This window comes from Ovis canadensis, chromosome 2 (genome assembly GCF_042477335.2).
Source record: "Ovis canadensis isolate MfBH-ARS-UI-01 breed Bighorn chromosome 2, ARS-UI_OviCan_v2, whole genome shotgun sequence".
Lineage (NCBI taxonomy): Eukaryota > Metazoa > Chordata > Mammalia > Artiodactyla > Bovidae > Ovis > Ovis canadensis.
Genome location: NC_091246.1, coordinates 215,702,871 through 215,839,690, shown reverse-complemented (window position 1 = coordinate 215,839,690; position 136,820 = coordinate 215,702,871). Strand labels below are relative to the sequence as shown.

The following is a 136,820-nucleotide window of genomic DNA, read 5'->3' as shown; positions in this document are numbered from 1 at the left end:
AATACTGGAAATAAAAGCAAAAATAAACAAATGGGATCTAATTAAAATTAAAAGCTTCTGCACAACAAAGGAAAATATAAGCAAGGTGAAAAGACAGCCTTCTGAATGGGAGAAAATAATAGCAAATGAAGCAACTGACAAACAACTAATCTCAAAAATATACAAGCAACTTATGCAGCTCAATTCCAGAAAAATAAACGACCCAATCAAAAAATGGGCCAAAGAACTAAATAGACATTTCTCCAAAGAAGACATACGGATGGCTAACAAACACATGAAAAGATGCTCAACATCACTCATTATTAGAGAAATGCAAATCAAAACCACAATGAGGTACCACTTCACACCAGTCAGAATGTCTGCGATCCAAAAATCTGCAAGCAACAAATGCTGGAGAGGGTGTGGAGAAAAGGGAACCCTCCTACACTGTTGGTGGGAATGCAAACTAGTACAGCCACTATGGAGAACAGTGTGGAGATTCCTTAAAAAATTGCAAATAGAACTACCTTATGACCCAGCAATCCCACTTCTGGGCATACACACCGAGGAAACCAGAATTGAAAGAGACACATGTACCCCAATGTTCATCGCAGCACTGTTTATAATAGCCAGGACATGGAAACAACCTAGATGTCCATCAGCAGATGAATGGATAAGAAAGCTGTGGTACATATACACAGTGGAGTATTACTCAGCCGTTAAAAAGAATTCATTTGAATCAGTTCTGATGAGATGGATGAAACTGGAGCCAATTATACAGAGTGAAGTAAGCCAGAAAGAAAAACAACAATACAGTATACTAACACATATATATGGAATTTAGGAAGATGGCAATGACGACCCTGTATGCAAGACAGGAAAAAAGACACAGATGTGTATAACGGACTTTTGGACTCAGAGGGAGAGGGAGAGGGTGGGATGATTTGGGAGAATGGGAATTCTAACATGTATACTATCATGTAAAATACATTTTTAAATCAAAAATTGTCTTTAAAAAATATGTTCAAATTTAAGACTTATTGCAGATATTTATAAACTGAACTTGAACTTGTTTATAATTTTGCTGAAGCATTTCCTTACACTCTTGCTTTTGTTGGTATTACATTTTAGAATCTTGTCCATTTAGCAAAGATGCAATGTCTTTACTGTTTTTATTTTTAGTGTATTAATAAGGTTGACTAATGCATATATGTATTGTCCAATAGTATCACTTCTTTTTGAAATCTATTCTTGGTTCTTGAGGGAAGAGATGAAGGGACACACAATCTGAAGCAAGAAAGCCTGGGTTTGAATTCCAGTTCTGTCACTTCCTCGCTGAGTAACCCCGGGGAGATTACATAAAGGCCTTCCTTTGCCTTAATCTCCTCAATCATAAAAATGGAGAAAATAAGAGTACCTCCTTCAAAAGTTTGTTGGAAAAGTTAAGTGAGTTAACAAACATAAGCAGTGAGAAACTACCTGGTTCAGGGGAAATACTCAGTAGATGTTAGTTACAGTAATTGTACTGCTTTATTTCCTATTACTATTATTAATGATTTTAACCCTGTGACCAGTGTATGAATGAGCAAAGGACTGTGGTGAGTTTGAGTGATTCTTATTTATGGAAAGAAGCACTATCTCTATTTAGAATATTAAATATTTTTTATTAGAAATACCAAAATGTCTTTTCGACTTTCTCTTTGGCTTAATTTGAAACGTCTGAATCAGTGCAAAAGTTTAAAAAAAAAAAAAAACTTTTATGGATCTGAATCTCAGTCTTTTATAGTTTCTGCCTTAGCTTTTAAGTCAAGAAAGAAACAGCATTCTAAAAACTAGAATATCTTTTCATCAGATCTTTTTCTATTTTTTCACTATTTCATAATTTCACACTTAAAACTTTAGAAGTATTGACTTTTTTTAAATGATGATTTAACAATTTTCCTAAATACCTAACCAGTTAACATTGCATAATTTATCAAAGAATCCACTTGTTTAATGAGAAAGATATTTTGAAGAGAGGTGGAGGATGGACTTTGCTGATGATTCCAAAATCACAACTTGGGCTCCACATGTGGCCACTATACTAGAAGAGGTTTAAAATTATAGCAGTGTATAGGGCTTCCCTGGTGGCTCAGAGGGCAAAGCATCTGCCTGCAATGTGGGAGACCTGGGTTCGATCCCTGGGTCGGGAAGATCCCCTGGAGAAGGAAAAGGCAACCCACTCTGGTACTCTTGCCAGGAAAACCCCATGGATGGAGAAGACTGGTAGGCTACAGCCCATGGGGTCCCAAAGAGTCGGATATGACTGAGTGACTTCACTTCACTTTGAATAGAGCATCTGTCCATTTCATCCAGAGTAGAATCCCATCCATCAAACCCAGATGTTTTGGAAGCAACCAAAATGTCCATTGACAAATGAATGGATTAAAAAGATGTGGTACATTTATACAATAGAATATTACTGGGCCATAAAGAGGAATGAAATTGGGTCATTTGCAGTGATGTGGATGAGCCCAGAGTCTGTCACACAGAGTGAAGTAAGTCAGAAAGAGACAAACAGATACTGTATATTAACATAGATGAAATCTAGAAAAATGGTAGTGACGAACATATTTGTAGGACAGGAATAGAGACACAGATGTAGAGAACAGACTTATGGACATGGTGTGGGGGTAGAGGAGAGTGGGACAAATTGGAAGAGTAGCATTGACATATATATACTACCATGTGTAAAACAGATAGCTAGTGGGAAGTTGCTGTATAGCACAGGTAGCTCAGCTCATAGCTCTGTGATGATCTGGAGGCGTGTGAGTGGGGAGGTGGGTCAGCTATATGTTTACATATATCCCCTCCCAAAGCCTCCCTCCCACCCACCTCCCCACTCACACGCCTCCAGATCGTCACAGAGCAATGAGCTGAGCTACCTGTGCTATACAGCAACTTCCCACTAGCTATCTGTTTTACACATGATAGTGTATATATGTCAATGTGACTCTTCCAGTGAAAAAGATGGGAATACCAGACCACTTGACCTGCCTCTTGAGAAATCTGTATGCAGGTCAGGAAGCAACAGTTAGAACTGGACATGGAACAACAGACTGGTTCCAAATAGAAAAGGAGTATGTCAAGGCTGTATACTGTTACCTGCTTGTTTAACTTATATACAGACTACATCATGAGAAACGCTGGGCTGGATGAAGCACAAGCTGGAATCAAGATTGCTGGGAGAAATATCAGTAACCTCACATACACAGATGACACTGCCCTTGAAAGTGAAGAGGAACTAAAGAGCCTCTTGATGAAAATGAAAGAGGAGAGTGAAAAAGTTGGCTTAAAGCTCAACATTCAGAAAATGAAGATCATGGCATCCGGTCCCATCACTTCACGGGAAATAGATGGGGAAACAGTGGCAGACTTCATTTTGGGGGGCTCCAAAATCACTGCAGATGGTGACTGCAGCCATGAAGTTAAAAGACACTTACTCTTTGGAAGAAAAGTTATGACCAACCTAGACAACATATTAAAAAGCAGAGACATTACTTAGCCAACAAAGGTCCCTCTGGTCAAGGCTATGGTTTTTCCAGTAGTCATGTTATGGATGTGAGAGTTGGACTATAAAGAAACCTGAGCGCCGAAGAATTGATGCTTTTGAACTGTGGTGTTGGAGAAGACTCTTGAGAGTCCCTTGTACTGCAAGGAGGTCCAACCAGCCCATCCTAAAGGAGATCAATCCTGGGTGTTCACTGGAAGAACTGATGTTGAAGCTGAAACTCCAATACTTTGGCCACCTGATGTGAAGAGCTGACTTATTGGAAAAGATCCTGATGCTGGGAAAGATTGAAGGCAGGAGAAGAGGGGGACGACAGAGGATGAGATGGTTGGATGGCATTACAGACTCAATGGACATGAGTTTGAGTAAATTCTGGGAATTGGTGATAGACAGGGAGGACTGGAGTGCTACAGTCCATGGGGTCACAGAGAGTCCGACACGACTGAGTGACTGAACTGAACTGATAGCTAGCTGATTCACACTGTTGTGAAGCAGAAACTAACACAACATTGTAAAGCAAGTATACTCCAATAATAAAATTTTTTTTAAATAGAAAAGCAATTGATGGTATTTGTTGTCCATAATAAAAATCAAAGTTTTCAAGTAAAAAAAAAAATCCAGATGTCAAAGGCCCCTGCCAAACAGTTGGCAGTGTTTCTTCTGAATATCTGACTGTTAGATTTGGAAAGCTATAAGAAATTAGGCCTCTGAAGTCAGTCCTGAAGGCTTTCTGGCTGGAACTCTGGAAGTAGGCAGACAGCAGCAGGAAAAAACCTGGCCATTTAAACACAGTTATGGGCTTCCCATAAGGTAAAGAATCTGCCTGCAATGTGGGAGACCCAGGTTCAATCCCTGTGTGGGGAAGATCCATGGAGAAGGAATGGCTACTCATGCTAGTATTCTTGCCTGGAGAATCTCATGGATAGAGGAACCTGACGGGCTATAGACCATGGAGCTGCAAAGAGTCAGACACAACCAAGGAACTAATACTTTATGGGCTTCTTTCATAGCATTGTGATCATCTGGGTCATGAAGATCTTTGCACAGTTCTTCTGTGTATTCTTGCCACCTCTTCTTAATATCTTCTGCTTCTGTTAGGTCCCTACCATTTCTGTCCTTTATTGAGCCCATCTTTGCATGAAATGTTCCCTTGGTATCTCTTAATTTTCTTGAAGAGATCTCTAGTCTTTCCCACTCTATTGTTTTCCTCTATTTCTTTGCACTGATCACTGAGGAAGGCTTTATCTCTCCTTGCTATTCTTTGGAACTCTGCATTCAAATGGGTATATCTTTCCTTTTCTCCTTTGCTTTTGGCTTCTCTTCTTTTCACAGCTATTTGTAAGGCCTCCTCAGACAGCCATTTTGCTTTTTTGCATTTCTTTTCCTTGGGGATGATCTTGCTCCCTCGGACATGACTGAGCGACTGAACTGAACTGAACTGAACTGGTGGCTCAGATGGTAAAGAATCTGCCTGCAATGAGGGAGACCCAAGTTTGATCCCTGGGTTGGGAAGATCCCTTGGAGAAGGGAAAGGCTACCCACTCCAGTATTCATCCCAAGAGAACTCCATGGACAGAGGAGCCTGGAGGGCTACAGTCCATAAGGTCGCAAAGAGTCAGACACGACTGAGCAACTAACACTTTCACTTTCACTTCATTGGTAAGTTACCCCAAAAAGAGAAAACATGTTCCACAAGGAAAGGGCTGACCCCAGACTGACTTTCAGTGGCTCATATGCTAGTCTTTCTCATCTGGGAAATTTATTATTAGTAATAACCACTCACCTTTCAATGTTTAATAATTAGACGAAATAATGACAACATCAAAGAAACTTTTACCAGTTGTACAGAATTACACAGATGATAGTAACTTTGGTATTTACAGAATTCTTTCATGTACACTATCATACTCAAATTGTAATTGTTAATGTGCAAAGCCTATTATAAAATACTCTGTAATTAATTGGTAGCTTAAGGGAAACTAATGAAAAGGAAGCAACAGCAAATCTTAAAATTTTCCTGAGGATTAAAGAAAAGAATTAATTCATGCAGAGCCTACTTCAGTCAAGCTAAAGCCCAAAGAAAATTAAGAATTTGAGCAATTGCTTATTTGTCACCATCCCACTTCCTCTTTATACACATATATATTCTTTTTATATTCTTTTCCATTATGGTTTAGCCCAGGATATTGAATATAGTTCCCTGTGCTGTATAGGACCTTGCTGTTTATCTATTCTATATATAATAGCTTCATCTGCTAATCCCCAATTCCCAGTTCTTCCCTCCCCCACACCCCTCCCCCTTGGCAACAAGTCTGTTTTCTTTATCTGTGAGTCTGTTTTTGCTTCATAGATGCGTTGATTTGTGTCATATTTTAGATTCCACATATAAGCAAGATCAGAATGGCCATCATTAGGAAGTCTATAAACAACAAATGATGGAGAGCATGTAGAGAAAAGAGAATCGTCTTACACTGTTCATGGGAAGGTAAACTGGTACAGCCAGTATGTAAAACAGTATGCATATCCTAAAAAAGCTAGATTATATGGCCATATAATCCAGCAATCCCACTCCTCAGCATATATCCAGACAAAGCTATCCTTCAAAAAGATACCTGCATGCCTATGTTCATAGCAGAACTATTTACAATAGCCAAGACATGGAAACAGCCTAATTGTCCATAGACAGATGAATGGATGAAGAAGATGTGGTGCATATATACAGTGGAATACTACTCAGCCATCAAAAAGAGTTTGATTCCTGGTTGGGGAGCTGAGATCTCACATACCTCGTGGCCAGAAAACCAAAACAGAAAACAGAAACAATATTGTAACAAATAAAGACTTCAGAAAAAAGAAAATTAGAAGAGGGAAAAAAATATTTCAAAAGACATATCTGGTGAAGGAGTGTTATCCTTCCAAATATATAAAGAACTCTAAGAACTCAACAATAAAAAAAAATAACTCAATTAAAAAATGGACCAAAGACTTTGACAATCACCTCATAAGGCAAATAAGCATATGAGAGGATGCTCTATACCATGTCATTCTGTTCAGTTTAGTCACTCAGTCGTGTCCGACTCTTTGCAACCCCATGAATCGCAGCACGCCAGGCCTCCCTGTCCATCACCATCTCCCGGAGTTCACTCAGACTCACGTCCATCAAGTCAGTGATGCCATCCAGCCATCTCATCCTCGGCCGTCCCCTTTTCCTCCTGCCCCCAATCCCTCCCAGCATCAGAGTCTTTTCCAATGAGTCAACTCTTCGCATGAGGTGGCCAAAGTACTGGAGTTTCAGCTTTAGCATCATTCCTTCCAAAGAAACCCCAGGGCTGATCTCCTTCAGAATGGATTGGTTGGATCTCCTTGCAGTCCAAGGGACTCTCAAGAGTCTTCTCCAACACCACAGTTCAAAAGCATCAATTCTTCGGCGCTCAGCCTTCTTCACAGTCCAACTCTCACATCCATACATCACCACAGGAAAAACCATAGCCTTGACTGCTGCTGCTGCTGCTAAGTCTCTTCAGTCGTGTCCAACTCTGTGTGACCCCAGAGACAGCAGCCTGCCAGGCTCCCCCGTCCCTGGGATTCTCCAGGCAAGAATACTAGAATGGGTTGCCATTTCCTTCTCCAATTCATGAAAGTGAAAAGTGAAAATGTAGTCGCTCAGTCGTATCCGACTCTTAGTGACGCCATGGACTGCAGCCCACCAGGCTCCTCCATCCATGGGATTTTCCATGCAAGAGTACTGAAGTGGGGTGCCATTGCCTTCTCCATAGCCTTGACTAGATGGACCTTAGTCGGCAAAGTAATGTCTCTGCTTTTGAATATGCTCTCTAGGTTGGTCATAACTTTTCTTCCAAGGAGTAAGCGTCTTTTAATTTCATGGCTGCAATCACCAACTGCAGTGATTTTGGAGCCCAAAAAAATAAAGTCTGACACTGTTTCCACTGTTTCCTTATCTAGCATGTCATTAAGGAAATGCAAATTAAAGGAACAATGTGATGCCACCCCATACCTCTAAAACGGCCAAAATCTAGAACACAAAACTGAAGCCATGAATTGTGTGGAGGCAAGGGTGTAAGAGAAATATCTGTACCTTTTCCTCAAGTTTGTTGTATACCTAAAACTAGTCTTTAAAAAAAAATAGGTCTTGAAAAAAAATCTAATCTAGCTGATGACATAAGTAATAAGAACAATTTGCTTTCACTGTTAGTTCACTTGTGACCAGGATTCAATCCTGACCAAATACTGACTGGACAGGCAGCCTCCTCTGCCCTTATAACTCTATTTTCATCTTTCTAAAGTCTTCTAGCTTTCTCAGAGTTGACTCACTCCTCTGTCCAGAATTTCTGAGAACTATGATTTTTCCCAAGGAATGACATAGAATATTAGTATTTGAAAAACCTTTTAACTTCTTCCCAATACTTAAACTGTTCCTACAAATCTAAAGCTATATTTCCTCCATAAGAGTAATCCTAGGGACATCCCTGGGTTGTTCAGTGGTTGGGAATCTGCCTGCCAGTGCAGGAGACGTGAGTTCAACTCCTGGTCCAGGAAGATCCCTCATGCTGCAGGGCAAGTAAGCCTGCCAGCGACAGCTACGGAGCCCGGGCACCCTAGGGGCTGAGGACTGCAGCAAGAAGCCAGAGCAATGGGCAGCCTGTGCACAACTAGAGAGCAGCCCTTGTAGAGAAGACCCAGCACAGAAAGATAAACAAAGTAAAAACAATAATTAGAAGAGGAATATTTCCTTTTTTTAAAAAAAAAAAGGAATATTTCTAGTGATAAAAGTCTAATTCAGTAGGCAGTGAGATTAACATGGAAAACAACTGATTGGACTAGCTAATAACATGGATCAAATGGCTACAACGAGCTGACTATAACAGTAACTCATTTTATAGCATTGTGTAAAATTTTTACAGACTTTACAAATTCCCCTCATAAATTCATATCTTGCAAAATATTTGTGTCAGCAAAATATCCTGGTCCTTCAGGACTTGCCCAGCAGTACAATGGTTAGAATTCCACCTTCCCAATGCAGGGGGTGGAGGTTCGAGCCCAAGTTGGGGAACTAAGGTGCCTGGGTGTGGCCAAAAAATTTTTTTAATACCTTGGTCCTTCAAACAATTTTAAGAGATGGGCAAACTAAGGTGCCCACTTTAATGATGGTACTCATTTAGGTGAGGAAATTGCAACTTAGAGAAAAGCTAAATAACTTGAAGAAGAATACACAGCAGCAAATAGAAACTTGAACTTGGGTCTTCTGTTTCCATATCTATCACTTTTCCTATTATCCTATCATACCCTCATATGATGCACTTTAGTGTTCTTATAGAACTTCACAGATCTCCTAAGTGCCTTCTCCTACATTTTCTCATTTCTCCCACAAAGATAACTTTCTAATAGAATCACATTTTAAAAGATATTCTTCTTAAAGTAAAGGATTAGTCACATTTCAGGCAGTATGACAAATCCATGGGTGATTTATTTTGAGTCTTTCAACATAGGGAGCCATATGCTCCAAAGAATGTACCAAATAACACTAAAAAGAGAAATTTAACCTAGATAAGAGGGATGATCCTTTAACTTGGAGATGGGTTAGGAAAAAAACATGGACATTTTCGAGTTACCTATTCCTCTATCTCTTAAGAAAAAGTGCAAAGAACTTCGTAAAAGATAATTTTGTTAAGATTTTTAAGACTTAGGGAACATAACATTTTGTTAGCAATTTATACTCAGTACTTTCCTAGAAACAAAAGCTCACTGTAAGAAGTAAATGTTGGTTAAAAACAAAGAAAGAGGACATATTGCTTGTGTCATAAAGAATTTATAGGACAAAGCAAAATATCAACATAGACAAAGTCATATATAATAAAAGTAGCCACAGACTTCAGAGTGAGGGAATGATCAGCTGGGGCTGAGGTTACTTGAAAGTTTTCAGGAGGTGGGAAGATTCACAAAGCTCCTTTGGTGATATGACAGAGGGGGGAGCATTTTGTGTTTTGTGTGGCATGAGCTTCCCAAGAAACTGGTTATATTACACAGTATATAATGTAATTTTCTAATGTACATAAGAAACCAGGAAGAAAACTGCCTTGTTGGTAAGAATGAGAAGATGAGAAGCAATAGGAGCTGGGAGTCTCTCTTTTCTGACTAAGATGTGGAACTTGGAATGGCATGGTAGCCAGTCACACCCTACCGGAAAGTTAAGATATGAAGATGTTTTCATGGGAAAATTGTTTTCGTATGGTTTCATAGTTAAGAAAAAAATGTTTCTGTTCTGTTCAAACAGAGCAAGCGTTCTGTTTGCTGTGTGTAGAAGCAATGAGGAGGAGCCAGAATGTTGTGTAAGAAGACCACGTGTAATAACAACAACCTACAGGCAGTGTGCTAGGCACCAGAGCTTCCAGCAGAACAATCTCGTCCTGTTTCCAATGTGTTCCCAAAAGGCAGCAGGGGATAAGGTGGAAGCCCACCGTACCCTGTGTGGGTGAGAGAAGATTTCTGGAGGAAATATGGGAACTGATGCGAAGAGTGGCTACGTGTGAGTCAGCAATGGGGAGGGATGCTGAAGACGGCATTCACAACAGAGAGCAATGTCCACGCAGAAAGAAGGAGATGGGGGAGAGCCAGTTGGAGCATCACTGAGAGAAGGAAGTGGAAATGTGGCTAAAAGTCCTGAGGATGAAAACAACCAGCAGAGAAATGCAGGGGAAAGGGCAAAACTGAGAGAAAATGTGAACCAGGAAGTAAATGCCCTTGTTGATAAGAACGAGAAGATGAATAAGAAAATATTAGCAGGACTTGGTTACTGAATGGCACTGGAGGATAAAAGGGATGATAAAAAAGTCCCAAAAATTGTGAGTCTTGGGGACCGAAAGAATGAGAGTAGTGTTGGCTATGACGGAAAGGCAGGAAAGTACTGTTTGAGGAAGGAAGAGAAGCTAATCTTGACCTTCCTCTTGTTAAATTTCAGGTAACATTGGAACATACAGGTGTCAGGTGGGGAAGAATTTGGGGATTGAAGAGCATGTGAAATTGGAGGATGGGGCTAAGATGAGAGCTGGAGACAGATTTAGGGGTAGTCTAGACACAGGTAGAAGCTAAGACCAGGTGTACATGAATTACTTGAAGGAATTCAATGTATTTGAGAATATAAATTATTTTCTAATAGAACTCACACACACATAGAATAGATCAGAGTATGGCATAACCCTATTGTACACCTCCTTCAGACATGTGGAGTACAATTAACAAAGGAGCATAGTGCTGGTAAACTAGAGCTACTGACTCTTATGTGTCAATATCCAGTTGGTGGACTTCCCTTGTGGTCCAGTGGTTAAGACTCCCCTGCCAAAGCAGAGGACAGGGGTTCAATTCCTGGTCCAGGAACTAAGATCCCACATGCCTGGAGGCCAAGTAATCCTAGGCACCAACTGGAGAGCCTGCATACAACAACTAAGACCTTATTCAGCCAAATAAATATTGTTTAAAAATATATCTAGTTGGTTTCTAGTCAGGAACTATGAGATCGACACCTCTCAACTACTTATTAAGATCTACTATGAAATTTGCTTTTATTCTCTCCACAAAACTTTTTTACTTGTACAGAAAATTTCAAGAGATACAAATATATCTAGTGAGATATCTGTCTAGACATCAAATATCTTTTGATAAAAGAATATCTTGAGGATTAGTTGAATTTTAACACACATATACCATATTTCCAATAAAACATAAATAGGCTTTAGAAATTAAAGAAACTTAATATAGCAATTATATATTGAACCCTAGTTCACCTGATTTGAAAAACTTTTAGATAAAATTATTATCTAATTTTTCAGGTCTAATAATTTTCCCTAAGTTAAATCAATGGGATATGTATGAAAAGTTATAGATAAAGTAATAAACCTAATACCAAAGTAACCACTAACATAATTTACTCTGAATCATCTATTAGTGACCTGGGTAATTTTACTATTTTTACTAGGTTACCAGGTTAAACAAGACATCTGAAAAAATAGGCTCCAATAAGAAATTCAAATAGCTCCTGCCATTCTTGAAAATAAAAGAATATCCCTTCACAGAGTAAATAGACATAGCCTTTCATTTTAGGTGGTCCCAAGGATAGGTACTGATGACTAATATCGGGCAGATATTTTTGACAGGCACTTTCCAGGATATTATAATATTACAAAAGAGAAACATCTACTGAAGTCAATTCTGTGTATAAGTTTGTGTGCTCAGTTGCTCAGTCGTGCGTGTCTGACTCTTTGCTACCCCATGGACCGTAGGCTCCTCTGTCCATGGAATTTTTCAGGAGGGGGTTGAGATTTCCTCCTCCAAGGGATCTTCCCAGCCCAGGGATTGAATCCATATCTCCTGAGTCTTCTGAATTGGCAGGCGTATTCTTTAATACTGTGCTACCTGGGAAACCCAAATTCAGTTCTACCACTCACCTTTTGAGGAATTTGAACCTTACTAGTTAGAATTCATATTTTGTTGTTTGCAATAAATAAGTACTGTACTAACCTCTGGATATATAACCACTATAATATTTATTTTAGTAAGCTATAAAGAGCAGCAGGGCTTCCTTTATGGCTCAACTGGTAAAGAATCTGCCTGCAGTGTTGGAGACCTGGGTTCAATCCCCGGGTTGGGAAGATCCCCTGGAGAAGGGAAAGGCTACCCATTCCAGTATTCTGGCCTAGAGAATTCCATGGACTGTACAGTCCATGGGGTCGCAAAGAGTCGGACACAACTGAGCCACTTTCATTCACTCACTCAAAAAGCAGCAAGTATAATTTTATCTTCAAAACAAAATAGGTCAAATACTTCAAGGAATTAGTGTGAGATTTAGAAAGAGACTAATTTTCCAGATGATTTAACTGACGACCTGTTGAAACAGAGTTTTATTTTCTATGAGATAATTAATGAAGGTTTGTGAAGTGAAAGTCGCTCAGTTGTGTCTGACTCTTTGCGACCCCACAGACTATACAGTCCATGGAATTTTCCAGGCTGAATACTAGAGTGGGTAGCCTTTCCCTTCTCCAGGGTATCTTCCAAACCCAGGGATCGAACCCAGGTCTCCCGAATTGCAGGCAGATTCTTTATCAGCTGAGCCATCAGAGAATCCCAAGAATACTGGAGTGGGTAGCCTATCCCTTCTCCAGCGGATCTTCCCAACCCAGAGATCAATCCCAAGTCTCCGCACTGCAGGCAGATTCTTTACCAACTGAGCTATGAGGTAAGCCTTTATAGCTTAAGGCTTAAAGCTCTGTAAAAAAGTGAGTGGCATTATAAATGGCTGGAAGTGTATTATCAAGGAGATTTGTATCTATAGATGCTGGAGAGGAAAAGGTAAGCAGCAAGGCTGCATACTTTTCTCTGTCAGAAGGAGAGAAAAATCCTCAGATCTCTTTGTTGAACATGCTATGTTGGGGGTCCCACCATCTTTACTCTGGATGAATTGTTAGGTTTCCTAGGACACAGAAGCTATTACACTGGTGCTTACATTTTGTTACAATGAAAGGATACAGGCTAAATTCAACATGCAGAAAAGGCACATGGGGCAAAATTCAGGAGAAACCAAGCACAAGTTACCAGGTGTCTTCTCTCCGTGGAGTAGCAGAGACCCGTCTAATTCTCCTGGCAAAGATGCACGTAAAAAAAAAAAAAAAAATACTGCCACCTGGGACGCACACCCAAGTGTTGGTGTCCAGGGCTTTTACTGATCTCACCCACTCCAGTGTCCCCTACCTCAAGCAAAAACAAGATAGTCAAACATGGAGCCCTTCATTAGCATAAACTATCTGGTCAAATCAGCAAGGTCTCAGACATACAACACCTTTATCCAGCAGAATAGTGCCAAGATTCAGCACTCATCTCCCAGGAGCCTGTCAAGGTAATCGTGAAGACTGGCCTTTTGGGGGATGTGCAGGGATAGAGCCTCCCAGGCCTGCTGGGGCACATGCATTAATGACAAGACTTCCCAGTAAGCATACAAATGGTATTTACTAGGAATGGAAAGATAATGGCGAGAAATCTATACCTATAAAATGTTGTTAGGAGGACAAATACTACGTATATGCTTATTCACTCAGTTGTGTCCAGCTTTTTGCTATCCCATGGATTGTAGCCCACCAGGCTCCTTTGTCCATGGGATTTCTCAGGCAAGAATACTGGAGGGGGCTCCATGCCCTCCTCCAAGGGATCTTCCCAACCTGGGAAACAAACCCACATCTCTTGCATCTCCTGCATTGCAGGTGGATTCTTTACCATCTGAGCCACCAGGGAAACCTTGTGCATGCTATTTATTATAAATAAACTTAAAATTTACAGATTTATGGGTGAGATGGTTTGCTACAAAATGAGAAATGATCATACAACAGGTAATTAACAGAGTGTGTAGAAGAAAAGTTTCATAACCAAAACTATACCCTTTGTTTGAACAGTGTCTGCAGACAAAGTGAAAGTGAAAGTCACTCAGTCACGTCCAACTCTTTGTGACCCCGTGGACTATAGAGTCCATGGAATTCTTCAGGCCAGCAAACTGGAGTGGGTAGCCTTTCCCTTCTCCAGAGGATCTTCCCAACCCGAGGATTAAACCCAGGTCTCCCCCCTTGCACGCAGATTCTTTACCAGCTGAGCCACAAGGGAAGCCCAAGAATACTGGATAGGGTAGCCTATCACTTCTCCAGAGGATCTTCCTGACCCAGGAATTGAACCGAGGTTGCCTGCATTGTAGGCGGATTCTTTACTAAATGAGATATCAGGGAATGACTGCAGAGATTGCTTATAAGGAAACTCGTCTGTTTAATCTAAAACCAAAATTTATCCTACTGCAGGAGAACAGGGACATTTTTGGAAGCTCTGCTGAGTTACCACTCAGACATTTCCAAGACTATTTATTTGTGCCTGATGTTTCCCTGAGTTTTTGAATCATTAGTCAAGTTTGGTGCTGGTTAAGAGCTAGAATTCAAGAGTCTAAATTGAGGATTCAAGCCTCTGCTGTGTTCACAAGGACATGAGATAACTCCTCTCTGATTTAAGACACATTGTTCTAGGTTTGAATCGAATGGTGCAAGATCAAGATAGCAAATAAATGGGTAATATAACAACCTTGGAAAAGAGAGAAGTCCTTTAAACATTGTTAGTGGAACGTTCTAATCACATTCCGAAACCACATCCATGTACCCAATAAGTAGACTCCCTAAATAAAGATGTAATGTCCCTAAAGAAGTCCTAAAGAAGGACTTCCCAGGTGGCTCAGTGGTAAAGAATTAACCTGCCCCAGGTTCGATGCAGGATACAGGATGCTTGGGGCTGGTGCACTGGGATGACCCAGAGGGATGATACGGGGAGGGCGGTGGGAGGGGGTTCAGGATGGGGAACACGTGTACACCACTGGCAGATTCATGTTGATGTATGGCAAAACCAATACAATATTGTAAAGTTAAAAAAAAAGAAGAAGAAGAAGAATTAACCTGCCAATGCAGGAGATGTGGGAGAAAATTTTGATCCTAGGGTCAGGAAGTTCCCCTAGAGTAGGAAACGGCAACCCATTCCAGTATTCTTGCCTGGAAAATTCCATGGACAGGGGAGCCTGGCGAACTATGGTCTATAGGGTTGCAAAGAGTCAGATGTGACTGAACAAACACACACACACACATACACACACACACACACACACACACACGCAAAGAAGCTTTTCCTTTTGGATCCAAGAGTGTGACTGTCTTCTTCTTTCTGTATTTAAGACTCTGTGTCTAAGGACACACATTTAACTCATCCACTAAGTCACCATGGTAACTAGAAATGGGTGAAGCACTGACAGAGGCTGCTACAAAAAATAAACACTTTCAACCAATCATTGCTGTAAACCCACAGTGAGTTTGTAGTTTGGTTTCTTGCATATAACATGTGTTTGACTTTCATGACTATTCTGGCAGCAGATTCTTTTTTTTTAATTTAAATTTATTAGATTTTTAAAGAGAATTCCAAGGAGTACTGACATATACCCTATATATTGAAAAGTAAGAAACATCATTGTTTCATACAAAGTAGTAATAGCAGTGTTTATAAAATATATAACTAACAAGAAAAAATAAAATAAATTATATATATTAGGGGGAAGGGGTGGGAGGTGAGAGGGAGGTTCAAGAGAGACGGGACATATGTATACCCATGGCTGATTCATGTCGATGTATGGCAGAAACCAATACAACAGTGTAAAGCAATTATCCTTCAATTAAAAGTAAATACAGAAAAAATTGTATAAGACAAAGCCTAATTTTGTAAATTATACTAAGTAAATATAAAATTCTAAATAAATCTAAAAAATATGTCAAATCTGGTTTGGAGATGGTATGTATACTAAAAATATTTTGGGATTTAACTCCCTGATATAACACCAGTACAAGCTAAAGCTGTTTTCTAAAAACTTATGTCTGAAACTATGGAATTTTAAGCTAAAAACACTACTGGGTTATTTTTATAATTTCTATGTTTTGTTTATACATGACAAGAGGGGACAGATTTCAGGCTGCTATTTGCAAGCACTCTGCAAATAGCACACTGTGGGTGCAGATAGGCCCCTTATTATCAATAAATGAAAAGCCAAATTGGAAGAAAAAAAAAAATCACCATTTCATTACTGATAATGAAGACGTATCTGTTATGGTACTTAAAGTAATTCATTATGGGAGAAAAAGAAATTAATATTTCTAAACAAAATGCCTAGGGTAGTAATTTTTTTTCCCATGATAGCTGTGGCTTAAAGAATATTAAAAAAAAATTAATTTTCTATTGTTTGATTTTATTTTTAGGTTGAATGATAAATTTCTTTCTATTACTAAGTCACTTGTATTATTACTATTATTATTCACTGGGTGATAAATACTTCCAGTGAATATGTTCTGATGTGTGGCATTTGGAGACCAAGAAAAATATGAGTACCCTCTCAAAAACAGGACTAAAAGCAACTTTCGTATCTTTGTTTACTAGGTTTAAAGGCAGTGGCTCAGGCAATAAAGCGTCTATCTACAATGTGGGAGACCTGGGTTCGATCCCTGGGTCGGGAAGATCCACTGGAGAAGGAAATGGCAATCCCCAAATAATATTTATTGAATATCTACTATGTGCCAGATGCTCTTTTAGGTTGTGGCACTACTGCAACTTTTAAAAAACTAGGAAAAAAACTTTATCCAAGGATCTTAAAATTTTACTCATTGATAGTTTTCAATAAAGCATCAATGTTTGACCCCATTGTGGTAGACGGAACAGCAGAGTCAATTTAACCATGATTCACAGCTTCTTCTTGGGTCACATACAGTCTAGACCTGGCAGGAAGGTGCTATTCCAGAGCTACATACAGACAGCAACCTGCAAGCTAACACAAGCTAAATCCTATTTATAAGCTAGAAATTAAAAGATGTATTTAATTATCGGTTCTCTGGTGCTTCTGTTATCTTTTGGTATTTATGAGAGTTAATAAACTGCCATGGTTTCCGCAAATATAACTGGCAGTAATCTACAATTGATTGAGTTAATTAAGCAGAACAATTGTCAAGAGCTAAAAATAAAGTGAAGGAAGAATTTTAATGAATGTGTATGGATGGAGCAGCACCAAAGAGTGTAGACAGTCAATTTTCAGATTTTCCCTAGTAAATGGTGTGTTTCCCTAGTAAATGCTTGTTCTTAATATATTATTCTATAAAGTAAGCATATTCCTAACATTCAGAGTAATAGAAAATAAATTTTTAGAAATTCAGTCTTTCCCAATAGCTTGACTATGTAATCCTTTTTAAAAATACTTATTTATGTACTTATTTATGTTGGCTGTGCTGGGTCTTCTTTACAGTGTGCAGGCTTTGCTACTTGCGGCACACATGGCGTGGTTGCAGCATGTGGGATCTTAGTTTCCTAGTCAGAGATCGAACCCTGGCCTCCTGCAATGGGAACATGGAGTCTTAAGCACTGGACCTCTAGGGAAGTCCCTGTGATACTTTCTGATGCTTAAATTATCATATAATTAAAGTATCTTCACATTATGAATGCCCTTTTATTAATAATCATCTTTTGATTCTAAGATGAAGGTGGAAAAGATGTTGATGCTAGGGTTGCTTTATTCAATTCAACATATTCATTAAAAGTTCAAATATTCTTTTGTTGCTTTATTATGTATGCTATGCTCCAAGGAATCTGAGCTACAGGATATTCCCTGCTTACATCCATGAGTACTTACTAGGTATCAGACCCCAGATAAGGACAACAATAACCAAAGACTAGAAGCAGAGCCTCAGGGATTTGGGCATTGAATTGGTATGCCTCATATTCTAATAGGAGAAGGAAATGCTAATAGGGCTTCCCTGATAGCTCAGCTGGTAAAAAATCAGCCTGTAATGCAGGAGACCCAGGCTCAATTCCTGGGTCAGGAACATCTGCTGGAGAAGTGATAGGCTACCCAATACAGTATTCTTGGACTTCCCACTAGTAAAAAATCTGCCTGCAATGCAGGAGACCTGGATTTGATCCCTGGGTTGGGAAGATCCCCTGGAGAAGGGAAAGTCTACCCACTCTAATATTCTGGCCTGGAGAATCCCACGGACAGTATAGCCCATGGGGTCGCAAAGAGTTGGACACAACAGAGCAACCTTCACTTTCATATCCTAATATGTTTGGTCATCATTGTTGATGGTTTTCTTTCTAAAGTTTACTTCATCTATCGTGTTTATTTCACTAATTCTACTTAGTCTATTCCAGAGCAGTTACTCTTACATTGTATTTCAAACCACACAATCCATAAACATATATTTCATGCAAATACAGAGAATTTCAGGAATTAAAAAATCTAGATGCCAACACAGAGTATGTACATAGGGAGATAAATATGACCTAACAGTTTACCCCAAGTCTTGATGGAATGGAATTCATGAGTGGACACAGCAGAAGAGATTTCATGGCAGTGTTGAGCGATGGCATGAAATGTCACCTGAGGTGAGGTCTTCCTGAAAGTATGTGTGAAATTCCAGCTCTAGTAGTGTTGGAACCAGTGCTATTGGTCTTAAGCTTTTGTGAGTTCATGACGTCATCTACTACTATAGTCTATTTCCTCAAGGAGTCAATGAATGGGATTTGAGAGAGCCTTGCACCTAAATCCAGGTTCTGTTACTCCCAGGATCATCTGTGATCCTAGAATAAGTTACTTAATCCTTAAGCACCAGTTTCCTGCTTTTTGTAAAGCAAAGCAGAGGTGAAAGATACCTATATCAGAGATTTGTTGCAATGATGGAGTGAGTGACTGAAACAGATGTGGTCTCTCCTTTTCAGAGAATAGTCAAGTAAAAAGATTACTATACCCATGGACTGTAGCCTGCCAGGCTCCTCCGTCCATGCAATTCTCCAGGCCAGAATACTGGAGTGGGTAGCAGTTCCCTTCTCCAGGGGATCTTCCCAACCCAGGGATCAAACCCAGGTCTCCCACATTGCAGGCGGATTCTTTACCAACTGAGCCACAAGGGAAGCCCAAGAATACTGGAGAGGGTAGCCTATCACTTCACCAGTGGATCAAATCCAGGTCTCCTACACTGAAGGTAGATTCTTTAGCAGATCTCCCAAACTGAAGGTGGATTCTGAGCCACCAGGAAAGCCCAAGAACACTGGAGTGAGTACCCTATCCTTTCTCTAGCAGATCTTCCTGACTCAGGAATTGAACTTGGATCTCCTGCATTGCAGGCAGATTCTTTACCAGGTGAACTACCAGGGAAGCAAAATCTCCTGAATGTCATTTTGACTCAGTCATGTTCATTATGAGAAATGATCTAACTGCAAAGAACAGAGCCACACTTCTAATGAGAGATAAAATTCTAACATGAATAAGTGACTTGTCATTTCTGACAAGGAATTTTTCCTGCAGGTATCAGAGCAGCAGAATCAGGAGCTCCACTGATTGAGAAGGTAGGGACAGAGAATGTACTGCTGCTGCTGCTGCTGCTAAGTCGCTTCAGTCGTGTCCGACTCTGTGCGACCCCATAGACGGCAACACACCAGGCTCCGCCTACTGGGGGGAGATTTTTAGGAGGGTGTGAAAAATGAAAGTGAAGTCGCTCAGTCGTGTCCGACTCTTCGAGATTGCATGGACTGCAGCCTACCAGGTTCCTGGTCCATGGGATTTTCCAGTACTCCTGACATCTTATGACTTTCTGAGGTGATAGCTGCACCTTGAGGAGAAGGCAATGGCACCCCACTCCAGTACTCTTGCCTGGAAAATCCCATGGGCAGAGGAGCCTGGTAGGCTGCAGTCAATGGGGTCGCAAAGTCGGACACGACTGAGCTACTTCACTTTCACTTTTCATTTTCATGCATTGGAGAAGGAAATGGCAACCCACTCCAGTGTTCTTGCCTGAAGAATCCTAGGGACGGGGGAGCCTGGTGGGCTGCCATCTATGGGGTAGCAAAGAGTCGGACACAACTGAAGTGATTTAGCAGTAGCAGTAGCATAGTGTTATAATTCAGGAACTGCCTGTTGGATTAACATTTTAACTTAAAAGTTTTATCAATTATTAATTACCTCTTAAATAGAACATCAGTTCTTTTCCCTTACCTGTTGTGGGCTAAATTTTGTGTATCCCCCAAAATTCAAGTGCTGAAACCTTAATCCCCAGTGTGATGGTATTTGGAGGTGGCATTTTGGGGATATCATTAGGTGAGGAGAGTAGAGCCCTCTTGATGGGGTTAGTGTTCAGAAGAAGAGTCCCAAGAGAGCTGAGCTCTCTTTGTGCCATGTTGGGCTACTGCTAGAAGGTGGCTGTCTGCCAACCAGAAAGAGGGCCTTCACTAGCAACAAAATTTGCCAGCACCCTAGATGTGCAGATGACACCACCCTTATGACAGAAAGCAAAGAGGAACTAAAGAGCCTCTTGATGAAGGTGAAAGAGGAGAGTGAAAAGCTGGCTTAAAATTCAACATTAAAAAAACTAAAAAAAAAAAAAAAACTAAGATCATGATGGCATCCAGTCCCATCACTTCATGGCAAATAGAAGGGGAAAAAGTATAAGCAGTAACAGATTTTCTTTTGGGGGGTTCCAAAATCACTGTGGATGGTGACTGCAGCCATGAAATTAGAAGATGCTTGTCTCTTGGAAGGAAAGCTATGACAAACCTAAACAGCATAATAAAAAGCAAAGATATCACTTTGCCAACAAAGATCTGAATAGTCAGAATTATGGTTTTTCCAGTAGTCATATCTGGATGCGAGAGCTGAACTATAAAAAAGGCTAAGCGCCAAAGAATTGATGTGTTTGAACTGTGGTGTTAGAAAGTCCCTTGGACAGCAAGATCAAACCAGTCAATCCTAAAGGAAATCAACACTGAATACTCGCTGGAAGGACTAATGCTGAAGCTGAAGCTTCAAAACTTTGGCCACCTGATGCAAAGAGCCAACTCAGTGCAAAGACCCTGATGCTGGGAAAGACTGAAGGCAAAAGGAGAAGAGGGCGACAGAGGACAAGATGGATCACAGATTCAATGGACATGACCTTGAGTGAACTCTGGGAGATATTGGAGGACAGGGAGGCCTGGCATGCTGCAGTCCATGGAGTTGTGAAGAGTCAGACACGACTGAACAACAGAACAACAACCATCTTCAACTTCCCAGCCACCAGAACTTCAAGAAATAAATGTCCCAGCCTATGGTATTTTGTTAAAGCAGCCTGAACTAAAATATTGTACAAATATATTATTATACTTATTAGCAGTTTCTCTTTTTTGTGTGACTCTCTCTCTACTTGTCCTCTTTGACTCTTGCACTAATTAGAATTGACTGATGGCCGTGTGCCAAGTGCAAAGCATTTCACAAGCATCAATTTATTTAAGCTTCACAACTCAATATAAGTATTTATTTAGATACCAGTCCAGATGTATATGAAATATAGATGTAATTATACATCTGTCTGTATCTATGTAAATACTGCATCTACAACCATCTGTGTCATCTGGGTATGAAAGCAAAGATAAAAGAAAGCAAAGTGAAATTGTGAGTTGCTCAGTCGTGTATGACTCTGTGATCCCATGGCTGTAGCCTGCTAGGAGACTTGGGTTTGATCCCTGGGTTGGGAAGATCCCCTGGAGAAGGGAAAGGCTACCCACTTCAGTATTCTGACCTGGAGGGTTCCATGGACTGTACATCATGGGGTCACTCAGAGTCAGACACAACTGAGCGACTTTCACCTTCATGTTATCTGTCACGTTTGTTTCTTTATCTTCTGGGTCTCGGTCTTCATTGATCTTTTACTATGAAGTTGGGAGAAATCACATCAAGGCAGAAAGCCAGATTCCCTTTCAAATCCAGAATCCTACAAACAAATCTGACCTAGGAGATTGATTGGCAATATGTGGTTGACAGAAAATGAACCACTGCCAAAAAGACTACAGCCCAGGAGAGAACTGCAGTGTTTCCCAGTCTTTACACTCTGTGATGCCCATAGACTTCATCAGGGTTTCTTCCAGTGATCACAGAGCTTTAATGTAGCAAAGTCTCCAAGTGGAAATGCTGTCACAGAACATAAGAATATTTAAAAATAGTTTTATAGTTTCTATTATATGCATCAATTGCCCTCCAGAAATGTGATTTGCAACCCTATCCATAAAATTTAAGCAATAATTTTAAAAGTACCCATTTGAGCAGCAAAATTGTATTCCATTATTTTAACTTGCATTTTTTCGAATATTAACGAGGGAACATTTTTAACATGTTTATTAACCACTTTTACTGCTTGTTTTTTAAATGACCTGCTCATGTCCTTTACTTAACAGCCCATTCAAAAAATAATGTGTACAATTAAAGGACGCAGTTTCATGGAACAGATCATTTCTCTGTGTTTTTTTAAAGAAAGGCACTAAACAAAAGTATTATTGTCACTATCAGGTAACAGGTGTAACTTGGAGAAAGACAAGTAAAAATACAATTTATCTAATATTTTAAAGCAAAGGTTTTTATTTATGTTCTGGGAGTATTGTCAGGGATAATCCCCTAAGTCTCAGGAAATTGGTAGTAAACCCTTTTCCTTGTGGGTTATTACCACCATCCCTCATATCCAAACTTTATGTTCAGCTCTTAGCAACCGATGTTCCTCATTCATTACCTCAATCGAATGCTACATTTCTAGATTCTTTTCCTGGAATTGTTAATAGGCCAGAAGAAATTTAGATAAAGAGGCTAAAAACAACCACATTTTTTTATGCTGCACAATATAACTAGAAAAAAATCCAGCTTTAGAGCATCTTTAGAGTTGTCATTGAATGTTGTATGAGTTTCACAAGAATCTTATTTCAACATTTATACAATTCTACCAGGAAATTTCAGGAATTCCTTTCATCTTCTAAAGTGCTTTAGGGTCCATGACAATGTTATTATTTCTCCTTGGTGTATATACCACTCCCCTTGTAAATCTCTTCTTTGTAGCTACATGCAGGCCATTAAGCAGAGGTACTGGAATGTTGGAAGAAATCATCAAGAGGACATGACTACCACTTACATAAGCTGTGTCTGGACAATCAGAAGCTCCCCACCTCCTCCCCAGCCTTGGAATGTACATTCTGCTCACTGTTTCCATAGCTAGAGCCATTTTCAAGGACACAAATTTGAGAGATCAGTGGACTGTTGAGACCATCTGGACACTAAACCCAACGAAGGCCTCTATATTTTTTTTAATTTAAAAATTTTTTTGGTCATGCCCTATAGCACATGGGGTCTTAGTTCTTTGACCAGGGATGGAACCCATGCTCCCTGCACTGGAAGCACAGAGTCTTAACCACTGGACCACCAGGGAAGTTCCTCTATATCAACTTTTAAGATACTAGGTCACACAGAGTCGGACACGACTGAAGCAACTTAGCAGCAGCAGCAGCAGCAGGCAAATGCAGAGATTACCTCCTATGGCCACCCAAGTCAAGCTTCATTTGGAAGGTCCTATGCTAATTAAACTGGTCTCCTACCAATTTGGAGTGGTCTGCCTCTCTTTGGTCTCTCACCCTCCATGTCCAGGAGCCAGTTTCAGATTTCACCTAGGGAACTCCTAAGGTTTTGAACCAACACAGATACACCCTTATTTCATATCCATGATCTTTAAAAAATTTCTGCCCAAAGTTTAAGAATCAATTGGTATATGCAGTACAAATAATAAAAGGAAAATGGCCCTTGCTTTATATTTGAGTTACACTTAAAAAGAAAGAAAAATATTTAACACCTTACAACCTCTAACTACTTCCCTTGGGGTAGTTTCTCACTGATGAATTTCTAGAGAACATAACAGTTTGACTGTAGAAAGTCTTGGCACAGAAACTGAGGGTTGGGGTCAGTCCCAGTTCTGCCCATTAGGGTGAAACAGGAAGAGTGAACGTTAGTGCTCAGGTACAGTTTTTAGGCAGACTAGACTAATAATAATGATAAGAGGAACCTCAGATCTCCCAAGGGGATATTAATGGGAAGGCAGAGCAAGGAACTTGGAATGGAATCAATGCTGAAGGCTCAGCTTTATGACTCAGGGGCCACTAACAGCACAAAATGAACCTCAGAGAATAATGGCATCCACTGGTCAATGCTGAACTGATAAACCCCAGGTTGAGTTGGCAGCTGGGTGACCTGTATGGCCAACCAGACATCCATAAGTACAGAGTAATATCAAAGTTTCCTTGAAATAGCTTAAGCTCATCCTGCTTCTACCTATGGTTCTATAACTAGAGCAGAAAAGGGCCTAAAGCCTGAAGAAGTCTGTGTTTTTGAGGGGTACAGGAGATCAGACTCAGCAGTGACATGGAATGGGCAATTTTCCAAGCCAGGTTTCCTGTATACCTGCTCCATTCATACTCTCCATGCACTACCTGGACAGTTCCTGCATTGATGGAAAAGTTATTTGATTCTCTAAGCTAGTGGATATATAGAATTCAAAGAGGCAGTCTTTTCTTCCTTTAAAAATTAGGTACAGTAAAAACTATTTTGGAAAATAATTTGGCAATTTCTTATCATCTTAAACATATGCTTATCATAGGACCTAGCAATTCCACATCTATGTATTTAAGTTAATAAGGTAGCTATTATCATCCCAGTTTTATAAGCGAGTAACCCTACAAGGCTGCATGTAGGGTAAGTGACTTGCCCAGAGTCACAGAGCTAATGAGTTGTGGGAGCTGAAATTGATACTCAGTGTTATGTCCCCTCTTCCTCACCAAACCTGGCATTTCATTATATCAAGGCATCTCTTGAAAAAAAAAAAAAAAAAGGAAATAAAAAAGAAATACTTTATCCCAAGTTTAGCTTAGGAAGGTAAAAATGAAACATCTTCTTAAAAATAATTATTCATTATTGTGAAAACTGTATTTTTGTAAATATTTTTATCAGTGATTTTAACATCATTCGTGTTTCTTGTTTTATTAAAATATTTTAATATTTAATACATCAAATCAATTGTTTATGGTATTGACTTCATATAAATGGAGGATGTATGATTATTACTAAAACATTTTACTAGAGCCTTTATAAAAACCAAATTCTTATCTCAAGACCAGTTTCTGAAAGAATGAAACATGCCCATCTGGTTAGCTGTCACGAGTTAAACATGAATTTTTGTTGCTGTTGTTACACAAAACTTTTTTTTCTGGAAAACAATTTTACATTCATTTCCAATTTGTTTACTACACAGAATTATAAGTCTGTCAAAGTTACATTTAGTAACTTCTCCATTCTCTAGATATAAACATTAGAAAATGTCTCCCTACTCAAAGGGAGAGGGTGGGATGATTTGGGAGAATGGCATTCTAACATGTATACTATCATGTAAGAATTGAATCGCCAGTCTATGTCTGACGCAGGATACAGCATGCTTGGGGCTGGTGCATGGGGATGACCCAGAGAGATGTTATGGGGAGGGAGGTGGGAGGGGGGTTCATGTTTGGGAACGCATGTAAGAATTAAAGATTTTAAAATTTAAAAAAATGATAATAAAAGTAATTGGTGGGATGGGGAGGGAGGTTCAAGAGGGAGGGGATGTATGTATACCTATTGGCTTGACAGAAACAACAAAATTTTGTAAAGTGATTATCCTTTAATTAAAAAATAAATAAATTCAAAAAAAATAAATTCCATATATATATGCATTAAAAAAAAAAAAAAGAAAAGAAAATGTCTCCCTGGACCTCCGCTCCCCCACCGCGCACGCTCCACTCCGCCACCAAGAGAAGAGCGAGGGAGCGCGGCAACGGCCTTCTCTCGCCTGCTCAGGGGAGAAAGCGCCTTGCTTCGAGTTTGACCCCACCAAGGCGTGAGTGCTCTATGATGCCAAAATTGTCCATGTTTTGTTGGGAAAGACGAAAAAGGCAGAAAGATCCCGGAATATCTGACCATTTTAATGGTTGGAACAGAAGTTGGGATAGATGAGCAGCAGAGGATCGCGTCCGTGACGCCGATGAAAATCGGAGATTACAGCGGAAATTGGCCCAAAAGGCTGTAGCTCGCCTGAGAAGCACAGGAAGAAAGAGGAAGCGCGGCAGGTTGCCTGGGGTGGACTCTGTCTTTAAAAGCCTCCCTGCTGATGAGAAAGATGAAAACGAAGAAAACTCAATAAACAGTTCCTCTGACAGTGAAGAAAAGGACAGAAGAATAAGGGAAGAAAAAGATATTGAAGAAAGTCGGAAGTGAAGGAAAGACCAGGGCTGCACGCAAAAAAGGAAATGGAAGAAAGAACAGTAACTATAGAAATCCCTGAAGTTCTGAAGAAGCAGCTTGAGGATGATTGTTACTGTATCAACAGGAGGAAACGGTTAGTGAAAGTTCCGTGCCAGACCAACATCATAACTATTTTGGAATCTTATGTGAAGCATTTTGCTATCAACGCAGCCTTTTCAGCCAATGAGAGGCCTAATCACTATCATGCTATGCCACACGCCAACATGAATGTGCAGCATTCATTCCCAGCAGAAAAGAACGTTGACCTTTGTAAGGAGATGGTGGATGGATTAAGAATAACCTTTGATTACACTCTCCCATTGGTTTTGCTCTATCCATACGAACAAGTTCAGTATAAAAAGGTGACTTCGTCCAAACTGTTTCTTCGGATTACGGAAAGTACCACAAACAATAAGAGGAACCAGGAGGAGCTCTCTCCAAGTCCACCTTTGTTGAATCCATCCACACCACAGTCTACAGAGAGTCAGCCAACCTCAGGCAAACCAACCACGCCCAAAAGGCGCAAAGCCAAGCCGGAAGCGTTACAGTCTCTGAGGCGGGCCACACGCCACTCTGCCAGTTGTGACGGGCTGTCCGAGAGCAGCGCCTCACCTCAGCCCAAGCGCCAGCAGCAGGACATGCCCGCTAGCATGCCCAAGCTGTTCCTGTACATGGAAGAGAAGACATCTGTTCATAGCAGATCATCCTCGCCTGTTCCTCTGACCCCTAGCAAGGAAGGGAGTGCAGTGTTTGCTGGCTTTGAAGGCAGAAGAACCAAAGAAATAAATGAGGTCCTCTCCTGGAAACTTGTACCTGATAGTTATCCTCCAGGTGACCAACCACCTCCACCCTCTTACATTTATGGGGCGCAACACTTGCTGCGTTTGTTTGTGAAACTTCCTGAAATCCTTGGAAAGATGTCCTTTTCTGCGAAGAAACTGAAGGCTTTACTGAAGCACTTTGATCTCTTTCTGAGGTTTTTAGCAGAGTACCATGATGACTTCTTCCCAGAGTCTGCCTGTGTTGCTGCCTGTGAAGTGCACTACAGCACGAAGAACCCCAGGGTGATTTATTAAGGTTTTGATGGTCCTAGAAGAACAGCTTCTTTATCTATCTCTTGGTTCCCAGTACAGAACTACGGAGTCGGTGGACCTTCTTTACACAGAAAGCAAATGTGACACCCTGGGGGGCTCTGGCAAAAGCGGGTCTATTTGTTTGAGTTGCTTATCTACTGTAGTTATTTCTGTTAAGGATTACCTCCTGGGTGCCTCGATGGTTTCCAACATCCAACCCTTGCCACCATACATGTGATCTGTGATGGCAGGAAAACAGCATCTATGCTCACAATGAATCTTTCATAAACATGTGCTTAGGTTGGGCTGTTTCAGTAGACAAAGGTGCTTGTTAGCAGTGACCATGTCATTTAGTTATTTGTTAGCATTAAACAAAATCGTTTTGCAAACTTTTCATTCTTGTGATGAGGCTGAGCAACTCTGTCCCACAAATTTTTAGTTTTGCTTGGATACTTCAAAATAGTCCCCGAATATTTTAAAGGGAATTGATATTACTCACAAAAGAAAATTTGCAGCTATACATTTGCTTGTTACAGTTCTTTTTCTATAAAGCCTTGTTTTTGGTGATCTAAATAAAGGTTTGCCTGAATGTCTAAGATTTTGTAGCTACACTTGATTGTGTAATATTATGGTTCCTTTTCTGTAAAATGTTATTTTTGGCCATTTCAAATAAATCATTGCCCGTCTTATTGGAAAGGAAAAAAAAAAGAAAATGTCTCTCTGATTAGAGAATTAAAAAATTACTAAAGCTGAGCTCTGCAAATCTATAATATTATGCTTGCAAATAAATCAGAAATGAATATAAAATTGTTTTCAAGGGGGAAAAACAAAGCAATTATACACTTTGTTTAATATAAATAGGCCAGAATTTTACCTCTAATTTAAAATAGAACCACACAGTGTTTGAGAGGGCTGACAGTAAATCAGAATAAAAATCATGACTGCACCAAAGAAACTTTTTACCTCCTCTGTGGTAACAACCGATTAGAATCCAAAGAGCACAGCTGAGAACAGGTATCTCTGTAATGTACTGCTGGCATTACTCTGGTTTAAGAGGAAGTAGCTATTACTGAATTTTATCGAAACAAATAACTTACTGGAATAAAGTGTCTTACTTATATATGAATCATTATTTTTAGTAAGTGAAGATCTGCCAACAAAAAGAGTCAAAAAAAGAAGACAAATGAAGAAAAACTACCAACATTTATGGAATCATAGATCAGGCTCTGTGTAGAACTTCCACAATCTTTATTTAGCAATAAATGCTTGCCTGTGAATTCAGGCTTAAACTCATAGAAGCCTAATACAAATCCAGCGACAGTCCTTAAATAAGTAGACTACTTTCTTCCTGTATTTTTCCATGTTCTCATGAAATTCTTGTGCTTTTATGAAGAGGTCATTATATTTTCAGCATGTATACTTACAATTTTTTACTCATTATAGTATTTGTATGAAAGTTCTGGGTTTGAAGGGTTAATAGGATAGCAGAGATGTGCCTGCAAACGGGTCTCTCTGCTCGGGCTGAGCGTCCTTGCAAACAAGGCGTTCTGCCAAAGAATCTGGACACAGCCTGAGTTTAATGGCCCCTTGCAAACGAGGGAGCATTCCCTTCTTGAGATAAGGAGATGAGGGCTTTGGGCAGACTCTGCAGTAGACAGGGATTTCACTCCCCTTTGCTATACGATAACATGTATGCACCTGTGCTGTGCTGAAAAGGCTTATTCATGCAGTCTGGAATTCTGCTTAGGGGGCTTTTATAATAAACAGCAATTAGTTTTGTGCCCAGTTCTGTTCCTCCGGCCGGAGTGTGCATCTTTTGTGTGTGTCTTATTTTATGTCATTTCACTCATAATCTCCAACATCTGGCACCCAATGTGGGGCTTGAGTGAAACCGAAAGGGTGAGTAATCCCGAGGGGATTTTAAATCCATAGCAGGGGAACTTTCGGGAAAATCATGGGGAATTCCTCACCCTAGCAGAGGGGAGCTTTTAAAAAATCATGGGGAATTCCTCATCATCATTACGGGCACAATACATGGAGTTAGTCCAAGGACTTCACTCCATAGGTGTTAAAGCCTCGACTCGTCGGTTGAGTGAGCTCTTTCGCTTGGTGGAGCAGCATTGTCATTGGTTTCAATATCAAACTAAGTTACAGTTAAACTTGAAGGAATGGAAAATAATTCAAAAGGAATTGAAAAAGCAACATCAGAAGGGTAATGTGATCCCTTTAAAGTTATGGACTTTGTGTAGTGCTATAACACAGGCTTTGACCTTGCTCTCTACTGATAATGAAACTAAATCTAATGCTTCAAGGAGGGGAGAAATAATTTATGAGGATGTGTCAGACGTTGGTGGGGCTTCTGCATCGCCTGAAGGCAAGGATACAAATGAGTCTCCTCCTGTAAATGGTGAAACATCTGACAATTCAAAATCGGATTCAGAGGCTTCTTCGGTTTTGTCAGAGGAGGGCAAAGAGATTAAAAAAATGACCCATCTATTCCGGGAATGGTGGAAATCCCATAAGGAGGAGAAAAAATCTATACCCTCTGCTCCTCCTTGTGCTTCTCTCTTCCCCACTGCAGTTAATCAGCCCGACGTGGGCAGGGAACATTGTCAGTTCACCTTTCCTTTGTCTATGCTTCATGATGATGACTTGCCTGCTCCCCCTGGTGGGTTTATCGATCCTCCACAATTGTTTCCCATCCAGAGACAGCAGGATGGCAATGTGATAAATGTTCAATATGCTCCTTTGGAATATAAATTTTTTAAAGATCTTAAAGCTGCAGTAGCACAGTACGGTCCTCAATCTCCCTTTGTTTGGCTATGTTGGAATCATTAGGAAAAGGCAAATTAATCATTCCATTAGATTGGGAATATATTGCCCAAGCTGTCTTGGAGGGCTCTCAATGGTTGCAACTTTGTAGCTGGTGGGAAGAAGAAGCTAAAAAGCAGGCTCAGATTAATGAGGGACAGAATCCTCCTGGTCCTCTCGAAGACAAGCTAATGGGAGAGGGCCAATATCAGGCTTTAAAAAAACAGGCTCAATATTCTGATCAGGACTTACAACAAATCCACCAGGTCTTTTTACGAGCATGGTGCCATGTGGTGCCTACTGGCCATGCCCAGCCCTCCTTTGTTAAAACAATGCACGGCCCCAATGAGACTGATACTGATTTTCTAGCAAGATTGAGGGTAGCTGTAGAACGGGCTGTAGGGAGGGATGAGATTTCAGAGATATTATTACAAACTTTAGCATTTGAAAATGCAAATCCTGAATGCAAGCGTATACTGGGACCTTTAAAGAGATGGGGTGCATCTATAGCTAAATATATCAGAGCCTGCTCGGGAATAGGAGGGACTAAACATCAGGCTAATGTCTTTGCTACAGCCTTGGCCAAAGTTATGAGACTACCAAAGGGAAGTAACTGCTTTCATTGTGGAAAACCTGGTCATATGAAAAGAGAGTGTCGAAAATTAAAAGCTGATCAAGGTGCAATTCCTAAAGACAGATCTGTTGCTGGGAAAAAATAAGACTCCTCCTAGACTTTGCTGTTGGTGCGGGAAGGCGTTTCATTAGACTAATGAATGCAGGTCTAAAACAGACAAAATGGGCAACCCGATACCGGGAAACCATCCTGCAGGCCTAAGTCCTTGGGGCCCAAAAACAATACTGGAGACCTCTTCCTTGCCCTCCTCCCATCCCATCTGCCCCAACCTATTCCCTCCCAACAACCGTTACGAGTCGATGCCCCGTTAAAAAGACCTCAGATGATGATTTCAGACTTACGGTCTGCTACTTCAGGGAGTGCTGCTGCTGATTTGCCACTAGCTGATAATGTTCTTTTGTCACCAGGGGGAGGCATTTATAAATTAAAAACAAATGTATTTAGACCACTGCCTAAAGGCACTTTTGGCTTGATATTAGGCCGTAGCAGCGTGGCTTTGAGAGGTTTAACCATAATTCCTGGGGTAATAGACTCTGACTATGTTGGGGAAATTTTAATTATGGTCTCTACTTCTACCACGCTTTCATTGTTAGCTGGGGAACTTATTGCTCAAATACTTCTCCTACCTTATCACCCCTTTTTGGCTCTTCCTAATGAACAAACAAGAAGATTTGGAAGTATTGGGCAACATATATTTTAGAAAATGCTTATCAAAGATTCCCGCCCTGTTCTCTCCTTGATTATACAGAAAAACAACTTTGAGGGACTAGCAGACACAGGGGCAGATGTTTCAGTCATTTCTTCTCAACAATGGCCCCAAGATTGGAAAAAAAAAAAAAAAAAAGCCCTTTAATGCTGACGGGATTGGGCTCCATTACAGATGTCTAAAAGAGTACCCATCCCTTACAATGTCAATTTCATAATAAAAGATCAGTGTTTGTTACCTTTTATATTGTAAATATACCTATTAATATATGGGGAAGAAATCTTCTCTCTCCTTTGGGGGCTTCTGTAACCATTCCATCAAAAAACTAGTAGCCACTGCTCAAATTCCTCAAACACGCCCATTAAAAGTTAACTAATACTCCAAAATGGGTTGAGCAGTGGCCATTACCACAAATAAAGCTTGAGGCATTAAAACAATTAGTACAAGAACAACTCCAACTTGGTCATATAGAGCCCTCTAGCTCACCCTGAAATTCTCCTGTTTTTGTTATTAAAAAAAAATCTAAAAAATAAAAAATGTTAACTGATTTACAAAAAGTTGATAAATGTATTAAACCTATGGGAACCTTGCAATTGGGACTCCCCTCTCCAGCTCTTACTCCTCAAAATTGGTCCTTAATGGTGTTAGATCTTAAAGACTGTTTTTTTACCATTCCTCTACAATTGCAAGATAGAGATAAATTTGCTTTTACAGTTCCTGTTCTTAATCATGCTCAGCCTGTTAAGCGTTATCAATAGACAGTCCTAACACAAAAAATGATAAATAGTCCTGCCTTATGCCAAAAATTCGTAGCTCGCTCTTTACAATCCCTCCATCAAAAATACCCCAATTATATTCTATATCATTATATGGATGATCTCCTATTGGCAGCTCCTAATATTGCTAAACATGATAAATTCTTTTTAAAAATACAAGAGGCTTTAAGACTATACAATTTGCAAATAGCCCTGGAAAAAATTCAAAAAAACTTTCCTATTTCATATTTAGAGACAATATTAGAACAACATAAAATAAGGCCCCAAAAGTTACAAATTAAAAGAGACCATCTTAAAACCTTAAATGATTTTCAAAAGTTATTGAGAGATATTAATTGGCTATGCCCAGTACTTGAGATTCCTACTTATCAATTACGACATTTGTTTTATACTTTAAAAAGAGATACAGCTCTGGATAGCCCCCAGACCTTAACCCCTTGGCTTTACAGGAACTTCAATTTGTTGAGCAACGACTAAATGATGGCTTTTTGACTTACTTACATGCATCTCAACCTATTTCTTTTATCATATTTCATACCCCTTATTCCCCATCTGGTGTAATTGCTCAAAAAAAAAAAAAGATTAATAAAATGGGTTTTCTTACCTAACAGTTTTTCCAAAAAGTTGACTATATATATAGATAAATTAGCCTTCCTTATACAAAAGGGTTGCCATCATATTTTTCAGTTATCAAGATGTAAACCACACCAGATTGTTACTCAGTTAACAACTGCTCAAATATCTCGATGTTTACAATTTAATAAAAACTGGCAAATTTCTCTTGCCTCATATCCTGGTTCATTTTCTAATCATTATCCATCATCTAAATTGATTGATTTTCTCCGGACTAATGCTATTATATCTCGTTACCCAATTTCAGATGTTCCAGTTAAGAGACCCACTATTTTTACAGATGCAAATAAAAATACTGCTAGATATTAGACCCCAAAAAGTTCCAAGGTTCTCCCCCACTCATTTTCTTCTGTACAGCCCGTTAAATTGTGGGCCATCTATATAGTTTTGCAAGATTTTCCCCAACTTCCTATTAACATTGTTTCAGATTCTCAATATGCTGTTCTCTCTTGCCTACAGCTTCCCCATGTCTCCCTTCCACTGACCCTTAAAACAGCTATTGATAAATTGTTTTACCAAATACAACAATTGCTCTTGCAACGTTCAGAGTTAATTTTCTTTACTCACATCCATACACATTCTGCCCTTCCTGGACCCTTATCATTCAAAAATGCTACAATTGATGCCTTACTTTATCCTATAAAAGCAACAAAACAAAAACATCTCTTACAACATACCACTCCAAAGGGTTACAAAAATCTCATGCTATTACTCAAAAACAAGTTCAAAATATTGTTTGGTCTTGTTCCATATGTGCACCGGTTTGCTTTGCCATTTACCCCACCAGGTGTCAACATAAAAAGACTACAAACAAATCAGATATGGCAAATGGATATAGTTTACATTTCTTCCTTCAGACAACAAAAATGTGTGCATCATACTATAGATACTTGCACATATTTTCAATAGGCTACTGCATTACTTTCTAAAAAAGCTGATGCTGTTATTACTCATTTGTTATCTCGTTTTGCAGTTATGGGATTACAAATTAATTAAAAACTGATAATACACCTGCTTACCAATCCACAAAATTAGCTCACTTTTTATCTCAATACCATATAACTCATTCTTTTGGTATTCCTTATAATAGTCAAGGGCAAGCTATCATTAAAAGAGCTAATCATACCTTGCGTGATTATCTTAAAAAAATAAAAAAGGGAAAACAAGAGAGATTTATGAAACCTAAAGACATTCTGAATAAAACCTTACTTACCTTAAATTTTTTGAATGTTTGGAGTGAGGGAAATCTATCAGCAGCAGAGTTGCATTTTCAAGGGAAAGAAGAAGATAAGAAGATCTTGAATACGCCTATTTGGTATAAAGATAAAGAGAAAGGTTGGATCCCAGCATCATTAATATATTTGGAATGAGGGTATGCTTTCATTTCTGTTGATAACTACAGGTTTTGGACCCAGCAAGATTGATCAAAATCAACAATGGCTGATCCCCTTGTTCAAAAATTTGAAGAGCTTACTATGCAGAGAGGCCTTACTTCCCGTACAAGGGAAGCAACACCTCCTACATGGGGTCAAATGAAGAGGTTGACCCAGGAAACAGAGAAGACGTTAATGAAGGTGGGGCAACCTCTGAATCCTACCAATCTTTTGCTTGCCATGATGGCAGTGGTGACATGTCAGGTAATTGGTGTATCGGCAAGTAATCATACATATTGGGCATATATACCTAATCCCCCATTAGTAAGAGCAGTTTCCTGGGGGGAACCAGAAGTGCAGGTATGTACTAACGAGACTGCCTTCTTTCCCCCGCCAGCTTGCGGGGAAATAGAACGATCTCATCATAAACAACAATATAATATTAGTAATTTGACCATTGCAGTGGAAGGTATTCCTTTATGTATAGGGGGACACCCCTTTTGTCTGTCCATCAAGGAACATTCTCATCATTCTTATAATATATGGGGGGTAAAATATAATAATTACCATTTTGCTACTTTTACTGTGCTTGTTTCCACCAGGGGATTTAACACCTCGACAGAACTGATAGATATTCATAATGGAAAACACATGTCGCTATGTTCTGTTAACTTTTTTGTTCCTTCTCTAGAATCTTTGAAATGGGAACGTTGCTGAGGTCATCGACCCTTTAAAGTCATGAATTATTCTGGGGCCATCATTGTAGATTGGAGTCCAGATCATGGGCAATTCTTAGAAAAATGGTCAAATAAATCTCTTAGGCGGCATCGTGCAAATAGCACTTTGATGGGCAATGGTAATGAAACAATTAAATGGCAGCAATTTGCACTTGTCCCTCCTCAATTACAATTGCAAGGATATCCACACATTCAAGGAGATATTTGGAAACTATGGGCGGTTTCTGGTAATCTCACTATCTGGTCAGGAAACTATACTTTGGACGGTGGTGACTCTTCAGGTCCATTCCATGTTAATTTACATGTTAATAAATCTTATTCTGCAATGGCATGTGTAAAATATCCTTTTGCATTGTTACATGGGAATTGGACCCGGAATGATACTGTGGGGTCTGTGTCATGTGATTATTGTAATCTAACTCAATGTGTAAATCAGTCTTGGTGGGAAAAATTTGAAAGACGAGCCTTTAATTCCAATTTCTGGCTAGTAATTGTTAAGGCTCGGACAAAAGTATGGTTACCTATAAATCTGACTCGGCCGTGGTCAGATTCTTTAGTAACTGCTGTACAGACTTTGCTACACTGATCTCGACGTATGCTTGGTGTGGTCATTGCTTCGATTCTAGCAGTCGCGTCAGTAACTGCAACAGCAGCGGTGGCAGGTCTTGCGTTACACCAAGAAATTCAAACAGCTGATTTTATTCGAGACTGGCATAAAGACTCTCATTTGTTATGGCAACAACAGCGAGATTTGGATGCCCAACTTGCTACCGACATGTTCAATCTTCAACACACGTTTCCTGGCTTGGAGATCAATTGGCTGTTTTATCTACACAAAATGTGTTGAAATGTGATTGGAATTCTTCTCAGTTTTGCATAACACCTGTACCATTTAAGATGAGTGAAGGATGGGACAAAGTAAAACGATCCTTGACTGGGCATCAAAATCTCACTACAGAGATTATGGACCTGGAACGACAAATTTTGTCTACTTTTAGCAGGACTTTACCTGACATTACGGGGTCTAATTTGCTGAAAAGTCTTCAAGAGGGAATGAATAACTTAAATCCATTAGGGCATGTATCCTCACTAATTAGGATTACCTTTGGGAACACTGTGTTTATATTACTTTTATGCTATGTTGCTTTTCTAGTCTTCCAGCGATGGCAGAAAGGGAAACAACTAAAGCATGAAGCAGAGAAGATCCAGACCATGCTACAATTTATAAAAGCAAATAAAAAAGGGGGAGATGAAGGGTTAATAGGATAGCAGAGATGTGCCTGCAAACGGGTCTCTCTGCTCGGGCTGAGCGTCCTTGCAAACGAGGCGTTCTGCCAAAGAGTCTGGACACAGCCTTGAGTTTAATGGCCCCTTGCAAACAAGGGAGCATTCCCTTCTTGAGATAAGAAGGAGATGAGGGCTTTGGGCAGGCTCTGCAGTAGACAGGGATTTCACTCCCCTTTGCTATACGATAACATGTATGCACCTGTGCTGTGCTGAAAAGGCTTATTCATGCAGTCTGGAATTCTGCCTAGGGGGCTTTTATAATAAACAGCAATTAGTTTTGTGCCCAGTTCTGTTCCTCCGGCCGGAGTGTGCGTCTGTCTTTTGTGTGTGTCTTGTTTTATGTCATTTCACTCATAATCTCCAACCTGGGTTAATCAATTAAAAATATTTGCTAAATGCTTTTAAATCCACAGAGCAGTGCGAACTAGGGAAACACCCACATTGGCAGACGCCCTGTGAATTCAGTGCCTCCTGGGAACTCTTGAATGGCATGGCCACTGAGTTGGCTTGATAACTTAATAAACAAAAATAGATTTGAATTCTGTTAAGAGCCCAAGTCAGCCTCAGGCACTGAGGAAGGATACCAGCTCTGCATCTGAGATAAAACATGCCTGAATAACTGAGCTTCTCTCTCATTTTAATCTTAATTCCTGGTTTCATGTGTACACAGAGCCTATTTTTTAAAAAAAAACAAAAAGACAGAAGTTGAGGGAAGCGGGAGGCTTGAGGTGCGGGAGGCATGAGGTGCTGAAGGCAATCATCTATCCAATGTCCCTTAGATACTTACAAGAGGCATTTTCCATTAAAGGGGTGGAAATGGGAGTACCTAATAGGGAAAGACAGAAGTGGGACGGTTACCACAGAGAAGAGAACTCATATATGAATATGACCAAGGCATCTGCTGAATATGAATCAAGAAGTAAAATCTATGTTACTGAGTGGAACCTAGATTTTAATAGATGATTCAGATGAGTATGTTCTTTTTTCTTATTCTTACTTAATTGCCTGTGTGGGCTGGGGAGCAGGTCCAAAAATAATAGCTAAAACCCTGTGGGTCATTGTAAATGAGTTTCTGCTGGTCAGTTCTTGTGGTGACATGAAATTTCAACTTCAAACACGGACAAGTTTTACAAAAATATTTAGTCTCCAATCGAACAAAGCCTATCTGATGAAAATCACATATTTGCCAGTTCTAATTTTATTTGTATGTACAAACTATGTTAAAGTGCAATGGCAGGTGTTTGGATTTAAGTAAAAACTTGTCTAAAATAATAAAGATAATAAAATTTCTTCCCAAGCTTGCCTGGTTGGTTTTCTTTGTAATACTTTTTTAGAGTGCTCATTTACATTAAATAGCATAGTATTTCAAGAAATACCAGGTAATGGTGTATTATTTTGGCAAAAATGCAAGCATTACTGACTGAAAAACATTAAACAACATGGTGAATTTGGCATGCTGCTACAATGTGTGATATGGCAATGGGACATTAATAATTCCTTTTTTAGAATTATTAACACCTAAATATCCTGTTAGACTCTCCCAGGCTCTGTATGGATATGTGGAGGAAAAAAAGCCCTAAACACTATTGGGCTTCACGGAGAGCTGGAACACACACACACACACACACACACACACACATACACCCCACACACACATAGAGTCCTAGCTTCTAAACCATGCACACACACACACAGTCCTAGCTTCTAAACCATGCTCAGGACTCAGCTTCCCTCTCAGTTTCTCCCTCTGTTGTCTCAGTGCGCGCACATGCACACACACATTTGGCACCATCCAAATCCCATGGATGGAGGAGCCTGGTGGGCTGTAGTCCATGGGGTCGCTAAGAGTCAGACACGACTGAGCAAATTCACTTTCACTTTTCACTTTCATGCACTGGAGAAGGAAATGGCAACCCACTCCAGTATTCTTTCCTGGACAATCCCAGGGACAGGGGAGCCTGGTGGGCTGCCATCTATGGTGTCACACAGAGTCAGGCACGACTGAAGCGACTTAACAGCAGCAGCAACATGGAGCTGAGTCCTATTGGACTGAGTCTTCGAACCAGATCACCTCATTGGCTGGTGGGCTCTGCTTCCCACCTATTCGGAGAGTTGGGCATAGAAAAAGATTGGATCAATCAGTAAGGGTCATGAAAATCAAGTCACATGACAAGAAACTTCTTCAGTTTCTTCAACTATGGCTAAAAGTAGTAGCAGTTTGTCCCTAGAGTGCCATGGCCTTGTCTCATAGTTAAGTTATGCAAAGAATTGTTATGGAGGACACAAAAGTAAGAAGTCTCTGCCTTCCTAGGGAAAGAAAATCAAAACTGCTCTGGTAATGTCCAACTCTGTGCAACCCATAGACTATACAGTCCATGGAATTCTCCAGGCCAGAGTACTGGAGTGGGTAACCTTTCCCTTCTCCGGGGGAAATCTTCCCAACCCAGGGATCGAACCCAGGTCTCCAAATTGCAGGCAGATTCTTTACGCTGAGCCACAAGAGAAGCCTAGCAAGACACTTCCTAGGGAAGTTTCAAACTATTAATAATTTGTTTTTAGGTGGGATTTCATCTAATTGTCTCACAGGAGTTTTGAGTTCTCCTTCTGTCTTAACTTAGAGAAACTCCCTCCCTCAGCTATTCAGCACGTTAAATGAGAAATGCTTTAAAATTAGGTGCTTTATTTAAACTCTCTTGATTATCACAGCAGGGATGTATCACTTTACAAAGAAGACTGCCTCAAGGTTACATCTTAAAAATGAATAAAACAATTTTGTAACTAATTCTCAATTTAAAAAGTGAAAAACAAATCTTTCTAAATTCACTTAAACCACATTCTTCCAATCACCAAACTGGTCATGCTGCTAACTGAATAAACATATTCAATCAGAGAATGTTTACCTCTATCAACAAAATGTATGTTTAACAGTCTTTTTTCCTATCTTGGGCTTCCCAGGTGGCACTGGTGGTAAAGAACCCGCCTGCCAGTGCAGGAGACCTAAGAGAGGTGGGTTTGATCCCTGGATTGGGAAGATCCCCTGGAGGAGGGCATGGCAACCCACTCCAGTATTCTTGCCTGGAGAATCCTACAGACAGAGAAGCCTGTTGGCTACAGTCCATAGCGTCGCTAACAGTCGGACACAACTGAGTGACTAACACAAGTGACAAGACATTCACATATTATGGTTGTTTTCTAATCCATTGCCACCACTGAGCTGTAAGCTCCTTGAGGCTGGGAGTAATGTCTTTCATTTCTGCAGCAGCAGGACCTAGTCAAGACCTAGTTCCAGATATGTTTGTTGATTGAATGAGTGAAGGTATTGCCTGGATTCCATTAAAAAATAAATGTCTTTTCAATTCTAAATAGTAATCAACATGTAGTTAAGACATTTAATTTCAAAAGCACGCTAAATCGAAAAGTAACCTTCAAAGGAGCGATCAGTGTGCACAGAAAGTAGACTGCAGGGCATGAGGTGAGGTGAGGATGAGGAAACAATGAATGCAGCATGTCCCTTCTCAAATTCTGTAACAGAAGGAAGAAAAAGGAGAGGATCATGGCACTAGGGAGGGTTGAGAGAGAAGACTGTGTGACTGGAACTTCAACAAAGCAGCATACTGAAAGGAAAGAGTAAATACAGCAGAAGTAGTTAAAGGTGCAGGAAAAATAAAGGCTACTTTTGGAGAAAGACTCAGCAGGAGATGGGAGAGTAAAGGGTCAAGAATAAGAGAGAGGGTGAGAGGAACTGGAAGACTGGGACTGACACATATATACTGCTGACCCATAAAAACAGATGGCTAATGAGAACATATTGTACAGCACCGGGAACTCTGCTTAATGCTCTGTGGTGACCTGAATGGGAAGGAAGTCCAAAAGGGAGGGAACACGTGTGCATGTATGACTGATTCATTCTGCTGTACAGTAGAAACTAACACAACTATTCTTCAGTAAAAATTAACTTGAAAAGAATACAAGAGGAGAGAGGAGATTATCTTAGAGAGGAGAAGACACTCTTCCTTTCAGGATGAGGCTGACAGGAATACAGATGAATTGAGAAAAGAATTCATCTAGTTCACACATAGACCTAAAATATTATATAAACGTAAACAGATGATACAGTAATACTGAGTACTCTGAGGAGCCATGAAATGTCACATGAATTGTAAATCTAACATGTTCATGGATTCTGGGTTCACCTTATTCTAAAAATGGTATTTTACTGCTGCCCTGAAAACAATAAAACTCTTCATTCATATACATGTAAATGTTGTTCTGGAACAACAATTAGTTTGCAGTTTTTCAAATTAGCTAGTAAAGTAATGCTCAAAATTCTCCAAACCAGGCTTCAGCAATACGTGAACCATGAACTTCCAGATGTTCAAGCTGGTTGGAGAAAAGGCAGAGGAACCAGAGATCAAATTGCCAACATCCGCTGGATCATCAAAAAAGCAAGAGAGTTCCAGAAAAATGTCTATTTCTGCTTTATTGACTATGCCAAAGCCTTTGTGTAGATCACAATAAACTGTGGAAAATTCTGAAAGAGATGGGAATACCAGACCACCTGACCTGCCTCTTGAGAAACCTATGTGCAGGTCAGGAAGCAACAGTTAGAACTGGACATGGAACAACAGACGGTTCCAAATAGGAAAAGGCTGTATATTGTCACCCTGCTTATTTAACTTCTATGCAGAGTACATCATGAGAAACGCTGGGCTGGAGGAAAAATCTCATGGGACAGAGGAGCCTGGCAGGGGTTTCAAACCTCCACAGGGTTTCAAAGAGTCAGACATGACTTAAGAGACTAAACAACAATATAGGTTTTCTCTGGTTAATTAAACTTGGTTAAAAGCAAAAAGCAAAAACAAAAGAGAAAGTGTTTTAGAATCACCCAGCTGTTGATAATTTTCCCAGTGAACCTGAATACCCACACACACACAGAGCAATTTGGGAAAATGTTGCAAAATCAAATAAGACTTGGAAACCAAAATAACGTGAAGCAAATAACCATAGGTTGATTCATTCCAGGGAAACCCTCTATTCATTTGGTGGCTTATTACCACCAGGATACATGATAAAGTGTTGCTGCTATAGTATGGAGAATAGCACACACCACACTGATGAAAAGTAGCAGACAAAAGTCCCATTCCTGTAGCAAGCCAGCCTGAGCATTTCCAACAACAGCTTCCCAGCTTGGATGAAGGCAGCGAGTGTCTACCTTCCATCATAACCAAAGAGCTTGGATTTCTCGGTCATCTCATCCAGTTTCTTCAGGATCACTGATAATTTTATTCACATCCAATGGACAGAGGGCTTCCCAGGTGCTCGTGGTAAAGAATCCACCTGCCAACGCAGGCGATGCAGGTTTGATCCCTGTGTTGGGAAGATCCCCTGGAGAAGGAAATGGTAACCCACTCCAGTATTTTTGCCTGGAAGATTCCTTGAACAGAGGAACCTGGCGGGCTTCAGTCCATGGGGTCACAAAGTCGGACACGACTGAGCACGCACACACCCCCCAGTGGACGGAAGGAAAAAGCAATCTTCTGAAAGTAAGGATAATCCTTGTAATTTCCACCTCTGGGCATTTAGAGATGACCACAGATTAAGAAACACCAGGAACCCTGTGCAAGAGAGATGAGACCAGTCAAAAGAGATGTGACTAAAAGAATCATTTCTAGAAGGAGTCTAGAGGTGTGCACTTCTGGCAGTAACTTGAGCTGTGCCACTCTTAACAGTAAGTTCTTTAGTGATACCGTGCTGCCATTTGGCCCTTCAAGTGCTGTTACTGGAGAGGATGGTGACCGTCAGAGAGCAGGGGAATGGAGCTGCCAGATAGATGGGTTTTTCCTGATAAAGCGGCAAGTTAGTGGCAGAAATGGCCATCAAATTCTATGTGGAAAAATCTAGAAGCACCTACCAAGTTCTGCTGCTGCTGCTAAGTCGCTTCAGTCGTGTCCAACTCTGTGTGACCCCACAGACGGCAGCCCATTGGGCTCCGCCATCCCTGGGATTCTCCAGGCAAGAACACTGGAGTGGGCTGCCATTTCCTTCTCCAATGGATGAAAGTGAAAAGTGAAAGTGAAGTCGCTCAGTCGTGTCTGACTCAGCAACCCCATGGACTGCAGCCTACCAGGTTCCTCCATCCATGGGAGTTTCCAGGCAAGAGTATTGGAGTGGGGTGCCATTGCCTTCTCCGCCAAGTTCTGCTACCAATACACAAAAGAGAGATTAATTATATCCTAACATTCTTAAATAATCTTGGTGTTCAACAGTACTTTCAGGATGAGAAGCTAAAAGGCAAAGATGGTGGCACCATCAGGAGTCTGGTTTAGGGTTTATACCTCCCCAGAGTACACCCTGTCCAGGATATAATGTGTATCTGTGGATAGGGTCACACCCAGCTGGAAGTAGTTCAAGGCATATTTTTGCATACTGAACTAATTAAAAAATTCTCTTCCTGGTATACTATCATCTATTCTCACTGCTTCAGATAACAGGATTTCAACTAGGAGACTAAATCTTTTCAAAAATCATTTTTATAACAGTTACAAATAGGAAGATCCCCTGGAGGAGAAAATAGCAATCCACTCCAGTACTGCAGCCCCCAAACCCCCATGAACAGAGGAACTGGCAGGCTACAGTCCAAAGAGTGGGACACAACTGAGCATGCACAGCAGCAGCCCCTAGACGGAGAAAACACTGCAACAATAATCCAACACGGCGTTCAGATATACTCTATGAAATATCGTCTGACTTGGCCTTCTGCTTCTGGCCAAGGTGAGATAATAGGGACCAGAATCACCCTCCTGTCTGAAACAATCAAGAAAACCAGGCAAAATATATAAAACAGCAATTTTCAAGACAGGGGTAGATATCAGCCAATCAAGGACAGGAATCCTGGAGAGGAAACAAGTCCTGAGTGTCTTCAGTTACGTCTGGAAGGACCCTGATCTGTCCCTTGGGGTAAGGAGATAGCTGAGAATCCCAGGAGACCAAGACCCTCAGTTCTGAGGTCAGAATACTGGAGAGGAGGGAGCTGCACAGAGAGAGAGACCCAGAGATCTGTGGGGGATGGGTATCCCTCAGGATACTGATCTGATCGGTATCCCTCAGGATACTGATACACGAAGACTACCAAGGACAGGGACACAGCCGTCCAGCTGTCCCTCATTATCTTTGAGGGAATGGTTCCAGGCCAACCACAGATATCAAAAGCCACAGTTGCTCCAGTCCTTTGCAGCTGACCATCCATATCCACATCTGTGGAACCCAACTGGTATCTTCATTTCACTGGCTTAGCTACTTCATATAGAGCAGCTGGTTTTCGAAACAGGGAAAGAAAAAATATTTCAACAGGCTAGTAAGGACAAAAAAGACCCTCTAACTTAATCTCACTAAAACCAACACCTCTAAAGTAGGCCTACTCCTATCCACTGTATAAGAACTCACTTGTTTTTGTTGTTTTGTCGGAATAACAAAGCCAGTATAGACAGTCTCCAGATGTCCCGCACCGTTTCTCCTGTGACTGATATCTTACATTTATTAAAGTGCAACTGTCACAATAAAACAATGTAGAGACATCGTTATTAATTCAAGTCCATGCTTTATTGAGAGTTCTCCAGTTTTTCCTAATGTCCCTTTTCTGACAGTCACTTATTTGTACAGCCTTGACACTACTATTTCAGTGATGTTATGAACAGAAAATGCATCAAGCATGTGCTCTTTCAAATGAAAAGCTTTTAGTGTTACCCTGATTTGTAAAAAAGAGTTACACTCATTAAAAAATACTGCTATTTCCATCTTAAACCTCCAAATGAAAACTATATATTCTGAGATGTACACACTCTTGTAAAAGAATAACGTAGAAGACACTTAGGACTCTGGCAAAGATTTAGGGGACTTGGGTTCCCCTAGTCCCACTGGTCCCTCTAAGGGCTTCAAATTGCTCTCCTAGTAGATTTGGAAATTTTAGGATCAAGTACTTCAGAGCCCTCTACTGGTCACTGCTCACCACTGTAACCTCATTTTGGTTCATTCTTGACAATAGCAATCTCCCTGAAAATATCTTCTTCCACCAAGGATATGAGGGAGGGCAGCTTTCACGGCGCCATGCTAAACGCCACATAAGCACAAACAATGTCCTAAAGGTGAGAATTCATACAATTAAAAAAGTTTTCCACTCTGCCACACATAATGTGGCAAATTTGAAAAATGTTAAAGTAATAATCAGTAAACCACCACCAATCACGGCCAAATTCAAGACAACTGACTCCAAAGATGCATTAAAGGACACTGACTACAGTAAAATGATCTTTTCATAGATTTTATTTTCAATTGAACAAGTCAGGAAGATATAAACTTAAAAAAATTTTTAATTAAAAAAAACTAAACTTTCAATAGGTGAAGACATCAGAAAAAATTCCTAGATCAGCAACTTGTGATTTCCTCATGTATTTTACTCATGTCTATCAGTTTCAAAAACACTTAGATCTCTGCCTCACCTTTCTTCTCTTTTGCTTTGGCCTAAGACATCAGAATGCATGCTCTAGAACAAAAATTTGGGGGGAGGAGGCATAAATTGTTAACAAGAATGAAATCATACCAAGTATCTTTACCAACCACAATGGAATGAAATGACAAATCAGTAACAGTAGGAAAACTGGAAATGTCACAAAAATGTAAAAATTAAACAAAATATTGAACAACTGAAAGATCAAAGAAGAAATCACAAGAGATTAAAAAAAAACCTCGAGATAAGTGAAAATATAAATACAATGTATCAAATTTACAGGAGGTGGTGAAAGAAGAATTGAGAGGGAAGTTCAAAGATGTATAAATATGCTCATTAAAAAAGATCTCAAATCAATAACCTAACTTTATACCTTAAGGAATCTGAAAAAGGAGAACAAACAAAATGCAAAGTGAGCAGATGGAATGAAATAATAAAGATTAGAGCAGAGACAAACAAAATAGAGAATAGAAAAACAATGGGAAAAAAAATCCAATGAAACAAACGGTTTTCCTGCCACAGTTGGGGGTTTGGGGAAGCAGGAGCAGGCCGTCCGGGCATCCCTGGGGGCAGGAGCCACCGACTCTGTCCAGGGGCTCTCACTGTTGTGACGTGAGTCCCAGCCGTGGTGGGAGCTGCCGTGCTTACAGCTGCAGGATGCAGTTTGTTGTATCCTCTTCAGGGACCCTGTGAAGAGTGGGAGCAACTAATAATAGAGCCTGTCCTGGAGATGGACTCAGCCGTTTCCCACTGGGCAAGGGCTGAACTTTCTTGAGCGCCCTAACGAAACACAGAAGAACTGAGGAAAAGGAGATGAACAGAAAAGGCCAGGCCCCTACTGGGTGATGTGAACCCAAGGATTTAGCACCCGCCTTTCTTAGATCTATAGAGAAGGGTTACTTATTAGAGAAAGGCTTCGATTCTCCCAATAGAAGGAGGACAGAATGAACAGAGGGCAACACAGCCGGGCCCGGGCCAGGCTTAGGCGCCAACTCCCATCTCCTTTTGTTAATTTTCTCAAGCAGATTCAAAACAAAGTGAAATTGATTCTCAGTTTATTGTAAGTCCTCTTTTTACAGTGTTAAGTTTCCAAAAGGTCAAGGCAGTTTTATCTCTTAAATAACATGTCAATCATATAAAACAGCCGGAACCAAAGTAGAGAAATATATACAATATAATACACTAAGTATTTTCAATATTGTTAACTGGATTTTTCATATTAAATTAAAAGAGGCTATTCTGATTTACAATGTCATTTCTCATTAAAATTAAACCTGTCAAAGACATAATGTACATTTTTCTTTTACAAAACCAGCACAGCAGCATTAATAAAACTGCTCATGATTGTAATTTTTATTTTTCTATAATACAACTGCACCCATGTTACAAAAACAAACAAAAAAGGCATTGCACTAGATGGTTTGAATACTGCTTAAGTCAGTATGTTAACACTTGAGGAATAATAAATGGCCTAGTCTGTTTTATCACCAGGCTCATTCACAAGGGTTTGTACTCTGCTAGCTAAAGCAAACTTTCTGTAGGTAGATAACTTTCCTCAGCAGTTTTATATAAGTCCACCATTAATGGGTAAAAAGCCAAGGAGAAACTAATGCCACAAAAACCAATACAACCCTACTATTTACAATACCAAATAAAAGCCAAAGCTAGAAAACCACTCACTTGCTGAATCAAGGGAACAATTATAAGTAGAACATTCTGTATGAAAATTTGAGTATCTATAAATTTAAAACATTCAGTAGACTACAAAAGGGCTTGCAACAGTTTATTCCTCTTGTTTTTCTCAGGCTTGGGTAAAAAAGAAAAAAAGGAAGAGGAAATCCTTTATATTTTTAGTTCTGATGGCATTAAAACAGTTTATATCTGTAGATAAGATTTTCATACAATGCAACATGTTTACATAGCTTTCTTGTGCTACTATCAACTATTCTCAGAATGTGTTTTTTATGCTACAGAGGAAAGTATTAAGATTTCTTCCTCATTCTTAATTTTTCAGGATCAAGGTTCTCCAGGCCTCAGTGGGGAATTCAACAGAGGTAAATAGTCACTCAGAGCCTAACACTGAGTATACAGTATTTGAAAAGCCTTATATATCTGGTAGTGGCCTAAATAAGAGCAGCAGGAGGCCAGGTATACAGTTACACCACTCATGACAAATTAAGTTTTATATTTTCCCTTCATTAAGACAGTTTTAAATGGACAGATCACCCTTGCAAGGAAACAAGTATTGCTTCAGATTACATTACATTGGAATTTTTTAGCCACAAAAATACCTAAGCAACAGCAGTACTTAAAAAAAAATAATAATAATTGGTTCTTCAAGTCATGGGCAAGGAAACCAAAATCAAGAAGACACATTATTGTCAAGACCTATTCCAATGGAGCATTCAAGCTGTATATATGGTATTGAGACCAAAACAGAGAAACAATTTGATTGCATCTGGGGGAAGACACCTGCTCCTGGAAGTGTTCCTGACTAGAGGTGTGAGCAATGGATAGGGTAAACAACCCTAAGTATCCTGACACAAAAAAATAAACAGAGACGGCAAGACATGTTTACACTGGAAATGAGATGCAGTATCCATTGTTCCTAGACACGAGAGGAGTGAGTATCTCCGCATCTTCCAGTCCTTGACTGGTCTTTGACATCAAAACCAACATCAGGGCTTTGTATTGTTCAAAAGGCACACCATATGTTTAAAAAAAAAAAGCTTGTCATCAGATCAGTCAGAGGTCCTTGGTCAGCTTGTTTCTAGTGCAAACCATGTCTCTAATAAGCACCAAACACCGAACTAATGCTTTCATTTTCTCAAGTAAACTTTCCAAAATGTTCCTATTTCATAAACTTAAGTCTCTGTAACTGGAATGTATCCAGATTTTTTCTCATTATGTGGAAGATGCAAAAGAAACATGCTACTATGGGAAGCCTGAAGGAGTGGAAACCTTAAAATGTTATAAATCCCCAAATTGGCCTTATTATGGGAAGAAGCCGAGAGAAAGTATCTGGGGTTGTGTTGTTAGCCATAGTTTAGTACTTCTGATCACTTTTTAGACAAACAAAAACTATTAAACAAGGAGTTTCTTACTAAGAATACCTTATTTCTTTACATTTCTCAACAGTCAGAACTGGCCTAGAAATTCATACGGAAAGTTAGAGGACAAGGATGTCCATATGAGAAACATCGTAATTTTATAGATGCTACATAAATCACTAGTTATACCTATAGTATACTGTAATACACTACAGGTCCTTTACCTCTACAAAGAACAGGGAGTGCTCCCCTCACCCAATTTCTTGGATCAGGCCTAATTTTTCTTTTTAGATTAAAAATAATCTCCCATTAATAACTATCCCGTTGGGGATTTAGTCATTTTAGACTCACTTAGCAATATCTCCCTGAAAGTAGGAGAAAACCTAAACTATGAGCATGTGCAGACAAGTGCAGTTCTGCGTATTACTTGCACAAAAGTTGTAAACAGGCTTAAAAAACAGCTCCAGAAAAAGGCCTGAAGTTAATGGCTGTGGCCTCCTGTCACCCACAGACAAGAAGTGATAGAGCTTGAAAAATATCAAACATACTTGAAAACAGGGCAAGATACAGAACACGACAGGATTCCCAATTTAAGTCAAAGTCCTCAGCAGAACAAGAACAGCTTGCATCCATCTCTTTAACGGGCCCTTGACAGAATAATTCAGAATTGTTTTAAAGTTTCAGAAATTCTGATAACAGGCAAACATTAAATTGTTACATAAGCACAAGAAAAATTCACCAGCTCTACCAATCCTTTCTAGATAAAGAATGTATCCAATGTGAGGCCAGGAGAGTCACAATCTATGAGACACTGTTTGCTTAAGGGGATTGTCAGCAAACATGACAACCCATTGTTCAACCAATCTCATCTCCAACCATACATCTGTTCTCAGACCTTTGAAATGAATCTAGATTTCAGCTTACGTGAACAAAACACTTGTGCAATTTCCCAGCCCACGGTTAGCTAACTTGTAGGCATCAAAAACCAAAGTGCAAATCCATGGAGTTTCAACCCTTCAGCTACAGATGGCCTACCCAACCTCAGAACTGAAAGGCCTCTGCACACTGTGGTGAATGTGACAAAGAAACAGAACATGTAGCTGACTTGTGGTCCTTTGGTTCCAAGCCCCTTTTCCTCCTGGTCCATTTCAGAGTATGTGCTTCATTTCAGCAGTTCAGACCCAAGCCTGTCCAATGGTCTGGCACCATCAGGAAATATTTGTCCATGGCTTCACAGAATCTAGTCCTGTACAACTCTGGAGAGACCACAGTCGGCATTTTACCTAGGATTACAAAAGGGTAAAGAGAAAAAAAGGAAGCTGTTACATAACTGACCAGACCACTGACTTCGACAGCTATGTTCTTTCATGTAAACGAACATAAAATGCCATGTCCTGTAAACACACCCACTATGACGGGCTCAGAAAAAAGGAAGGGTGCTCACTGTGCGACATGACAAGGGACAGGTCCTTCCTGGTAGGACTTTTTTATTTTAAAAGACGCTCTTGCCTAGAAATGAGAGATGTCTGAAAGCAACCTGGTGCTCTCAGTGCTAAGAAAACTTAAAGGACTTCAAGTGTTAAATCAGGACAACCTCCTGTTCAGGAACTCTGGCCTTTCTTTCCTTTAACATTTCATTTTGAGAACCTCTGGTTTCTTAACAGAATTTCCCCGATGATGCAGTGGTAAAGAGTCCACCTGCCAAAGCAGGAGGCACAAGAGAGGTGGATTCGATCCCTGGGTCGGGAAGATCCCCTGGAGTAGGAAATGACAACTCCAGTATTCTTGCCTGGAGAATTCCATGGACAGAGGAGCCTGGCAGGCTATAGTCCAGGAGATCACAAAGTCAGACATAACTCAGCATGCAGCAGATACCGCATCTTAACACATATTTAAATCCCATACTTCCCCATTTAAACAATTCCTTTTATTATTTGATCATTTTGGAAATGATGATAAAGTCAAAGATAACCAGTTATGTTTTATAATTTTTTCTGAAGTATCCATTTGTTATATGTTAACTGATGAGGAAGATAATGAGAACAGTTAAAAGAGTAAACAGAACAAAAATCCTGCTCACCTTGTCCTCCTAAGATTCCTGTTGATTTCACAACCATCTCAAGCTTTTTGTCCCAGGTAAATGTTCGGATATAATCTGTTGCAGGGGGTGAGATTAGCAGTGAAAGCTCTCTTAATAAATATAAGCAGATAACAATCACAATTACCACGGCTATTACTTCTACATTAGTTAACATTGAGTGCTGGCAATACTGTAGGTGCAGACAATACGCCAAGGGCTGTCCTAAGGGTTATTTTTACCATATTAATTCTTCCAAACCTCATAACAACCTCACAGGCCTTCATCTTAAGTAAATTCCTGAATACATATATTTTTGATAATGAAAATGGAAATGAGAAATATGAATAAAAGTACTAGAACAGAAAAACTATTATTTTTAAAATTTCAAATGAGTTTGTGAAAACATTCAATAAGCTATTACTACACCAGGTTCTGTATAGTCTTCAAAGATTACTCTGGCTTCAATCATGAACTGCACATAAGACATGCTCATTGACCTACCTATAATTCCAACTACTAGCTCATTGCTGGTATCATCTCGCCCAACTAACAAAGAATAGTCTATAATGAGGTGGCTCGAAAGGAAGTGGGAGTCGCTCCGGATCGAGGCTCTCAGCACAGCTTTGGAATGAGAACGGATATACAGAGGGTTGTCTCGAACCATCTTTAAGAGATTTTCATCCAGAAGAACAACATCACAGCTCTCTTTCCCGGTATCGGTTTTTACATTTCGATTCCTAAGTGAACCCTTCAAGTCAAAAACCTAGCAGAAAGAAAATTCTCTGTCATTTATGTGAGTTGCTACAAATGGTTAATTAATATAATTAAATTTAAAAGGCAGAAAGCTTCCTTGTAGCCATTATCCTTATAAACACTTTAATATTTAACTTTAAAATTTATAACTTATGTAAGTCATTGAATGCATACATTGTAATTGTATAATACAAAAAGCACATGGTGATATAACTGTATCATATGAAACTAATAACTAGGTACCCAAATATTCAAATATGTCAGAAATATACTGACCCATTTAATCAACTATAAGAAACATTAACAAGTAACTCCAAAAATATATTGCTGAATCATAAAGCAGTTTGAAAAACAGATGTAAACAGTCGTAGGAAATTTCAAGTTTTGATATCAAAACTGTGCAATTATAAAGGGCAATGCAGAAGCAATAGCGTACTTCTAGGAATTTCTAGACAGTAGAAGAAGCAATGCTAGTCAGGGGACTTGGGAACTAGACCGGTGGAACCTGAGGCGTATTCTACAGACCACTAGTCAGTTGTTCCTGACTCAAGATGAAGGAGAAGCTGGTGCCAGAATGTAAACTGATTACATCATTAAACCTACAGTTTAGTTCAGCAGCTGCTTTTGCTATAGCAAGACTTTCTCAATGAAGAAAGCAGTACATTAAATTACATTCTAAAAAAAAAAAAATTATATTCTCGTACAAGCTCCTAGCTCCACAGACTGGAAACAGTTCAAAGACCAGCACATTGAAGAGCACTGTTCTAGAATCTAGACCAACTTGAATTCTAGGAAGAGCTGTGAGACCTTGATACAGCCCTCAATTCCCCTGAGCCTCAGTTTCTTCATCTTTAAAATGGCCAGACCCATTGGATCTGCCTTCTTACTCTATAATTCTGTGTTTCTAGGATATTGGTTATGTTAAATTTTAGGACCAGACCACAACATTCCTCTTTATTCTTTCAGTAACTCGAAAGTTAAAGCTGACCTAGTAACCAAAGTTTAATATTTACTATCAAATACCATGTTATTCTCTAATCATCATGTTCAGGAACCAGAAGAATGAAGGGATCCAGCAGCTAAATAGTTTGCGTGGTTCATTATCCTTACCTGTGCCATCTTTCTCCCATAGAAAAGATTTTCCATGACAAGGAGATCTAGTTTCTTCTCAGTGTTGTTCTGAGAATTCTTATAACCAATTCTGTAAACGCCAAGAATCTTGGCCAATGCAGTAGGCCTCTAATTCAGCAAAAGTAAATAGATACAAATGAATGTACATGCAAAATAGAAACAGACTTAAGAAATATAAAACAAGCTTGTGGCTGCCAATGCAGAGAAGGAATGGGGGAGGGACAAATTTTTTCTAGGAGAATAACAAACTACTCTGTAACAAACAGAAAAGCAATAAGGATATGTCATATATTAACACATAGGGAATTATAGCCATTATCATACAATAAATCATAATGAAGTATAATCTGCAAATACTAAATCATTATTCTGTATACCTGAAACTAATACAATAGTGTAAGTCAACTAAATTTTAAGAAAGGATTATTTATAATATCAATATCTGGATTATTCATGTATTATCCAGACATGATTTTCTATTAATATGGGTCAGGAGACCTTAAAAGAGATTCTGAATCTATGAAGCAAGTAAAGCAGCAACGCCAATAAAATTATTAGATCTTTAATATTCTCCCAAGGGATAATCCTTCACAATTTCTAAAATTCACAAATTTTATTATGACATAATTTTTCCAATAAAAGGCAACAAACCAATAAATGGAAGAAAAAATCTACATGACTCCTTCATATTCTCACTGGAAGGGTCTCTGTTTAACGACAAGTGGACAAACTACACATACACACACACACGCAGGGAAAAGTTTGAAATCCCTGCTTTCCACCACACCTCAAAAGCACGATTCTGTTCACTTATTACCATAGAGAAAACTGCCCTTAGGACTTTCAGGAGGTGAAATGGACCAGTAAACTCTAGTTACAGATCAGGGTTTAGGTTTCTACCTTTTGCTGAACGGCATTTGTAATGTAATTGAAGTAGTGTGGTGCGAAGTCAAGGAAAGACTGGACTTCCAGACGAGGCATTTGCTTCAAAATGAATCTGTCATCTAAAAGGCAAAAATTTCATGTTTATTCAGTTGCAATATTTACTGAGGTAATCTAAAATAAATCATTCTAAGAATCCTAAATGACTTGCTCACTTCATGTTTTGAAGGGATATTTTTAATATGATAACACTGAGAAGATTTTGATCAGAACATAGTTCTCAAGTTGAAGGTTTGGAAGGGCTTCTGAGAATTTATATAGTCAAGAAAACTCTACATTTGACAGCTGCACACTTGAAGTCATAGCTATATGATGTACTTTTTAAAACTACCAAGTACAATGTTACAAACTCCTTTATTAGCAATCCAGGAACTAACAGTTATCAAAGTGCCTATCAAGCACATCTTTCCTGATGCATTTTCTCAAGTAACTGCACTTTCAGTGAGTGTGGAGAACTCAAATATGTAGTACAAATGGTCAAAATCTGCTGTCAACTTCCGCAAGTCAAATGTTTCAATTTTTATCTTTCTCCCATCAGCTCTGAGGTACCTTGTGAGTTTTCTAGAAGTTCTCTGTTACTATTTACATGTGGAAAACTTGGGACTAGAAAGAATTTAGTAGGGATTTGATCAATACTTGTCTCTCATTATACACTTTACACCATGTATTTTTTCAATGTTCTTCTTTCATCCTCTCAAGCATAAAAAGAAAAACATGTTTGCTAAATGACACATCACATTACCTCAGTTCAAGGGATTCATAAATTATCCAAGGGAAAAAAAGATGGATGCTGCTTAACTAGCAAATGATCAAAAAGGCCTTGGAGAAGGAAATGGCAACCCACTCCAGTGGAAAAATTCTTGCCTCCAGTATTCCTGCATGGAGAGAGGAGCCTGGCAGGCTAAGTTCATGGGGTCGCAGTCAGACACAACTGAGCAACTAAACAACAACAGCAAAAAGGCCCACCTTCAGTAGCGTAAAAGGCAGCTCCTGATTTGCCTCCTCGGGCCTGCCACGGAGAAGAGTGAGAAAGGGAACGAATGAAATCTTCTTCGCTGCTGCCCAGAATCACTTCTCGCATCTTATGAAACTCTCCCGCATAGTAGAGCCGACAGTAAAACTTGGCGTTGGCATCTGAAAATTCTATAAACAGAAATGTTTTTAGAAAAAAGCTCTTCTGAATCAGAAATATCTTTTCCTTCTTGCCCACTCTCCACCCCCACACCAAATGCAAGCATTTAATTTTCTCCATGATAGTATTTTTCATGTTAAGTCTACTACATTCCTGTTCATCACTATTCTGTTATCTTTAGGAAGGATTAAGACAGTACCTTAGGACCACCCTTACATATTTATAGAAAAAAAAACAAACATAAAACAAGACTCGGTTCTAATTTTATTCTGGTGACTGCATTTTCATTGTTGTATGGTTATATCTTAAATTTCACTGTGTTACTATTCTGGGTAACAAAACACGTACACACAATTCTAGATGCCTTGGTAAGGTACTGTGGCTCTAAATTATACAGGAACAAATTATTTAAACCTTAGACATCTAAGTAAATTAAAATTTATAAATTATATTTAAATTACATTTACAAATAGATTTCCTTTTAAATTAAATAATGTATACTTTATAAACTAAATCTAGATGAAACAAATGCTCATCAGCACAAAGACTTAGCATTCATTTCAAGAGATAGGATATTTATCTAGTGTGAAGCTAGAGTTTCAAATAATGAAGTTGTTCAATTATAGTCCTGGGTCCCCAAACCAGAGATTTATCTCATACGTACGAAGCTCCACATGAGGATTTGTAAGTTGTTTCTTCTGTGTATCTCCTCCATCTACTTCATCTAAAAGATTTAACATCATTAGTAAAGCCAAAGTTTAAGGCAGTTATCAGTTTATTTTGTGTGTTCTTTTTCCCTGATATAAACTAAAAACTAAGTCAGTTAGTATTATCCTAGTCAAGCCATGCTCAAGCAAGCATCATGTATACAATTAACTGTAAATTATTACAATAAAAATGTATGTACCTTTCGAAAGATCAATTTTTAGATTAAAAATCAGAGAATTCAGATTGAAGAATAATTTTTCTTATAGTTAAATAATCCCTATGATAGCAATAAACTTACTCAATTCTAATATCAAGACTTTCTGTGGCTATTTCACCAGAGTTTATGACCAGTTTTCCCTGTGTATAAAGTAATGCTTTCCCAATATTCTGAGATGCTTTCTTTATCATATACTAAGATATATGTTCACTATAGAAAATATACTAATATCTATATCAGAGCTGGTTTTTTTTTTAATTCGACTTATGTGTCTGGCAAACTTACTGCCAGACAATTATTGTGGAGTTGTAGTATATTTTAACTCTAATTACTGTAAAGTTGTAATATATTTTAACATCTAGAAGAACAAGTCATCCTCTAAGTTTCCCATTTCAAAATTATTTTTTTCAAAGCACCAATGCCTTCTAAGGATCACAGCCTATAGAATACTAAACACAGATCATAATTATTAATGAAAACGTGTCATGCAATTTCTATTTCTTAAACTACTAATTCATGCTGTAATCCAGGGGTTGCCAAACTACTCCTCTAAAGGGCCAGATGGTAAGTATTTTACTCAGTTGCCACTACTCAACTTGCCAATATAATGGGAAAGCAACCAGACAGTAACTAAATGTGTTCCACTACAACTTTATTTACAAAGACAGCTCAGCTTAGTTATCTGACTCCTGGTCTAACCCTGTATTCAAACACCATCAGGTAGATGTATTTTTTTTAATACCTAAATGAAGGTGGGTATCAGTAGCTCCCACCTTACAGAGACTGGAGAAGAAAGGGGATGTCTGGGAGGGCAATGGGATGACCTCATTTGAACATACACTGTGAGCTACACAGTGAGACAGATGTGTAATATCACTTAGTCCTCAGTAAACCTTGGAAGACACTGCTTTTCCACTTTATCGGTACAGCAAGTAAAGATTTCTGATTCCTCCACTCGGTAAATGAGAACAGTGATAGCTGAAACCAGCTGGATTCTCCCAGCACTAGGCTTTTCCCACTCTACCCCACCATGGTGTGAGAAGAACGGGAAGGCCCTGATTTCTGCAGGAGAAGCATCTACTTAAAGCTGTAAGAAACATAACCAACTGAAGTAAGTAAACTGAAGCCTAAAACAAGCACATTGGTCTCCTTCAACACACCTTGAGGCTCAATGCCTTGATTCTCCGTCCCCTCCTTGCCCGTCTGCCCCACTTGGTAGTAAGCACTATCTGCTCCACGTAAGGTCTCTCTCTTCTGGGAAGAGAGGTCAGGGCTTTTCCCTGCTGTCCCTCGGAAGAAGGACAACATTCCAGAAGCCTTTTTGGCTAAAAATAAGAGGTAACATATTAAGTACAGGTCACTGCATGCAGAAAAATAAAAATTTTCAATTCATTCCTGTGTAAGCAGGACCATTATATGAAAGTAATAAATAAGAGTAACACTGATAGATTCATTTGCACAGATTATTATTCCATATGGTTTATGGGGGCTTTAGGGGGGCAATCAAGCACTATTATCAAAAACGAAGAAAAGCAATGTTCAGATAGCTACATATAAAAATGTGAGAAATTATTAAATATAGAGAAAGACTTTAAAAAATTTATTTCCAAGGCTGTCATAGTATCTTAAGCAACAAGTTTAAGATAGGGCTAGGTTCTTATAGTATCACAGTACAGCTCATTAAACTAATACAGAACAGTATTCAAGCTACGAGGATTCAAAGTTAAAAGTAACATATTTATATCGTCTGTGTTCCATATTTTAACACAGCAAAATATATAATTTGAGTTTTAGCATTTTTCAAAAATAAGTAGTACAGGATGACCAAAGATATCACTAAAGCTTGCTCTATACTTTTATTCTTCCTTTTGAGCTTTATCATATCATTAATGATCCTAATTTGGGGGTAGCCTTTCCCTCCTCCAAGGGATCTTCCCAAGCCAGGGATCTAACCGAGGTCTCCCGCATTGCAGGCGGATTCTTTACCAGCTAAGCCACAAGGAAAGCCCAAGAATACTGGAGTGGGTAGCCTATCCTTTCTCCAGTGGATCTTCCTGACCCAGGAATTGAACCTGGGTCTCCTGCATTGCAGACAGATTCTTTACCAACTGAGCTTTTAGGGAAGCCCTTTGTACATTTACCATTAACAAAATCCACATGAAATCTCAATCATTAAGTGCTTAGGGTGGCAGACACTATCACAGTCTCCTCAATATCCAATCCCACCTTGCTCCTTGCTAACAGAGTTCCAATTTTCTTTAGAGCAGCAGCATGCAGAGTCCCAGGAAAATAATCATGATTTGTATAAACTGGCCAGGACAATGATGCTCACCACTTTCTCAGTCTCCTTTGCAGGAAAGGGTGGCCATGAGGCTCAGTTCTAACCAATGAGACTGAAAAGGAAAGGGAATTTCCTAATGAAAGGGAAGAGCAGAAGCTTGTACCTCCCTTCCTTCTGCCTTAAATGCAGACATTAGAGTGGGACATCTCTGACCATGAGTAAAATTTAAGAGAAATCAAAGAGAAACTAACCCCTATGTTGTCATGACAAAGCCAAGTAGCTGAACCAATGCCAGCTACTGCCCATTTGCAGATGTTGCTATTTTAGAAAAATAAACTGTCCTTGGTTTAAGCCCCAGTAGATTTGAGTTTTCTGTTCAGTTCAGTCACTCAGTTGTGTCCGACTCTTTGCAACCCCATGGACTGGAGCATGACAGGCTCCCCTGTCCATCACTAACTGGGTTTTCTGTTACTTGTAGGGAATATTCCTAACTGACAAAGTCAAAAAAACACAACCTCAAATCTCTGCTCCCCACTACCCGTGTAACCTTGAGCAAAGTGCTTAATCTAAGTCTTAACTCACTTTCTGAAAAATGGAGATATGTCAAATATGGGGTTATTGTGGGAATTAAAGAAGATAAGACATGAAAAATTCTTTTCACAATGTCAACAATGCTGCAAAAACAAACAAACAAACAAACTGATGTTATATTTCTTATGTTGCATGCTTTAAGCTGAAAGCTCTAACCAAGAAGGCCGATCCTGCTTCTTTTTGCCTGAAATGCTTCTAGGCATTTCAAACTCAAAAACTTAAAAATCAAAGAAAAGTGAAATATACAGAAAAGAAGAGATATACAAATTTTACATCCATATTATACTTCAAAGATCAGAAATAATAAATCCTTGCCAGATGGCACTTCTTATTCAATGTGTTTTCTTCTTCAAACCACAATTACAAACAAAAGCACTTCTCCATTTGCAATCTTACTTGGTTGTGGTTCTGCTTCCACTGCACGGTTTGTCTGTCCTCCACTGATCTCAGGTAATCTAATTGGGCTGCTACTCTTTGGTCTGCTGTCTAAAGTACTAAAATGAGAAACAGAAGAAAAGTTGGTTTTATATGATTCAGACACAAAACAACAAGTACTCTAGTTCCTATATTAATCTACTTTCCACCTAACCCCACCTACAATATCAGAAATCTGGTTCATAATTTTATATAAACACAGGTTCGCATGGAAGAAAGTCTTGAAATGTATACTAGACTTTTAAGAAAAAGAAAACTGCTAAAGCTATAAGAGTATACGGTCTTAAAATATTTTTCTCAGGTCTATCAGAGCTATATTATAGCACCCATAAGTCAATGGTGACAATTATGACAATTTCTGTCTCAAATACCTAAAATAACAAAAATACTTAAAAGAGCTGGTTTGGCAGAGGTTTGCTTTTTTAGCTGTTAAGATCTTTAATTATTATGGAAAATTCTTAAATTATTTAAAGTACAAAGCTATGCAGTAGTTTACCAATTTCAGAAGTTAATATTTTTTAAATGAAAACAGCAAAGAGAACTTAAAAACTTAAAAATGTAAATATGCAATACACTTTGAACTTCTATGACAATTATAAGAAAACTGTAACCTAGTAGACTTTTTAAGGTCTTTTGCTATACCTGAATTTTGTTCTGTCAATTACTGGCTAAAAACTGAGTCCCACTGCTTATATTCTAGAAACTTTTACATCAACAATAAGCTGTAATAAAACTGAAATAGGAACACCTAGAAAATGATATAGTTCAATTAAAATAAATTTTCCTCAATCACATATCACCTGTTTGTTGGAAGCCCTTCTTCAGCACTGTTCCACTGAGTGGCTTTGGACAATTCCTCTAAGGCATTCCGGTATTCTTTACAACTTAAGATAGAAACAGGTTGAAATATGTTAAACATTAAGGTCTTCTTTTATAGTAAATCATATGCTTTAGAATAAGCTCTGCATTACAGAAACACAAACATTATAAGCATCCATATCTAATGTACTTTACAAATACATTAGAGTTACCTCACAAAAGTTATCAAGTAGAAACTTCATGAAGAAAGTCAATATGTTCACCAAAAAATAATACAATATAATCCAACATGCCAGCCAGACTCAATATCCTAAACAACGATTGTGAAGGCCTCCATACTAACATTTAGATCAAATGCCTTCAGGGGTTGAACAGCTCACTGAAAAGCATGAAACTTCACCATTTAGTGTAATAGAGGAAAGGGACTTGAGAGTGCTTTTCAACTTAAAAGTATTGAACTTAGAGAAAAAAACATTTTTCTGGTTGCACTGTCCAACAAAATCCAACTGGCAGCCTGGGAATCCTGATTTAGATAAATCAGATGTGAACACATATTATTTTTCCAAGATATTAGAAAAAGGTGACATCAACTAGAAAACCTGCTTCCTAATACTACAAAACACATATTTTTTTGGTTGCCTTTCCTGCCTTTCTTATCTATTCATGTAGCATGTTCAGTTCAGTTCGGTCACTCAGAGTCGTGTCCGACTCTGTGACCCCATGAACTGCAGCACATCAGGCCTCCCTGTCCATCACCAACTCCCAGAGTCCACCCAAACTCATGTCCATTGAGTCGGTGATGCCATCCAACCATCTCATCCTCTGTCGTCCCCTTCTCCTCCTGCCCCCAATCCCTCCTAGCATCAGGGTCTTTTCCAATGAATCAGCTCTTTGCATGAGATGGCCAAAGTACTGGAGTTTTAGCTTCAGCATCAGTCCTTCCAATGAATACCCAGGACTGGTCTCCTTTAGGATGGACTGGTTGGATCTCCTTGCAGTCCAAGGGACTCTCAAGAGTCTTCTCCAACACCACAGTTCAAAACCATCAATTCTTCTGTGCTCAGCCTTCTTTACAGTCCAACTCTCACATCCATACATGACCACTGGAAAAACCATAGCCTTGACTAGACGGATCTTTGTTGGCAAAGTAATGTCTCTCCTTTTTAATATGCTGTCTAGGTTGGTCATAACTTTCTTTCCAAGGAGTAAGCGTCTTTTAATTTCATGGCTGCAGTCACCATCTGCAGTGATTTTGGAGCCCAGATAACTAAAGTCAGCCACTGTTTCCACTGATTTCCCATCTATTTGCCATGAAGTGATGGGACCAGATGCCATGATCTTCATTTTCTGAATGTTGAGCTTTAAGCCAACTTTTTCACTCTCCTCTTTCACTTTCATCAAGAGGCTCTGTAGTTCTTCTTCACTTTCTGCCATAAGGGTAGTGCTACCTGCATATCTGAGGTTATTGATATTTCTCCTGGCAATCTTGATTCCAGCTTGTGCTTCTTCCAGCCCAGTGTTTCTCACTCTGCATAGAAGTTAAATAAACAGAGTGACAATATACAGCTTTGACATACTCCTTTCCCGATTTGGAACCAGTCTGTTGTTCCATGCCCAGTTCTAACTGTTGCTTCCTGACCTGCATACAGATTTCTCAAGAGGCAGGTCAGGTGGTCTAGTATTCCCATCTCTTTCAGAATTTTCCAGTTTATTGTGATCCATACAGTTAAAGGCTTTGACATAGTTTATAAAGCAGAAATAGAGGTTTTTCTGGAACTCTCTTGCTTTTTCGATGATCCAGCAGATGCTGGCAATTTGATCTCTGGTTCCTCTGCCTTTTTTAAACATCTGGAAGTTCCTGGTTCACGTATTGCTGAAGGCTGGCTTGGAGATTTTTAAGCATCACTTTACTAGCGTATGAGATGAGTGCAATTGTGCAGTAGTTTGAGCATTCTTTGGGATTGCCTTTCTTAGGGACTGGAATGAAAACTGACTTTTCCAGTTGACTAACCAGTAAAGAAGCAAAAACTTCATGAATGATAAAAAAAAAATGATTTAAAAAAATGTATCATATGGAATCTTCTAAAGGAAAAAATTCATTATCCAAATAGTAACTCTAAACTCTATAAATGCTGAAATCTATAAATCTATCTTGTTTACCACTTATACCCAGTACCTAGTATACCACACATTACAACATTCAAATATTTGTTGAATAAGTGGACAACTTGTAACCAATATTAAAAATAAAATTTTAATTTCAATATCTTTCAATAGGGAAAAAATTTTTTTTATTAGATATCCTAGATTCTACTTAAACTAGGTACTATCACTGCCGAGACATCATTAAGATTAAAACGCTTTGTTATTTTAGACACGATATATAAAAATTTCTAAACAGGGGTCCTTCTTTAAGACACATAATTGTGAGCATGTAAATGAGTTAAGGTATAGGAACAGCATTACTCTAGGGAAACTTGACCTTCTATGTGTGGGAAGCAGGAAGGAAATAAATGAAGAATACAAAAAAGATATTCAGAGGATTAAAGGCAGATATGTTCCAAGTATTATATCAATAAATAAACCAAAGGAAAGGATACAATAGACACGTATTATAATATAGAGAATGGACAAAGGATATAAGAATTAGCAAATAACTTGCCTAGTTAACAATTATTAGGAGCTTGCTTAAGAATCATCCTGTTAATACTTGGGTAAACAGTACATTACCAGATACAAAAAGAATAAACTGTCGCACCCAAAGGATACATATTCTGTACTTATATTTACTACTTTACATTTACTTATATTTTGCTCTACTCTATGTAACAGAGCTCAACAATATAGCAATTAATAAATAAATACACATAAAATATAAAAATACAAACACAGGTGAAAAAGCCCTCTGAGTAATACCTGAGAGCAAAAGCAATGATGGAGCTGGGCTCCTTCTCACAGACTGCAATGGGCACTCGTTCATGTTCATACATTAAATAGTGTTTATCTGGATCGCTGTTCAAAAACATGTAAATCAGAACAAAATTAGCAGAAAATCACATATACAACCCATTAGCACAATTACAAGTAAATCTCAGGACAATTTTAAGTTAACTAAATAATGCACAATTACATGAACATAATTAAGCCAAAATGTATGCAGAACTTGAACAAAGAGTCAAGGAAAACAGATCAACAGAAAGTTTTTAAAGGCAACTGAAAATGATCAGAACTGTTTTTCAAATCAGAGGGTCCTGGAATCATCAAACAAAGTTTTCCACGTTGGCAAGACGTTGGGTCATATTTATCTCAAAAAATATTTACAATGAATAGCAGAAGTTTAAGAGATTTTGTTCTGCTTTAAGTTTGAAAGAAAAGTCTTTTGGAAATTGTGAAAATGTACTAGTCCAGCAGTAAATGACATAAAGTATTCAAGTCTGAAGCAGAGAAAACAGAGACACATTTATACCACAGAACATACAGCTCAAGACATGAGCTCCTGAGAGCAGGAGTTTTCCTTACTGATCTTTCTCTACGTCCTGAGGCACTAAAGCTGCCACTTAAACATTAACTGAATAAATAAATACAGAAGTCAATTGAGAACAAAATCTGTATTAACATACATCTGTTTCACTGTTTCACTGGAGCAAGCATCATCAGCTGATAGCCAGACATGTCAACCAGTGGAAGAAAAACTCTCACATTCAGCCTGTTTCCCCCCACTGTGAGAGGACCTGGTACACACAAGATCACACAAAAACTTCAATGGGCCATTGCAATTCATCACCACTGTTAGAAACGCACCATGTCCCAGTTAAGCACCAGGTCAGTAATACCCTCATATACAACCAGCAATATGTTTTTATGATCATGAGATCAATTATTGTTGTTATTCAATCGCTAAGTCATGTTCGACTCTGCGACCCCATGAACTGCAGCATTCCAGGTTCCCCTGTCCTTTACTATCTCCCAGCATTTGCTCAAACTCAAGTCCATTGAGTTAGTGATGCTATCCAACCATGTCATCCTTTGTCATCCGCTTCCCCTTCTGCTCTCAATGGAGCATTGTATCTTTTAAAATGTGTGTGTGTGTGTGTGTGTGTATATATATATATATATATATATATAAAAGCAATTCTTTATTAATCTACTTATCTACTGTTAATATATAAAGACTACATGTTCCACAAAGTACATTATACAAAAAGACATCGCTTTTATGGTAATGGAGGCTAATTTTGGATTGAGAAATACATATATAAAGTCAAATAAACATATTTAAATATGGAGAGTATATCCATAGAGAAATCTTTAAAATGAAGTGAAAATAAAACCACCCAACAGCCACTGACTTATATAATACTTACAAAGGAAATGGAATAGGGTTATAGCTATTTCCTGGAAGCAAATTTGCAAAGATGGCTTTCATGGTTGATTTTTCCTTCACCTGGCTGTCTGTAGATCCCAGCAAATGTCCATCAAATACATCTAGAATAAAAAATATTCTACTTATATATTAATATTCAGGAAGAGTAAAAGTATAAAGTGTCAACTATATTTCTTTTCCTTTTTGGAACACAGACACACCATAATTACCAATTATAGTGTAAAATTTTTGATCTAGGAATAATGACTATCTAACAGGAAGCAACCGTGAAACATACACAGCTCTGATGCCAAGGGGCTCTTTTTTTTACATTTCAACATGTCTGAAGTTGAGATCATCCTGCAATCAACAGCCTCTTACCCTCAAGGGGCCAGGCAGCAGCTGTGGTGAAATTACTGGCCAACCATGCATGAATTCAGTCCCAGCTGTTCCTGTTGCCACTTCAACTCAGTTATGAGCACTGTGGCTATTATATCTGAGCTTAATTGCAATTTAAAAGTTACGTTTAAAGTTCACACTATAATTAAGTAATTGGTGCTTAAACAGAGAGCAAGGCAAGAGAGGGAAAAGGCTTACATCTATTATTGGCAAAACAAATGTCTGTCGTTGGAGAAATGGTTGAAATTTTCTCTTTCTTTCTTATAAGGGAACAATCATGTGCTTTATGAGACTTAAGAAAATATCAACATCCCCAGAAAGTAGATAAAGCTGAATAGCATTTTGTTACTGAGACAAGTCACATGTCAAGCAGTGCAACTGAAGAAGGGATATGGTAAAAAGCTACATCTAAAAGAGCACTTTCAACAGCACAAATTTTAAATCCCAAGGGATAAGAAAGCATTGTAACCCAGCACTCAGAGCATTCGTCCCTACTGGACGAAGTACAGAAATAGTGACTTGACCTGTACCTTCAGAACTGCTGGCAGTATCGAGTTCGGGGGGCCCTCCCATGGCCTGCTCAGGCACGCCTTCAGGAGAAGTAGGCAGCTGGAGATGGGGGGAACTGGTGGAGCTCTGACTGGACAGGGTGGCCAAGAAGCGGTCCTCTAAAGAAAAACACCATGCAAATGAGTCACTTTAAAACATTATGTCCATTTCTACCTAATAACAATGCTTTCAAAATGCCAAAACCTTTTTCTACTTCATAAACCAAAGAATTTTAGCTTCTTAAATAAAGTTACATAGGTCATTTCACAAATGAATTTCAGAAATTTTAGAAATGGATACAAAAATCCAGACAGGTTATATGACTTGACCACAATCAGATCTTAGTGACAGAAGGATGACTGGCAACCAAGTCTAGTACCACTCCAGTATTCTTTGCACCAGACCATAATGCCTGGGCTTCCCTAGTAGCTCAGCTGGTAAAGAATCTGCCTGCAATGCAGGAGACCCCAGTTTGATTCTGGGGTTGGGAAGATTCGCTGGAGAAGGGATAGGCTATGCACTCTAGTATTCTTGGGCTTCCTTGATGGCTCAGCTGGTAAAGAATCTGCCTGCAATGCAGGAGACCTGGGTTCAATCCCTGGGTTGGGAAGATCCCCTGGAGAAGGGAACAGCTACCTACTCCAGTCTTCTGGCCTGCAGAATTCCATGAAGTTTTTATTTTAGTGCATGGGGTCACAGAGAATCAGACACGACTGAGCGACTTCAACTTCACAATACCTACTTAAATATTTTGCTCATTCAATTTAATAAGGAATGAAATTATGACACTACCGAGGGGAAAAAAAATCATGTTTATTCTCAAGGGGGAATTCACTTAATTATAATTTTTAAAATGCCAAGAATTCCAAGTTGAGTTGCTATTCTACCAAGATAGTCTAAGTAAATTTCCCTTCTAATTCCCTAGAGTGGCACCAAGTTATTCAATGAAATATTGAGGAAAAACAGGCTTAAGTCTAGAAAATTTTAGCAATATAAAAATATCAACTAAGCTTTGTCCGATTTTTTTTTTCCACGAAACCAAGGACTTAACTGTAACACAATTAAGAGAGAAATTCAGTTTTCTTTTATCTTTCTGTTCTTCTCCTAAAAAGCAGCCTTCTCTATTGATCATCTGGCTTCCCCGGTAGCTTAGCTGGTAAAGAATCTGCCTGCAATGCAGGATACCCCAGTTCAATTCCTGGGGTAGGAAGATCCACTGAAGAAGGAACAGGCTACCCACTCCAGTATTCTTGGGCTTCCCTGGTAGCTTAGCTGGTAAAGAACCCGCCTGCAACGAGGGAGATCTGGGTTCGATTCCTGGGTTGGGCAAGCCCTGGAGAATGAAAAGGCTACCCACTCCAATATTCTGGCCTAGAGAATTCCACGGACTGTATAGTCCATGGGGTTGCAAAGAGTCGAACGCTACTGAGCAACTTTCACTCACTTCACTATTGATCATTTATTTCTCTATCCTAACTTATGCAATGTATTTTTTAATAATCTTAAATGAGACTGCTTACAAATGCTTTACAGCAAGGAAAAAAAAAGTCTCTGACCAACTGCATTGGAAAAAATTCTCAAAATTTAGTGTTTAAAACAACTTCTAGACTAAGACACATCTTTAAATTCAATGACAGGTGATCACCAGACTCAAGGACCAACCTTTTTCTCCATTTGGAAGTCCTGGAGAAGCATTCCGTGGAGATGCATCCACTGCACTTATCTGTAGAGAAGGAAATATTCTGTTCTTAAGGAAATGTTAAAATCACACTAAAAAAATTTTTAACAAAGTGAATCTTACGCTTTCAACCTCAAGAATTATTAATATTGATTCATTTAAAAATAATAAAAAACCCATTACATATTACTATAAACGACACATTTTAATTAAAAAGATTTTTTTAAATTGGTAAAAGAGTGGCATTGTTTTATGCTTTTACAAATATTTCAATGTCTAGAAGACATTAAAGTCTTCTTTTAATAGAAGACAGTTAAATTCCTCTCTGACTTCTGCATTTAATCAGTTGAGCTGTATTATTACAACTGAACTTATAAAGATAATCTAGCCTCACAGAGTTATGCAGTTGAAAACAGGAAATCTCTCAGAGCCCTTGAAAGGGTCTAGGACCTCCACGGTCCTTGAACTACATTTTGAGAATACTGTTCTAAACAGTAGCTCACAGACCCATTAAAATATCCAGGAACTACTTATGATTATCCATTAAGCCCAGCAACCTTTTACTATCCATTGGACTTTCTCAAGTCCCATAATCCATTGATAAAATATATATTTAAATGACTGTCAGCCCTGTGTACAATGTCATTAAAAGTCACTTCTTATACTGCTACTTACAATGTCCTTTGATTTGCTCACCCTAGCAGAGGCCACCCTGCTCATCCTATATGAAATAACTCATCATCACCAACTCCCTTGGCATTACTCTCCATTTCTCGTTAATTTTTTCCTCACAGCTTTGTTTCCACTTGTTTTTTAAATGTTTATTGGTTCATCTGTTTATTGTCAGTCTCACAAACAAACATTCCATAGGACCGGTAACTATGGCCTCCATCCACAAATGTGAACTTTCGTGTCCATGTTTGTGAACCCTGAGAGCCTTGCACTCAGAACAGTGTCTAAAAGCACTCAATAAGTATTTATCAAATGAACAAATATAAACACAAAGGCAGTGCTACAGATTTTCAAATCAACTTTCAATCTTTCAAAAAGAAAATCATCTATTAACTGATTTTATATTTTCAATTTCGTGTCTTACAGCACTAGCTTTGCAGTTTCATCAGTAGGCAAACAGAAAGGCTTCTAGCAGTGTGTGAGAGCCATTAACGGTCCCAGACTACTTGAAATACTAATAAATCATCTTCATAATTCTTACTCTAACCCAAACTTTAAGGAAAAGTGATTACTACACAGTTATTTATGAGACAAAAAGTAGAATTCAGTGACACAGTGTTCCTAAACAATACAAAGATCTAAGGCACTTGTACCCATCATTCCATGAAAATACTCTGCTATAAGTACTATACACTTGTACAAAAAGAAACATTCTCTCAAAAGCCCTCATGGTATCAGAATATTAAGTCCTTAAAATATACTGACATTAATTCATCTGTTCGTGGTTAGCACAGTGGCAGAATTTCGTGAGATACATACACACACATACCACACATACCTTCAATCAAACATGAATCCAGATACTGCTGTGAACGGATTCTACCACGTATGTAAGATCACAAATCAGTCAGCCTTAAACTAGGGAAATTAAGCAGGTGGGCCTGACCTAATCATGTGTCCTTTAAATCTGTGTCCAGAGGTTAGACACAGAAGAACTCAAGAGATTTGAAGCATGAGAAGGATTCAATCCACTGCTGTAGGCTTTGAGGATGAAATGGGCCACATGCAAGGAATCAGGCAGCCTCGAAGAGTTGAGATTTACCTCTAGTCAAATGCCAGCAATGAAAGGGGGACATCAGTCCTATCACCACTAGAATTGAACTCTGCCAACAACCTAGATGAGGCTGGCAAAAGATCCTGAGCCTCAGATAATCACCCTGGCCAAACCTTCATCTCAGCCGTGAGACCGAGCAAAGAACCCAGCCATATACTCTGCCAGAGTCCTGACACACTGTGAGATAAGAGATTTATGTTTTAGGTCACTAAGTTTGGGGTAAGGTGTTATACAGCAAGAGAAAACTAATACAATTAGGAAGGGTTAATTAAATCACCACATAGAACTAACCTGGTGCGGCCTCTTAAGAAAAACCTCTCACTTAAGCACAAAGAACACCCAAAGCTCGTAGTAAAATAGGGCTCTGTTATACACCCAGTATATGCACACCTTCTCCTTTTCAGCACCTACTGCCTCTGTGATGTTATCCTCAATGATGCCAGTAGACAGCAGCTTTTGATAAGTATTTCAAATAAATGAATTATAATGTATTTTATTTCAGGCAAAGATAAAAAAAATTAATCCAGGTCACACCAAGAAACCTGACTGCTTCAAAATTAAAAACGCTAATATTGTCAATAAAGTATGTATTAAACTACCACTTCTAAGTGTTATAAGAAAAATTAATTCTATTTATCACAATGAAGGCCCCAAGACAAAACAACATTACCTTGCTTTCTTCACCTTGTCTCAGTCGTCCAGGACTTGGAGGAACTGAAGGCCGCTTCCTACCCTTTTCTTGCTGGAAAAGGTCTTGCAGCCTACAATTAAAGAAAAAAAGGAAACGTGAAAAGAAGAACATGGTTTTCTTTCTAATATCCTGAATAATGAATACACATATTCTCCTTATAGCTTTGAAACCACAAAAATTTATTTTCCTATTTCAAATGCAATAGATTTTACAGCTGTACATAACTAAGTTTTATTTAAAATCAACTAATCAGTTGTTATTGATATGATTATAGTTAGAAAAGAAGAGCAAGTTATAATGAGACACCAACAGACCCAAGGCCCAAAGCCCAGCTCTGAAAATCAACAGCTGTATAACTTGGGCAAATCCCTTAGTCTCGTAGAGCCATAGTTTCCTCTGTAAAATGAAGCAGTATATACACATGTGGGACTCACTATCAAATAAAAGAGTGCATGTCCATCTGGTGCCTTACTTAGTGCCTAGCATCATCCAAGTGCTCAATAAGTAAATGCTATACTAATCCAAGTGAACTTTTCAATATGCATTAAAAGGAAACATTTCCCCAAATAAATATTTAAATACAGGTATAAAATACACAAAATAATCAGTTGAAACTCATGGCCTAACACCCAATAATTACTCCATGGTTTACTACTACAGATAAATTAGATTTAGTTAGCACACATGCTATATTAGAAACAGCAACAAAGACTATTCTCATCTCTTTTTGTATCTTTGCAAACTGCACTTTAAAGGATGAAAGAAGTGGAAGGTGGTAGGAGCGATAAAAATAAAACCAACAACTTGAGAATAAAAGCCAACATCCACAACTAACAAGGATATTTAAATCAAAAACATCATGGCAGAGCACATTTTGCAATAATATGAAAGAAACACCTGACTGCAGAGGCACACCTGTTATTCCAAGCTTGCAGCACCTCACAGAGGCTTTGTTTCTTGGCGATGAGTGACTCGAAGACTGACTGCAGTTGCTGGGGGGTCTCCATCGAGGAAGACAGGAGCCGCGCCTGCATCTTCTCAGTCCAGCTCTTGAACTCACTTTCTTCCATCTAGGGGAACAAAAACCACTCCAGCAATCTAAGACGCACCCCAGAAGGAACTGCTAACAAGTTCACAACTAACTGCTGGGTTTCTGTCAGAAAAGTGAATTACCTCCTTTTGTGCAAAGATATCTTCCATTTTTTCCTCTCTTGATTTGCTAAATGTATCAGTTTTCAAAGACGCGAGTCTTTCATCCACAGCAAGATATACCTGTGAAACTCTTAACAAACATTAAACACTTTAGAAAAATTAGAATCAAATTGTCTAATCTCACACAAGTAGAAAAAAGATGGGCAAAACCACTACAATATTGTGAAATAATTGGCCTCCAATTAAAATAAATAAATTTTTTTAAAAAGTAGAAAAACGATATATACAGAACTTTACTAATATCTTATCTAACTAAGAATCATATATAATTTTGCAGAACAAAAAAGACCTGAAAGGATGTACATCAAAATTTAACAGTTGTTATGCTTGGGAGGGTCTGACTTCTTTTTTAATACTTCGGTGTATTGTCTACATTTTCCCATTTTTACATCAGACATATAAAACATACAATTAGGAAAATAGGTTATTTCTGTTTTCAAAGAAAGCTGAATGAACAAACAAGACATTTAAAGTAGTTTAGATTTCAGGCAGTACTAAACAAAAACAGATGATCAGAGAAAATGAAACTTACTTTTGAAAAAAGTCCTTCAGATCCTGAAGAAGGGACACTTTTAATGGGACTTGACGTTTAATGAATATTTTGGGAAGTGGAACACACACTTCAAGGAGCCGAATAGGCGAATAACTGAGAGGAGAAAATACAAGTAATAGTAGAAAAGTGAAAAATATTTTAATATTTTGAGTAGAAGTGTATCATGACAGCCAACTAAGTCTTATGGGCATAAGAGATCGTAAAGTTTCTATAAAATGGCATTTTCAAACAATCAAAAATACTGAAGACCACTTTCAATCATTACCAATATCCTTCCCAGTTTTAAAAACATTTTGTTCTGTGTTGTTTTTCCCCTGCATTGTGCTATCATCAATTATCCCCTGAGGCCACCCTCATGTGCTTTAAAAACAAATGACTGGGATAGAAACCTCCATGAAGAGAGAGGAACTCCTTCCTACAATTAGCTTGGACACGGGTATTCACTACCTTCTCAGCTCCCAAGGATTCTTCATGAGTTTCCTTTCCACCTGAAGTTCATGTTGTCTAGTAAACGTTATATCCGACCTAGGCCCCAGGTTCATGGGTAATAGCTCTTGCTTAAAGAAGGAAATAGGTTCAATTAAAAATATTTTCTGAGGACCTATTATGTGTCAGATGCTGTTTCAGGTGCAGAGCAAGGGCCAAAATTCCTGTTCTCATGATTCAGGAACAAGACTTGGGCAATAAATAAAAACAAATACTTAAAACGTACCTTATGCCAGAGAGTAGGTGCTACAGGGCAAAATAAAGAGCGAAAAAGCAGCAAGGACTGCTAGGGGTGAAAGGGAGTCAGGACAGGTGAAATCTGAACAAAGAGCTGAAAAAAGTAAGGAAAAATAAGCAAATGTCTAGAAGCATGCAGCACAGAGATGGAAGAGCAATGAGAGGCTCCCAGGAAGGAGGTTACCTGGCATAACTGAGGCCCAGCCTGGAGGCCAGCGAGGCTGAAACATGGCAAGCAAGGGGAGAGGAGTAGGGGTGAGAAGCCTGAGTATGAGGAGCTTAGAGGCCCATAAATGGACTCTGGCTTTCACTCGGGGTCAAACAGAAACCGCTGGAGGCTCCAGAGCACAGGAGTGGCCTAAGCTGATTTTCATACAATAGGACCACTCTGACTGCTGTGCTGCAGGGGAGGCTAAAGGGAAGCTGGTTGAGGCTACTGCAATAATCTAGGGAAGGACAACAGAGATTCAGTTCAGAAGGGGAGTGCTGGAGGTGCTGAGATATGTTCAGATTCTGGATATATATGGCTATGCTGGGTCTTTGCTGTTGTGAGTGGGCTTCTCACTGCAGTAGGTTCTTTGTTGCTGAGCATAGGCTCTAGGGGGTAAGCCCAGCAGTTGTGGCCCAAGGGCTTAGCTGCTCCGCAGCATGAGATCTTCCGGGACCAGAAATCAAACTCATGTCCCCTGTGTTGGCAGGCAGATTCTTAACCCCTGGACCACCAGGGAAGTCCCTAGATTCTGGATATATTCTGAAGGCTTTCTCAGTCATTTAAAACCATTCTTTAAACTAGTAATTTCAGCTCTATCCAGTTCTATCCAATTATCCTTATGCTAAGTAATGTCTTAGCAAAAATTCTGACAGGCTCTCAGATGCAAAAGTAATGGTTAAGAGTCACACCTACAAAAAATAAAATTAAAAAAAAAAAAAAAAAAGAGTCACACCTACAATAGCAAATCTACCAGTTTATATCATGACTCCATCACTTGCTAGCTCTATTTGTAGCTATAAGGTCTCTAAGTGAGGGTAATAGTAACACATTTCTTAAAGGATTAAATAAATAATAGCACTGAAAGCTCTTCACAGACTATGGCCCTGCATTTGCACGGCTGATGGGTGGGGAACAACACACATCACAAGTGAGTTCAATCTAGTAACAGTGGAAATGCTTCAGAGCCTTCCAGGGAGCATGTGTCTGTGACAAGGTTACAAGACTTCTTACCTGAAAGATGCCACCATCTGGTTATAGGAGAAATACTGGTGATAATCATGGTGGATGGAGTGACCACATGGCTCAGCATTGGCTCTGCGGGTGTACTGGTGCCCGTAAAACCTAAGTTCCAGGTATTTTGCAAATGACATGGACCAAGACTCATTGGAAAGAGCGACAACTGGTGTTACCTGAAATTCAGCATAAATTGTTTGTTATCTAATCACATACTGAGAACCTCTTTTTAAAAAAATGTGTTTTCTTCTTTAGTACAAGCCTAGTATATTCTGACTGCAGAAAACTAGAAAAACAAAAAAATATTTAGAGGTAGGTAGGGTGAGGGATGGCTATGGAAACTGTCTCATCAGTAATCCTACCACCACCATCAATATGCTAATACGTTTGCTTTCTTTCCATACATGAAAACATATATCCTTAGCCAGGATGTTTATAAATAAAAACTCTTTCTTATAGTTTCATAACCTTGATTATTAGTAATATACCATATTTTCCCACATTGAATATTCTTATGCAGCTTGATTTTTAATGGCTGCAGAATATCCTATTATATGGACATGTTTAACCAATCCCTATTGGTGGGCATTTAAAACATTTCAAGCTTTTCATTATTTTGATGAACTTTTCAATGTGGGTATATAAAACACACTTATAAGTATCCATAATGATTTCCTTGCAATAAATTAATAAAAGTGGAAATTGGTAGGTCAAAGAAGGGCATGAACATTTATCTGGTCTTTGATACTTTCTGCCATACTGCATAAACCAGTAGACCTATTTGGAGACACAACTGCCACCAGTATCTGAGAGTACCCATTTCCCTACTTTCTTACTGATCTCAGGAATTATATATCTTTGAAATGTGACTTCTTTAAAAAATGAATAAAAACATACTTCACTTATTTTATCTTTTATTATTACTAATGAATAACATGTATTTGCACACGTCTACTGGCCATTTGTATTAAATCGCTTTCTCATGCCCTTTTCCCATTATTTCTATTATGGCTTATAGAAGTTTAATAGTAAATATATTAATATTGGGTCATATATGTTGTAACTTTTTTTGACACATAAAATTTTTCACTTCTGTGTAACAAAAACTGTTTACCTTTTTCTTTCTAGCATAACCCCAAAGGCTGAAGTTTTGTTTTGCAATCATGTGTATATACCAAACATACAAGATATAAAGATCAAATTTAAGTTACTTAATTCACTAGACAATCTACAAAAGTTCACACCTTCTACAACAAAATATTGCCAGCTGCCTAACAATGACTAAAGGCCTAGAAGAACAAGCATATAAAGACCAATTATTGCAAGATATGATTTTACGGATGTATGTTTCTCCTAAAGACTAACTATCTTTGACTTTGGCCTGCTCAACCACTAATACTGAAATAGGCTGCACTATTATTTGGTCTGTAATTCCTGTATGTGATTCTAAACACACTCCAAAATAAGCCAATTAATATAACAATGAAGTTAAATCTGGCACATACACATTGCAAACAATCTGAATAAAAAGTATGTATTAAAAGCAAAATACTAGCACCAAATATTTCCTCCAGAGATAGGAAAGCACAGAGAGGAAATAAAATATACAGTTTTGTCCCCAAGAATGAATATGAGAAACAGCAGAGATCAATTAAACATGTCCTCATCTGCATCTCTTAAGACAGAAATGCTGACCTAGACTAACTTACACAAGCATTCTAGCATACCGTAATTATTGTGTTATAAGACTGTTTCCTCCCCGAGAAGACAGGAGCCAACACCTTGTTCTTTCTTCATTCCTAAGGCCTACCACAGTACCTGGTACCTACATGGTGCTAAATGAGTGTTTACTGATGAATAAACAAGAACTGTCAAGATAAAGTCTCCATATATTATACTGGACATGGTACCTACATTTTCTATAATAACTGATAAATCCTAAAATGGAACCTTCAGGAAATGAACATTAAAGAGAACATACAGCAGGTAAAATAAATAAGGGCCCAAAGACAAATATCAAATCCAAAATAACAGAGGCGCCCCTCCCCCACAAAGAGAGAACTATAGAAAGAAATGATACTACACGAAATAGTACAGCAACAGAGTACACTTACCTGCTTGCAGATTCTGCACCAGGAGTAGGTGAGAATTGTATGCTGATATCCAGGTACTGGAGAATCCAGCTCCTTTAGGATTATCTGCACACAGCCTTGGCCATGGACAAAGCGTCGAATGTGGTGCACCATGGGGGTATCACAGAACATGCTAGGGCACTGATAGGAAGGCCTTTGACAAAAAGAAAGTCCTCACATTAACCATGAAACCGAGGAGCCATGTATAGTGAATGCTGGCTAATCAGGACTGCAGACGATAAAGTGCAGCATCCTCTCCAGAGTAAGGAGGATGGTGGATAATCTGATCAGGGTACCACTTGTCCTGCTATGAGTCTGCAGGGCTGAACACCCCGCCTTCAACCACATCACAGTGATACGTTCCACTTGTTAAGCACCTTCCATTTGCCAAGCATTTCTAAAACATCATCTCATTTTACTTATTAAAACTCTTGATGCTTGTGGAGTTTGTTAATATCTATAAAGGGGGCTGGTAAAGATTAAGCCAGATGACACTAGTGCTAAAGAAACTGCCTACCAATGCAGGAGACACAGAGATGCGGATTAGACCCCTCGGTTGGGAAGATCCCTTAGAGAAGGAAACAGCAACCCCCTCCAGTATTCTTGCCTGAAAAATTCCACAGACAGAGGAGTCTGGGGGGTTACAGTCCATGGAGTCCAACGAGTTGGACACAACTGAGCATGCACACACAAAGATTAAGTTACTTGCTCTCTGTCATGTAAGTGGCAAGCGAAGGCACTAAGATTTAAACTGAGGCCCTTAGTTTCTCTTGTCTCTCATCTGAATCACTAAAAACAGACATCCTAGAAAAAAAAATCTGCAGGACTGCAGGGCAATTAGATGGGCATAGATCTGAAAAATGAACTGGAGAAGACTTCCTGGGTTGAATATAAAACAGATTACTTCTCTGTACAGTAAGCCCTGACATTAGGCATGAACAGGAAGGTCAAACAACAATACTCCAACTCATGTTTATGTTTAGGTTGAAACTTTGTGCATCAAAAAAAGCATAAATAGAACATAAGGAGAAAATTGGTTCTTACCGGAAACAGTATCTCTCTAAAAATATTCCTAATGTAAGATCATTTTTTCCATAAAATTCCATTGTTACAATCCTAAAAGAAAAGATCATTTCTTAGAAACATATCATGAGAATTACAACCCAGCAAAGACATTTTCATCAGACCCCAAACTGATATCTGTTAGATGTACTTATAATACAGTATTACTATTACCAACAAAACAGGTAATATTCTTTTGTTGTTACGGAACAGGTTTTACCTTATCTGATATAATAGGTTTGGACTACCATATTACAGCATCGTATCCATTCCCAGTCCATTAGTATCTTATGAAACTATTTAACCAGGATACATAACAATAACAGTAAATGGGTAAGTCTGATTTGAATGAGGAAGAAGTACAAGCTCCCTCTACCAAGCTTTAAACTCCACCAGTACAAAATGGGACTCCTGTCTCTGCTCTCCAGTCTACACCACTACTAAGCAAGAAGAGCAGCAGCTCATATTCTTCCAGGAGAGCCAGTTCCCAAATTCACATCCAACTTTATACCTAAGTAAGAGAGTTCAGCTACACATACCCTTTTGAAACTGACATCTTATTCAAACCTAGACCTAAATTCCCATGGGCTCAACCAGACCTAAGTCAGCCTGCTGGAGCAACAGCGATGTAGGAGACTCCCTGATCTCACTGGTAGAAATTAATCTTTCTGGTGTCCAAAATTAAAATATGGAAGACATTTTGCTGTGGCAAGTACTCCAACAACAAGCAGTTATGTTCTATAGTACTTAAGATCAGAGGTAAACTGTATAATAACTAGGCTTTGTGACTATCATTGGAAGCAAATTATAACATTATAAAATGTGTTTCTATCAATCTACTTGGAATTAAGTTTTAGATAAAACTTAAGGCAAAAAATTGACTTTTATAAAAACAATGCCCAAAGAAAACCTGCCTGATTTGTGCATGTTATCAAAGTGCTTAAAACCAGCTTTTATATATCAACTTTCACTTTTTTATAATTACTAACTCTTCTTGTATCCCTCTTCACTCTTAACATACTTTTATTTACTTCTACTCATGAACAAATCCAAATTTCATAATTTAATTTACAAGTTCAGAAGTTCCATCAATTCACATATGACCAGCAGCTTGCTGTGTACCTACACAGCCTAATGGCTGAATTTTTTTCACAGTTGCTGGAATTCTGTTCTTAAGTACAACATGCAAGGGAGGGAAGGAGTCCTACCAAGGACTGACACAGGCACTGGGTGCATTGCTGGACTGCGCAGAAGAGCTGCTGAAGAGCACACACAGCCTCTGGTGGTTGACAGGGTTCAGACAGTCCACCTGGAAGGGAAGGAACATCCGAGTGAGCACTCCAACTCCAATGCCCGCCTCCAACATCCAACACACTCCACTCGGTTTGTAAAGCCTCTATCAGCACTACAGGGGTTCCAGTGAAGACTGAAAACTACAGGGAACTAAATATAAGGAAGAAGAGCAGTTAATTTTTAAGTTAAAACAATCCAAAAGGTTTAAAAATGCAAGCATGTCTCAACTTGTTTTCTTACTCTTTATTTTTACAAAACTACATTAAATTATTTTGGGAGTAGTTATTTAAATATGAAACAGTCTGAATTAATAGCTGGATATAATCTCAACCTGAGACACCCAGAAATCTAAATTCTAAGGTATTTATTTGTATTTTATACCTGCTTTTGATCATTACAAAGGTAACATCTGTCTCTGTAAAAATTTAAACAGTCAGAGGAAGATGCACAAGTCCTCGAAGTACATAAAGCCTTTCCTCCTCCCAAACTCCCAAACTGATAAAAATTTGACTGTGTGGTTAAAAATCATGTATTTGCGCAGCTGATACACATATACACATGGAAACACCCACAGAAGTATACACAGGTGATTCTGTTTTTTTATAAAAATGGGATGTTACATATATTAAAATACAATCTGCTTTTTAACACAAGAAAATATGTCATGGGTTCTCTCTGGGTCATTCAATGAGATCCAACTCATCCTTTTAACAGCAAACAGTCAGAAATAACCACTTCAGTAAATATCCTTGTATGTACATTACAATAAAATGTAAGCATCCTTACACAAAATGCTTATTTATCTGTGCTTTGTAGATAACGTACAAGGAATGAGTTATAAAAGATAGAACTCATGAACCAAAAATATATATATGTGCTCATGTAAATTTAAAAGGCCCCCAAATCACTTTTAATAAGTTTACATAAATGTATAAAACATATATTCATATAAAGTTTATTGTAAGCATTTTTCCATACTTCATTAACCATGGTTCTTATCACATTCCTTTTTTCCAATTTCATGTATTAAAAACAATATACTATCATTATTTAATCCTTCCTAGACAAGTCTATGGGGTCGCACAGAGTCGGACATGACTGAAGCAACTCAGCAGCAGCAGCAGACTTGTGAAAGTGAACATCTATTTGTTTTATTAAACAACTGCATTTTCTCCTCAAAAGATGGATTTGTTCATGAGTTTTATCACCTATAATTTCCTATAATAAGGAAAAAAAAAAACACGCATTTCCTATAATAAGCTTCTAACTCTACTCTCCAGCTGGCTACCATTAAAAGGATCAAAGACATCACATTACACCCAAGTTATCATGTCAGAAATTCTAAGCAGCTCCACACTGCCCCCTACCTCACAGTTCTGAGTTTGCTGTGAGCTTAGCCTGAAACCTTCAAATCTAGTTTCATCACATTACACTCCTATTTCATACATTTTAAAGTAACACATAAGACAAGAGACCAAAAAAAAAAACCACATACGAAATATTTAATAAATCTGCATGCAAGCTGTCATATTTGACTTTTTTACCTTGCCACAGCAGAGATTTTCCACCCATCGTAAATGTACACAAGCACAAAAGCAGTCTTGCTCACCTTTGTCGACCACACTGCATCACTTGTAATCAACCCTTTTTCTTCATCACCTTCAGTTCTGCTTCCTGATTTACCACTTGAGGTACCTGATGCCTCCTTTGAGTAAGCAAAAGGGTCTGAATTTTTTTGCTGGATTCTTCCTCCTCTGGCCCGATAATCAGCTAGCATTCTCCCCAAGCTCTGGCTGTCCCCCAGGTGCTCAGCAATTCTGGTGCTCACAAGCTTATGTGAGGGCAGGACTTGAATGGACTTGGCCTGAACACTTCCATTCATGCCCTGAACGCCAGAGAGATCCCTAAGCATCTGTTTCTTCCGCCTGCTCTCCATTTCCTTGAACTCCTTATTGAGGAGAGGAGACCAGTAAACCTGCTCCGCAAAATAATCTCGGGTAGAGCATCTCATGCCCTTGTCAGTTAAAAGGAAGGGCTCCCGGAATGTGATGACTGGCGAGATGCAGAGGATCACATCTTTCAACTCTTGCTTAAAGGTCAAAGAATCAGTCTTCCGTTTATCTTCAGAAGAGGTTACTTCTTCAGTAACATACAGGCCGGTGTCATCCTGCAGAGGGTCTCTAAAGGCTCTCATCTGGCTTGTGGGATCCGGAAGCTCCTCTATTTGCTGCAAAGCCTCTGGCTGCTCACTGCCTATGGCGTCCTCTTGGTCATCCACATGGAGTGGCAGCAATGACTCTGGTACTGATGGAAAGAGAGCGCAGGGGGCACCCATCGGGCAAACTGCTGGGGCATGCTCTTGAGGCTTCAAAGAGGCAACATCCTGCGGCACACTCTTATTTTCCTGGTCACCCTTCTCAAATAGAATCCTTGATTCTAGCAAACTGCCATCATCAGAAGGCAGAAAGTCTGGAGGGAAGTCAGGCTCCCGGGGGAGGGGACTTCCGCTGAATGGCTCCTGTGCAGCCCCTTCATCCTCCTGTCCCTCAATCAGAGAATGGAAGGAAGGGTTTTGCGTTAATGTTGGAGGCATAGCAAATTCATCCATAAGGAAGGAGATTTCTAGTTGAGAATGATAAGCTACACAGATCATAAATATTAAGATCTCCTTAACTCGAGCCAGCTCATAATCAGAGCCTCCTCTAAGCTTGATTGTACAGCCCAGGTGCTGTGGACAGCCTTCAAAAAACATCAGTGTTTTGGTTTGTTCTACAAATAAACAAACACAAGGTTAAGAAGGTTTAGGTGGCAATCCAGAAGTCCAGACAGAATTAGTTCATTATCTTAACATCTACCAGATAAAAACTCTTAAGACCATAGTTGTATGCTAACAGCCATTTCCTACTATTAATATGTCAACATCATCATTCTGCTGAGTTTATCCATTTCCTCAGGTCCCCCCATTTCAGGTGAACCTACACTAAAGACCACTCACCATTAGGCAACTGAAACATCTGCATGTAAAACTTGTGACAGGTGCCCAGGTGGGGTTTGGTGAGCAGCTGGTCCATTGACATCACCAAATCACCTTGGGTCATCCGGCTAACTCGTTCTAAAACTTGCTAGAACACAGAACAACATCATAGTACAAAATTAAAGAAGAATAAAATTTTAGTACATTTTATATGGAAAAACAATAGAAACACTTGAAAATGCCCTCACCAAAAAAAAAAAAAATAGAAAATGCCCTATTTTCTTTCAAGATGAATTTCCTTGATTTTAGTAATTATATGACTTTTACTGATTCTAGATAAGTCTACACTTAGCAATCAATATGTGCTTACTAAAATAAACCATACTCACGTTAATAATATCAAAAGACATTTAAGTATTATTCACTGGCACAAGATACTGATTCAGCGGTGGTGGGTGGGGAATTTCCACAACTGACCTCCATACTAAAGAAGGTAATTTTTCAAGGGAGAGAAAATTTTCTGCTTTGTATGACTCCCCAAACAAAATGACGCCTCTACAAAGACTACTTAGTAACTAATGTCAACTACACCTATGGTTTGGTAGACACTTATAATGAGTGTTACATAACTCATTATGTATGAGTGCTACATTAATTATACTTCTTCAAGCCTGAGATCCTCCAGTCTTAAATAAGGAAAGCGCTGCCGTTCCTGTACTTTCAATATATACAGTACAGCTAAGAAATAAACAATCAAAGAACACTGTATATCCACCATACATGCATATAAATTTACAAGCTGTCATTTTTAGAAATAATAGAAAAATAAGAACACTCACTGATTTTACATTAATGACCAAAGTAATGCCGTGTTCCAGCAACATATCCTGTGCAATTCGAGATACCGTTTTCTCAACCAGAACCAGTGTGGGTCGAACATCAACTATTCGCTGAACATAATTCTTTAGGAATTCCCTTTCCTAAGCAAGATAAATAAAAAACATTGTATGCGGTACAAATCAAGATCTAGACATGTAAAAATACTAGGGCAGTGTGACTAGTAACATCAAACTAAGTTTTCTTCATCCACAAACCACTACTAATAGAAGTTTCCTACTAAGTAAACATTGTACTGATGTGTTAACTCATTTTTCAGGTCCTCAATCTCAGGTAAAAATATGCTAAATATCACTTACCACTGTGTAGGCAAATTAATTTAAACACAACCAAGAATACTATTTATCATTCTAAACTGCTGACTATGCTAGAAAGAGTTTCAGAAGAAACTTTATTCTCCAACTCACTAATTTTTCTTTGAAGGACTCTGAGTTCTTAATAACTTGTAATAAAAGCCAAGAATCCAATTAGCTAGCTCTCAAAGCTTAAAAAATCAAAAAATTCTCACAGCTTCCCAAATGAAAGCAACTAAGTATTTTTAATATAATTATGGATTTCCCCTTTTACATTCTGAAACTAACCAGAATAACTCTTCTTTCAGGTATCTGAATAAATAACTAACAGACACTGTTTCAGCTACTTCCTAATTTCTATCTCCCAACAGATAATATTCTACTTAGAACAGTGGTAGTGACAAATTAAAACAATGTTTAATACAATTTCATGACAAAGGCTTACTCTCAAAGCAAATGAATGTTGTAAATAACAACTCGAGTTTAAAAAATGTAATTAGTTAATTGCTTTATAAAATCTCTAGACTCAGGAGACAGTGGAAGGTGGGGACACACCTGTCACTTCTGCTCCAAATGCCCAGTGCTTTCTGAGTCAATTTTGTATTCATGGTCAGAGCCACCAGCAATGGATGAGCCTATTCCCTGCAATGAACTTGCCCTGTTATGTTTCTTTTCACCTTTCTCTGTCTTACTAATAGAAACTGGACATTCTCAAATTATCCCATTATTAACAAAAAGAAAATTTTTTCCCATTTTAAACTTTTGTCCTTAATTTTTAATTTTTTTCTTAATTTTTATTTTTACTTTATTTTTTTCTTTTTTTCTTAATTACTTATTTTTGGTTGCTGCATGAGGGCTCTCTGTAGTTGCGGGGGCTACTCTCCAGTTGCAGCACACGGGCTTCTCATTGCGGTGGTTTGTCCTGTTGCACAGCAACGGGCTCCAGGCGCATGGGCTTCGGCAGCTGTGTCTCATGGGCTCCGGAGTGCAGGCTCAGTAGCTGTGGCCCACAAGCTGCTCTGCAGCATCTGTGATCTTCCAGACCCACATTGGCAGGCGGATTCTCAACCACTGGACCCCCAGGGAAGTCCCAACAAAAGGAAATATTTTTCCCTGAAATGTGTTAATCTACTCTGCTTATTAAATTGCAATGTAATGACATTTTAGACTATTTTATTTGTGCAGCTTCAATAAAGAAGAACTTAAATAAATTCATTTTTGTTTAAGCTTCTGGCCACCAGTATAGGGATAGCAAATACATTTCCTCACAGTTCCAGCTCCAGTCAACTATTATGATTGTACATGAAGCAGCTTGCTACAACTGGGGCTTGGACCAGGCTCAGCAGGGAACGAGTATCAGGAGGCAGGCCCGGGAGACAGAATGGAGCAGGGGTAGACCAACAGACCTCTGGGGCAGACCTTGTGAAGACAGTATGATGCCCAGCCTAATTTTACCCTTGCCCTTTTTTTCTCATTCTCCTTTTTTACGAGCTACCCTGCAGCTTCCTCTTTGACTGGTCATGCCACAATGAGTTCCGCCACTCCAAGCAAAGGGCGGGGGAGTGTCAAATCAACTGATATTTTCTGTCAATTCAAACTAAAAGCCTGAATAGGTCAGGACTTAAAGATACAATAAACTATGTTCTGAAGCACTGATGAACAAGATGCTTTGTTGCTGTTATTCAGTTGCTCAATCGTGTCCAACTTTTTGAGACCCCGTGAACTGCAGCACGCCAGGCTTCCCTGTCCTTCACTATCTCCCAAAGTTTGCTCAAACTCACATCCACTGAGTCAGTGATGCCGTCCAACCATCTCATCCTCTGTCATCCCCTTCTCCTCCCACCTTCAATCTCCCAGCATCAGGGTATTTTCAAATGAGTCAGTTCTTCGCATCAGGTGACCAAAGTATTGGAGTTTCAGCTTCAAACATCAGTCCTTCCAATGAATGTTCAGGCTTGATTTCCTTGAGGATTGACTGGTTTGATTTCCTTGCTGTCCAAGGGACTCTCAAGAGTCTTCTCCAACACCACAGTTCAAAAGCATCAGTTCTTCAGTGCTCAGCCTTCTTTATGGTCCAACTTTCACATTACTACATGACTACTGGAAAAACCACAGCTTCGAGTATATGGACCTTTGTCAGCATAGTGATGTCTCTGCTTTTTAATATGCTGTCTAGATCTGTCATAGCTTCATTTTCAAGAAGCAAGTGTCTTAATTTCATGGCTGTAGTCACCGTCTGCAGTAATTCTAGGGCAAAAATAAAGTCACTGTTTGTCACTGTTTCCCCATCTATTTGCCATAAAGTGACGGGACTAGATGCCATGATCTTAGCTATTTGAATGTTGAGTTTTAAGCCAGCTTTTTCACTCTCCTCTTTCACTTTCATCAAGGGGCTCTTTAGTTCCTCTTTGCTTTCTCCCCTAAGAGTGGTGCCATCGGCATATCTGAAGTTATTGATATTTCTCCCCACAATCTTGATTCCAGCTTGTGCTTCATCCAGCCTGGCATTAAACATCTTCTCCTATCTTAAAGCTTCTTTTCAGATTATGAATTTACTCAGACATCCAACTGTGCAGTAGTTTGAACGTTCTTTGGCATTGCCCTTCTTTGGGATTGGAATGAAACTGACCTTCTCCAGTCCTGTGGCCACTGCTGAGTTATCCAAATTTGTCAGCATATTGAGTGCAGCACTTTAACAGCATCATCTTAATATAATTATACAAGTTACAATTAACAAGTTATATTAATTAAATCATGTTTGTTAATATACATTTGCCCAGAGCATATGTGTCCAACATGAAGACTTCGGTCTATTAACCTGGTCATAAAAGGGGAGTTACAGTGGATAAATCTAAGGACAACTTTTTGGTAACTAAATACAATTTTACAACAATTTTACATCTCTGCAATCAGGATGTATCTTGCAAACCATGTGGTTGTGATTTAAGTCTGTAAGTCTTCCACTGATACCAGTGAGATCACGAAAATTCCCAGCATCAAAGTAGCTCAGTTTTCCACAAACCATAACTGTGTTTCTTCTGATTCCTTATTTCAGTTCTCACTGAAAAGTCACAGTAAATCAGAGCTAGAAGGAATGGCATAAATCTGGTTGAAACCCCTTATTTTTACTGATATCTAGCTGAATTCCAAAAAGGAAACAGTCCCAGTTAACAGAGTTCACTAAGCAGCAGAGCATGGTGACTTTCACCACAATTAAGTTTTTTCTGTGTCTGTGAATTGAGAACAAAAGTGTCCCTGGTGGCTCAATGGTAAAGAATCCACCTGCCAATGCAAGAGACATGAGTTCAATCCCGGGTCTGGGAAGATCCCACATGCCTTGGAGCAACTAAGCCTGTGCGCCACAACTACTGAGGCTGTGCTATAGAGCCCAAGAGCTGCAATTACTAAAGCTACGCAACCTAGAGTCCGTGCTCCACAACAAGAGAGGCTGCCACAATGAGAAGCCTGTGCACCCAGAGAGTCGCCCCCACTCACAACTACAGAAAAGTCCATGCAGCAACCAAGACCCAGCCAGATGAATTAATTTTTTAAAAAAAGTTACTACTCCTATCATATGCAAAAGTGAGCTCATGAATTTCCAAGTAATGCTTTTCCTAAATGTTTCTGGAACCGAATATTAAGTGTTTCTGCTATAATAGGAAAAACACATTTCTGAAAACCTCCCATTCTGAGCAACTGCAAATTAATTAATAGCGTTTATGGGAGAAAAGAAGTTGGGGCAGACAACCTATACAACTTCATATCAAAAGCACTAATAAGAATAATAAGTGGTACCTTGACAGAGGACTTGGACAGCCCAGCAAAGCAGCTTAGCCTAGCTGGAGGTGGCCTCAAGGGAAATTTTAAATGTACAAAATCAACTGCAACAGTACAAGTGGAAATGAAGCTCCAAGCAATGAGTGCCCAAAAGCCATCCAGGACCAGGGGCTGGGTCTCCCTGGGGAGAGTGCTCTTTCAGCAGGAGCTCATTTCTAATCTCTTAAAATGGAGCTAAAGGGCTGTGTGGGAACTGAGCTGAGGCTGTTCTTCCTTCCAGCTGAGGGCTATAATCCTACTAAAGCTATTCCGGGCCTCCTCACTTAAAAACCACACAGACATGGACACAACTTCCATCTGACATCACTCCCTTTTACTGACACTTGGTGTTCTAGAAACATGTTTTAGTAGAATGGTCTATATTGAAAAACAGGTGTTACTGCTGGAAACCTGATTAAAAATCGTTAGACAAATCCTTAAAGTAAGTTCATGACCCCAGTGGGAAGAAAAAACAGGATTTGGATTTTCACCTTTTTTTCAACTATTCCCCAAAAGTCACACGTTGCCATTAACACTTTGCAACTAAAAACAGTGACAAAGGCTTTGGTAAGCTTCTAAAGTATGATACATAAGAATGTCTTCTATAATACATTTTTTAATGAAACAAGAGCAATGAAGTTTGCCTATCAAATTTAACCAGCTGGAAGAAAGTATAAGAGTTGGCAAGTACCTTAGTATACAAACATTCCTCCAGATTATGGTTTCAGTAAGGAGTTCTTACCTGAAGCACAATAGGATCAATGCAAGTAAATTTGGTTTCTTCTCTGTAGAGATATTCAATGGAACACTTCAACAGAAGAATTTTGGGGTTTTTAATAGAAGAATTCATCTAAAATATAAATGAACAGTTTGCTAAAACTTTGAAAGTTTGCAATTTATAGACCTCCTTTAATCACAACTCTAAGTTCATACTGGTCATAATTCCTCTTAAATAGATTCCCTCATTATATTCAGATTAAAATACTCTCATTTATTTTGTGCTATTCTTTTTTTTCAAAGCAAATAATTAAAGCCATGCAAAGTTCTTTAAAAACTGGCTTCTTTTTCACTAATGCTATTTTACCCAATTTTCTATACTCTTAACTATCTTTTCTTAAATCCTTAATGTTTTTAAGAAAAGTTATCACACCCTCGGTAGGAGGGAGAGGGACTTAAAAGATAGGCTACTTGATAAACTCCCAGAGATCAGCAATTCTAAAAGCAGAATTTAACTTTTCTAAGACTCAAGAAAAGTAGAGGAGGGAGAAAGGAATTAAAACATCTGCTGAACATATTTTTGATGGAATAAATTTCCAGCAGTTGTAAATTTGCAAGCTAAACTGGGAAACAAGAAGTTAACAACAGAAAATCTTTAAGCACATCCAGAAATAGAGACTCAAACAATATACCCTAACCACACAACTAAAGCCAGAGGCAGAGGAGTCTGCATCCTGCAACAGAAGTTTCCATCTGACCAAACTTATTAGCAGGGCTTTTTTAGTAACTACAAATTAAAGATGGTCTCTAAACACGGTCATTGGGGCCAGACATTCATTCACCCATATGTGACCACCACACGCACATAACTTTTTAATTCTGGAGATGAGCACAATATACCTACCTCTGAATTCAACAAACATCATTTAATCAGATTTAAAGTACTACTTTGATGGGTACAGTGCTGTTTTAATAAGACTCTATGTAGAAATATGGACTTTGGATCATTGCTATGAAATAATATCAAATTCAAACATAATTTTATTCATCTATGGTCACTAATACTTTTCAGGAAGTTTAATACCTTATAAAAATATATTATTATTCTCAGCTTAGAAAAGAGTGAAAACAGACTGTAGTTTATGCATTCAGTTGCTCAAGCTTGAAATTTGCCTGAGCTCTCACTGTAACCAAACCAACAGTACCAGAGATGAGGCCAGGTGTCTCTATTTTTAACACATTCTCTTAGTGATTCTGAAGCACAGCAAGGTCTGAGAACACTGTTACAGATCATCAGTTTCTCTAAAAGTGAGAACCAGTAAACAAATAAACAACACTGGAAACACCCAGAGTGATTCCATTAAAAAGTCCCACCCAAATGCAAATTGGTGCAGCCACTATGGAAAGCAGTAGGGAGTTTCCTTAAAAAAATAAAAACAGAGCTACCATATCATCCTGCAATTGCACTCCTGGGCAGACATCCAGAGAGAAACTCCAGTTTGAAAAATACACACACCCCAATGCTCACAGAAGCACTATTTACAACAGCCAAGCCACAGAAGCCATCTAAATGTCCATCCACAGATGAATGGATAAAGATGTAAATATACACACACACACACACACACACACACACACACACACACACACACAGGAATACTACTCCACCATAAAAAAGAATGGAATCATGACATTTACAGCAATAAGGATGGACCTAGAGATTATCATACTAACCAAGTCAAAGACAAGTATCATATGATATCACTTCTATGTGGGATCTAAAATATGATAAAAATGAGCTTCTTTAAAACAGAAACAGATTCACAGGCATAGAAAACAAACTTATGGTTATCAAAGGGGAAAGTGTAGCGTGGGGGGCAGGGATAAATTAGGAGTTTGGAAATGGCAGCCACTGTGTATAAAACAGATAAACAACAAGATCCTACAGTATTGCACAGGGAACTATATTCAATATCTTGTAATAAACTTAATGGAAAATATGAAAAAGAATATATATATGCATATACCTATAACCGAATCATTTTGCTGTATACCAGAAACACAACACTTATTAATTAACTATACTTCATTAAAATAAAATTTCATTTCATTAAAAAAGTAGTCCCACCCCCCATTCTCACTCCCCTAAAACTACTAAATGAGAATTTCTAAGGTTTGGGCTTAGGAATCTACATTTTTAATAAGGTCCTGATACATATTACATTTGCTAACCAGTAGCCTTCAGAATAAAATGAGAGACAAAGTCCTCATCTGCTTCCTCCAGCCTCATTTCCTGCCAGTTCCTGGCACCATCTGGCACCTTAGGATCTCAGACTTTCCTTAGTACAAGGGGTTATTTACCCTTCTCTCTGTTCTGGTACTAGAAAGAGGCCTCACAGCTGAAGGTACAGAGAAAGATACAGAATTCCAGTCATAATTCTGTGTTCAGCCCTATGAGGAAGAACAAAGTTTTAAAATGGTAGGCCTCTGGAAGAATTCTGGTCTGTTAGAAAATCTTTTATCCCTGAGATGTGGCAGGGTCAAGAGAGAAATGACACCAGCATCCTCTCAGCCTGTTGACTGGGAAGCCTTCTTCTGTCTGATGAGTTCTCACTGTCCAAGTCCCTGTCATCATCAGCTCTGGGAGACTCTCCCTGAACCCCCAAATTTTACTGCTAGTCACTCCTCTCTGTCCAGTCTCCTTTCCCTCCATGGTGAGGGCACCCTCAGCTTGTCGGCTTGGCACACAGTCATAGTTTGCTGAACTTCAATGTTGAACTGAATCACATTACCTTTTTATGTGCAATATTCTTGGTGCAAACATATCCATTGACAACCACAGAATCAAACTTCTTTCCACCTGGGATCTAATGAAACAATTAAGAAAACAACACAATTCGATATACATCTTTAGAATGCAGTCAAATGAATTCTATAAGTATTTATTTCCACTTTTTGTTTTCACTATTATGTAACCAAATAAGAACAGAAAGTTCTAGGATGTATTTCTTCCTTTCAACCAATAATTAATGGCACCTTCCTACAATCATCAACTCTCTAACATACTATCTGATACTCTAGAATACCCATTTGACCAAACAAATTAATGCCAGATGTCAATTAAAACCACTATTAAGTTAAACATCATAGGCAAAAAATATAGGCAAAACTCCACTACTCTCTAAATAAAACAATTACCCCCTGCTTTTCCTCAGAACACTAACAGCATGTGTGAAGAGAGGCCTTCTTATAGATGACACATCAAGAGGAGGAAGTAGGAAAGTTTGGGTTCCCAACTCACTGCAAGCCCAACTTACCCCCGCCCCCACTCATCTCTCACTTCCTAAGAGTGGCTTTTATGACCTTTAAGTGCACTGCTACCAAATAGGACAGAAAAACTTCCCTCTCCTCACCAAGCATCCCTCCTGGCAATGACCCTTTCAGATTACCATTAAGAGACAAGTTACAATTGGGCCCATCTCATGAACACCAAACATGAGGAAAACATTGGCAGAGCTCACTTTTTTGATGTGGACAAACTGGCGGATATCCATGTCATCATCCCGGTTCTTGACGTCAGGTCGGACTGTCTGAACAACCTGGCAGACCAGGGATACGATGATGTCCCTCCAAGACGTTGACAATGACTCACTATGGAGCAATTGTTGGAGCAGCGCCATCATGTGGTTATGATTAGCTGAACTACAAAAATGTTACAGGAAAGACGTTTGCACAGTTAATACTGCCACGGAAAACAGCTCTGAAGATGCAACACAGTCTACAAAGAAACCAGCACACGACTTAATGGCTTACAGGTAAGATCTTCCTGGTCATTTTATTCTTTCAGCATATCTGCACCTTAATGCTTTTGCATATAAAGAAAATCTGTGAATATTTTCAATTAAGATAACCCATTTAAGGGAGGTTCAAGAGGGAAGAGATATGGGCATACTTGTAGCTGATTCATGATGTACAGCAGAAACTAACACAACACTGTAAAGCAATTATCCTCCAATTAAAAAATTGAAAAATAAATAAAACAAAAAGTCTACGGGTTTGATAAAAAAAAAAACCCTATTTAATTCAATTAAATTTTAACACATAAATAACAATGGGGATAGACAAGCACAACTAGGACGCTCTGCTTTATTAGAAGTTTTACCAGAACAGGCTTTATTTCCTCAGTAATGTTAGCATTTTTGACTTTATAAGGAAGAGCTATACAAATGCTTATCAAGTCACTTAAGATTAGAAAAATGGAGAATTAAAATGAATAAGCTCACTGCCTTACAGCAACCTCTCCATAGCTTGTTTCTCTCCATTCTCCTCCCTCAGCAGCTCCAGGTTGTTATGATGCCAGCCCAAAGGTGTGAAAGGCAGTTCTTTGGATTTTTCCTCAACTCGACGGTTAAATAAGGATTCTAAGTGTAAAATAAGAAATTATATTCATTGTCAAGTTTTGTACCATCTACTCAGAGATTTAGAAATCACCAACTTATCTTTAAAAAATTTTTAAGTTAGCCAATTCAAATTATTGATGTAAAAAAAGCAAGGACATGTTTAAATTCATAGATTAAAAAAATTAAGTCTGAGTTAGAAAGTCAACATTCTCAACAGCCAAAATCAGAGACAGAAGTGTAAAGAGTAAATTTACATAAGCAACCAGGGCTCTCAAGAAAGTAACTATAAATACGGCTTTTGAAAAGCAAATGAAATGAGATTTGTTTACAGTCTTTTTATTTATTTGGGGATATTAAGAAAGAGAGGTGGTTAATTTTCCCTATAAAATCACAAACTGAACACTGCATTCAACAGAAATCAGAATGCAAGGAGAACTTGTGATAGTGTGGGTGCTGAGAAAAGCTCAGCTTTGATTCGTCTGAACCAGGATATGACAGTCTAGAAAGTCTACTCAAACAATCCTTTCAGTGTTTCTTTTTCAATACTAGAACAAAAAAGGCTTTCTTCTTAACTGGCAATACTTTTACAAGTCAGACCAAAAAATTAACTGAAGAAATCAAAACATGGTAAATAGTAATTTATATAAAATTTTGTAAATGATCAAAACAAAAAAAAATAGGTAATACTAAATGCTTTGCAAAAAAGATGCTCACTAAATAACTTTTGAAATTGTGATTGAATAAATGGAAAGAAAAGAGGTAAAAATTCTCTAGTCTTTCCCCTCTTAAAGCAAACTGAACAAATGACAAAAAACCTTCAACTAAACAGTCCAGCAGCCTCTAGAGTAAAGCCAGTGTCCATGACAGGTGAGGTACAAGAACAGCACATTTCAATTATGTAAACCCTTGGTCTATAAACATCTGGTTGAACCAGATGCTTGAAGGTGAATTTAGAAATAAGTTGTGACACTATCTGTCAGCAGCTGCCCTTGTACCAGCTCACCCTACCTTCTCTCTTTTATATGAAACCCTCCCATTATCTGAGGCCTAAACTGTAGCGTGTTATGGACCAAATAAGTGTGTCTTCACTCCACAACAAGCTAAGTAGGGGTGGGGTTAGGAAAGGTTTGTATTCTTCTGTACTTCCTTTCGTCCCCAAGGAAATCATAAGCAGAATTAGTTCTTTATTTCCTTCAGTCCACTTATTGTCCAAATCCAGAGAGCAAGCAGCATCCTCAATTAGGTAAGATCTGCCTGTGGCTTTTTGATGAGCTTGACAATCACTTGATGATATGTCTATCAATACTTAATACTATATTCATGATACAGAAAAGCATTTCCGTGATATAGAAAAGCCTTTAAATGAATAAAATTCAAAATCTAGGTAAAGACTTTTAAACAATTATTTTTCAGATCAGAGACCTCTCAAACTAAGTCCAAGTTTATATTTTTGGTTTTCAGCAGTCTCAAGGCTACTGCACATATTGAAAAAGTGTGTTCCTATGGTACTAAAATAATATAATGCATTGTCAGTACTCACTCAGTGCCAATCAGTATCCTGGGCCTACAGTGTATCTCCATGAACAAGAGACACGATCCCATGTATAGCTTTTGATAAAATTACCTTTGATGAAGGCGTCACTTATTGATAGCTGTTGTCCTCCATTGTCAGAAATCAAATACTCTGCATGCCAGGGAGAGAACAGAGAGAGGAGGAAGGAAAAGGAGAGGCCTATGACTATAACAGGCTAGCATAATTATACAGAAAACACACCCACACACAAAGTATTACTCACACTAAACCCATCACAGCCAAGTCACGTAAACTTTAGGCTAAAATATCAGTTTATAACTTGTTTTGCATACTTCATACTAAACTTGATAGACTTAATAACTCAACAGAGCCATGAGACAGCAATGACAGATAATCTTTTTAACAGATCATTTTTCCCTTATCAAACCTGAACTGCTTTATGAAAACTGAGGTCTGTCACAGATTTGCATGACAAGCCTAAAAAGTTACACTCTTTATCTCATCCATAGCCATATAACAAATAATAAGTTCAGATAGAGAATACGTTGCATAAAAAAATAAGGTGGGGTTTTTTGAATTTCAAAATATAAGCTATAAAACAAATTAATACAAAAATGATAATGGAAGGGAATTAAGATATAACTCATAATGATTATATTAGTTTTTAATTTGAGTTTTAATGTTTCAAAAATTCTAACCAAACACTTCCAAATTGTTGCCGAAAGATAACTTGTGAACACACTCTGAATGTGTTCTTTCAAAACTTTTAGAATATTAAATATTACAAGTGAAACTTATTCTTTACTTTCTCATGACCTTTCCTCTAGGTGTGTGACCAAGCACAGCTCAAATGAGGTTCTTTCTACCGTGCAAATTTAACCACAATGCATTTTAAGTCCTTTAAGGTAAAGGTGATCCACAAAATTCTTTTCAAGTAGATCTCATTTATAAACAAAAGGGCTTCAAAGTCAATGTGTTTATAAGCCAAAACACTCATCCTTCAAAACAAAAGAGCAGAGAAAAAAAAATTTAGCAAGTTCAAGTGTGCCATGCCAAATACAATATAATCAAGTATGTGGACCAGTAAAAACAGATATTATACTTTATTTGTACACCTCCCTCACAGAAATTAATAATGCCAATGCCTGTTTATCCAACTAATATACAGAGGCTTTAGAAGCTTTATTCTTCAGTCTAAAGGATATATATGTACATATATATATAATTTCAGAGGCAATAGATTTTCCCCATTTAATTATGAAAAAACTTTAAACATACAGAAATTCCTATATATCCTCCATCGAGACTGAACAATTGTTAATGACTTGCCGTATCTGATTTCTCCGTGTGTTTTTTTCCCAGACTATTTGAAGTTACACGTATCATGACATTTTACCACTAATACTTCAGCATGCATCTCTTAAAAACTAAGAGCATTCTCCTCTAGAGCCATAATATTTACACACTTAAGAAAACTGATAATTTCTTAATATCATCATATTAGTCCATATTCAAGTTTATCTGTTTCCAAAATGCTTTAATAAATTTTTTTTCCCCTCAAACCTGGATCCATTAGGTTCATACATTACATTCTCTTCATTTTCTCTTCATCTAAAGCAGACCTTCTACCTTTTTCTTTCTCCTGATATTGAATTTTGAAAGAACTTAGGCCAAATGTCACATTCTGGATTTGATGGACTGTCTCCTCACGGTGCTGTTTAACTTGCTCTTATACCCCACAGACTGGTTCCAAATAGGAAAAGGAGTACGTCAAGGCTGTATATTGTCACCCTGCTTATTTAACTTATCTGCAGAGTACATCATGAGAAACGCTGGACTGGAAGAAACACAAGCTGGAATCAAGATTGCTGGGAGAAATATCAATAACCTCAGATATGCAGATGACACCACCCTTATGGCAGAAAGTGAAGAGGAACTAAAAAGCCTCTTGATGAAAGTGAAAGTGGAGAGTGAAAAAGTCTGCTTTAAGCTCAACATTCAGAAAACAAAGATCATGGCATCCGGCCCCATCACTTCATGGGAAATAGATGAGGAAACAGTGGAAACAGTGTCAGACTTTATTTTTTTGGGCTCCAAAATCACTGCAGATGGTGATTGCAGCCATGAAATTAAAAGACGCTTACTCCTTGGAAAAAAAGTTATGACCAACCTAAATAGCATATTCAAAACCAGAGACATTACTTTGTCGACTAAGGTCCATCTAGTCAAGGCTATGGTTTTTCCTGTGGTCATGTATGGATGTGAGAGATGGACTGTGAAGAAGGCTGAGCGCCAAAGAATTGATGCTTTTGAACTGTGGTGTTGGAGAAGACTCTTGAGAGTCCCTTGGACAGCAAGGAGATCCAACCAGCCCATTCTGAAGGAGATCAGCCCTGGGAGTTCTTTGGAAGAAATGATGCTAAAGCTGAAACTCCACTACTTTGGCCACCTCATGCGAAGAGTTGACTCATTGGAAAAGACTTTGATGCTGGGAGGGATTGGAAGCAGGAGAAGGGGACGACAGAGGATGAGATGGATGGATGGCATCACTGGCTCGATGGCCGTGAGGCTAAGTGAACTCCGGGAGATGGTGATGGACAGGGAGGCCTGGCGTACTGCGATTCATGGGGTCGCAAAGAGTCGGACACGACTGAGCGACTGAACTGAACTGATACCCCCATGTTTCCCTATAAATGTGGAGTTAGGTCTAGGGGTTTGAGGAAGTCATGCTTTTCATTTTCTTTTCTAGGTACTACTTGCTAACTTTCCAAGAATAGTTCAGAATCCTGCTTCCAACACATAATAAACTATATTCTAACTGCATAGCTCTCCATAACAAATAGTGAGAAATTCATCAAACCAGAAAATCACACTGACTCAGTTTTACAAGTTTCTGAAAATGAGTTAGCTTATGTAATACAAAAAAAATGAGCATCTTTTTAAGCATAGATACTTAAACAAATTTTAACAATTCATATTTCCTCAGTGTTAAAAGCTAGAGAACGATCCCTAAGAAAAGATGTAACAATTTTAGTAACCATTAATTTTAATGGAAATATGAAAATCACCCATTCTCATTTGTTATTTAAGGGAAACGAAAACCAGACACAGGGGAAATCTATTATTCTTTCATTTTCTGAACTAGATCACTCTGATGACTTTAGCTTCTGGTAACCAGTGTTCCTCTTAATTACTATGTAGAAAAAAAACAATTTATTATGTCTCAACTTCACAAAAGAGAAAAAAAATTAATTCTTGTTATATGCTAAAAGCTAATGAGAGAGAAGTGTGAAAGCCAGAAACATTTACTAAGGGGTAAAAGTTCTCAAATTACAGGCTCTCTGAAGTCATTACTAAGAAAGAAGGTAATTATTCTGGTATGTGTGTGTGTATACACATATATGGGTTTCCCTGGTGGCTCAGACAGTAAAGAATCCACCTGCAATGTAGGAAACCTGGGTTCAATCTGGAATATCACTCAGCCATGAAAAAAGAATGACATCTTTCTATTTGTGAAAACATAGGCTGACCTAGAGAGCATTATGCTAGGTGTAGTAAGTCAGAGAAATACAAATACTGTATGATTTCCCTCATATGTGGAGTCTAAAAACAAAACAAATGAATAACCAGAACAGAAATAGAGTTATAGATACAGAGAGCAGACAAGTGGTTGCCAGAGAGGAGAGTGGAAGAAGGGAAGAAACAGGTGAGGAGATGAAAGGGTACAAACTCAGAGTTGCAAAATAACTAAGTCATGGATATGAAATGTATCATGTGGGGAATATAGTCAATTAACTGTGTAATATATTTATATGGTAATATATCATACTGAACTGGCAATCATTTCAAAATGTATAGAAAGGTGGAATAACTGTTGATCAATTATACTTCAAAAACAAACAGAAAAAGAGATAAGGTTGGTGGTTACTAGACGAAGGGCATGGGGGAAGGGGGACTGGAGGAAGGCAGTGAAGAGGTACAAACTTTCAATACCAGGGACGTAATATAAAACACAATAAATATAATCAACACAGCTATATATCATATGTGAAAATTTTTAAGAGTAAATTCTAAGAGTTCTCATCATAAAGAAAAAAGTTTTTTCTATTTCTTTTATCTTGTATCTATGTGAGATGATAGATGTTCACTAAACTTATACTGTGATGAAGAAGTGAAGTCACTCAGTCGTGTCCGACTCTTTGCGACCCCATGGACTGTTGCCTACAAGGCTCCTCTGTCCATGGAATTTTCCAAGCAAAAGTGGAACACTGGAGTGTGTTGCCATTTCCTTCTCCAGGGGATCTTCCCGAGCCACGGATCAAGCTCGGGTTGCCCGCATTGCAGGCAGACACTTTACCGTTTCAGCCATCAGTTCAGTTCAGTTCAGTTCGGTCACTCAGTCGTGTCCGACTCTTTGCGACCCCATGAATCGCAGTACGCCAGGCCTCCCTGTCCATCACCAATTCCCAGCGTTCACTCAGACTCACATCCATCAAGTCAGTGATGCCATCCAGCCATCTCATCCTCTGTCGTCTCCTTCTCCTCCTGCCCCCAATCCCTCCCAGCATCAGAGTCTTTTCCAATGAGTCAACTCTTCGCATGAGGTGGCCAAAGTACTGGAGTTTCAGCTTCAGTATCATTACTTCCAAAGAAATCCCAGGGCTGATCTCCTTCAGAATGGACTGGTTAGATCTGCTTGCAGTTCAAGGAACTCTCAAGAGTCTTCTCCAACACCACAGTTCAAAAGCATCAATTCTTCGGCGCCCAGCTTTCTTCATGGTCCAACTCTCACATCCATACATGACCACGGGAAAAACCATAGCCTTGACTAGACAGACCTTTGTTGGCAAATAATGTCTCTGCTTTTCAATATGCTGTCTAGGTTGGTCATAACTTTTCTTCCAAGGAGTAAGCATCTTTTAATTTCATGGCTGCAATCACCATCTGCAGTGATTTTGGAGCCCAAAAAAATAAAGTCTGACACTGTTTCCACTGTTTCCCCATCTACTTCCCATGAAGTGATGGGACCAGATGCCATGATCTTCGTTTTCTGAATGTTGAGCTTTAAGACAACTTTTTCACTCTCCACTTTCACTTTCATCAAGAGGCTTTTTAGTTCCTCTTCACTTTCTGCCATAAGGGTGGTCTATACTGTACACCCTAAAATTATATACTGCTTTTTGTCAATTCTATCTCAATAAAACTAGAAGGGGGGAAAAAGTAACAACAACAACCACCAGGCACTCTCCATCTCCTTATTATCTTGGATTTCACTTCTTCTTAGCAGTGAGTGTTCTTTTTTTTTTTATTTTTTTTTTTTCCTTTCTTATCTTGACAGAAGTTAAAAAATAAAGCTTCAGTTAATATTATATCAACTTCCCCAAATAACTGACCTAACTTTTCTTTCCTTGCATCACAATTTTAAAAATATTTTCCAAGATATCCTTGACATTTCCTGCAGTCTTCAGTACAATCTGGACTTCTGCTAACCTGCCACTTTTTTTGAAAGCACTGACCCTCTTTCAGACTGATCCTCATATGAAGGCTAACTCTCACAATTTTAGTAGAAAAAAAATTTTTTTTCAAAGGTTGAGGTCAGAAAACTGCCAGAGGAGTTGTGACAGTTTTTCCAACTGTCGGTGCTTCCCCTTTCATTTTCCTTAGAGATGCAATTTAAGGGTGCACTGTCAAAACGTCAATGGGGCCTTCTATTTCATTCTCCTCCTAACATTATGAAGTTGGGTTTCCTAAAGCAAATGCTTGACTGGGCTCAGCAGCTCACTGTTTGCTATTATGAATTTCATGATGTCAGGTCACTTTCTTCATGATTTCAAAAAGCGCCTTAACTTTCCAAGAGATGAAATCATCAAGTCAAAAATGTATTTCATAACTCTACTTTCAGCACAATGAAAGTGCCGCCAACTACGTCCAGGAAATAGATACCTCTATCATGACAGATCATGCCACCTCTGAACCACACCTATCATTCATATGACAAAAATCCAAATCCTCCACATGACCAGCATCTACAGTTAAATCTCACCCAAGTGCCCAGTCTGCGTCAATGTCCTTTCATACTCACCCAAGGTTCACCACCACTTCTCCAATTTCTGATTTGAGGATTCTGATACAGATGTGTATCATACTCATGTTCAGTGCTAGTCAGGTCTCTCCTTTCCTTAAACCTAAACTGGCCTTTAATTATATCCAACAAAGTAAGCCTCATCACCCATTTAAAAAAAAACATTTCTTTTCTGCATACTGCTATATTCAATTTTAGTAATGGCTTAAACTTATTTTTCCTTTTATACCAAATCTCCTTTGAATTATGATTTTTGAGTCAGTAGACTAAAACCTCAAATAGAACAGCTAAAAGAATGATTTTTTTTTTTTGTATTAGAGAAGAAAACTTTTTTACAAATACAGCATGTATACAACAAGCATTTTAAGGAATAAAGATGCTTTGGAATGTGTGAATGTTTTTCGCCAGTCTAGTTCAAGCACCTGGAAAGGTTTAGTGAAACACTATGCTACTGGGTAACAGCATAAGCAAAGAGGCTTTAAAATAGTAAATGAAAAAAGAGAAATGAATAGAGCAGAACATCCATGTTATAATGCAAAGAAATGCCACCTTGGAAGTTGCACATTATGCTAAGGGAAAAGTAGTCTGATGCTGTTCCCTTTAATGACTAAAAGCTTTAAGCTGGGTGTGGTGGTACTAAGGGAGGAAACAAGAAATGAAAGGAACTGGAACCAACCAAAAAGAAAAAAAACATGTGGAGAAGAGGTGTGGGAAAAATGAGAAAGGGTGGACCAAAACCCACAGCAAATCCCCTCAGCCATGGGGACAGAGGAAGCAAGAAGGACAGGCCGGATGAGATCCACGGCCCAACTCTCCAGCCTGTGTTCAGATTCCAGGTGGTGACTCCCTCCTACCTTTTTGGTCAGCAGGGTGAGGGGGCACATGTGGGTACTTGGAGGGCTTCTTGATATGGAAGTTCACGTTGTCCAGCTCCACGTTCAGGCTGATGGAAGCGGCTGAGTCACTGTCCACTGTGGACTGGAAACTGCTGACTGATGTGCGCTTGCTAGGACTGGCAGAATCTTTTAGTGTTGGGGAGGGGAAAGAAATATAGGGAGAGGAGGGGAGTAAAAACGGGTTTCATCAGGGTATTGGAGGAAAGGAGAAAAATGGTTTTTTTTTAATATACAAGCCCAATGTGCAATACCAAAATGGATACAGTATTTTCATGTATTGATACTTCTGTGTAGACTTAATAAAATTTGAACCAGTTAAATATAAAATGAATTTTTAAAATAAAGAAATATATTGGAGGTTCTGCAGAGAGAAGGCCTGATATCATAGCGAAGAGGTGAGAAAGTTGTCTACTGCAATATTATTAGCTTGGAGTTATTTTTAAGCTGCTGCAAACTAAAGACTACAGCGAAATCTGAAAACACCAGTGATTCAACAAATTGGTTTCTTAAGAAAATACTGTATCTAGGACAACGATTGCTATCAGACGTTCTTTACGTTTAGTTGAAGCCATAAAACTTAACAGTAGGATTGTTGCAACTAAATAAACAAAACACTGTATCATACATACACGTTAATGATTCATAAAAACTAAAACGTCAGAAAGTGAAACTCACTAGTCAAATTATCGTCACCTTCTTCAGCTATCTGCTCAGTGTCACTGTCATCAAACTTGATGTCTTTAAACCAGGATGGCTCAGAGTGTCCTTCCACGGAGTTCACCGAGTCACTGTCCGGAGAAGGGGTCTCGGAAAATTCTGTACTCTGAACGAGTCAAGACAGAATCCAAGCAATTGACTCACAATGGCAACAATGTTGAGGCTGTCACACTACAAATAAATTCCAGCCTAATAATTGTATAAGGCTAACCACTGAATATATTAAATAAGCAAATCAGTAGAAACTTTAAGTTGTAAGCCAGCATTGTAACTGGCATTTCCACTCTTACAACTATAATATTCACGAATCAGCAGGCTAAAAGGCAGCATATTATGACCAAACATATTATACAGATTTTATAGTGTTTCATTTCTTTTATTCCTGAGAGTGAAGATGGCTTAGAATTTATCATAACCCTGTGCCAATGCTAGGACACAACTTGGAAAACTGTTAGATTTTCAGACATACTACCAACAGTCTTTGGGAGCATCCATCTTTTCTACCCAATCATTTTCCAACTTTAGTTCACAAAGGTGTTACAGGATATTATTTTATCAAGTTAATACAAACAAAAAGTTTATGTTAAAGTTTTTTAAAACTTCTAAGTATGTGATTTCCATGTTCCTAATCAAACTAAAGAAACAGAAAAGAAAAAGAATAGTCACCATTTTATCAGTTATACAATTTAATACTGCTATGGAGTCAAAATCTATTGTAACAGTAACATTAAATTTTTTAATGATTTTATTACATACACTTCCTCTTAATCCTAAAAACAACAGACATAATAAAAACCACTGAGGGTAAATGACACTACAAAGTCAAGCTTAAGAAAAGCTGCTGCTGCTGCTAAGTTGCTTCAGTCGTGTCCGACTCTGTGCGACCTCAGAGACGGCAGCCCACCAGGCTCCCCCGTCCCTGGGATTCTCCAGGCAAGAACACTGGAGTGGTTTCCCATTTCCTTCTCCAATGTAAGCTGTACAAACTGAAAAGTTTGGGATTTCAAAGGGTTTTTCATCACAACTACCAACCAAGTAAAAATGTTAGAGCTTTCCTCAAATGGCAGGAAAAACATACTAGAAAAGTGTATCATTGGGTAACTCAACTACTTTTTATTCCCAATGACAAGGAAGACTTGGTAATGAAGCTCTCTGTATTCTCATTAGCCGCACCACTGAAGACTACCTGCAACGGCCTGTACAGCGCATACTCATCCCTGAAGAGCTGGTCGTGGTGACTGACGCAATCCAGCCAACGTCCATCCACCATTGCCTGTCCAATTGCTATAGCCTGGGCCCTGAATCAAGACCAGAAAAAACGAAAACTTTTAAGACAATAATTTTACCAGATGACACACAAACTAAATTTATTTTCTATTCTAATCAGAGTTGGAATTTCAAACAGTCCTTAGATAGGTGAGGGATAAAACAAGAGAGATTTGAAGCTTAATTAAAAGATTTTCTCAAGTACCACAGTAAAGAAGAACCTACAGACAAGGCAGTCCCAACAAGACCTAATTTCAATTACACAAACATCAACAAGTATTCAAGGCAAGCATCATTAGTTCAGTTCAGTCACTCAGTCATGTCCAACTCTTTGCAACTCCATGGACTGCAGCACACTAGGCTTCCCTGTCCATCACCAACTCCCAGAGATTACTCTACTCATGTCCATAGAGTCAGTGATGCCATCCAACCATCTCATCCTCTGTCGTCCCCTTCTCCTGCCACCTTCAATCTTTCCCAGCATCAAGGTCTTTTTCAGTGAGTCAGTTCTTCACATCAGGTAGCCAAAGTATTGGAGTTTCAGCTTCAGCATCAGTCCTTCCAATGAAAACTCAGGACTGATTTCCTTTAGGATGGACTGGTTGGATCCCCTTGCTGTCCAAGGGACTCTCAAGAGTCTTCTCCAACACCACAGTTTAAAACCATCAATTCTTCGGCGCTCAGCTTTCTTTATAATTCAACTCTCACATCCATTGATCTTAGCTTTTTCAATGTTGAGTTTTAAGCCAGCTTTTTCACTCTCCTCTTACACCTTTTTCAAGAGGCTCTTTAGCTCCTCTCTGCTTTCTGCCATAAGGGTGGTGCCATCTGAATATCTGAGGTTATTGATACTTCTCCCAGCAATCTTGATTCTAGCTTGTGCTTCATCCAGCCCAGCATTTCTCACAATGTACTCTACATATAAGTTAAATACGGTGACAATATACAGCCTTGACATACTCCTTTCCTGATTTGGAACCAGTCTGTTGTTCCATGTCCAGCTCTAACTATTGCTTCTTGACCTGCATACAGATTTCTCAGGAGGCAGGTCAGGTGGTCTGGTAGTCCCATCTCTAAGAATTTTCCAGTTTGTTGTGACCTACACAGTCAAAAGCTTTGGCATAGTAAATAAAGCAGAAGTAGATGTTTTTCCGGAACTCTCTTGCTTTTTCAATGATCCAACGGATATTGGCAATTTGATCTCTGGTTCCTCTGCCTTTTCTAAATCCAGCTTCAACAGTTCATGTACTGTTGAAGCCTGGCTTGGAGAATTTTGAGCATTACTTTGCTAGCATGTGCGATGAATGCAATTGTGCAAGCATATTCCTGTACTTAGTAGAGGAGGATAAAAAAGACTGTTGAGAACAGTATGGCTCCTGTCCTCAAGGAGCTTACAATCTTTGAGAAGAGAATACCAAATATTATAGATGTAAGTATAAAATGTATATATATACACACACATATATATACATGAAATAGACACTAACACATTGGATTTATATGGCATTTCACAATTTATCAAAAAATTTAGTCCATATTATTGCATTTCATTTTCACAGCTTCTTCACAGGATCATATTTTCATATTTTTCTCATTGGAGCTGAGAGGTCAAGTCTCAAAGAGACTGAATAACTTCACAGAGGGCATAAAGTTAAAAAAAGACACAATCCAAACTGGAAGCCAGAGCTTCACTGTTTACAGCTGTTTTTTCTCTTCCACATGCTTGTTTCTTCCTATGGGAGGAGTAGCAGCTACTCTAAACAAGCAGAAAAGCCAAGCGACACACCACCCTGAAAGGCAACAGGACCTGTCTGGTGCTTTCACACAAATGATTTGTGAGGCCGGCTAGCACACTCTAGATGTGGCTAATGGACCCAATTTTGAAGACAGGTCGAAAGTCCACATTAGGGAGCAGAAACAAGAGACTCCACTGTGGTCTTGAGTTCTAGCTCTATTCCCCAATCCTGCTTAACTGCAGAGCTCTGAGTTTTGGGAACTACTGCACATTTCTGCTTTTAATAAATAAGGTAAACTGGGACCCCCATTTGGCTCCTTACATCTAATTACAACACAGAAGGGAGGAGGCGTGAGTAACTAACACCCCAAACACCAAATGCAGAAATCAAACAGCATCCTACTCACAAAGAAAGCTGTTCCTTTTATGACATGTCATTAAAAATAAATTCATAAATTTTTCTTAAGACCCATTACCTTGTAGCAATGTGTCCATTTCGGATTAACCAGTTGACTAACTCCTTTCCTACAATGCAATTGGGGTGTGTTCTCAGCCAGTAGCGGTGATCCTGAAACTCCATTCCACTACTGTGATGGCAAATTTTCTTCCATAGGTCTTTTAACTGAACACTGTCCTGAAATCACGTTACAAGCAAGCAATTACACCTGAGAAAGATACTATACACTTTTCAGATTTCTTCCTGTGATTTTTAGACTCATGAAAGGAAACTCAATTCAGATTTCTTTGTCAGAGCTAACTTACATGATTTAATAGAAATAACACATGCATGGAGAATAATTTGTACTCAGCTCATCTAATTCCAAACAACTTTTTCTCTTAGGGAAAAACTATCCCGACTAATTTTTTTTTCAGTGAATGGCATATACTATCAGTCTCCTGATTATATGAGCAGAAAATTTCACATCCCTCTTTGGAGATAGAATGAATAAGAAGGGAACAATCATGTTACTCTAAGTAACTGTTTCTGTAGCTTTCACTTCATCAGATTCTCACCTATACCCAGCTTTCATCAGGGAATTACTCCCTGCTCAAGAACACTTCAACACTGCTCAGCATCTACAGTTTCTAATCCAAAACTTACAAAGACTGAATACACCACCTTCCACCAAGTAGCCCCAAATAACTTTCCATTCTCATTGCCCACAGAATCAAACTTAACATCCCTCCAAACCTCTCCCAAATCATAAACTCTAATTCGGTCCATGGAAAATGCCAGGCTTATTCTCACCTCTATACCTTTCCCCACACTTCACTTTTCTTCCTTCACTGCCCATCCAAATCCATTCGATCCTTCAAGGTCCAGTGCAAGCCTTTCAGTTTAAAGCCTTTCCTGACTTCTCTACTACTAGTGCTCTTCCTTTTTTTTTTTAATAGTAAAGTATTACTTCTTTTACTATTAAGACCTGCTCATTGACCTCATTTTAACTTTCTGAATTATAAACCTGAGGAGTGAAACCATACCTTCCATTTCTTTGAGTCACTCTTATGATTGAACACAGCAGTTTACAGAGATAAATTTAATAAACTGATTACTACCAACTTAAACATATAATATTAAATGTCTAAAATGTATTCCACATGTATGAGAAACATATCCCAAAGTTTAAGCAGCAATCTGGGATATAACTCAAAGTTAAGCTCTAGAATTATAGAGGCACCTGAATTCTGATCTTTATAGTGGTCAAGAAAATATTAATGCAGCATATGAGCATGGGCTGCTTGACCAATTTCAGGTGAGCCTAATAAAAACTTAAGCAAACTAGTTTCTCTATTTAATTAATATGCTAACTGGCTATTTCAATTTCATTTGCCTTTTAAAAAAAAATCAATGAGACGAAACATTCTTCATGCACAAAACTTGCAACGGGTCAAAGATACTGGACCAGTACCAGAAGAATTTTGCGTTCATCCTCAGTGGTCTCTGTCCGAACATACGTTCGGTTAGCCTGGGGACTGACAGACGTCTCATATGATGGTACCATTGGAGACCCAGATCGATCCAGTGACAGATTAGTAATGCTGGCTGATCTGGAAGTTGAAAACAGAAAGTGAAAACACAGTTGTAAATTCTTCATCAACAGAGAGAATTACAGTGAATGTTCATTTTTAAATAAATGCTTACTTGCTAATGTTAGGGGCACTTTTAAAAGTAGTTATGATGGTTGTGTATGACATTATTACTGGGAAAGCTGGAAGAAGAGTATCCAGGAATTCTCTGCACTATTATTTCCAACTTCTATGTTAGTCTGTAATTATTTCAAGTTAAGTTTAAAAGGAAGTCATTATGAGAGGATTTATAAGAAAAAATTATATTTGTAGTGCATATAGCAGTAACACCCCAAACAAAATAGGTACAAACTCTTCTTAAAATGATGAAAATTAGGATGTTTTCTTTTTGAACTGATGAATATAAAGCATCAGTCCAAATGCAGCTATCTCTGCATTCCTACACATACCAAAAGGAATACTGTAATTTGTCCCATCTTTTAAAACACTATCTTGACTTTGCATTCCTCTGCTGCATTCCCCTGCTTCAGTACAATAAAACTCATCTCCAATCCTTTCACTCTCTCTAGAATCCTGAACAACCCACTGAAACTTCCTATACCAATATTTATTGTTCACAGTCAAGTTTTCACTCCTCATCTGACAGAGCAGCAGGATAACTCCCTCTTCTTTGAAATACTTTCTTCACTTGGCTACTAAGACAACCTACTCTGCTGGCTTCCTCTGACCTTATCACTCATCTCTCCTTCCCAGTCTCCTTTTCTGGTTCCTCTTCATTTCCCCACCTTGGTCCTTGGTCCTTACTTCCTCACTTTCCACACTTACTCTCTTGATGTTCTAACACAGGTTCATAGTTTTAAATATGATTCACATGATAACACCACCCAAGTTTATATCTCTGACTTGAATCCCTATCCTGAACTCTAGATTTATACATCCAACTTTTTGATATCTCAGTTGGATGTCTAAAGGTATCTCAAATTCAACATGTCTAAAACTAAACTGTTCCTCCTTGTCTTCCCCATATCAATAAATGGCAACTCTGTCTTTTCAACTGCTCAGGCAGGAACAAGCAAGAATGTCCTCTCTTAGCATTTACTTTCAGAATCATACTGGGAGCATAAGCTAGTGCAATAAGAAAAGGTAATAAAGGACTACAGAATGGAAAAAAAGAATTAAAACTGTCTTTCTTCACAGATGACCATCTATGTAAAAATCTGAAAAGATCAACCAAAAGACTCCCAAAATTATAACAAGGTTGCAAGATGCAAGATTAATATACAAAAGTCAGTCACTTTCCTGTATCATCAATGAACAAATGAAATTAAAAATTAAAACACACTACCATTTACATCAGCATTCCCCAAAATGAAATACTCAAGTATAAATCTAAATATGTATAAGATCTGAAAGAAGAAAACTACAAAACTTTGATCAAAGATATCAAGGAACTAAGTTAATGGAGAAAAAGTCATTGTTATGGATAATAAAACTCAATATTGCCATGATATTAGTATTTCTCAACCTGATCTATGGATTCAATGCAATCTCAGTCAAAATGCTAGTAAACTGTTCTGTGGATAATGAAAAACTGATTCTAAGGTTTATGTGTTGGGCAAAGGCCCAAAACAGCCAGCGTAATATGGAAGGAACAAACAGAGGAGTGACACATCCAGCTTACAGACAGACCATAAAGCTACAGCAACAAAGACAATGCGGTGTTAATGAAAGAATAGCAAATACCATCAGTGGGACAAAATACAGAGCCCAGAAACAGATCCACATAACACAGTCACTAATCTCTGATGAAGGAGCAAAGGCAGTTTAATGGGGCAAAGATAGTCTTTTCAAGAAATGCTGCTAGAACTGGACCTCCATATGCAAAAAAGTATTAACCTAGACACAGACCTTTTTAGACCTAGACCATTCTAAAAAATTAACTCAAAATGAATCACAGATCTAAATGTAAAATGCAAAGCCAACTCCTGGAAAATAACATAGGAGAAAATCCAGATGGCCTTGATATTGAGAAAACTTTTTAGATACAACACCAAAGCATCATCCATGAAAAAATTGATAGGCTAACTTGATTAAAATAAAAAATGATGAGCATAAATATGTCTTTTATGCTCTGCAAAAGACAACATCAAGAATTAGAAGACAAGCCACAGACTGAGAAAAAACAACTGCAAAAAATTTCTTTGACAAAGGGCAGTTATCCAAAACATACAAAGAACTCCAAAAACTCAACAATAAGAAAACAACTCAGTTAAAAAGCAGGGCAAAGACCTAGACAGACACCTCACCAAAGAAGGTATACAGACAGCAAGGATGGGAGCATATGAAAACATGTTCAGCATTACATGTCATAAGGGAATCGCACATTAAAACAATGAGTCAGCATTATACACCTATCAGAATGGTCAAAATCCAGAATACAGATGACATCAAATACTGGCAAGGATAGGGAACAACACAACTGCCATTCATTGTTGGTACAGCTACTGTGGAAAGCAGTTTCTTACAAAACTAAACATACTCTTAACTGTAGGATCCAGTAATCACACTCCTTAGTATTTATCCAAATGAATGAAAAATATATCCACACTAAAACCTGCATATACATGTTTATAGAAACCTTATTCATCGTTGCCAAAACATGGACGCAACCAAGATGTCCTTCAGTAGGTAGGTGGATGAATAAACTGCTGTAGTTCCAAACAATGAACTATTCTCCAATGCTAAGAAGAAATGAGCTATCAAGCCAAAAACAAAACCCATGGAAGAAACTAAAATGCATATTGCCAAGTGAAAGAAATCAATCTGAAAAGGCTATATACTGTATGATTCCAACTATGTAACATTCTGGAAAAGGCAAAACTATGAAGACAGTAAGAAGATGTGTGGTTGCCATGGGTTGGGGGGAGTAAGGGATCAATAAGTAGAGCACAGAGGATTTTTTAAAACACTGAAACTATTCTGATTCTACTTCAGTGGTGAATGTATGTCATTACGTATTGTGCAAACCCACAGCATATACAACACCAAGAACAAACTACAGACTTGAGTAAAAGCGATGTGTCATTGTACGTTCATCAACTTTAACAACATATCACTCTAGCCTGGGATGTTTGTTTATAATGCGGGACGTTGTGGGGAGGGGCTATATGGGAACTCTCTGCACTTTCCAATCAATTCTGCTCTGAACCTACACTGCTCTACAAAATGAAGTTTATACCCTTTTTTTAAAGTAAAAGATGATGATGTCTGCAACTTACTCTCAAACAGTCCAGGAAAAAAAAAAAACGTAAACGGGCAAAATGTAAATTAGTGAATCTTAATGAAGAATGTATGAAAACTTATTCCACTCTATTTCTTGCAACTCTTTTGCAAGTATAAAATTTTCTCAAAATAAATAAAAAATGAAGATCTACAACAGCTTCCCACTCACTGATTAAATACCAAAATCCTTACAATGAACAGTAACAGGTTTTACTCCTGGTACACAGGACTCCCAGTTACTCCCTGCCAGGCATGTTTCCTCTCGGGAACTGGCTATTCCCTGTCTGCTTGGTAAACTCTCTATAAAATGTCCGCATAGTTTACTCCCCCATATCCTCAAGTCTTTGCTCAAACATCACCCTCTCTGTGAGGTCTTCACTGAGCACAGAATTCAAAATTCCAACGTCCTCCCCTATTCCTTATGCTTTTGTGTCCTTTAAACTTCTGTCTGATTCACTGCTGCTGCTGCTGATGATGCTAAGTCGCATCAGTCGTGTCCGACTCTGTGCGACCCCACAGACGGCAGCCCACCAGGCTCCTCCATCCCTGGGATTCTCCAGGCAAGAACACTGGAGTGGGTTGCTACTTCCTTCTGCAGTGCATGAAAGTGAAAAGTGAAAGTGAAGTCACTCAGTTGTGTCCGACCCTTCCTGACCACATGGACTGTAGCCCACCAGGCTCCTCCGTCCATGGCATTCTCCAGGCAAGAGTACTGGAGTGGGTTGCCATTGCCCCCTCCAGACATAAACCTGTTCCTGCATTATCCCATATTTACAGACTTCAACCTTACCCCAGGCCAGGTATCTCATAAACCTAAGCTCCCAGACATTAATAAAGTGTACAAAACTAACTGAGGACAGTACCCTGTACAGAGTAGGCACTCTGATTTAGATGAAGCAATGCAAACTCATTCTTACTAGAAAGACAACTAGAATCACATTAGCAAATGAGGTGCACCTTTTGAGGGACAGCACATCAATAACTGTATTTACTGCTGTACTACAAATATCTACTTTGCAGGCACTTATTAAGTACTTGCTGAAAGAATAAACTGAATGTATGTTAAACCATGGTGAGTCAGATGCCTATTCCTTTGGGTTTACAACAACTTACTCACTGATTAACTTCGTAATAATTCAAAGTGTTTTCAGGGGGAGGTGTGGATGTTAGTAAAATTCTAGCAGGTTGAAAAGGAAATGAGCAGTTACAGAACAATTATAAGCAACTATTTCAAGGAATTTGGCTAAGAAAATATATTGAGAATATAGAAAACTACAGGCAAAACACAAAGGGGGTTTGTTTCTTTTTAATAGGTTAAGACCTGAGTTTGTTTAAATGCATATGGTAAGGAGTCAGCAGAGAGAAGTGGAAGATAAGGAACATTAATAGGGTGACTAGTAAGAATGATCTCTTTTCGTTTCCAAGGCAAACGATTCAATATCACGATAATCCAACTCTATGCCCCGACCAGCAATGCTAAAGAAGCTGAAGCTGAATGTTTCTATGAAGACCTACAATGCCTTGTAGAACTAACATCCAAAAAAGATGTCCTTTTCATTATAGGGGGCTGGAATGCAAAATTAGGAAGTCAACAAACACCTGGAGTAACAGGCAAATTTGGCCTTGGAGTACAGAATGAAGCAGGGCAAAGGCTAATAGAGTTTTACCAAGAAAACACACTGGTCATAACAAACACTCTCTTCCAACAACACAAGAGAAGACTCTACACATGGACATCACCAGATGATCAACACCAAAATTATATTAATTATATTCTTTGCAGCCAAAGGAGAAGCTCTATACAGTCAGCAAAAATAAGACCAGGAGCTGACTCTGGCTCAAATCATGAACTCCTTATTGCCAAATTCAGACTGAAATTGAAAAAAGTAAAAAAAACCACTAGACCATTCAGATATGACCTACATCAAACCCCCTATGATCATACAGTGGAAGTGAGAAATAGATTTAAGGGACTAGATCTGATAGAGTATCTGATGAACTATGGATGGAGGTTTGTCACACCGCACAGGAGACAGGAATCAAGACCATCCCCAAGAAAAAGAAATGCAAAAAAGCAAAATGGCTGTCTGAGGAGGCCTTACAAATAGCTGTGAAAAGAAGGGAAGTGAAAAGCAAAGGAGAAAAGGAAAGATATACCCATTTGAATGCAGAGTTCCAAAGGATAGCAAGGAAAGATAAGAAAGCCTTCCTCAGAGATCAATGCAAAGAAATAGAGGAAAACAACAGAATGGGAAAGACTAGAGATCTCTTCAAGAAAATCAGAGTTACCAAGGGAACATTTCATGTAAAGATGGGCTCAATAAAGGACAGAAATGGTAGGGACCTGACAGAAGCAGAAGATATTAAGAAGATGTGGCAAGAATACACAGAAGAACTGAACAAAAAAGATCTTCATGACCCAGATAATCACGATGGTGTGATCACTCACCTAGAGCCAGACATCCTGGAATGTCAAGTCAAGTGGGCCTTAGGAAGCATCACTACGAACAAAGCTAGGGGAAGTGATGGAATTCCGGTTGAGCTATTTCAAATCCTGAAAGATGATGCTATGAAAGTGCTGCACTCAATATGGCAGCAAATTTGGAAAACTCAGCAGTGGTCACAGGACTGAAAAAGGTCAGTTTTCATTCCAATCCCAAAGAAAGGCAATGCCAAAGAATGCTCAAACTACTGCACAATTGTACTCATCTCACATGCTAGTAAAGTAATGCTTAAAATTCTCCAAGCCAGGCTTCAGTAATACGTGAACCGTGAACTTCCAGATGTTCAAGCTGGTTTTAGAGAAGGCAGAGGAACCAGAGATCAAATTGCCTACATCCACTGGATCACTGAAAAAGCAAGAGAGTTCCAGAGAAACATCTATTTCTGCTCTATTGACTATGCCAAAACCTTTGACTGTGTAGAGCACAATAAACTGTGGAAAATTCTGGAAGCGATGGGAATACCAGACCACCTGACCTGCCTCTTAAGAAACCTGTATGCAGGTCAGGAAGCAACAGCTGGAATTGGACACAGAACAACAGACTGGTTCCAAATAGGAAAAAGAGTATGTCAAGGCTGTATACTGTCATCCTGCTTATTTAACTTATATGCAGAGTACATCATGAGAAACACTGGGCTGGAGGAAGCACAAGCTAGAATCAAGATTGCCGGGAGAAATATCAATAACCTCAGATATGCAGATGATACCACTCTTACGGCAGAAAGTGAAGAGGAACTAAAGAGCCTCTTGATGAAATTGAAAGAGAAGAGTAAAAACGTTGGCTTAAAGCTCAACATTTAGAAAACTAAGATCACAGCATCCAGTCCCGTTATTTCATGGCAAATAGATGTGGGAACAGTGGAAACAGTGTCAGACTTTATTTTTCTTGGCTCCAAAATCACTGCAAATGGTGACTGCAGCCATGAAATTAAAAGACGCTTACTCCTTGGAAGGAAAGTTATGACCAACCTAGTCAGCATATTAAAAAGCAGAGACATTACTTTGTCAACAAAGGTCCGTCTAATCAAGGCTATGGTTTTTCCAGTGGACATGTATGGATGTGAGAGTTGGACTGTGAAGAAAGCTGAGCACCGAAGAACTGATGCTTTTGAACTGTGGTATTGTAGAAGACTCTTGAGAGTCCCTTGGACTGCAAGGAGATCCAACCAGTCCATTCTGAAGGAGATCAACCCTGGGATTTCTTTGGAAGGAATGATGCTAAAGCTGAAACTCCAGTACTTTGGCCACCTCATGTGAAGAGTCGACTCATTTGAAAAGACTTTGATGCTGGGAGGGATTAGGGGCAGGAGAAGGGGACGACAGAGGATGAGATGGCTGGATGGCATCACCGACTCGATGGACATGGGTTTGGGTAGACTCCGGGAGTTGGTGATGGACAGGGAGGCCTGGCATGCTGCAGTTCATGGGGTCGCAAAGAGTCGGACATGACTGAGCGACTGAACTGAACTAAATAAGGAAGAATAAGGGATGACAAGCAGAATACAAATGGAGAAGCAAGGTGAAGAGGAAAGAATGAGCTCCAAACGTAATCAAGTTGGTAACTGATGCTAAGAGGTGAGTCGTCCACTTTTGTCATCTCCCCTTTTTGCTCTGTAGCTGAAAGTGAAGTCATTTGCTAATAAGTCAGAAGAAAGTAGGGTTGAAGACAGCAGAAAAGAGTAGAAAAGGGCCACTGTGAGAACGCAAGTGACAGCTGACTAGCTAAAAGAAAACAAAAGTTTAATTCGGCTTTTAGAGCTAAGAAAATGTACAAAAATAAATCCTATCCATTTTGTGTTTGTTCTTCTCAATACTTTAAAAAGGAAAAAACAGACATAACAGGCACAGAACACAGCGTTTTCATTTGGCAGTTCACCTATTTCGAGCAGGAGATTTCCCAGCATCCTCTTGAACAGATACAAGTCTTGTTGAAAGAGCAGTGTTTGAGGAGTCTGGATGAATTAAACTAGAAAGAAAATAGGAATATACTGAGATGATTTGAGAGTTACAGGCAAATCCAATTTCAATAGAGTACTATAACATTTAAAACCAGGTTGTTTTCTATAATAATGAGCTTATGGGTCATTCTTATTTTCTTCTTTCAGCGGAGGTAGAAATAGGATAAATTTTGTCTTCAGGATACCACCAAAAGATCAACAGAGGAAGTTTATTAAGTGAGGGTATATGTGTGAGAATGTGTGTGTGTGCACGTGTGTGTGTGTGTGTGTGTGTGTGCATGTGCGTGCATGGTCAGTCATGTCTGACTCTTTGAGACCCTACAGACTACAGCCCACCAGGCTCCTCTGTCCACGAAATTTTCCAGGCAAAAATACTGGAGTGGGTTGCCATTTCCTCTTAAAGGGGATTTTCCCAACCCAAGGATCAAACCCACATTTCCTGCATCTCCTGCATTGCAAGCAGATGTATTCTTTGCCGCTGAGCCACAGGGAAGCCCTAGTTATAAAGTATAACAGGTGGCAATGAAACAATAAAATTGGCTGAACGAGCAACTTATAGAACTCTTCACATCACATATACAAAACAGAAGTGCTTTGGGGTAGAAATCCTGAGTTCAAATATTTTATTCCTAGTCCCCATAACTAAGTGGAATAGAATTGCAGATACATAAGTGACTGTACCTTTGCCAGGCAAAATCATCCTCTAAAAATATGTTGCGGCTGGCTTTTCTACTCCCCACAGGTGTACGGGGTTCACTCGGATCAAGTACAGACACAGAGGAAGCAGAGTCTGAAAGAGCATTCAAGTCTTCACCAATGGAATTACTATCTGTGGAATGAGCATAACTTAAGGCTATTTTTCTACAGTATGTACAGGCTCGGAGGTCCCCTAGGAGGAGGAAAAAAAAGAAGAAGAAAACTTATTAGACAATAACTAACGTATCTACTTACCAGAACTATTAAACCCTTGGCTTAATAGTTAATCTAATAACAGGGAACCATCTTCAAGTAAAGACTACCAAACAAGACCTTTTTTTAAAAGTGAAGTAACTTTGTTAGCTCCATTATATATTTTAAAACCAAAGGGGGTGGGAGGGAGGTTTAAGAGGGAGGGGATATGGTCTACATATAACTGACTCACTTCAATGTACAGTAGGAACTAATATAACATTCTAAACCAACTGTACTCCAATTAAAAAATGAAAGAAAAGCAATAAGAAGAGCAAATATGTGGGTAAATAAGCATTTACCATATAAAATAATGAAAAAAATTTTAAATAAAAACCAAAATTATGATAAATCCATCCAGCTACCCAAATTACTGCAAATATTTTTAACAACTTAAGAAAATATGATTCAATGTACTAGAAAACTGCTAAAAGAGTATTTCTCAAGGTTCTAAAAGTAAAGTAAGGGAATCTATCAAAGACAGGAGGCTCAGGAGAAAAAATTTTAGTTGAATACATAAACCAACACAAATAGAAGGAACACTTTTTACCTCGGTAACAAGGAAGGAGGAAAATGTTATTTAGTTCTTTATGCGAAGTCATAAGGATTTACCTCCACAAGGGGGCACAGTTTCAAAAACTGTTTAAAAACAAACAAAACTGGCTTACAAACAATAAGAAATATGGATGGGGGAACTATAAAGGAAATTCTCATGGTAAAAGTTAGGATGGAAATGAAATATTCTTGGGAAGACAATAAGGTTATTTAATAATTTTAAGTGGTTTTTTTTTCCTGGAAGCAGTCCTACCCAAATATAAGTTTCATTTCTACCCTGTTCTTCTGTAACAATTTTTTGTGTGATTCTATAACATTTTAGCATACTAAAAAAGGAGGTAAGATAATTAAACTTTACTAATAACATGTTACATAGCAATTCTACCTTCTTTTTACCATTAACATTAGACAACTGAAGTGACATGGAACAAAAGACTTCTAGAAGTCAACTGTACTGGGTTTTTACCATAATTACTACGAAGGGCAATATATGGTCTTATTTTTTATTTTAAGACAACTATTTTATAGTACTCCATTTTATTAAATTATGCATGTATTTTAAGCAAAATTAAGTATCACTTGTTGGGTTACTCATTTCTAACACAATTCAGACAAATCTAAAGAAAAATGTCTCCAATCATGAACCACCACCAACCCCAAACCTCTTCCCCCCACCAAAAAAAACTGAACTCTAGCCCAGGATAAATGAGAGTGGAGGACATACCACCACTAGCTGACCAAGGTTGCATTTCAGAAAAGAGATAAAATTACTTCCTGCAGAAAAGTATTTAAGTTGCCACAACAAAGGCTCGGTTCTTACACTGTAAAGAAAATCTCCCTTAATCAGTCAGCTATTACAATGAAAATGATCAGGTAAATTAAGGGAGCCAAGCTTGACCAGAAAAGTTTTCATTTCATGGAGAATCCTCACCAGCAAGGGCCTATAGAGCAGTAAAAAAAAAAATAAAATTACATGAGGTGGTGAAAAGGCTGACAAGACACAGCCCCTCAGTTCACTGGAGACAAGACACATACAATTCAAAAGTTGTAAGGCGGACACAAAGACAACACTGCTACTACCATTAACAATAACAACACCCACTGATCTGTTTCTAGGTGCCTAAGTATTCTAGGCATTCAGGGCCACAATATACGTTTGTGTTCAGAATCTATCATCCCATCTGTAAAGGTCAACTTTATGTGTCAACCTGCCAAGACTGATGAGTCAGTCCAACAACAGTCCAGTTGCTGCTGAGAAGGTTGTTTTAAGATGTGATTCACATTTACAATCTGTGATTTTAAGTAGATTGCCCTCCATAATGTGGATGCATCTCATCCAATAATTTGAAGGCCTGCAGAATGCTCTAAAGGAAGGGATCCAAAGGTTTAGAGAGTCTGCTAAGAGCAGATGTACCGGGTAAGATCTGCTCACTTACCCCAGGAGGACCCAGGGCACAAACCTTTCACCATGACTATGAGAAAAAAAGATCTGTGAGGGAGCACCAGCATCCCCTGTAGAGTTTTGTAGTCACCTCTCTCTGTAGGAATTATCATGGAACTGTTGGTGCTGCACTGGAAAACCTGAATGCACTGGGACCACTGGATCCCAGGTTGGCAGGGGCAGAATGGGGGCATTTAATCTCAAGAGACAAGGTTAGCATGAACGGACATCAGAGTCAAAGCGGTAACCAGAATAGTATAACACATATAGAGATCTGTGACACCTCTGACCGTGATGCTCCTAAAGCAAATGGGCAGTCTTCTAAATCCTTACTGGATTTGTATAAGAAAAAGCATTCTAGATCAAGACGACAAAAGTCTATCTTGAATCAAAATGAGTCATGACCCCTCAACAAATTCTCAGGCCCAGAGTTCTTTGAATGGACACTGGGTCACCCTGAGGTAGGAATCCACTACACTGCCAAAAAATATATACTGTTAATCTTCCTACAAGGTCTCCTCTGAGGACCGACAGCCTTTTACCAGAGTGACCGTGCATTGAGAAAAAGGTAATAGTCAAACTTCTCGGGGATTACTGGACTTTGGCTCTGAACTAACACTAATACCAAGAACCCAAAACGTTACTATGATTTCAAGTCAGCACGGGCTAACAGAGGTCATGATCAATAGAGTTTCAGCTCAGGTCCATCTTACAGTGGGTTCAACAGGTCCGCAAAGCCAGTAGTAGTTATATCTCAGTTCTAAAATATGTAACTGGAATAGACATTCTCAGCAAATGGCAAAACCCCTACATTCGTTCCCTGACCTGTGGAGTAAGGGCAATTATGGTAGTTCTGGCCTCCAGACAACAAATTTCTGTTTGTTCTAAGCCACTTGGTTTGTGGTATTTTGTTAAGAGAGCCCTAGGCAACTGAGGTATCAACCACATTAAAAAGACAAGATTTTACCCAAAGAGTAATGGGAGCTCTGAAAGGGTATTAGGCAGGGGAAATACCCTGACACGATCAAACTAGCATTTAACAGGACACTGACTAGAGTATGAAAAAACAATCTGAGGTAGGGAAAAATTAAAGGTAAAAAAAAAACTTTAAAAGGCTGTAGCCATAATCTGGATGAAAGATAACTGGGTTCTGAACTCTGAAGCAGTTTAGGTTTAAAAAGAAATTTTCAGTGAATAAGGCCACAAGGAAGATTTACATGATAATAAAAATAACATGAGAGAGATACTGAGAATGTTCTCTTTTTGGTAACTTCTGTACACCTTCCACTCCCTAATCACTACACACACCATTGCTTAGTTTTCTTCTGCTTCAATAAATAACTTTAAATTTCTGTATTACTAAAGTTCAGGAAAGAATATGAGTAAATGTAATTCGCTAGAGCACAGTGTTAAGGAATATATATCTGTATATACTTTGTATATATAAAATATAAAATTTGTATTTTGTAAAATAAAAACTCTCACGGTAACATAAACCACTCTAACCATCACTCTAACCATCCTGCTTAATAAACATGAATGGTGCAGTGGATTTTCCACTACCGCCTATGATACACTGTCTTTTACTCTTGTTATTTATGAACATCTCCATCTACTTCATTACTTGACTACAAAGTCCTTTAAAGCAAAGTCGTGTCTCCCTCATGTTTGTTCTCCCCATGTCTCATACATAAAGTCCAAAATAAAAAATGACTTAACATGGGTCCCCTATTGCAACTATTTTATTGCTATGACCTTTAAAAACTGTAGAATTGTTAATGAAGCTCATGTACCTGTATAACCCATAAATTTTCCAGGGATTTCTTGATTGCAGCAACGACTGCAGAAAATCTGCCCACACAGTCGGCAGTGGTGTCTACGCCTAAAAGTGGTAAATTTCTCATTACAGTCATAGCACTCTTTACACTGGCTATCTGGCATCCAGTATTGCTTCAGGTCACTATCCTGCAACAATAAAAATGTGTGACGGCATCTTGAAAATACTGATTTATCAAAATGCAAAGGCAAATACAATGCTAGTCAAAATCCTAGAAAATTTCTTTTGCAGAAATTAACAAGCTATTTGTAAAATTCACAAGAGAATGCAAAAGTTCAAGAGAACCAACCAAGGCAATCTTAAAGAATAAGCTGAAAGACTTATAATGTCTGTCAAGATTTATTCTAAACCTACAGTAATTTTAGATACAGTATAAGGAAAAATGGAGCTGTGGAAGAAAGAAAAGAGCCCTGGCACACCCTCCTACATATATGTAGACTTATGACAAGGTCTGTAATGCAATCAGTGAAGGATGGTCTTTAAAAAAAGAAAATGGTACTGGGTCCAAGTGAACATCAATAGGGAAAAAAATGAATCTTGATCCATATACCTTCATATCAATAATAAAGCTTCTCGAAGAAACCATGGAAGATAGTCTCCCACGGTTCATTTTTTACTGCCCCTGGGTTAGACAAACACTTTATAAATAGAGCACAAAAAGCACAACTTATAAAAAGAAAAAGTTTTGATAAATTAAAATAAGGAACTTATGAGTAAAAATCTGCTGTCCACAGTTGGAGTAAGCATTAACTGAACTTTCTTTCAAGTGGCATTGTAGAGCACTGCACGATCCCCATATAAGTGCTTAGTAAGTAATCTTCTAAAGAATCTAGACAATACCTGGCTCTTCCCCTCCATGATTTCCTTGAGGCGTTTTAATACTGTGCTGAGGCTTCGGAGTTGAACAGCTGTGCGAGGGTCATGACCTCCAAAAGTAGGTTCTGCCTTCCTTCTCGTGTCTGAGTTAGGATTACAAAACAAAAAACTACTTTAATAGTATCAGTGCAAAGTGCTGCTTACTTTTAGCATATACTTACATTCGCCAGCCAGTGACACAGACTGAGAGTTAAAACTAGTCTTTATAAGGGTAAGAAGCTGTTGAAAGTATAAAACACTGCTTCACAAGCAAATGAGGACTGACAGCACCGTTTAAGACCACTGATGATTTTGAGGCCTGGATGGGAGCATCACTTAAATGGCACAAAACTCATTAGTGATTTCTTGGGCCCTTCAGTCCCAAATCAGAATAAATTTCCACTAGAAATTTAGCAGAAGGAAAAGCAATGCCAGTGAGTTATCCTAGCCTAGTCTCCACAGTCATCAGGTCAGCAACAGGGCTGAACAGTTCGGCTAGGCCTACAGATCACAAAACCAAAGGCTTGTGTTGCAGTTCATGAGGAAAGAATTTAATAGCCAACCTCAGAGTCTGACAGACTTCAGAACACCCAGGATGGTAATTTATGCACAGACTTCCCTTCACCAATGTCCAAGAAAGACTTCTTTTTACCAAAGAACTGCTAGAGCTCCAACCCTACCCTTCCCTGCCACCTCCCCTCCCCTATAGCTCCAAACAAGAAGGAATCACTTGCTCTTGAAACAGCAATACTGCAGCCAGTCCTGTCAATAAAAAAACAGGCCTACATTCCAGTTTCGTGGCCAGAATGGGCTATGCCCACCAAAGCTATCGTGTTATTTCCTTATTTTAGAGCCAAGATTACAATTAAGGTTTCTACCTATCCCTGGCTCCAGCAGTTTTTAAACCTAAGGATGAACTAGAGTTGGCCTGACAAAATGGATGAACACCGCTATTAGCTTAATCTCATTAACCTCATAACCTATGGCAAGGCCCTCTCTAAATCCTTCCCAAACTCACTATTTGCTACATTTGCTTTAGATGTTCTTTGTTTTGGATGAGTGGCAAAGAAAAGACTACAAACAAATGAGAAGTTAATATTTAAATCTAAACTGATGAAGAACTTCCATCGATATTAATTATAGTGAAGTGAAGTCGCTCAGTCGTGTCCAACTCTTTGCGACCCCATGGACACCAGGCTCCTCCGTCCATGGGATTTTCTAGGCAAGAGTACTGGAGTGGGTTGCCGTTTCCTTCTCCATATATTAATTATGGAAATATATTATTTATGGAAATATATTATTTAAATGGCACTTACGTTTCAAAACTGAAAACTTTATCTTTCTATAAACAATACCTTAATCTCAGCAGATACGTTATTACTACAATAAAAATGTACATGGGTTAGATGACAGAACTGTTCTTGAGTCTTTGCGATAAACCAACTCTCCATGATTTATGAACTGCAAAAGGAGAGACAGATGAAGCTGTCAGAACAGTAAAGCTGTGGTCCCATGCACGGGAAATAATTAACTGCCAAGCCCCTTGCATATAGCCATTTAAGAGTATAAGAGAATACAAACAGCATCATCCCCTGAAAAAGCAGGAGCAAGGCTATTCCCAGAAACAACAGATGATGGCTTCAACGTGGATGAGGATGAAAGAAAAAGGAGAGAAAATCTGGTTCAGCACTCTGCCCTCAAGCAATCATCTCAGCTACTTCTCTTGTAAAATGAATATTCTTAATAGAAAATCAAATGACTTCCCAGGGTCACAGAGCTGGTAAATTGTGGAATCACAGTATTTTAATAGGAAAAGGAACTAGACTGGTCAAACAGTCGCAGGCTCATCAAACTCAAATGCCTCAAGCTGCTAAGGAAGAATCAAAGAAGCAAGAGGACTGAGAAAAGACTGTAAGGAATGCAGCAAACTAGACATTACAAGTTCCACCTAGCAATATTTAAATGCAAGCTTATCAAAATAACAAGACAATAAGCTGTCAGTTTGTAACCCCTAAAAGACTAGATTCTAGTCTAACTCCTCAATTTTATAAACGAAGAAATCCTATGCTTAATTCAATATAGGATATAGTCAAAAGAGTACCCTTAACAAAAATAGGAGTGACACTCTGGACCGGGTTCAAGAGCTAAGGAGTTTAAGGTTCAAAGTCAGATTGGGATGGTCTCTTCCTTCCATCCATCTGGAGAAAGGAACTTACTTCTCCCTCTCCCCCTTCCTTCCTTCTTATTCTTCCTACCAAACAGCTGACACAACCCAGGCTAGGGCCCTCTGCCCTGGGAAACCTGCAGAGGTGATGCAGGCAGCTCTGCTCCAGTCCTCTGGGAAAAGCTCTCCTTCTGCTCGGCTTCGCCGCCTCCTCTGACCTACTGGTAGCAGGTTCTGAGACAAGTCCCAACTAGCCATTAATAAAATATGCTTCTGCCGACCACCATTACCTGTGCCTGCCTACTTGTCATTCGAGACCCTGGGGGGAAGACGGGCCAGACAAGACAAGAGCTGACATTCGCAGACACCTGATTTTCAATGCTGTACCCCTTTCCCTCTCTTACGCCACCTCTCATTGCCCTTCCCCTACCACCTTGAGTCAGGCAAACCACTGCATTGAGTTGAATAATCTAACAGAAATAAAACATACAACAACTCACTTTAGCTAGTCTCTTGATGCAGGCACTGATCCCAGGCTGTACTCAACAGAAGAGCATGAAAATGAAGGAGATGACGGTATAGCAGAACAGGATGGAGAACAAACAGGGGAGAGTAGCTCAGTTTATCCAGCCACACTGACAGTTTGCATCCCAACAAGGACAGAAAGCCAAGAGCAAGTGGCAGCCCACTGATGGAACTGAGAGACTTCTGCAACCAGCGGCATGCACATCACATTACACTGGCCACCCCAAGAACAGATGTGGCAGTCACAAGGTTCAGACTAACCTGAGTTCTCCTGGGGGTGTTGCAAACTGTCCTCTGCTGAAACCCAAGCAAGTAATTAATCAAAAAAAAACAGTCAAGAGATCTCTGCCTTGCCCAAATTAAAGTTCAGTGAAATCAGATCTCTGCCTTGACCAAATTAAAGTTCAGTGAAATGTTTAAGAACTCTTGTTTGCTAGGTCACTTCAGTCATGTCCAACTCTTTGCAACCCTATGGACTGTAGCCCACCAGGATTCCCTGGAGATCCCTCTGTTGCTGGGATTCTCCAGGCAAGAATACTGGAGTGAGTTGCCATGTCCTCCTCCAGGGGATCTTCCCAACCCAGGCATCTACCCCGTATTTCTTATGTCTCCTACATTGGTAGGCAGGTTCTTTACCATTAGCACCACTTGGAAAGCCCAAATTAAAGTTTAATGAAATGTTTTAAGAACTTCTGTTTAGGTATCAACAAATTATTTCACTATCCAGGTAAGTTTCATTAATTCTCAACAGTACCTGACTATTCCAAATAGCAAAAAAGTTAAGTCAACAAACAACCTGGGAAACACAATGACTGGGAAAAGTCTAATACTCAGAGAGGAATGAAATGCGAACAGTATCATACCTAACACTGAAGATCGACGCTGGAACTCCTCATTAAGCCGCTTTTTATAAGGTGTAGGTGATCTCACAGATTGTGTCCTTGAAGGGAGCTGAGGGCTGGTCCAACTTCCACTCAGAGACTGTTGCTCTCCCTGGCCCCCTTCTCCTCTCTCTGTAGCAAAGGAAAACTTGGAATTATTGGAAAAACTAAGACTCAAGAGCTCAGCAAAGAAAAGGAAATAGATGAGATTTTTCAGAAAAAAAATGTATACTTGTATCACATACTAAGTAAAAGAGCTAAAAAAAAAATTCAAAACAGGTGGCAAAATTACAGGCCAATAATTACATCCTTGGTATATGTGACCTTCGGTGGGTTTTACTTTTCACTAGAAATTTCTTGAGCATGTTAATGGAAATAGACTGCAAGCTCCACATGAAGGCTGGGATCTTTTGTTATTCTATTTCATTTATGGGATAGATTCCCTGGTGGCTCAGACAGTAAAGCATCTGCCTGCAATGCGGGAGACCGGGGTTCGATCCCTGAGTCGGGAAGATCCCCTGGAGAAGGAAATGGCACCCCACTCCAGTATCCTTGCCTGGAAAATCCCATGGATGGAGGAGCCTGGTGGGCTACAGCCCATGGGGTCGCACAGAGTCGGACACGACTGAGTGACTTCACTTCTCTCTCCTTGACTATTAACATAGTGCCCAGTAGAGAGCAGGTGCTCAATAAACATTTGCTTAATAAAAAGACTACTGTAAATGTAATGTATCCTAGACAGGATCCTGGAACACAAAAAGGACATTAGGTAGAAACTGGAGAAAAATGAATAAAATACATACTTTAGTTCGTAATATTTTGTCAATAATGGCTCACTGATTATAATAAACGTACTCTACCAATGTAAGATGTTAGTAACAGGGAAAACAGGGTGTAGGGATATATGAGAACTTTCTGTATTATTTTCCTAATTTTTACATAAATTCAGAATTATTCAAAATAAGACTGTTGAGGTTTCTTTAAAAAAAAAAAGAAAAAGATTACTGTTTTCAAAATGATGGGACTAATGGGAGGTTTCACAGAGCTTTAAACATGCCTGCTAATAAAAGTCAGTTAACACTATTAAAATTTCCACTGAGTTAAACTATTACCCCATAAATCCCTTTCAATGAGAGGGATTACTTTCCAACACATTTCAAACAATATTGTCAAATATAAAGCATAAGATGTAGACCATGTTTTTTAACTCTTCTAATGAGTAAAAAAATATTACTTAGAAAGAGCTCATTTTAAAAACACATTTTCATTTGATATCATTAAATGTATTAAACAAATTAACAAGAAGCCTGCTGACAGCTTTTAATTTTTGAAAAATATGAACCCTTCCTCCCATGTGCTCATTCTTTAGTTTCACTGCTTTCATTAAAATCTTTTGGCTATTAACCTCTAAAAGAGCAAAGTCCATCCTATGGACTTAAGAATACAGATATATTAACAAAGGAAAAAAAATGATGATGCTAACTTTAACCTCGTTTTAACATTTAGTTTTCAATTCCAACTTTCCATTCCAGTAATTACTAAGATTAAAGAGAAAATTCTAGCTTTCTTTTCTTATGCAATTAAACCCAAGGACCTATGATGAAGGCTATTTCCTAGTTAATATTCACTTTCTTGTAAAGACACAGCATGAAAGTTGAACAAGAGAATTTCAGAGAATCAAGATGGCAGGATGTCTGATCTTTAACAGGTCTTTACCTTTGTTAAATCGAAAGAGATTGACAAAAGAACTATACGCTGATTTAAAAGGAGGCTCGTCCTGATCAGGAGTCAGAGGTTTAAAGTGTGTGAGATGAGAAGGACTGGTAGGAGACCGAGGCAAGTCATTAGCGGAGTCCAATGTTGGGGAAGTCTTATCATCTGTGGCCATTTCATGAGTCTAATAAACAAAAGAAATAAGCAAAAGTAAGTTCCTCAGGAAGCCCAAACAGCACCCAAAGGTCTAGAAATCTAACTTCAAAAGCTCACACCTAAGAACACCAGAGTACTTAAGTCTACTTCAGCATCCGTTCCAAATCAATACTGGAAAACACTGCAGTCTAGATGATAAGGAAGAGTTTCAATTATCTAAAACTAGGAATGTTTACAGTCAATCTCATTTTCAAAATTAATATATTTTTAGGTATTTGTATTTTATGTATATGTATTTGTAGTTTCAAATACCCAAAAAAAAAAAAAACCCAAAAGTATTAAAAATTTGAAGGCAAGGAAAAAATGTGAACAGGCAAAAAGGAAAAAAAAGATTTTTCACTTTATTTATATGTTTTTCATTTTAAGATTTTTTTTCTTGAAAAAGAAACAGCTCTTTAAAGTTGGGGGGGGCGGTAAACTTGTTTTACAAAAGCATACAAATTCTTCAAAGTTTTATTTTACTTATTCCCATGTTTGCTTTTTAAAAAAGTATTAAAAACTAAATACTTCCAAGAACAGGAAATAAAAGTCATTCCTTAATGCATTTCTATATAACCTCAAAAGTTACCTCAAACTATGTCTCATCAGCTATGAGAACGATCTAAACCAACAAAGCTGATCCCCACTACATGTCCTCGTAGGTACAGAAGCCTGGTTTTTCTCCTTAAGTCTAAACTCATATAGGCATTAAAATGAAGATCTTAAAGTGCTTTTTTTTTCCTAAATAACCAAAACTCATAATTCAACCAAAGGACTATTACCTACATCCTCAGATGCAGGTACCAGAAAAGCACAGATGTCTATTTTCTGCCATATTGATTAACACTTCAAATAAAACAGAAGACCATGAACTATGCATAACTCATAAAATGCTATAGCGTGTAATCTTATATTTACAAGGACACTACACTCTTATAAAAAGCTCTTCACTTTCAAAATCCTACCTACCATCTCATTTCATTTATATAAATGCCTGGAACACAGAACTGGCCTTATTACTACATTTCACCTCTGAGGCAAGCAATGTACACTGACCCCAAAACAACTTTCTTGAGGGTCACATAAGCTCTTCAGTGGTCCAACTATAACTAGACGCCAAGTTTCACTCCAGAAATACTTTTTCCCCCCAAAAGGGCAGCATTTTTTATCTAGTTATTTCCTCTTTTAATGAAAGAGGTATTTCAAGTTTGTAATGGTTTTGGAGGCATACACTCTCGGTTTCAAATTTTGACTATGAAATTTCTTAGCTGAATAAACCCACCTAAGAGCCTTGTAAGATATATATTACCATCCTCATTTTACATAGTGGAAACTGAGGCATAGTGTGACTAAGTGGGATAGTGTATATGAAGCACTTTTAGCAGAGTACTTGCCCATAAAAGGCACAGAATTAGTCTTTAGAGCAAAATTATTTTGTAGCTCTTCACAGACTTTCAATTCTGTTCTATTTGAATTCTAACTGTTAAGGATGTTGCCTGAATAATAATTTAATTGTTCATTAAACAAAACAAAAATAAAACCACTAACAAAAAGAATTTTGGCAACATTTACTGGAAAGGGGTGGGGGGAAGAAAAAGAGGAAGGGACTGGAGGAGAAGAGAAGGAAGGAAAGGACACGTCCTTCTAAAGTGTCCTGATAACCCACACTGCCACAGAAAGGGTTGGGAAATTAGCTGATGATTGACTGACCAAGTGTAAACTCAAAAAAGTAAAAAGAGAGGTGACCGCAGTAACAACAGTAGCAAGCTGAAGGCCTCAGAGAACATCCTACACTCTTCTTTGACACAAGTAACAGGAGAGGAATAAAGCAACCTTCCTGCAGAGTCTTAGCATCACACCTAAGAGAGTCACCCACAAACTTTTACTAGACTTTGGAGATGTGAGGATAAAAATTACCATGAAAATACTGACTGATGGAGTCTCTAAAAGATACAATCACACAGAGTTAATCATAATAATTATATAACAATATCACAACCATGAAAAACCTACCTTACATAACTCTTTCTCTGGTAGCTTAATAATAACTGTCTGTGACATAAACTACGATTATTTCCTATCTGAGAGGTAACTTGAAGTATTCACTTACTCATTCAAAGACCTCTCTCATGTATCACCAACACATTGCCTCTTTTCCTTTGCAGACTTGTATATGCACTTCCACTAAGCACCATCAAAAGGCTTGTCAGGAATTGACATTTAGAAAATAAGCCTACTCCACTAGTTAAATCAAAATGTTAGCAGACAGAAAAACCCAAGTATCAGTTCAGTCATTTCTAAGTACTACAGTGTTTAAAAAAAAAAACAAACTCAAAATATATCTAACTGCAGGACAGCTGAACACTAGAAATGTTAGTTTCCATCTACAAAGATTTTTTGTGTTCAATTGTTGACTGACAAACCAACAGATGGAGGCTTTCTAAAGGAAAACCACATGATTCATATTCTTCTTCCCAGAAAGAAGAAAAAGAGGACATGGGAGAGTAGTCTTGCTTTTTCAACAGAAACTTAACCTGCTCACCTCTGTCACAAACTCGAATCCAACAGAAAAAAATTAAGAATATTTTTTGTAAGAATTCTAACAGTGGGAGCTTGGGAGCGCTAGAAAACAAGATTCAAATAAATCAGAAACAAAACACTACAATATAACAAAAGACCATCTCTCCTGTCAATATCGGAGTAATTTTACAAGAATGTGCACTGAATCAGTACGGGATAATTTAATAAATACACGCATCAGATAAACAGAAATGACATACGGAATTCCAGTATTTCTCATATTTTTGAATGTCTTAATAATAACTTCTATATAAACCAGAAGATCCCTAAATTCCTAAAAATATTCCATTCTCATCCGCTTGTTGGGAACGTTCTAAGCAAGGGGAAAATACTGAGAAATCAGGTCTTCTCAAGAGACTGACACAGGTACAAACGGAATGGTCTCAAAGAGCAGACAAGCACTATAGGAAGTAAATACATATCTGAAACCTCACTATTGGTATCGTTTCTGTAGATTAGGAACTTTTTTGTCTAGTCTACGTATGCACCTCTGAAACACAGGCTCAGAGCTTAATCCATGAGAGAGAGGAGGAACTGGACTAGCGACCTCAGAAATAAGTTCAAGTACACGGAACAAGACAGGAGCAAGGGAACTTCGAATGCTTCCAAGGAAACCTCTCCAAGACAGTCCCACCCAGATCCCTTCCCCACTCGCTACACAAGGGTCAGCCGGGGAATTAGGGGAGCCGCCTGAACTGGAGCACAGGTTCTCTGCCCTTCCTTACCCGGCCTCCGCCGCAGCCCGGCCTCAGCCCTAGTTGTGAAGCCCAGCTGTCTCCTTCACTTCAGAGTTCCCCACCGCTCCAGCCATAGAGCTTCCAAAACCCGCCTTCTTCCCCACACTCAGGCCCAACCGTCCGCGTGCCAAGTCCCTCCCTTACCTGAGCTTCCCGCCCCAACCCCGCAGGCCACCCTCCACCCCAGCCTCGGGTTCACCGGGTCCAGGCGCAGGAAAGCAGTTTGAGAGCCTAGCAACGCGGTACTGAAGCCGCCGGCGGTTGCGGCAGAATCAAAGCTGCTTACATGGTTGCTGCAGCTTCTCGCTTCTCACCAAGGCTCCGCCCCCTGTTCCTCCTCCCCTCCAATCCGCAACTCTCCGGGCGGCGGCTCCGCCCTCCGTGCCCCGCCCTCACGACGTTCGGATCGGACGCTCAGGCAGAAGGAATCCAGCCCAGATAGAGTCGTGCTCGACACCTTGACCGAGATTAAGCCGCCTGTTTTCCTAGAGGAAGCCACGGCGACTGCGCGCGTGAGTATCAGGCGTGCCGGGTCACCAGACGGGTGCAGGCGGATTGTGGTTACCGTATGTTTTCGATAATATGGGCACTCATACGACAGAGGATGAGATGGTTGGTTGGCATCACCGACTCAATGGACATGAGTTTGAGTAAGCTCCGGGAGTTGGTGATGGACAGGGAAGTCTGGCGTGCTGCAGTCCATGGGTCGCAAAGAATGGGACACGACTGAGCGACTGAACTGAACTGAAATGAATCTTACCGCGCTCAGCTTTCTTACGGACTGACACTTGTGCCTAGAGCGAACACTGTTATCAGACTGGAGAGATGCTGCTAAATGGACACGTGATCTTAATCAAATTGCCGATTTCTTCAGGCTCTAGACTTATGGCTTCCCTGGTGGCTCAGAGGTTAAAGTCCCTCCCTCCAATGAGGGAGACCCGGGTTCGATCCCTGCGTCAGGGAGATCCCCTGGAGAAGGAAATGGTAACCCACTCCGGTATTCTTGCTTGGAGAATCCCATGGACAGAGGAGCCTGGCAGGCTACAGTCCACGGGATCGCAAAGAGTCGGACACGACTGAGCGACTTCACTTCACTAGACCTCTTATCTGTAAAGTGGGACTAACGATAGTAGCCTTCACAGATAGTTTTGTGAAGGCTAGGTAAAACACTGTACGTAAAGCATTTGTACAATGTGTCTAATCCAGTGATGTTAGCGCTATAGCTGATTCTTTCATTCAAGTTTTGTGATGCAAAGACTGGTGCACATGTTACCAAGCCCCGACTTGCTCAGCCTGGCTCTCCTTACCCATCATTTTGTCCTGCTGACAGGATGTGGAAGTTGGCAGGAGCAGTCAGAAGGGAAATGAACCCCAAAGTGAGGTGCTATTTTAATTAAATTCTGCAGGCCTAGTTCCCCCAAGAGTTTTGGCAAATTCTCACCCAATTTTCCTTGAGTTGGATCTTTGCAGCCACTGGACAGTAGCATGGAAGCCTGAAGTCTGGTAGCGGAATGAATCTGTTACCATCCTCAGCTGAGCACCTCAGCAATCACCCTAGGAATTGGTAATCAACTTCCTGTTCCATTCCTCGCTACTGCAATAGCCGCCACCACCACCACCACCACCACCACCCCTACCCGCGCTGTATTATTCTAAGCAAGAGAATCTTATTCTACCTGAGTGGAACAGCCTGAGCTATTCAGTGCAATCCCTAAGTACCTAACCACCCCTACCACATTTACCTGCCTCCACATCCACCCTTACCGCTTCCCAGGTGGTACGGCAGTAAGGAATCCACCTGCCAATGCAGGAGGCATGGGTTTGATCCCTGGGTCGGGAAGATCCCCTGGAGAAGGAAATGACAACCCACTCCAGTATTCTTGCTTGGGAAATGCCTTGGACAGAGGAGCCTGGCGGGCTACAGTCCATGGGGTCACAAAGAGTCTGACACAACTGAGTATGCACGTGCATTCATCCACTCTGGCCTGACTCCTGCCCTCTGAGTAAAAGGAGCCTCTTCTTGCCCCGTTCAGTCCTCCCAGCTCAGAACCCACCTTCTCATTGCTCCCCTTGGAAGTCACCACGTCCAAGCTCATAATACTGCAGCATGACAGGCCAGTAAATGGAGGGACAAGTTGTTGGGTCAAGAAAGAGTGACTTTATTCAGAAAGCCAGCAAACCAAGAAGATGGTAGACTCATACCCCAAAGAACCATCTTGCCTGAGTGAAAATTTAGGATTCTTTTATACTAAAAGGAAAAGGAGTCAAGTCAAACATTTCCAGACTCCAGTCAGCCCCCTAAGGGGATGTGTTAATTTTTCCCTCCCTTCGGTGTGCCTGGTCAGGGTTGTTTCCTGTGTGCTAAACAAAGGCAATTTAGTTTAATGCTCATTACCTAGGAGGCAAAGTTCCTGGAGATGGGTTATTATGTATAATTTAAGCTTACAGGCAGGGCTCCCCAGGTGGTGCTAGTGGTAAAGAACCTGCTTGCCGGTGCAGGTGACAGAAGAGACGCAGGTTCAATCCCTGGATCAGGGAAGATCCCCTGGAGGAGGACATGGCAACCCACTCCTGTATTCTTGCCTGGAGAATCCCCATGGACAGAGGAGCTTGGCAGACTATAGTAGAGTCAGATACAACTGAATACACATGCACAGAAGCTTAGAGGTAATATCCCTTTAGTGGTTAACTTGTAGTAGAGTCAGAGAAGGCAATGGCACCCCACTCCTGTACTCTTGCCTGGAAAATCCCATGGACGGAGGAGCCTGATAGGCTGCAGTCCATGGGGTCGCTAAGAGTTGCGCACGGCTGAGTGACTTCACTTTGACTTTTCACTTTCATGCATTGGAGGAGGAAATGGCAACCCACTCCAGTGCTCTTGCCTGGAGAATCCCAGGGACGGGGGAGCCTGGTGGGCTGCCATCTATGGGGTCACACAGAGTGAGACACAACTGAAGCGACTTAGCAGCAGCAGCAGCTGTAGTAGCGTACAAAGTGTCTTCCCTATTACAGGAGTTGACATCATGTCTTCAACCTCTCTTTTTCCAGTGACTCCTCCTCAGCTCGTAAATGTCTATGCCTTTCAGAAAACTAGCCTGGTGATGTTAATACTTCACAAACCTACAACAAAGTATAGATTAGACCAAGACATCATATGAACAGGATAGTCCAGTTAAGACCCTAGTAAATAAAGAAACTCCATACATGGTAAAAGATAAACTGAGGCATATTAAAACCTTCAAGAATTTATTTGAGCAAGAATGGGGCATCACCAAATGCAAAGTGGTTAGAAGCACTCCGGAAACAGGAATTGGGGGATAGACTTACAGTCAACGCAAGAAAATGGATTGACTCTAGCTTAGGCAGTTGCCTTATTTAGGAAAGCCTACGTGGCCATTGGTAATTGGTTACCCTTTGGTTTCAAATTTCTAACCTCAAGTTATTACAGGCTTAGGTTTTGGTTTGCTTACTTAGGCTACTAGGACATTAGAGCCAAGTCTGTCTAAGATCCTCCTGGTTTAACTTAATAATGGTAAACAAAACAGTTATTTGATGAATATTTTTTGAGTGACTAATTTGATGGAAAATGTGTTAGTTCTGCACAAGGGATAAAATTGTGAACAGGATGTCCTCAAGAAGCTTACAGTCTAATATATGTATTGGCATACAGTTTAATTTCTGTGAAAAGGAAAGAGAAAACAGGGGAAAAAAAATCAGTTTACATTCTCAACTTGCTCCAGACATCAAAATTAACTCCAGTTGAATTATATCTGTAGAGAGATATTTGTGTAAACATTCTCCTCTAAAACTCTCATAGGTTGTAAATCAATTATACTTCAAATATATCATATGTATATAGTAGAAAGAAAAAAAAACTCATCATGAAACGAAGCAGGACCTCCCTGCACCACGTCATCTACCTGCCTCTTGCCTGTGGAAAACTTTAGTCAAAGAATAAGTTTAATCAGAGAAATGAGAACATGTGTAAACAAAGGAAAACAGTGAAAGGAGACTAGATAATAATAATGTCGTCATTAAGCATAGTCAAGGACCTTTAGTTCTTTCTCAAGGGCTGTAGATAATATTCTGGGTTATCATAGCCTATGAACTGTTTTATGGATACCAAACACCAGGTGGAGAAGTTAGTGACATGATGACCAGACTGTACCCAGGACATGAGCTGCCACAGTTCAAAATGGGAACAAATGGACCCTGGAACTGAAGATTAATTGTACCTGAAACAATCAAGATAATGCTGGTCAGACCACTGATGACAAATTTGAAGATGACTGTTAGAGATGTTTCTGCATGTAGCACCCCCTCCCACCACCACTCTGTTTATAAAAGCTCTCCTCACCCCCTGCTTGTTGGGGGGTGGGTGTCGAGGGAAGTGGGACCCCGTGGCTGGGGTGTCGGGGAGTCGGCCTTTGGACAGATGTCTGCCACCCTCCCCCGCTCCAGTTGCCAGCATCTGAACAAACAAACTTTCCTTTCCACTAACCTGGCTTGTTTATCAGCTTTTGAGCAGCGAGCAGCCAGACACGCACACTCCTTTCGGTAACAATCAGGGCACGTATTAATCATTTTTGCTGAGTCTATTGTTCTTATGACAGTACTATGCTTATATTCCTCTATATGTATTATCTGTACTTGTACTGAAAATAAAGTCTTAGTCTTTCTTTTTTTATATATTGATTAGTAATATTAAATGAATTAAATAAGGAAGCCATTAGACCTGAGTCTATTGTTCTTATGACAGTACTATGCTTATATTCCTCTATATGTATTATCTGTACTTGTACTGAAAATAAAGTCTTAGTCTTTCTTTTTTTATATATTGATTAGTAATATTAAATGAATTAAATAAGGAAGCCATTAGACTGAGGCAGTTCCAGTGCCTTAGTAGCCTGTGTAAGCAAACCAAAACCTAAGCCTCTAATGCCTCAAGGTTAGGCATTCAAAACCCAGGGACAAAATCACAACCAACCACCTAGGCTTTCTCGAATAAGCCATTAGCTTAAGCCATAGCCAATTAAATAAAGTTCCTTGCTTGACCTCTGCCTCTTCTCTATAAAAGTCTTTTCCTCTAGCCCCTTTCTATGGAGTGCTCTTAACCACTTTCCATTTGGTGATGACCAATTCTCGGTCAAATAAACTCTTAAAAACTGTAACATGCCTCAGTTTATCTTTTAACACTATCAGTATGAATTTGTGAAGATTTGTTTTAATATGTTATAATTTATTACTGAGACCATTCTTTCTGATGCTCAAGTTGTTCTCAATTTGCTCAGTGAGAGCCCCATCAGCTGGCTTTTGAGTCCACTTAACATGCCGCCATCACTTTTTGAGCATTTCCTCACGTGCTGTCACAAACGTACCAGGCTCCTCTTGAACTTTCCTCTCCCCAGGCCTAGAACCAGCCAGCTGTCTAGGGAGGCATAGTTCCCTTTCATAGGTAATATAAGGATGCTTTTAAAAATCACAAAATTCATTTCTGGGTAGGATGTAATGAAGTCAGAACTCTCTCACACTGCACGTGAAGACATAAATTGGTATATCCCTCCTAAACAATAATTTGATGGATCTAATAAACACCTTAAAAATGTTTGTACTCCTTGATTCCACTATTGTAATTCTAGCAATCTAACTTAAGAAATTGATTTGAGTGTAAAAATAAAGGATATATAAATATCTTTGTCAGGACTTGCCTTGTGGTCCAGCGGTTAAGAATCCACTTTGCAATGCAGGAGATGTGGGTTCGATCCCTGGTCAGGGAGCTAAGACCTCACATGCCATGGTGCAACTAAGCCCATGCACCCCAACTACTGACCCTGTGCCAACTAAGCCCACATACCCCAACTCCTGAGCCTGTGCCAACTAAGCCCACGTACCCCAACTACTGAGCCTGTTTACTACAACTAGAGAGTCCGGCACTGCAATGAAAGTTCTCACATGATATAATGAAGCTCTTTGCATGCTTCAACTAAGACCTGACTGAGCCAGATAAATAAATAAAATATCCTTGTCAGAGTTATTTTAAATAGTAATAAGTAAATAGATAAATAAGGAAACATTTCTAATCAACACAAACATAAAAGTAATACAATCAAGTGATGGGCAATTATGCAATCATCAGAAATTATGCTTACTAAGACTTTATAAGAGCTTCCCCGACGGCTCAGTGGTAAAGAATCGGCCTACAATGCAGGAGCCACAGGGAGACATGGGTTTGATCCCTGTGTCATGAAGATCCCCTGGAGAAGGGCATGGCAACCCACTCCAGTATTCTTTTTTTTTTTTAATGCATTTATTTATCCTATGAACATCTCAGAGGGAAGAGGGTAACAGCTGATAGTTGACTGAAAGGAACATAGAAGAGGAAGAAGGGAGTACCAATCTAGCCCAGACATAGAAGCAGGCAGGAAAAAACCAGCTGAAGCAGAGAAGTGATCATAGGTGATGAAGAATTCAGTTACCTACGGAGGGAAAGACATTAGCTACCAGAATACACCTAGCAACAGTTGTTTTTCAACTACTCCTTGGACTGGACGTCTCCAAGATTTAACCCTTGAATGAGTAACAATTACCGGATCAGAACTAAGAGCCAAATAACTATTCTCCTAAAATAGAGACCAGAAACTTAATTTTCAACTGCCTTGAAGATTCTTTGTTGCCGGAAGGTGAATGGGTAATTGAAGGCATGTTGCTGGAAGGTGCATGAGTAATTGAAGGCAAGAGTACCTCTATAATTTGCCCTAATCATTCCGTTCATTTGTGGTCTCACTGGAATCCAAACCAGCGTTTTAAACTGTTGGGTTTTTACTTTGTTTCATTTACACTTTTGCATTCTGCTGCTGCTGCTGCTAAGTCACTTCAGTCGTGTCCGACTCTGTGCCACCCCATAGAAGGCAGCCCACCAGGCTCCCCCATCCCTGGGATTCTCCAGGCAAGAACACTGGAGTGGGTTGCCATTTCCTTCTCCAAATTCTTGTCTGGAGAATACCATAGACAGAGGAGCTTGGCGGGCTACAGTACATGGGGTCGCAAAGAGTTGGACACAAAACGCATGCAAGACTTAATAAAGCATGCTTCTTCACTTGAAATCAATCTTCTTGAAAAAGTTTTCATGTCTCCCTTCCCCAACCTCCCATTCACATTTCAGTCTCCTATAACAGGGGTCTGCAACCTCTGGGATCTAATGCCTGATGATCTTGAGGTGGAGCTGATGTAATAATAATAAAGTGCGCAATAAATGTAACGTGCTTGAATCATGTCAAAACCACCCCCTCGACTCCCCCACCCCTACCCTCCCACCTTATCCATGGAAGAATTGTATTCCACGAAACCGATCCCTGGTGCCAAAAAGGCTGGGGACCAGTGTCCTGCAGTATGACTTCTATCAAAATCATTCTGCTGGAATTACTCCTCTTAAAGTGCATTCTACTTACCAAAATTATTTTCAGGCTTTGTCTTCGTTGACCTCTCTGTAGCACTTCCTCCTTTATGGAAACTTTCTCTTCCTTTGGCTCTCCCTTGGGCTCTGCTGACTCTTCTACCACACCACTGAGAATCCCTCTCATTCTCTTTGCAGGACTTCTTCACCTGGCTCCTAGAGATAGTAAGTGTTCTCCAGAGTTCTTGTGGAGGCAGACTTTTCTTCTCACTCTATTTCTGGATGATCTCAGTCACTGTATGGCCTCAGCTACTATCAACACATGTTTTCATTGTTATTTTGTCTCTCAGTCCTGTCCGACTCTTTGCGAGCCCATGCACTATAGCCAACCAGGCTCCTCTGTCCATGGAATTCTCCAGGCAAGAATACTGGAGTGCATTGCCATTCCCTTCTCCAGGGGATCTTCCCAACCCAGGGATCCAACCTGGGTCTCCTGCATTGCAGGAATATCCTTTACTGTCTGAGCCACCAGGAAAGCCCACAGGCTTGAATTAGTTTGCTGTAAAAGGCCACAGACTGGGTGGCTTAGATAACAGAAGTTATTTCCTCACAGTTCTAGAAAGTGAAGAAGAACTAAAGAGCCTCTTGATGAAAGTGAAAGAGGAGAGTGAAAACATTGGCTTAAAGCTCAACATTCAGAAAACTAAGGTCATGGCATCCGGTCCCATCACTTCATGGCAAATAGATGGGGAAACAGTGGCTAACTTTATTTTGGAGGGCTCCAAACAGTGTCAGACTTTATTTTGGGGGGCTCCAGAATCACTGCAGATGGTGACTGCAGCCATGAAATTAAAAGACGCTTACTCCTTGGAAGAAAAGTTATGACCAACCTAGATAGTATATTCAAAAGCAGAGACATTACTTTGCCGACTAAGGTCCATCTAGTCAAGGCTATGGTTTTTCCTGTGGTCATGTATGGATGTGAGAGATGGACTGTGAAGAAGGCTGAGCGCCCAAGAATTGATGCTTTTGACCTGTGGTGTTGGAGAAGACTCTTGAGAGTCCCTTGGACTGCAAGGAAATCCAACCAGTCCATTCTGAAGGAGATCAACCCTGGGATTTCTTTGGAAGGAATGATGCTAAAGCTGAAACTCCAGTACTTTGGCCACCTCATGCGAAGAGTTGACTCATTGGAAAAGACTCTGATGCTGGGGGGGATTGGGGGCAGGAGGAGAAGGGGACGACCGAGGATGAGATGGCTGGATGGCATCCCGGACTCAATGGACGTGAGTCTGAGTGAACTCCAGGAAATGGTGATGGACAGGGAGTCCTGGCGTGCTGCGATTCATAGGGTCGCAAAGAGTCAGACACGACTGAGCGACTGAACTGAACTAAAATCACTGCAGATGGTGACTGCAGCCATGAAATTAAAGGATGCTTACTCCTTGGAAGGAAAGTTATGATCAACCTAGACAGCATATTCAAAAGCAGAGACATTACTCTGTCAACAAAGATCCACCTAGTCAAGGCTATGGTTTTTCCAGTGGTCATGTATGGATGTGAGAGTTGGACTACACAGAAAGCTGAGTGCCAAAGAATTGATGCTTTTGAACTGTGAGAGTCCCTTGGACTGCAGGAGATCCAACCAGTCCATCCTAAAGGAAATCAGTCCTGAATATTCATTGGAAGGACTGATGCTGAAGCTGAAACTACAATACTTTGGCCACCTGATGCGAACTGACTCATTTGAAAAGACCCTGATGCTGGGAAAGATTGAAGGCAGGAGGAGAAGGGGACAACAGGATAAGTGGTTGGATGGCATCACCGACTCAATGGAGATGAGTTTGGGTAGACTGGCAGTTGGTGATGGACAGGGAGGACTGGTGTGCTGCAGTTCATGGAGTCGTAAAGAGTCAGACGTGACTGAGTGACTAAACTGAACTGAAATTTCATGGCACATGTTTATATTTGTGTTTATAATATTTGGGACCTGGTAACATTAAAATATTCAAATTTTCTTATTGGCCAAATGAAAGGCAAATGGTGTGAAGGCACGCAGTATAAATCAAACAGAAAATTGATTGTGGCCTGTTTTTATCAACACATATTTGATTTACAATCTTATGTTTCTGCTTTCAGCAAAGTGATTCAATTATACATATATATATATACATTCTTTTGTATATTCTTTTCCATTATGGCTTATCACAGGACATTGAATATAGTTCCCTGTGCTGTACAGTAGTAGGACCTTGTTGTTTATCCATTCTATACATGAGAGTTTTTTAATTTCATGACTGCAGTCACCGAGCACAGTGATTTTGGAGCCCAGGAAAATGAAATCTGTCACTGCTTCCAATTTTCCCCCTTCTATTTGCCATGAACTAATGGGACCAGGACTATTTAAAATCCTAAAAGATGATGCTGTTAAATTGATGCACTCAATATCCCAGCAAATTCGGAAAACTCAGCAGTGGCCACAGGACTGGAAAAGGTCAGTTTTCATTTCAATCCCAAAGAAAGGCAAGGCCAAAGAATGTTTGAACTACTACACAATTGCATTCATTTCACATGAATGCGAACCTTTTTACCATGCTAGAAGGTAACATCCTTTAAGCTAGGCTTCAACAGCACAGGAACAGAGAAACTCCAGATGTACAAACTGGATTTAGAAAAGGGGGAGGAACCAGAGTGCAGATTGCCAACATCTGTTGGATCATAGGAAAAACAAGGGAATTACAGAAAAACATCTGCTTCATTGACTACGCTAAAGCCTTTGACTGTGTGGATCACAACAAACTGTGGAAAGTTTTTTAAAGAGATGGGAATGTCAGACCACCTTATCTGTCTCCTGAGAAACCTGTATGCAGGACAAGAAGCAACAGTTAGAACTAGACATGGAACAATAAGTGTAAGTGTTAGTCCCTCAGTTGTGACCAACTCTTTTTGATCCCATGGACTGTAGCCCGCCAGGCTCCTCTGTCCATGAAATTCTCCAGGCAAGAATACTGAAGTGGGTTGGCACTCAAAATTGGGAAAGGAATACGTAAAGGCTATATATTGTCAGCCTGCTTATTTAACTTCTATGCTGAATACATTATGCGAAATGCCAGGCTGTATGACTCACAAGCTAGAATCAGGATTGCCAGGAGAAATATCAACAATCTCAGATATGCAGATGATACCACGCTAATGGCAGAAAGTGAAGAGGAGCTAAGGAGCCTCTTGATGAAGGTGAAAGAAGAGAGTGAAAAAGTTGGCTTAAAACTCAGCATTTGGACATCCCTGGTGGCACAGTGGAGAAGAATCCT

At 39.2% G+C, this 136,820-nt stretch overlaps 3 protein-coding genes across 15 annotated transcripts; 2 read left to right on the top strand and 1 right to left on the bottom strand.

Moving 5' to 3' along the window:
- Nucleotides 1-26,254: 26,254 nt before the first annotated feature.
- Nucleotides 26,255-27,325, top strand: LOC138432861 (MSL complex subunit 3). The gene has a single exon (XM_069574499.2). It carries the CDS (start codon nucleotides 26,255-26,257, stop codon nucleotides 27,323-27,325), a length of 1,071 nt encoding a protein of 356 aa, XP_069430600.1.
- A 1,995-nt stretch (nucleotides 27,326-29,320) lies between these two features.
- Nucleotides 29,321-30,852, top strand: LOC138432451 (endogenous retrovirus group K member 24 Gag polyprotein-like). The gene is made up of 2 exons (XM_070292181.1): nucleotides 29,321-29,990; nucleotides 30,161-30,852. Exons 1-2 carry the CDS (start codon nucleotides 29,321-29,323, stop codon nucleotides 30,850-30,852), a joined length of 1,362 nt encoding a protein of 453 aa, XP_070148282.1.
- A 14,968-nt stretch (nucleotides 30,853-45,820) lies between these two features.
- Nucleotides 45,821-126,622, bottom strand: PIKFYVE (phosphoinositide kinase, FYVE-type zinc finger containing). 13 transcript variants are annotated; one of them, XM_069578174.2, is made up of 43 exons: nucleotides 126,403-126,622; nucleotides 122,608-122,788; nucleotides 120,874-121,023; nucleotides 120,272-120,307; nucleotides 117,307-117,425; nucleotides 116,423-116,594; nucleotides 112,367-112,574; nucleotides 111,604-111,693; nucleotides 103,825-103,963; nucleotides 102,391-102,548; nucleotides 100,100-100,211; nucleotides 98,872-99,019; nucleotides 98,155-98,322; nucleotides 91,309-91,368; nucleotides 89,576-89,705; nucleotides 88,806-88,986; nucleotides 88,077-88,151; nucleotides 85,310-85,417; nucleotides 80,401-80,541; nucleotides 79,583-79,709; nucleotides 78,197-79,356; nucleotides 76,503-76,603; nucleotides 75,277-75,348; nucleotides 74,215-74,386; nucleotides 72,098-72,276; nucleotides 70,132-70,245; nucleotides 69,561-69,669; nucleotides 69,303-69,457; nucleotides 68,367-68,457; nucleotides 65,895-65,955; nucleotides 64,214-64,351; nucleotides 63,286-63,406; nucleotides 61,838-61,933; nucleotides 58,903-58,986; nucleotides 58,064-58,161; nucleotides 55,956-56,120; nucleotides 54,535-54,594; nucleotides 53,705-53,881; nucleotides 52,697-52,800; nucleotides 51,776-51,904; nucleotides 50,414-50,675; nucleotides 49,913-49,987; nucleotides 45,821-49,115 (listed from the first exon to the last, which is right to left on the bottom strand). In XM_069578174.2, the coding sequence occupies exons 2-43, from the start codon at nucleotides 122,777-122,779 to the stop codon at nucleotides 49,000-49,002; spliced, it is 6,333 nt and encodes a 2,110-aa protein (XP_069434275.2). In that variant the 5' UTR covers nucleotides 122,780-122,788; nucleotides 126,403-126,622; the 3' UTR covers nucleotides 45,821-48,999. The 13 variants fall into 13 exon arrangements, with proteins under 13 accessions (XP_069434275.2, XP_070148372.1, XP_070148371.1 ...); XM_070292271.1 differs by having other exon boundaries at nucleotides 120,272-120,304; XM_070292270.1 differs by having other exon boundaries at nucleotides 126,261-126,428.
- Between the last annotated feature and the right edge of the window lie 10,198 nt (nucleotides 126,623-136,820).

What these genes read in the sequence shown, in the direction of transcription:
- LOC138432861 (XM_069574499.2), top strand. Translation starts at nt 26,255, where the DNA reads ATGGAAGAAAGAACAGTAACTATAGAAATCCCTGAAGTTCTGAAGAAG.
- LOC138432451 (XM_070292181.1), top strand. Translation starts at nt 29,321, where the DNA reads ATGGGGAATTCCTCATCATCATTACGGGCACAATACATGGAGTTAGTC. An exon ending in TGACTTGCCTGCTCCCCCTG is followed by an intron (nt 29,991 to 30,160) that starts GTGGGTTTATCG and finishes TGGAATCATTAG; the next exon opens with GAAAAGGCAAATTAATCATT.
- PIKFYVE (XM_069578174.2), bottom strand. Translation starts at nt 122,779, where the DNA reads ATGGCCACAGATGATAAGACTTCCCCAACATTGGACTCCGCTAATGAC. An exon ending in AAGTGACGCCTTCATCAAAG is followed by an intron (nt 89,706 to 91,308) that starts GTAATTTTATCA and finishes TTTTACACTTAG; the next exon opens with AATCCTTATTTAACCGTCGA. An exon ending in TACTGCCAGCAGTTCTGAAG is followed by an intron (nt 63,407 to 64,213) that starts GTACAGGTCAAG and finishes TTTTTATTCTAG; the next exon opens with ATGTATTTGATGGACATTTG.